The sequence below is a fragment of the Rhododendron vialii genome, chromosome 8a, assembly GCF_030253575.1.
Source record: "Rhododendron vialii isolate Sample 1 chromosome 8a, ASM3025357v1".
Taxonomy (NCBI): domain Eukaryota; kingdom Viridiplantae; phylum Streptophyta; class Magnoliopsida; order Ericales; family Ericaceae; genus Rhododendron; species Rhododendron vialii.
Genome location: NC_080564.1, coordinates 13,192,485 through 13,309,724, shown reverse-complemented (window position 1 = coordinate 13,309,724; position 117,240 = coordinate 13,192,485). Strand labels below are relative to the sequence as shown.

The 117,240-nt window shown below is 37.4% G+C and overlaps 7 protein-coding genes, 1 non-coding gene and 2 pseudogenes across 26 annotated transcripts; 6 read left to right on the top strand and 4 right to left on the bottom strand.

Annotated features, from left to right (window-relative positions):
• Positions 1-3,916: 3,916 nt before the first annotated feature.
• Positions 3,917-39,673, bottom strand: LOC131298576 (uncharacterized). The gene is made up of 8 exons (XM_058324058.1): positions 39,096-39,673; positions 38,935-39,050; positions 38,751-38,814; positions 38,512-38,609; positions 38,359-38,427; positions 38,178-38,244; positions 15,365-15,415; positions 3,917-4,488 (listed from the first exon to the last, which is right to left on the bottom strand). The coding sequence occupies exons 1-8, from the start codon at positions 39,150-39,152 to the stop codon at positions 4,465-4,467; spliced, it is 546 nt and encodes a 181-aa protein (XP_058180041.1). The 5' UTR covers positions 39,153-39,673; the 3' UTR covers positions 3,917-4,464.
• Positions 24,028-26,611, bottom strand: LOC131336718 (uncharacterized). Its single transcript, XM_058372656.1, has 3 exons — positions 25,314-26,611; positions 24,927-25,240; positions 24,028-24,844 (listed from the first exon to the last, which is right to left on the bottom strand). The coding sequence occupies exons 1-3, from the start codon at positions 25,415-25,417 to the stop codon at positions 24,837-24,839; spliced, it is 426 nt and encodes a 141-aa protein (XP_058228639.1). The 5' UTR covers positions 25,418-26,611; the 3' UTR covers positions 24,028-24,836.
• A 4,646-nt stretch (positions 39,674-44,319) lies between the features above and the next one.
• Positions 44,320-52,014, bottom strand: LOC131336715 (succinate dehydrogenase [ubiquinone] flavoprotein subunit, mitochondrial-like; annotated as a pseudogene).
• Positions 52,015-53,901: 1,887 nt separating this feature from the next.
• On the bottom strand, positions 53,902-62,756 carry LOC131336714 (succinate dehydrogenase [ubiquinone] flavoprotein subunit 1, mitochondrial). The gene is made up of 17 exons (XM_058372651.1): positions 62,726-62,756; positions 62,579-62,694; positions 60,678-60,845; positions 59,146-59,233; positions 58,818-58,964; positions 58,590-58,730; positions 58,136-58,221; positions 57,955-58,047; positions 57,795-57,858; positions 56,813-56,956; positions 56,230-56,417; positions 55,950-56,124; positions 55,687-55,857; positions 55,467-55,536; positions 55,258-55,378; positions 55,134-55,171; positions 53,902-54,291 (listed from the first exon to the last, which is right to left on the bottom strand). Exons 2-17 carry the CDS (start codon positions 62,681-62,683, stop codon positions 54,189-54,191), a joined length of 1,902 nt encoding a protein of 633 aa, XP_058228634.1. The 5' UTR covers positions 62,684-62,694; positions 62,726-62,756; the 3' UTR covers positions 53,902-54,188.
• An 8,577-nt stretch (positions 62,757-71,333) lies between these two features.
• On the top strand, positions 71,334-79,215 carry LOC131336717 (phospholipase SGR2-like). The gene is made up of 5 exons (XM_058372655.1): positions 71,334-72,144; positions 74,949-75,014; positions 75,112-76,070; positions 76,272-77,013; positions 79,121-79,215. The coding sequence occupies exons 1-3, from the start codon at positions 72,109-72,111 to the stop codon at positions 75,580-75,582; spliced, it is 573 nt and encodes a 190-aa protein (XP_058228638.1). The 5' UTR covers positions 71,334-72,108; the 3' UTR covers positions 75,583-76,070; positions 76,272-77,013; positions 79,121-79,215.
• Positions 77,137-77,242, top strand: LOC131299299 (small nucleolar RNA snoR100). Its single transcript, XR_009190684.1, has one exon. It is a non-coding gene; the product is annotated as a small nucleolar RNA snoR100 (small nucleolar RNA).
• Positions 78,978-86,131, top strand: LOC131298575 (uncharacterized; annotated as a pseudogene).
• Positions 86,132-87,939: 1,808 nt separating this feature from the next.
• Positions 87,940-88,461, top strand: LOC131298574 (uncharacterized). Its single transcript, XM_058324057.1, has 2 exons — positions 87,940-88,010; positions 88,113-88,461. The coding sequence occupies exons 1-2, from the start codon at positions 87,940-87,942 to the stop codon at positions 88,459-88,461; spliced, it is 420 nt and encodes a 139-aa protein (XP_058180040.1).
• A 15-nt stretch (positions 88,462-88,476) lies between these two features.
• Positions 88,477-88,875, top strand: LOC131298573 (uncharacterized). The gene has a single exon (XM_058324056.1). The coding sequence runs from the start codon at positions 88,477-88,479 to the stop codon at positions 88,873-88,875; it is 399 nt and encodes a 132-aa protein (XP_058180039.1).
• Positions 88,876-89,571: 696 nt separating this feature from the next.
• Positions 89,572-112,883, top strand: LOC131336716 (ATP-dependent DNA helicase DDM1-like). Of its 19 annotated transcripts, none has more exons than XR_009202930.1 (9): positions 89,578-92,913; positions 94,863-94,959; positions 95,052-95,942; positions 96,051-96,242; positions 101,442-101,543; positions 106,773-106,808; positions 106,922-107,023; positions 107,442-107,612; positions 111,477-111,675. XR_009202930.1 is itself a non-coding variant. In XM_058372652.1 (5 exons), the coding sequence occupies exons 1-4, from the start codon at positions 92,878-92,880 to the stop codon at positions 111,649-111,651; spliced, it is 639 nt and encodes a 212-aa protein (XP_058228635.1). In that variant the 5' UTR covers positions 89,578-92,877; the 3' UTR covers positions 111,652-111,676; positions 111,802-112,883. The 19 variants fall into 19 exon arrangements, 1 of the variants encoding a protein (XP_058228635.1); XR_009202926.1 differs by having other exon boundaries at positions 106,740-106,808; XR_009202929.1 differs by having other exon boundaries at positions 106,740-106,808; positions 106,899-107,023.
• The last annotated feature ends 4,357 nt before the right edge of the window (positions 112,884-117,240 follow it).

The window sequence follows — 117,240 nt, the reverse complement described above, 5'->3', positions numbered from 1 at the left end:
CAATTGCAACTTTGCGAAATTTAAGATGCATCAAATAGATGTGAAGACAGCTTTCCTAAATGGCGATTTAGATGAGGAAATCTACATGGAACAGCCCGAGGGTTTTTCTGTGCCAGGTCAAAAAGGGAAAGTCTTTAACTTGTTAGATCTTTGTATGGTCTAAAATAACCACTGAAACAATGGCATGAGAAATTTGACAATGCTATGATGTCAAGTGGTTTCACAATCAACGAGTGTGACAAATGTGTATATGTCAAAGACACAGACGAAGGGTACGTCATTTTGTGTCTCTACGTTGATGACATGATCATTGTTGGTAGTAACGATAAGATTATCAAATCTACCAAGAAGATGTTGAACTCGAAGTTTGACATGAAAGATATGGGTCTTGCAAATGTAATACTAGGTGCTAAAATTACTAGAACATCTGATGGACTTGCACTATCTCAGTCTCATTATGTCGATAAGATTCTTAAGAAGTTCAGCAAGTCTGATACGAGTATAGCAAGGACTCTTGTGGATGTGAATCTCCACTTATCCAAGAATGTGGGGGTAGGGGTATCCCAATTGGAGTATTCTGGGGATAATTGGGAGTCTGATGTACTTGATGAGCTGTACAAGGCCCGACATAGCCTATTTAGTTAGCAGACTGAGTAAATACACGAGTAATCCAGGGCATGACCACTGGAAGGCGATAGTGAGAGTACCACTCTATTTAAGGCATACTCGTGATTTGGGACTGCACTACACCAGATATCCAGCAGTACTAGAAGGGTACTATGATGCAAACTGGATATTAGATATGAAAGACTCGAAATCCACAAGTGGATATGTCTTTACATTTGATGGTGCAACTGTCTCTTGGAAATCTTCAAAACAGACGTGTATAGCACGTTCTACGATAGAATCTGAATTCATTGCTTTAGATAAAGCAACTGAAGAGGCGGAATGGCTACGCCATTTTCTAGAAGATATTCCAAGATGGTCAAAACCTGTGCCAGCAATTTGCATCCATTGCGATAGTCAATTAGCAATAGGAAGGGCACAAAGTAATATGTATAATGGTAAGTCTAGGCATATTCGTCGCAAACACAATAATATTAGACAATTACTCTCAACTATGTGAAGTCAAAGGACAACATTGCGGATCCGCTAACCAAAGAGTTAAACAAAAAGCTAGTTGAGAAAGCATTGAAAGGAATGGGGCTAAAGCCTACTACGCTTGTGTTACCGTGAAGGAAACCCAACCTAGCTGACTGGAGATCCCAAGATCTAGGTTCAATGGGACAACCTACTTGCGAGTAACGGAGAACGATCACTGTAGAGACATGCTCTCTTGCTCATTCCTATGGTGCGAAACAGTGATACCTGCAATGGAAACAGGTTAAGTGTTGGCTTTTAATGACTCTTATGCACTGGAATGCGAGGCAGGGTATAGCAGGATACCCTTTATAAGAAGGTCACCTATGTGAGTATGAAGTGGGCCCGCTTCTTTGAGAATTTAGGAAGGCGAAATTCTCGAGAAAATACTTGCAGAACCAGGAAGAGGTGTCATGGCCAAAACAAACCCAACAGTGAGAACTGAATTGTGTTGGGAGAAGTTCCGTGTGATGCCTGCTGTCTCAGTTTACACAAACGGCAGAACAGTTCAAAACAACACGTTCACTGGCCAGCCAGTAAATCCAATACGTATTCACAAAGGAAGGTTCAAGTCCAAAAGCTACCTATCCAATGTGGAATTTTTCCATTGTACTCTTTCGTGTCAGCTTTGTCTCCCAAGTTGGATTCAGCCAATTCATTCATGTGGGGGATTGTTGGAAAAATGAAATTTTAACCAAAGAGAATTTGGTGGGACCCACACCACGCGAGGCGGGTCCAAGTGGGTTTTAGATACTCCTTGCTAAGGAGTTTAAGCCTGTGAAAGAATGAACAAATTCCATTGAGAGATGAATGAGAAATTGTCTCTTAAAATGGGTTTCAGACCAACAACAGTGTACGTTTAGATGGTCAAAGCTGGGTTGATTACTCAGAGTTATTACCCATAATTGCATATTCAATTTCAGGAATAGAAACTGTATCAGTTTTATTTCAGAATTGAATTGCAGAATCAATTCCCCTATTGATTGAGAGGCTCCTCCATCATTGCAGCATTCATGGTAGAGGTTCCTCATTCAGCTATAAAAGGAGACCTCTTCCTTCGGTTTCAACACACCGAAACCACACCGAAAACAATCCAAAACATTCTTCTACAATACAATTGTTCTTTTCGAGAGAGAGAGAGAGAGAGAGAGAGAGAGAGAGAGAGAGAGAGTACAAACACAAGTTGGTTCGATGGGCAGTCTACAGCGGTGCTCCGGCGGCTGAGTGGTAACCGAGTCAACCCTGGGAGACGAACACCGACACAACCTCCAGCACCGGTGAGGCGGTGAATTTGTCTTAAGGGCACCGTTGTTCAAAACGAGTCTCGGTTTGGAATTGCTAATACTCTTTTACAGTTTATGTCTACATTTCATATTCTGTGATTTTGTAATTCATGTTCATGTTCAAGCTGTTTCATTGAAGAGAACATGCATCTTCACCTAGTCTTCAACGTCAGAATCATGTGTAACACCATCGCTTAGACATGTCACAAGCTACAAGAAAAAAAGAATCTCAACCAACTTTATGTTATCTAAGTCAAAGTTCAATATAATATGAAAATAATAGACAACAAACTGCACAATGCCATTAAGTGCAGTAGCTGGCTGAGGATCACTCATCAATCTATGCTTGCTTACATTTTTCAATTGACTAATTTCAGCGTACGAGCAAGTCACGTGCAAGGCCTGTGACTTAGTGGTTCTAAAATAAGTTTTATTCTGTCTAAGTATTGTGCTATAGTATAGGTGGTGAAGAGAAGATCCAGAGGTTAGTGTGGGAGGTAATAATGCTATAAAAGCAAAATAAGCAAGCATGCCATCACTCTTTGTTCCTATTAATCTTTGTAACATTTTCAGAGATTAATGAAATTTTAGAGTTGATTCATGATAATAGTTACCTTAAAAGAGGATTAGTGCGGGAGGTAATAATGCTGGAAAAGCAGAATAAACAAGCATGTGATGTTAATAGTTGATTCATGATAATAGCTACCTTAAAAGAGGAAGATAACTGTAGGTTTAAGGAGATTAGTTCGAGGAGCACGCAAGCTGGCCCTGGATACCTTGCATTACCAAAAAAAAACTATAGGTTTAATCAGACAACCCCAAAATAGTTGTACCCTAAAAGTAACAGCATCAAATGAAGTAAAAATGAGGATTTAACTAATCTTGCAAGAATATTCAATAGTATTAGAGAGAAGCATGGAAATTAACAGAACTAATGCAAGGATTGCAATAGACAGAACTAGAAGCTGGACTCGTAGATAAAAGGGAAATACCAAGGATGAGGAATTTGAATCCTACAGAGTTGCTATCAGAAATGAAATGTCGCAGCGCATCCCTATTTAACATAGATAAGTACCTCGGAATCTGAACTCATTTTGAATGCAATTCAAGGTATGGAAACATGAGATTGTGTCAAAACTTGGACAAATACTCTGGTTTGGCTGTGAGAGTAAGAGAATCTGACCATCTGTTCTTGTTCTTGTCTAAGTTGATGTTGCAAAGCTGGAAAGTGTTTTTCGCTTGATGCTCTCTGGAAGTAACTGTTCTTTCTAATTACTAATAAACTCTGCACAACACAACAATTTAGACCACGTGATCATCTATTTATCTTTTGAAACACTATCTTCATTGATTCAAACAAAAAATATACATTTTGTATGCATTTTAAAAATCATGACCGAATCGAAGCGATTCACGATTCGATTCGATTCACGATTCGCTACTAGGCCTTTTCGATTCTCGATTCGGTTCACGATTTGACAACTATGCTTGCCATTGTAATAAAGTTTATGTAGGTTAGACAAAGCAAAAGCATTTGGAAAGCAACTGAAGTGAAGCACACCAAGTGGAGCACTAACTGCAGAGAAAAGCAAAAGGGAAACACGATTCTAAGGCTCATTTCAACACCTATCTAGATGCTGGATAACAGAAGAAGTACTTCATAAAGAATACAATAAATTGTCCAAAACCGCCAATTTAAGGAAACTGCAACACCAAATTATAGTTCGGCATGGAAAACCTACTGTCAATAGTTTCAGTAATATTCCTTCCATCAACACTTTTCAGCCCACGTCGAATCCAAGTGATTTGTCCAGATGGGTCACTTATTTGTATCAAAATTATTCGGGCTAAAATTTGCCCTCAAAGTTGTTAAAGGAGGGCTTCAGATTCAAGATGAGAGCAAGTAGTAGACAAGTCAATGCAAAGGAAATTGAGTTGATTCTGAAGCCGATTACTTAAGCCAAAAAATAGTTCCATAGAAGCAAGGTATAATAGTACCTCCAATGATTCTCTATTTCTCGAAAATGGGTACAGAAGCTCCTCAAACGAATAATCTATTTTCAAACTATAAAATAAAGAATTAGGTTTTGATTAGCCTCCAAAACCACTTTTCCCAAAAAACATGTTAGTTTTGACATCCAAAATGAAGGATTTGGGTGCAGATGCTCAAAAAAAACTTAAATAGTCCTTTTGTATTCGTTCAATTCTGAAGCCATATTTAAACAGATATAGTACATCAAACTGAATATTTTTAGTTCACTGAGTCAACCTTACTTCACATTCACTGTCGTGTTGAATCCCATCTCCAATTATGTACTCAATTGAGAAATTTTAGAACTATCAAGCCAAAATATTGTTGCATACTCATACTAAATCAAACAATCACAATTATAAGATGGTTTTGGGATGTGTTGAAATCATACCTACGAGCCAGAAAAATAGCAAGTTACTTATAAAAAAGTAACCATAGAAATAAAACTCAAGAAACGTTAAAGGATATAGACTTACTCATCATTACACAACCACATAATGAATATGACCATGATGAACATGAGATCTTTTACTCTCTCCCTCGTGAGAGCTTTTCCTTGAAACCCTAGTTTCATTAGCCCTTTGCCCCTTCTTCTTCACCTCTAACTTATCACTTCTCTATCTATCTCTGTTTCCTCTAGGTTAGTCTATTGGCCTGGTTCTATTCTATTATCTTTTTACATCGGTATAGCCGATGAAATGGTGGAAATGATCGAAAATTTTCATCTGTCTGAGGAGGAGGAGGAGGTGATTCCGATCGATGATGAAATTTGCAAACAAGTCGTGGAGGCTTGTTCTTTCAGTCTGCTTGGGAAACTCCTCACTACAAAGAAGTTTAATGTGGCGGTGATGAAGGAGTCTCTCAGGCGAGCCTGGGGGTCGCCAGAGAATCTCACTATCGTGGAAGTTGGGGACCTATTCCATTTTCAGTTTGATAATGAGAATAGTCTTTGTAAGGTTCTTAATGGAGGTCCCTAGAATTTCAATAACCATTTACTGGCTCTTCAGGCGTGGGAACCAGGTATGAAGGTGGAACATGTTTCATTCAGTTCCATTTATTTTTGGATTCAACTTTGGGGGTTGCCCTTTGAGTTTGTGAACCCCAAGATTGGAGAGATTATTGGGAAAAAGATTGGTACTTTTTGTTCGGTAGATGAGCGAGCGGAAGTGGGTGATAAGGGGAGGTTCATCAGGGTTCGGGTGGGGATAGCAATGGACAAACCATTGAAATGTGGTGGCTTCATTGCTCTTGGCAATGGATCTAAGTTCTGGGTGGATTACAAGTTTGAGCGACTTAATAGTTTCTGCTTCTATTGTGGAAGTCTTCTCCATGATCAGTAAGAGTGTGGGGTGAAGATCTCTGATGTAGACAATGGGGTTGTGAAAGAAGGAAAATTTGGGCCTTGGATGAAGGCGAGAGGGGGTGGAACGGTTGGTGGGAGGTCGCAGTCATATTCAAGATGGATTGTTGATGGGAATGGTCTCGCCAGAGAATCTTTCCATAGTCCAAATTCTCATTCTGGTCTAGCAAAAGGGGGAAATTTCAGAATCTTAGGAGATAAGGAAGGTGCGCTAATCTCCAACTCTGGGAATAAATCGAGTTTGATTGAAATCAAGGATAGTGCTCGGATCACAATCAATGGAAAGGAGAGTAGATTGGGGGATTTAATTCCATTTCCGGATGAGTTCCCTAATAAAGCAAAGGATCTGGCTTATGTGCCTAATTTGGATGCTATGGAAATTGCTGCTAGTACTGGGCTTTGTAAAGGAGTTACTAGGCTAGGACCCGCTATTCAGCAGAGTTCGATTATTGAGAAGGAGCTACATCAACCAATTGAGGCCAACCTTGTGGGCCTTAATAATTCTTTTGCTGACGGGGATATGTCTTCTGTGGTTGGGCTTGATATTAATCTGAAGGAGGTGGACGTTTCTCAATCTTATGGGGAGGCAGACCTAGGACTTACTATCCCTTTCTCTTTTGGGGTAGACAACTCCAAAGTGCCGAGCTCATCTTCGGGTAGAACTACAAGGCGCAAGGAGGGAAAGAGGGTTCTGACACAGAATGGCTCTAAAATTAAGAAGGCGAGAAAAGAGAATAGTAGTGTTCTAGGCAAGAGAAGGGAGCAGTTTGGGATACAATCTGCAAAAGGAGCAGAGTCAGAGACTATGGAATCTCATGGCGGGGGAAAAAGGCTTGCGTTATGCGACATCAATTCATCGGTTGCTAGGGTGGGGGTGGCCAGCCTCAAATGGCCCCCTACCCCCCAATGAATGCACTATTTTGGAATTGTCAAGGAGTGGGGAACCCCTTGACAGTTCGACAGTTGAAGGAGGTCTGCAACTTCTATTCCCCGGATGTGGTTTTACTTGCAGAAACCAAGAATAAATGAGAAAAATTAGAAAAGTTAAAAAAAGTGGTGCGGATGGAGAAAATGGTTACTGTGGAGCCGGTGGGAATCTCGGGGAGGGGGGGCGGGGGGGGGGGGGGGGGGGGAGTGCTTGCTGGTGAAACCCGGTGTTAAAGTGGAGGTGCTGGAACTGCATAGGGGCATTATTGATGTTCGGGTGACTGATTTGAGAGGCCAGTGTAGCAAAGTGATAGGGGTTTATGCAAGTACAAAGCAATCGACGAAAAGAGATCTATGGAGGCACATTGCATCAAAACTTGAAAACAACCAAGAACCATGTGTGATTGCGGAGGACTTCAACGATATTCTGTTTAACGAGGAGAAATCAGGAGGGGGGATAAAGAGGGCTCGGAGATGCAAGATTTCAGGGATTTTATCGATGACAACGATCTAATCGATGTGGATTATGTGGGTTATCCGTTCACTTTGAACAACAAGAGGGGTGGGTGAGATAATATCCGTATGCGGCTGGACAAGGCAGTGGTAAATCCTCGTTGGCGGGTAGACTTTCCTAACGGGGCTCTTCTTCATCTCAAACCAGGAGGATCTGATCATTGCCCAATCCTTCTACGGTATGGGATGACTATCGAGAGGAAAATTCCTCGCTTTATCTTTGACTCGAGATGGTCAGATAAGGATGAGTGCAATTCTATTGTTAAAACTTGCTGGGAGGAGAGATTTGTTGGGTCAAGGTGGTTCCGTATCCAACAGAAAATCCGGCTTTATCATAAGAAATTGCGAAGATGGAGAGCTAGTAGGAATTTGAACTAAAAAGCTAAGATTAATGAGCTCCGAGATCGGTTGGAACAGGAGAATGAAAGGGCGGATTTCGACGTGGATGCGTACAAAAGGATTGAGGGGGGAATGAGGATGGCTAGCAGGGAGGAGGAGGAGTATTGGAGGGCCAAATCCAGAGTTTCCTGGCTGAAATTAGGCGATAAAAATTCAAGTTTTTTTTCTTGCCAAGACTGTCCAACGGAGAGCATTCATGGGTTGGAGGACAAAAATGGAATTCGGGGAGAGCAGGATTATGAGGTGGCGGAAATAGTAGCTGATTATTTTCAGAATATGTTTTCTTCTTCCAATCCTTCTCTAGTGGATGAGGTGATATTAGGGGTTCAAGAGAAGATTACAGATGATATGAACAAGCGACTCCTAAGGCCAGTGTCCATGACTGAGGTTCGTTCAGCTCTTTTCCAGATGGAGTCGGTGAAGTCACCTGGTCCAGATGGCATGAATGCAGGATTTTTTCAGAAGTATTGGGAGGTGGTGGGGAAGGATCTAACTGATGCTATCCGTAGCTTTATTTATTCAGGGAAACTCTTCAGAGGTATGAATCATACCCATGTTGTTTTAATTCCTAAGGTGCAATGCCCTGTCAATATGACCCAGCTTAGACCCATTAGTCTTTGTAATGTGGCGTACAAGATCTTAGCTAAGGTTCTTGCTAACCGCCTTTGTCGAGTGTTGCCTAATGTGGTCTCTCCTAATCAATCTGCTTTTGTGCCAGGGAGGGTTATTTCAGACAACATTCTAATCGGGCAAGAGTTAATCCATCATCTTAAAAATTGTAGACTTGGTAGAAAGCATAGTGTGGCTATCAATCATGTTAAAGATGGGTTTCCAACGTGGGTAGGGTGGATTATGGAGTGTTTGTCAACGGTTTCGTATTCGTTTTTGATAGATGGACAAATTTCTGGCTTTGTTCAACCTTCAAGGGGGTTGAGACAAAGGGATCCTTTATCTTCTTTCTTATTTTTGTTATGTGGAGAAGGGCTACTTGTCCTTTTGCAGCAAGGCAAAATTAGTCAAAGTATCAAAGGGGTTAGAATCTACAGAAATGGTCCGTCTGTCAGTCACTTGTTCTTCGCAGATGATACTCTTTTGTTCGGGGACGCTTCTACGCATGGGATTTATCACATTAAACAGATTCTAGAGATGTACGGGAAGGCATCAGCTTATAAATTACGGGAAATCTTGCTATTTTTTCAGCTCGAACACTTCTATCATAGCTCGAGACAGCTTAAGTCAATTGTTGGGAATTAGAAGAGATTCTAGCCTTGGGAATTATTTGGGTCTTCTAACGGATCTCAGTCAAACGAGGTACAAAGTCTTCTCTTATATGAAGGACGGGTTGCGAAGGAAGACGGAAGGTTGGAATGAGGTTTTCCTTAATCTAGCAGGCAAAGAAGAGATGCTTAAATCAGTTGCCTTGGCCCTTCCAAGCTATGCCATGTCTTGTGTGAAACTCCCAGCCAAGTTGTGCAACGAGTTGAATGCGATGATAGGCCAAGTTTTGGTGGGGTTTAAAGAGTCAATAGAAAAAGATCCATTGGTTGTCTTGGGACAAACTTTCAGATATGAAGCATGATGGAGGGATGGGGTTTAAAGATCTCAAATGTTACAATCTTGCGATGTTAGCAAAGCAGGGTTGGAGGTTGATGAATGGTGGGGATTCTTTGTTGCATAGAGTTCTAAAAGCCAAGTATTATCCAAGATGTCACTTCATGAAAGCATCAGTGAAGTCCAATGCTTCTTGGACCTGGAAGAGTTCTGGAAGGAAGAAAGGTATTGGAGGAGGGTGCTAGGTGGAGAGTAGGAAATGGTGAAAAAATTTCAGCAACAAACGATCCATGGATTCCCAGGGATGGGGGTCTTAAACCAGCGTGGATTGCTGATTTTGCTAAAGAGTTCAAGGTGGGTCAGTTTATTGAGGCCGGAAGGAACAAATGGAAGGAGGAAGTGGTACGATAGGCCTTCCATACCGATGATGCAGAAACGATTCTTGAGATCCCTTTACCAAGATTTGAGATTAATGATAAATTGATTTGGTATTATAGTGGGAACGGTTGTTACAATCTCAAGTCGGGCTATGAGGCTGCGTTGGCTATCTGGAAAAGGGGACAATTGGGTACAAGATTAGAAGGTGAAGGGAGCAATAGGGGACGACAAAAGGAAATCTGGAAAAGCATGTGGGCACTCCCATGCCAAGGGAAAGTGAAACAGTTTTTGTGGAAATGCCTTCACGATATTGTTCCAGTAAAAGACGTTCTTGCTCGAAGAAAGTTGGTCAATGATGTGTTGTGTCCAGTGTGCAAGGAAGATAGAGAATTTGTGTTGCATTTGATTGCTAGGTGCCCTTTTGCTCAAATTGTGTGGCGTATGTCCCCTTTGGGAGTGAACATGGAATCTGTTCTCGGGGATTCGATGATGGATTGGTGGGACAACCTCCTAGAAAGGTGGAAGGGGATGAGGGAACACAAGGGGGTTTTGCCTGCAGTGGGAGCTATAATCTGAAAGATGTGGAGGTGCAAGAATGATTGGTTTTAATGACAAAACTTGGAGGCCGGATTTGGCATGTAATGAGGCAATACGTGAGGCATCTGATTTTTTAGTAGCCAACGGGAGATTAGATGGAATCAGGAATGATCACATATCACAACCCCTAGGGAGCCAATTAACGTGGAAGCAACCTGAAAGTGGATGGAACAAGATCAACTTCAATGGGGGAGTGGACGTTTGCGGAAAAAAGAGTGGTCTGGGATTGGTTGTTCGAGATGAAAATGGAACATTTCGAGCGGCTCAAGCAGTTAACGACGGAAATTTGGTGCATCCTTTGGTGACAGAAGGTATTGCAGCGAGAGACGGTCTCCTTTTTGTGCAAGAGCTTGGGTTTACGCGAATTCAGTTGGAAGGTGACTCGCAACAAATTGTTAATTTGATCATAATTGTCAAATCGTGAACCGAATCGAGAATCGAAAAGGCCCAGTAGCAAATCGTGAACTGAATCGAATCGGATTCGGTCATGATTTTTAAAATGCATAAAAAATATATATTTCATGTTTGAATCAATAAAGATAGTGTTTCAAAAGATAAATAGATGATCACGTGGTCTAAATAGGCAAGACACTTGCTTTTATCGCAAGAGATATGGGTCTGAATCCCTCCGTGGTCTATATTTCTACATAAATGGCAATAAAAAGTTCAAAAACCAATATAGTTATGCCATACATGCAATTATAATCAACACAAGATCCACAAGTTTCAAGATTTCAAATACTTAATAGTGTAACGTAAGCCCTAGCAAATAACGATAGTACTTGCAACTTGCATCTTGCATCAAAAAAGAACATTCAAAGTTTCAAACACAATTAAACTAGTAAATAAGCTCCAAGATAGTTTTGATTGATCATTCCTCAATCATCTTCAAGGTCAAGTTCCTCCACATCATCATCATTATCCGCCATAGTCGCTTCATCAAACTCTTCCTCTTCCTCTCTCTCTCCCTCGAGTTCAATGACTTCATTGTCATCAAGCACTTCAATTTCATCTTCATCATCCAACTCACTTGCTTTCTTTTTTCCTTTTTTCGGCCATAAGCATTCAAGTTCCTCTGTCCTACATTCAAAGTAGTTCTTTAAGTAAAATTGTACTCATATAAACTAGAAGTTCATAATAATATAATAGAGATCTTAATTATACCTCTCTTTCTCTTTTTCCCAACCGTTCCATCATCTTTAAAGCACTCTTCAATGTCCGTCCATGAATGATCTACGGGTAGTACTGGACCTTCATTTTTAGTGATCCGTTCATCGTCGGACTCCATATCAGATAAACAAATTGGATCATATGTATCACCCCTCTCTTGCCTCTTCTCTTGCCTCAACTCAACTCAAGTTGGATGTTGTATTTTACAAACACCAATGCATTCATCCTTTGAGTTTCCAAACAGTTCCTCCTTTTTGAGTGTACAATATCAAATATGCTCCAATTTCTTTCGCATCCAGTTGCACTACAAGTGCCGCTTAGCATTCTTATTGCTAGCCTTTGGAGCTCCTTGCACTCTTCTCCAAAACTCTCCCACCATAATGCTATGATATATTTTCATTAAAAATAACTTATTAGAGTACAAGTCATAATCATTTGAAATGAAAATATAGATGTAACTTGTAAGAAAGTAACTCAATAAGTATTAAAACTTTAAAATTTACAGGGTTGCTTCTTATCTCTTGTCAACTTGGCCATGTCCATACCAAACATACCCTCGGCATTTTTGAACTTCTCTAGTTGCTCGTCAATGATAATCCTTGTGTCCATATCCGGGTACATCCTCTCAATGGTGGTGTATAAGCCCTTCTAACTTCTCTATCGGCTTTAAATGTTTCACTATATTGAAACCTACAATAACGACCAAACCAACAAGCGAGAACCCTTCAATAAAAAAGCAAAAACATACATGAAACAAAAGTAAAAATCAATAACTTACTTGGGATTAAGGTAGTAAGCCGCCGCATGAAGGGGTCTATGGAGTTGATAATCCCATCTCGTATCAATGACATTCCATATTTTCTCATACCTTCTCTTTTGTTCCCCCAAGTTTTTGGCGATTTGTTCTTTCGCCCTATCCATAGCCTCATAAATCTACCCATGGCCGGCTTGCAATCATCGTCCATAAGCCTCAATATTTTAACCAAAGGCAAAACACACTTCATGCAAAATTTGATTGCTTTCCAAAATCTATGATCATCTAAAATTATGCTTTCCACTTTTTTACCTGCCGCACTTTTACCATAAGAGCTTGTATCCCACTCCACCGATGCAAACATAGCTCTAATTTGAATATTTAAGTCATCAAATCTTTTTAAGGTGAGATAAGAGGTAGCAAATCTAGTAATTGCCAGTCGTGCCAATTCCTTCTTTTTTGTGTATTTTCTAAACATGTTAAGTACCCATTGATGCCTATAGATGAACACAATGACTTCCTTTGCTTTTGCTAAGGTATCCTTAAAGACTGTAAACTTGCCAATGTCACTAAGCATCAAATCAAGGCAATGAGCGGCACAAGGGTTCCAAAACAAATTAGGCCTTTTCTCCATTAGCAATTGCCCGACACATACATAAGCCGATGCACAATCGGTCACCACTTGGACTACATGCTCTTCCCCAATTTCTTTCACCAAGTCATCAAGCAAGTCACACAAATTATCCGAATTCTTGATAATGTCGGATGTGTCAATAGATTTGAGGAAAACGGTACCCTGTGGACTATTGACAGGAAAATTTGTAATGCTTCTATACTTACCATCGCTCCACGCATCGGACATTAGGGTACAACCCGTTTTCTTCCATTCTTTTTTATACACCTCTAATCCCTCTCTCACAAGATCCACCTCCTTTTTCAAGTATGACACCCTAGCCTCATGATAAGTAGGGGGTTTTAACCCTCTCCCATATTCACCAATTGAAAGCTATGGCAATCTTGTTGAAAAACCGACAAATATCTCTAATCACGGGTTCTCTCTTCTTTACCATTTCATTCAAAGTAAGTTGTTTCTCTTTATTCTTGCCTTTGGTAACATAAGCATCCATCGTCTCCTTACTTTTAGAATTAACTCCCATATCTTCCTCCTCATCAAAACATTCCAAATTCGCGGGTTTTTTTTCATTCTTCCTTTTTAGATACTCAAGGAAAAAATCTTTAACTTCCTTGGAAACTTGAGGACATACGCATGCCTCGTTGTGACTTCCCGCTAAGTGATTTTTCATGCGAATGACCCCACCCCAAAAAGTTTGACCACAATAATTCCACATTAAATGCATTCAATTGTCCCACTAACCCGAGTACAATGTTCCCATGTAGGTTCTCGAACATTGCGAGGTTTGCCCCTTTTCTTTTTCCCCATATTCCCTAAGTCACAAAGTAAAACTCAAATTTAATAATACCAAAACAATAAAATACTTTGTCAAAGCATTAATGGTAACTGGTTTACAAGTGGCATATCTTTATGAGTGTGTAAAATACTCTATAAAGTGTATAGTGGAATCAGTAACAAGAAAGTAAAAAAAACGTGTCTTGAAAGTGGATAGAAGGTATATTGAATTTGGTGGTCCAACTGGAGCACATATAATACTCTATATTCTATAAAGTGTACAAAATAGTCATTGTATTAGAGTGGAATTAGTCAAAAGAAAGTAAAAAACAAGTCTTGGAAGTGGACAAAACTCAAAAGGCATATTAAATTTGATGGTCCAAGTGGACTTGCTACTTCAACTACACAACCCACGCATATACTCCTCTTTTTACCCATAAAAAACAATACAGAGAGAGAGAGAACCTATTCAACTACATTGACCAGAAACCTATTCGTTCGAATCCAAATCTTTCAAGAACCGAAGCAAATAGCAGTTCAAGCAAGATCCACGGTGAAGATTGGAGAGCAACTTATGGTCGAATGAAGATTGGAGAGCAAATCAACAATGAAAGACGCAGGTTAGCATTTGTCAAAACCCTAGATGATGGAATGAGGTTGGACCCAGTTCGAAATAATTGTCGTCGAGTGTTTTTAAGTGGGTTTCGACCCACTTTGAGGGATGAAATCATGGAACCCCCGCCCCCAAATATATATATATATATATATATATATATATATATGTGTGTGTGTGTGTGTGTGTGTGTGTGTATTTTGCATTTTGGGTCCGACAGACCCAACCTGGATCCGTCGGTAACTGAACCGTACGTTACATACGATTCAGCTATTCCTGAATCGATTCGATCAATTCCGTTCACGATTCTACCCCATTTGCGATTCTTAGTATCGGTTCGAACCGATTTTACCCCGTATCGAACCGAATCGTACGATTCAAATCGCGAATCGTACGATATTGACAACTATGAATCTGATCCAGAAAAAGGAAGAGTCGAATTCGTCAGTTGGTGTGATTATTTTAGATGTGAATAGATTGAGGAGTGGTTTTGAAGAATTGAAGGTGAGTTTGTGAGGAGAGGTGGCAATTCTGTGGCGCACATTGTGGCCAAGAATGCAGTGAGAGGGAGTGAAATTCATACTTGGGAATTTTATCCCCCTCCTTGGCTTTTTGTTCCTCTTTATGAGGATGACGGCCTCCTTTGATGTATTGGTTACTTTTTCCTATCAATAATACTATACTAACCTTTGGGCCAAAAAAAAAAAGAGATCCACAAATTACACAATTTCTTCTACATTGACGTAAACTTCGTTGCCAATAGATAAAAGCATTGAATATTTAATGAGACAACATTCCCCTATATTCTAGGTTAACAGTCTTAAAAATAACACAAGGTACAAAATTATTGTAGTTTGTTCCTTCTTTCCATTCTAAATACACTGATTTCACACCTATTAGAATAAAATTGTTTCCTTCGATAGTCAATTCATCCAATGTGATCTTCTTTTGATATAAAATTAGGATATAGCTTATCAAGAGATCCTCATATAATTTCTCATCTATAAATAAAAAAGGGGAATGACATTGACCTTTTCCTTTTCTCTATTTTGATAAATATAAGAATAATGTAGATGGGCTCAGCAAAATGGTTCCACAAACCAGGCTTTCTATCATTTTCCAACTCTAATCCCACTTCGCTAAGCACAATTACTTTTGCAATATCACACAATACCAACAGACATAAAAATGTAGAAGCCAATATTATAAGGGAAAGATTTTCTAAATAACTTAAAATACCTTTGGAGGTTGCCTCGTTATGCATTGATGTTGATCCAAAGCATCACAGCACTACGACATGACATGAAAAGTTAGTGACCAGCGAAACATATTTTAGAAAGCACATTTCGAAATATAACAGACATTCGGAGGCATTCAATTTGTTAATCCTTAACTTTTACAGGAGAAAAAATAAGAATCCAGCCAACAAAAAAAATGTCAATCACCTAATTCAGCAACTTAGCTAGAATAACTCCATTAAGTAATAATCAAAATCAAGCTTGGAACAAAAAAAATCCACTGACCTTTTTATAGTAGATTCAAAAGAAGTCGGTTTGAACTCTAATTGTTCCATGAAATCCATCCCCTTATGGATTAAGCTAAATATTAGTACGGTTTTGATTGGTTTCTAATTCATGTCATCCACTATTTCAGAAGGAAATGAAACAGCAGATTGCATCTATGTGCTTCTGCAAAGGTGTACATATTCAAGAAACTTTATATAACCATCTCAAATTGCATATGTTGAGACAATAATCCCCAATTTTTTCACCATGTCTATTATCATGATTGCAATAGATTATAGAAAAATGACCATGAACAAATGATCTTTTGGAAAGGTCAGCTGTTGACACTTTCATTTCTATCACAGATAACTGCCCCAATGTTTGTCTTTTCCATCAGTTGCCCTTATAAGAGCGAATTTATAAGTTTAATTTATGTTCTTCGAAAGTGACCATAGGATTCAAAATGACACCTGCAGCTAAGCAATTCTTCGTTATGGATTCTTCTCTTGATCACATACAAACTACCGTCGTTAACCAATAAATTTGGTCAAGAAACCTCATAAATGGAGAGGTGACAGATAGGTATCAAATTTTATTGTAAGAACTTTTGTACTAAATTAAAAAAAAAGAAGACAAAGAAGGTAAAAGTTGGTAGGAATACCATAACTATTTCACCCAATTTTCAATTAGCTAAAATTTTATATACTCCAAACACAAACTTCCAAAAAGAGACATGAAGGAATCCTTAGCATAGGTGGCTTTTTCTTTTCCCTTATCCGTAGAGCCAGGGACGGACTCAAAGGGGGTCGCGCGGGGGCACGTGCCCCCACTCAAACGCGTATCCCCACTTGAAATTAATTTTTTTTTATAAATTAGCATAATTATAAAAATATGCTAATATATAAACACACACACACACACACACTTGTATATATCTCGAAAATACACATATAGAATTACTTTTATGCCTGGGTTTCATCATATGATACATTTATACTTGTTGCTTTACAAGCTGCTTGTCTATTTGGAACTATTCTTCCTTGATTCCTTTTATTTTTAACCGTCTGATAGAAATGTTTTAAAATAAAGTCATTAACAAAACTAGCTTGATCATTCTAAAACTTGTCGAGGTTCATTTAAAACATACTTTTAAAATTTTGTCTAAGATTTTGTGCTCATTTTTACCTAATTTAACTTAAAGTATACGTTATAAACTTTCGTAGTTAGTAATGTATGCCTTAATTTTGTATGATCTTACTGTAGTTTACTAAAAAAATGAATTTTCTCTATTATAATTAACAAGTGCCCCCACTAGACTATATTTCTGGATCCGTCCCTGCGTAGAGCTTGAGAGTTTCAAATACCACAAACAAAGAGGTGTATAATATCATCACTGCTAAACAATCGCATAAAGTTGTATCTATTTTTAACCAACAAAGACAACAGATCAAACTAGTCAATAAAATCAGCCATCCGAATTCTTTTACCTATTTGACCGCTTGAAAATTAGTCACAAATCCTTGTCAGTGTCTTCGCTGGAGATTTAGTGAACATTCTGCATTGGTTGTTTCCTGCATAGGTTTTGCACATGTCTGCCTTAAGTGTGACGTGGCACTTTTTGGATTCAGCTAACTTGTGGAGCAACGGGAGTGGAAGTTATCCCTGGCTTCTTGCATCAAGTAGATAGCAATTAGTTTTTGTTCTTTGTTTGTCTCATTACTTGAACATGTACAAAACCTAAACTTTTATAATAAAGCAAAATATTGAGATTTTAAAAAATGGAAGCAAAAGAAACCTTTGGCCTTTGGTACCAATTTCCTTACTCCTTTCATTCCTTATTTTCTTCTGTTGCCTACTAAACCCTTATTTTTAATTCTTAGTCCCTTAAATGACCAAACAGAAAGTTTTCTTAGAGAAGATAGTTAGTCCTTAGTTTTATACAAATACGTTATGGTATTTGCAGAGGTCCTATGGTAGTAGTTGACAGAAGCAGTTTATAACTTACTGCATGAGGGGAAAATTCAAGTTGATTAGTAAAATTGAAGACATGAGCTTTAGTTTTTTTGTCTTCCCCTTACAAAGGGAAGCAAATAGCTGATTGATGTAGGTGAATTTCATGACATCGAAATAAATCATGTTCTCTTTCTACAAACCACCATGCGAAAACTGAAAAGAACCAGTGCAATATGTATGTAAATGGATTGGTTTGGTATTAATGGCAAAAAATGTGCTTACACCAGCTGCATTTGGTGTTATTTGGGATGCTGTAATTGCATCGAATTATACTGCAACCTTAGGAAAAACTGTTCCATCAATCGATCCAGTTGGATCTGTGATTTGAACATTGAATTTGACCCTGCAACATGGTGAGGTTTGTTAAGCTATATATGATATATCATTTATGCGAGATGTTTAGATTAAAGCTAGGTTTTTTACCTGGCCAGTTGTAGTACTCTTGTGCATACAAACGCAGTAACACAGCCCCCTGTCAACAGAAATTGTATGTTTACACAAAAAGTTCAAAAGCAGTCCTAACCGTAAGCACAACCATAGAAATCAAAATATAAACAAACTATGTACAAGTCTTACGCTTTAAAAGGGTTTCCACAAAACACATCCAGCAACACACACAAAACACATCCAGTGACACATAGCATAGCAGGAGCAACAAAACCAAGCATAGATCGATAACAAGTTTTAAGGGAATACCAAAAGAATAGGACACCTCTTGACTAAAAGGAATCACACCATATAAACACGAGGATGTACTCCATTAAGTGTGATACCAGAGTTTGAGTCTAACTATTAAAACATGTCATAAGGATTCCAGAAAAGAGAACAAAAATAAACTGCCACAAACATTTATTCTTGGTCTTCCTTTGCTCCTTCCAGGGGACTCGGTAGCGGAGTGCTTGGATTCTTGGATACGTGTCGAACACTTGTTGACATTTGGCTCAAATAATTTGTAAGTTTATAGACCACTTTTTGAAGGAATAGTAGGCTATAACATTAGTTGCCAATTTGACCTTCTAATGTTGCCTTGCCTAAGTCCTCAACGCGCCTTGTAAAAATTTATCATCATAGCCAAATAAATGTGGAAAAGGGCCCGATTGGATGCTGCAACCACAAACACACCTGCTGGAACACACACACAAACACTTGCTGCAAACACCTCTTGGAACACATGCCCGCACCTGCTGGACATTGCACACAATTTGCTCAGAGTTTTCACAGCATTGACACAGTTTGAATAGAGCATAAACACAGTTTGAACACAACTTGGACACAGCGGAGGATGGGCAACTGTTGGACTCAATTTGGACACAAGTAAGACAAAGGTTTGGACACAGGTTGGACACCAACAGCAACAGGACATAGCACACAACTGAAAACAGAAAATCTACACATGCACAAGGCTGAAAAAGACAATCATGAGGACTTTATTCTGGACTCAGTTTGGACACCAGTAGCAGTACAGTAACACATACCACAAGGCAACAATAGCTCTGTCCAGCATATAGCACACATATAACCTCCCAAGTTCATTTTGTCAAGTGCCAAACTGTGTCCAACATTGCACACAGATGCCAAGCTCAACACACACAGAAATACTGCTGAAAACTGGAAGTAGCCCATTTGTGGGCTCAGACAATCATCATTGCCCTATCATGAATAATTATAGTCATTCATAACCTTCCAAAGTAATATTTATACAACTTCACAGTTGAAAACTGGAAGTAGCCCATTTGTGAGCTCAGACAATCATCATTGGCCATAAATTGCAGTAAAATTACACAAAAAACTGCACGCGCACACACACACACAAAAAAAAAACAGCCTCCAATCTCCACTAAAACTGCAGTTTGGACACACGCACACACACAGCAACAATTGCACTTCCATAGCAATGTGCACTAAAAACTGCATTCAAATTGCACTACAAACTGCACTATATGCCTTTTAGCTCAGATTTTTAAACATCATAGCCAACAATATATGAAATTGACATCATAGCCAACAATAGACAACAATTATGTCATCCAACTACTAATCCAGACCTGCATACGCATAAAAACAGTTGAAAACTGGAAGGAAACTCATAATTTCTTATTCTGGCTCATAACCAACAACATATACCACAATATGGAAATGCATCAAAGTACAAGGATACAAGGCTGATTCCTCAACCCACACACACCTTCCAAGGCACAACCTTCATTAACACCTGCATTTGACTCACAAACCTGCATTTCACTCACAAACATGCACAAGCAGGTCACACAAAAACCTGCACACAACTCACACACTTGCACCACACTAAAACTTGCATTTCAGCCAACCCACACTAACACCTACATTTCAATCACAAACCTGCACCAGCAAGTCACACACACACAAGCCCTTGCAACTGAAAACTGGAAATTGCAAGTGCATTGAACATAAACAAATTACTTTCCAAATCCATTAATAATAGATTTGGCAGGACACCATCACATATTTCAATAAGAAATAGATCATATCCACCAATATATGTCAAAGCAACCAGTCCTTAGAGCATCCACAATGTAATAATCAAAACTAAAAGCTTGCTAAAGTTAGCAATGTGTGCTCAAAAAAGTGCTCGCATTGTAATAACCAAACTTAGCAACTCATCAAATTTGGACAATTGGATAATCAAAACTAGCAAACTTTTGCCAATAACCAAATTTTATGGTCCCCACATTTTCTCAATGAAGTACAACCATCATGGGAAAGTGAAACTCACTTTCCATAAAGCAAATGCTTTATTGGTAGGTGAAACTCACTCTCCACTTTGGCAAGTGGTCGTGCATTTAACAATATTGATCACCTTATGAATTTTAACAAAGGCTCTCCACTTTCACTTATTTTACTATAATGTCATTCAATGTAGACCATTAGATTGAGAAGAAAAAAACTGACCGTTAGATTTAAATTTTGCCAACTCATTTTGATTACGGGCAAAAAATAAATGATGTAAAACTTGACATTGCTAACTTTAATAACTTCTAAATGGATAATCAAAATCTGATGTGGCAAGTTTTGATTATTCACTTTTGATTAATATCATCAACACCAGATAAAATATCATCACAGCCAAACCCCTAATTTTGCCAAATTTGGCTTAGCTTATAACGCATCATAGCCACCTGTTTGGTCCTTCATATGACCATCAAGTGGGCTCAGAAAAGTATTAGGAAAAGCATGAGGATACTCATGGCTGCAACAAAAGTTACCCCGCCAAGGCACTACCTTCATTAACATTGTAATTGTTTCACCATCGGCCTATTAGGGATACTGAATCACTCATAACCTGTCATTGAATAGAATTGCAGTTACTAACTATATTTGACATAAATTGGGTAAATACATTACTCAATTTTTGCAATTCTAACAACCTATCAAATTATTATTGTAATCAACCTTTTTTTCTATCACAAAGCATGCATTTGATAAAGAAAATATTCACAATCTAATAACCCTCAATTTTCTATCAATTTTTCAAATCAGCTCATGTCTCTCTCTAGCAACAAAATCGTAACCCAAAATTCGATTCACAAAGAGTTACTCCATATATACAATAATAATCCTAACCAAAAATTAAAACGCAAAACCAAAAATCAAAACCCTAACTAAAAATCAAAGTCTTTGATCAAACCCTTACCCAAAAATTCTGAATCCGGAAATCTAACTCTGTGAGCAATAAACCTAACCCAGAAATCAAAGTTTGAGAGCAAAAATCTGAATCCAGTCCAAAAATTCGAAATTACACCATATAAACAGTCAAAATGAAGTCCAAAAGAAGTTGTTAGAGGAAATTGAGAGCCTGCTTAGAGCTTTTCTATGGACAAGAGTTCAACTCAGGCAGGCTGGGGTGAAAATTAAATGAGAATGGGTGTGTACTCCAAAAGATGAAGGTTGTTTGGGGTTCAAACCTCTCAAAGTATGGAATAAAGCTACCATGACAAGAAACTTGTGGGCTGAGTAAAAAATCTGATTCTTTATGGGTTAAATGGGTGCATTCATACATTATAAAGAGGAAGTGTCTTTGGCAGATGAGTTTGCCTCAGGATTCTTCTTGGACTATCTGTAAGCGTTTTAATCTCAGAGAGGTAGTGCAGCCCCTAATGAAGTATGTGATTGGTAATGGGAATACTGCTTTTATTTGGCTGGATTATTGGCATGATGTAGGCCCTTTTTACAAACTGTATGGTGAAGACATAGTTAGCAATGTTGGAAGCTCCCTTCTAGCCAAAGTTTAGTCCATCATTCACAATGGGGGTTGGCACTGGCCCAGGCAGAGAAATAGGGCAATCATGCATATTATGAGGATCACACCTTCAACTCTTAGACCTAATCTAGCTGTGGAAGATTCTGTGAGATGGCTGCTTGCCCCCAGTGGTATCTTCTCAATTCAAACTGCTTGGGAAGCTCTCAGGAACCCTCTCCCTAAAGTTCCATGGGCTCATATTGTATGGCTTAAGCAAGGTATTCCTCGATGGGCTTTTATCATGTGGCTTGTTTGCTGGGGTAGGCTCCCTACCAAGGATAGACTCTTATCATGGGGGATATATGACCCTCAGTGTGTTTTTTGTCAGAATGTGAAGAAGTCCCACGAGCATCTCTTCTTTCATTGTTCTTTCTCAGCTTCTATCTGGGGCAGAATTCCCTTTTGTTTAGCATGTCTAGATGTCCAGGGGAGTGGGAGCATGAAATTAATTGGGCTGTTCAACACCTCAAGAAGAAAGGTTTCCCTTCTGCTCTCTATAAGCTAGCTATGGCTGGGACAGTGTATTACGTTTGGAAGGCTAGGAATGACTCAATCTTTTGCAACAAGCAATACATTCCGGACTCCATTTATTAGCAGATTGTTAAATACGTGCGGGATAGAGTGTTCTCTTGGAGAAACTGTGGCCGTAGCCCTATGGATAGAATCTTATGTAAAGCTTGGAACATCTCGGAGAAAGTTTTGTAGCTAGTAGTAGTTAGGCCAGTCCTTTGTATTTTGTTTACTGTGTTTTGGTGTCCAGTTTTTGCTAGCCAGTTTAGCTGGGGTATGCCCCATAGTTTCTTTTTATCTTGTTTCCTTTTGGTTAATAAAATCCTTCTTTAAAAAAAATACAGTCCATAAGCATAAAATCGAAACCCAAAAATCACAAATCGAAAATAAGGACTTACCAAATCCAGAAAATCACAAATCCAAAACTACAGTTTACCAGAAATTGTACCCGATGAAATCGATTCACACAACAGCCCCTTCGTTGTACAGCGAAGAGAATGAGACGAAGACGGGGGATGAGGGAGGGTAGAAACATCAAAAAAGCAGGTGTATTACCCCAGATGAGCTATTGCTAGCTCAAGAGGTAGCAATACTCTATGCGGCTTCGCCGGGATACTTCAACACGACAACCGAATCAGAGGACACAACATTCAAGGCGGAACATGTCAGGCCGCAAGGACAGTGCGAAGTGCAAACAAGAACGGTCGGAATAAGTTAAAATTATTTCTCAAAGCGAAGAGGAGGATAATGAAAAACGCATAAGCACAGAGCACAAGGAAAAAGTACAAAAAAGAAAAAGAAAAGAACAACAGTCGCAATGGTTACCTCTTGACAGCAAGCGGTAGCGTAGAGGAACAAAAGGAACCCCCAAAACTCCCCTCTCTCTCTCTCTCTCTCTTTCTGAACCAGACGAAGGAAAATAGAGAGGGAGACGTGGCTTCATGTTTTTTTTGGCTAGGCTGGAAAGATGAAATTACCCTCATCCTCAAAACCAGTGGCAGTTCAATTGAGGGGCAAATGTGTCCCAAATTGAAAATGACAAGCGAAAACTCATCCTTATTATGGGAAAATGACGGCCAAGGACGTGTTTTGATAATTAATACCCGCCAAGGACATTTTCAGCATTAACAAATATTCTCAGCATGTCCTTGGCGGGTATTAATTGTCAAAACACGTCCTAAACCGTAATTTTAGCTTTTATCATTCAGGGTAGGATATAATCTGGGTACAAGAAACTAAGCTTTTTTACCGCAAAAATCACTCCAATTACATAAATCCAGGATCTAATTTCAAAACATGCAACCTAAATGAAACAAACGAGAGAGCATCAACTTGACAACCATGTCTACATACCGATGGAAGACTGCAATGTCAGCCCTTAAAAGGGTTTCCATGGACTTCTAATGCTTTGATATGAAACACGGGAAGGCAGGAGGGATGCCACCATATGAACCCGAGAATGAGACTTTGAGTTGAATACCTTCGGGAAAATACTCGAAGTGACCAAGGACAAAGAGCATCTATTCAAAATCATCTGGCAATCAAAACAGCATTTATGCATGTGTATAATGTATATACACCATCACAAGATACAGAATATTTGCAAAAAAATAAATGACAGAAGTAATTCTAGCTCCCGATCAAATACCAGCAGAGCAGATATATGTATCCAAGACTTGTGAAACCCACAGCCTAAAAAAGTTTTTCTTGGAGAATAAATACCACCTTTTTGAAATCACTAATTACTCATCAGTATATGACCCCCATATGGAAATTGAGCTTTTACGATGTGTTTGGATCTTGAATTTTTCGTGGAATTGAATGTGAATACCAACTAAATGAGCCTTGCCTACAATATTTTTCTTCTCCAGTAATCAAGCAGAAAGTGGAGTTTTTTTTTACTAATAACTCTTTGTTCTCATGTCTCTCCAAACGCAACAAAAAAATATTAGCTTCTTTGAAATCATGTTATTCTCTTATCTCCTTAAAATCATCTCAGACATACCAAGCAATACAATTATTCACAGAAACAGACAAACACAATAGTTTTACGGCTTCGACACCAATTTTTAAAATCACTCATCAAGACAATGATGAAAGCAACATATTCCAAACCATTTTATACTAAGTTGTAGCCTTATACGTTCACAGTAGTTCAGTAATCATCGATTTTAAGCGAGTTCCTCCAATTGTACAATGCATGTAGTGGCTTTTATCAAAAAACAATCGAATGTAAATCATGTGAAGGAGAACATAGAGAAAATTAGATAGAGGATTCACCGATACTTATCTTGAGCATTGGAAAATCGAGTCTGTAAGGAGCATACTCATCATCCTTCAGTTGATTTTAACTATTAAACTTCAGTTGGTGGTCCTTGTGGTTGGTCTTTGGTCTTACCAGTGTTTGTCATGCACCTGTTACATATTTTGATTAGTATTAGTATTTGTAGAAATATGGTTACCTAAAATTACTTATGTGCAAGTATAGAGATATTACCATGTGCATAGCCCAACTGCTTCTGGAACGGGCGGATTAAAAATGAAAGCAGATGAACCACGCGTTGCAAGTGCAGGACCTGTGATGTTTTTATAGCTGTTATCGGAAGATTATAAGCAGGTATATATATAATATAAGTATAGTATAAGTAGGTATAAGTAATTATGGGAGTGGTAGAGTTAAAATTATCGTAGTTCAATGATAGCTTTAGCCGGAGACTAATTGCCACAGGAAAATTACTGAGCAATTTTGCCATTTCAGCAGCTTCAAATTCACTGAACTTATCCCATAAAGAGATTGTGGTTGGCACCATGCTGTTATTAAGAGCTGTAATTTTTAGTAAAGGGCTTTTGAGGCTAATCTATATAATTAGATATGTGTTCTTACCCTTGATCTATAATTTGCACAGCAGCTATATGACTCTTTTGGCTTTCTACGTGGCCCAACGTCGAGGATGGCAAATAGCACGTTTGTATAGAATTGTTATACATTATATCATTTGAGATATAAAAAGTAAAAACATATTGGTTTTGTATTATGATTGAATCTTTGGATTTGGTTGTTGGTTCCTTGGTGCTCTGCTTGGGCAGCAATCATCCTGTCACCTCTATCGATAATGACATAATAATCGCATTGATTACTATTTAGATAACTTGGACGGTCCTTATAGAACCAACGGATAAAGGGACCACAAACCACCATAATAATACTGCAACCCAACACCAAAAAAACACAAAGATAAAACACCAAACAAAAAAACTGTTTGGAGTTATTAGTCTGAATGTATTGACTATTAAATTTACAAATAATTCCAAGCAGAAATAGTAGATATTATTAGATATATGAATTCTATATGGGGAGAATGCTACATTCAAAGGGATAAAGTAATGAAAGCGAAGGTCTAATGCATAATTATTTTATTTCAGAAGTGCATACATAAATCCACTTCTACATTTCTCATTAGTAACAGATGTTGTCAATAAAAAAATCAACATACAAAGATAAGTACAACAATAGCAATTGTTGAGAGCTATATAACTGATCCAAATTTGAGGGGAGAAACCTCTACAAAATTCTTCAAAACAATTTTGAGTTATTAGTCTATATATATTGACAACTAAATTTACAAATAAACCTAAGCACAGATAATGAACATTATCAAATATATAAATTATGTACAGGGAGAATGCTACATTCACAAGGATAGAAACTAATGGAAGGGGTGATCTAATGCATAATTAATAAATTGTCACAGTGCATTCATAAATCCACTCCTACATTTCTCATTAGTAGCAAACATTGTCAACAAAACCATCAACACAAACATAAGAATGGTAGAAGCACTTGGCAGGAGCCATATATATTATAGATCCAAATTTTGGGGCGGGAGCATGTACAAATTTTTTTAGCAACAAAAAGCATACCTTAGCATATGTACGAGGAAGGATATATATGAGGGAACAGTGACGATCATGCACGGAGGAAACTCAGGAAAACCATAACTATATTACTGCGCCTAGAGTCACAACAACAATTTCCAAAATTTCACATTTCATAACTCTTGAACTCCACCACAACACATGCATCTAGGAAATCTGATTTGGTAAAGTTAGAAACTAAGTACGCACCACAAACAAAACAAATGAGAGAGCACAATAATAATAAATCCATGACACACACACACACACACACACACACTCTCTCTCTCTCTCTCTCTCTCTCTCTCTCTCTCTCTCTCTCTCTCTCTCCCTGTGTGCGCATTTGAATTTCCTTGTAAATATATATAAACCATAGCCACAGGAGAGATGCCTAAATATTTGTTGGACGAAGAACTGTAGCCTCTGTCACGGTCGAATATCAACGATCTACAGTGCACAATAGCGACAACCAACTGAAAAAATACCTAAATATATAAACTAATCATACAAGAGAACCGATTTCTCGGAGAAGTTTAGAGAGAAGAAGCAAGGAGAACCTGTCATAGCAAGAGCATAAACCCCTGAGATTCCAACCTGCAAAGGTCCCAATCGCCAAGGAAATCGGCAAATATCACTCACCAAACCGAGGATGAGGGCTCTAGAAACATCTGTTTTCCTCTTGGAAGTGTGTATAAGGAATAGCGGTGCACAACTTGCATGGGGAAGCATGCACAATGCAATAACGATGGCGACAGCATAGTGTTAGAGCTGGAAAGACGAAATTTACCCCTAGAGTTATAAGAGGAGGCCGGCCAATTGACAGGTTCAATTGGAAAATTCGGCCAAAAAGACTGGCAAGCCATTCAATTGGCCTCTAGGCTCTTTTACTTAACAGGATAGATTATGAAGAACAAGCACCAAGATCCAAATACAAGGAAAGGAAAATATTGGCACAACAATCATAAGAGCCATACCGCTGAGCCATGTAAATCAAGCTGCGCGTGAACATGTTTCAGATACCAGCAGTGAGGAACACCTAGAAGCAAAGAAGAAGCCAAGTCACAGAAGAATGAGTAAATGCCAACTTCTTCTTCTTTTTCCCTTTCTGATAACCAAGTAAATGCCAATTGGAATGATGTATATAAGCGTGAAACCAAATAGTAATGCATCACCTATATTGCTATAGCGCACAAAGGAGTTATGAACCAGAGCATCTAACCACTCTACCAGCTGACTTTCCAGATTCCAAGTCAGATTATTTGCAAGACCCAAGATGTTCGTATAGTCACGCTTGAAGTCATGATAGACTTGGTAAATTGCATGATCAGTTCCTTGGTGCTCTGCTTGGGCAACAATTGTCTCATCACCTCCATGAGTAATCACATAGTAATCACGTCGATTACTATTCAAACAACTTTGATGGTCTTTATAAAACTAACGGATGAACGGAGCATGGATCACCATAATAATACTGCAGCACCACAAGAATACATGCATAAAACACAAGATGATAAAACAAGCTAGAGTTATTAGGCTGAATATATTCATTATATTGAGTATTGAATTTACGAATAAACCTAAGCACAGATCATGGACATTATTAGGTATATAAATTATATACGAGGAGAATGATGCATTCAAATAGGGATATAAACTAATGAAAGAGGAGTTCTAATGCTTAATTATTTTATTTTCATAGTGCATTCATAAATCCACTTTTATGTTTCTCATTAGCAGCAGATATTGCCAACAAAAAAATCAATATACAAAGATAAGAACGACAGCAGCACTTTGTGGGAGCTATATGTATCACTGATCCAAATTTTGGTGGCCAAACATATACAGAATTTTTCAGCAACTAAAAGCATACCTTAGCATATATACAAGGGAGAAAGTACATAAAAGAATGGTCGATACCATGCGCCAAAGAAGCTAAAAAAAACCAGCGGAAAACTATTGAATACACCCTCAATATATCAAATATATGTTAGAAGTGAAAATACCACAAACTAGTTGATTGTGTGTTATTCTGTGAAGAATAACACAATCAATCAAGACTCTATTACTGAGCCTAATGTCTCAACAACTTCCAAAATTTCAGATTTCATATCATAACTTCTAAACTCCACCAAAACTCATGCATCACGGAAATAAGGTCTGATAAAACTTACAAACCAAGTACACGGCACAAACAAAACAAATCAGAAAGCAGAATAATAATAAATCTAGGAAACTCTTTCTGTGTGTGTGTGTTTAAGAATCACTACAAACAGGTCTATAATACACAATCAATCAAAACTATATCACTAGCCTACAGTCACAACAACTTCCATAATTTCACATCTCATAACTCTTAAGTTCCATCGCAACACATGCATCAGGGACATCTGGTATGGTAAATATACAAACTAAATACACATCACAAACAAAACAAATCAGAACGCACATTAAACCATGAACCCTATATCTGTGTGTGTGTGTGTGTATTGAAGAGAAAACCATAGCAACAGAAGTGATGCCTAAATATTTATCAAAGGGAGAACTATAACTCCATCAAGGTCGGATATCGACGATCTACAATGCACAATTGCGACAACCCACGGGAAAAATGCGTAAACCTAGAAGAACCGATTTCTCGGAGAAAAGAACCTGCCGAAGGAAGAGCAAAAACCCCTGAGATTTCAACCAGCATCGCCAAATATCGTTTACCAAACAACGGGTGAGGGCTCAAGAAAAATTTGTTTTCCTCTTTGAAGCGTGTATAGGAAATAGCGGTGCACTACCTGCATGGGGAATCGATGAACCCTGCACAATACAGTCACAATGATGTCAGCAGAGTGCTAGAGCTGAGAAGATAAAATTACCCTTAGATTTATAAAGGGAAGCCGGCCAATTGAGGGGCTCAATTGAAAAATTCGGCCAAAAAATGGGCAAGCCATTCAATTAGCTCTAAGCCTCTTTTACTTAATAGTTAAGAAATGACTAGTTTCCATACAACACACTATTGGAAGTGACTCGCTTTTCTAGATTCTAGTCAATGTCTTAGTGACCTGACAATTATCTATCATCAATTAATTTTCTTTCTTTTGGTCAAATCAACAAAATCCGACTAAAAAATGAGGAGGCGTGCCATGATCAAGCACATTCAAATGTAAGAACATGCAAATGTAAGAAGCAATTTTATGTAAAAGCTACATAAGAATATGATTATAACAAGGAACGAAACAACGAGACATTTATTACTCATGGATTGAAATCTTGTAAACATTTAGCATGGTAGAAGAGTTCCACATAAGCTCCGAAAAAAGTTTCAAAAAATTACCTACTCCACCCAACTACCTACTCCTAACAAGAAGTTAATTGCACAAACAAACATGGAACAAACTTATGCACATGGGAATGCAAAAACAACTTGAGAATTAAATATCCTATGTCCACTGAAGCAAACATATGCACAGGCAAAGATTAAAATCAGATTTAGATTTTCCCTCTTCTGAGATTAAGTAATCACACAGTTGCATAAAATGATTACTCCATATCAAAACCAAGAGACTAAACAATAGGCACTCACCTTCTACCAATTATGGCAAATGCAGCTATGACACTTGTCCAAGCATACCAACTTCAAACCGTAGCACAGATAATAATACAATCAAGAACTATAAATTTAAGAACGCTACAACTAAGAGAAATTTCTAGTTAACTAAGAACAATATCTAGTTATGGAGTGAGAAATAGTTTTAAGAACTATGAAATCTTACCTTAGTCAACATAACCACAATTTTTTATGAAGGCCTTTGGCCTTCCTATTTATAACTTGCAATCAGAAGTGGCAATATGTGGAAAAGTGCTGACAAGTTAGGTACTTAAATAGTCATTTGATAAAGTTACAACAATCCAAAAGACTTTCAGCGCAAGCAAGGTGTTTTATAACAAAAAATATATATATAGCTTAAAATGGATCAAGAGGAAACTCATTTGTTTCGGCCAAGAAAACACATTAAGAAGGAAACTTTTGTATATGAGGACCTCCACTCCGTATCAGCATAGCAAAAAGACTGGGAGAGGCGGGATATGTAATATAACCATTCAATCACAAAAACTAAAAACTGGGCTAAGGTATGAATTTGCAACATGAAGAGGTCTAGGAAATTTCCAAACCACCCAATTTCTCAAAAGTCAAGAATTTCAACTGAATGTGAGAAACTACATTTAGAGGAAAAAATGAAGAGGGAAAATCAGAAGTCGTTGCGTCAGCATAACAACTTTAGCCTCACACATCTAGATATGATTATTTGGATTAGTTGGTTCTTCTATCTAACAACTTAAACAACACCATTAAAAACTAGGACATTCAATACACTAATACAGATATGAACTACCAAAGGAATTCCATTTTGTAAGGAATTGTCTAGCTAAAGTGAACTTTTGAGGTAGGGTGGAAGCAATTGAGGAAAAAAGGGGGTTTGCTTGGGTCATTCCAGACTTGCAGTGCCTCCAAAACTACAAGTCCGCCATTCCTCTTGCTTGTGTAAATTCATAACTTTGTCCTCTTGATCTGAATTTTTCTAGTAGGCTTAGATATTAGGGCAAATTCATGAAACAAAAACCAATCACATAACAAAATAGAATACCGTGAAAGCATATGAGAGAGAGAGGGAAGAGAGGCTTGACTCAAATGCGTTCATTGTAACACAGGAAGTCCAAAGTCAAGTTGCATCAAGCAGAGACGGGCAGTGGGAGACGAATGCAGAAAACCCTAGCATCTTCGGATGGTAGAGTAGTAGGGTTTCGAGGAATCGAACACAAGGCTTGCAATACATATATTCTGTTGTTCACAGTCAAAATCAAGGAAACAAGCAGAAAATACGAATGCACACACATACAAGGACATGCAATCATTTGTCAATTCAATATGAAATTTTGGCCATTGAATGTGTAAAGAAACCGATAAAAAAAAAATTGGAAGAAAATAAATCTCAGCCCCAAATTGTGAGAAAGACATTTCAAGGCAGCACAAATCGAATTTACTTTGTATGGACCCCTACGGCCTCATGAAAGCCCTCTGTTTGGTCATATTAGGCATGGATATCCTACAATAAACAAAGAAAACAAAAGGAGGAGTAATTACCCAAAGACACTTCCAAAACACTTTGTGAAGTATCTTAAGATTCTAGTATGTACCCCAAGAGATTGACATCTATATAACAAACATCTTCACTCATGGGATCTCTTCGGAAGTATAGGCACTAAATTCCCTTTCCCAGGCAATCCAAGTATGCATTTCTTATATATTCCATAAGACTAGTAAAAATGCACTTGCAATGCACGCGGTTGTTTCTTATCACACTATCTTATACTGATATCTCCTAAATACAACTTTAAAGAGCAGGTGAATTCGACCCTCAACAACTCTACTTAGGCTTAGGTAATAAAATGTACATGATTTTTGCGTTAGAAGTTGAATTAGGCAATGGTCTCCCTCTAAAAAACGTGCACAAATAATTTGAAGAGGAAAAACTACAAAACCACTTGGAAACAAAATAGGCAGTGACGTTTAATTCCCTTATAACTTTCAAAGCATTACAACCAAATAATGAATTTTCACTAACCTTCGACAAAAATAATGAACTTCCATTATTGCTATACATAAAAAGTTATCATAGGAAGATTCAAACTTTGTCACCTACTTGGATCATGTATAATCATCGCCAATGTTTCTAATTATATCTACTTTTGTTAATCACCATACAGAATTGTTGCTTTAATCTGAATAGTTAGAAGTTGGAACTTCAACAGCATAATCTAAATATTTTCTTCAATGCAATTCATGACTACAAAAGAAATGCAGAACACCGAAACTCTATTGTATGCAATTAAAGGTTATATGATTGACGTTAAATGTCTATCGAGACGTCATGAGATACTTTACATAATTACTAGATCAAATGCTTCGTGCACAGCACAAATGTCATGCCCGTTGATTTGTGGTTAAAGAGAATAGGCTTTAATCTACTACAGAATAGTTTTGCCCGTAATGGTAAAGTTGGGAATGCAGGAAGCAAATTGAAATAGTTATAGAAGCATATTACATGCACTGGTTATAGTAGCAAAAGGGTCAGATGGTAGCAGATTACATATTTCATGTATGCCCGTTGGTTGGTAATCATAGAGAATAACTTTTGAAATGAGTCATATCATCGTTTGAGAGCTATAGAAAAATATCAACAGCTGGCCGAAATGTAAACCAATCATCAATTCATAAGCTAACGATTTACAATTATTCACAAAAATTGACTGAAGCCAACATTGTAAATGAATATTGCATGTCCAGGAAAACCACTCCCCATACATACATGGATAATAAACATTTAGTGGGCCATCAGTAAACATTCATTTGGGTTGCTGCCATTATAAACTCAATAAATGGTTCAATATCGTGAATGGGTGCAGCAGATTGTGCCCATGACTTTCAAGCCATCTCACAACATTGCCTCTTGTCATAGACTAAAAGGTTTAATGTTCGATCAAATAAAGTCTAAAAAGTGTTATGGGCTATAATTGCCCCACTCCTTACCACACAAAGTGTTCCTCATGCTAGTACTGAAGTCCCAAAGAGAAAGGTCTGGAAAAGGAATCCAAATAAGTTAGAAGAATCAAAAGAAAATGACTAAACTTTGATTTAAAATTAAATATGAGGATGTATAGCTCAGACATAAGGAAACGCTTCTAACGAAGGCATAACAAACTAAAGTACATAAACCAAAACAATTTGAAAAATGACAACTCTTGCCTAAATGTGGAAGGAAAGTAGTCTTAAGATCACACTGGCTACTTTTCATGAATATCCCAGAAATATGACATTTCATCGCCTCTTTGGTCAAATGAAATATCTATATGGAATTTGACAATGAAATTAGAATTCACCAAGAAACAATGACATTAGAGGAAAAAATGAAGGATAAGTAAGTTCACCAGTTCTAGGATATCAACAACTGAATTCTAACATACCATTAGAGAATGCATTGCTAAAATATTTTGATTGCTTCAACCAAACATAGAGATCTACCCATTATAAACAATATCAATACGACATATTGATTCCATAAAAACCCAATTCTAATTTTAGCCCTTAATCCTTTACTTTCTCATCAAATCCAACTATTTGAAATGAACAATTATAAGACGGTTTTGGGATGGGTTGAAATCATGTCTACGAGCCAGAAATATAGCTAGTTAGTTTAAAAAAGGCAAACATAAAAATAAAACTCAGGCACATAACGTCACAGAAATCTAGATAGTAGATTCAGAAGGGTAAGTATGTGTGATATGTGTTTGCTGTTAAAATATAGTATTAGTAGTAGTCCCACATTACTTAGTTTACTTATTTAATGTGAGTAGTCTATATAAATAAGTTTGTTATGTGTTAGGGTTATTACCCTACACACTTTTCCTTCCTAACAACATGGTATCAGAGCCCCACCTTAACCCTAATTCTAAACCACTACACTACCAACGTAGAAAACCTTAATTTCCTGCTACCTACCGAAACCCCAAATCACCACTACCCAGTTCACTGTATCCCTAAATCGACCTCGCTAGCCTTGCGAAACCCTAAATCGAAGCCCTAATCGCCTAAATCAGCCCTCAAACAGACTTTAAGACCCTAAATCGAAGCCATAATCGAAGTCCAGTCCCTCGAAAAACTCCTAATCAAAGCCTTTGATGTTCAAAATCCAAAATCAAAGCCCTAATCAACGTTTCTGACCTTCAAAACTCCAACTCAATACCTGAAACAGCCTTGTCAGTGATCGCCGACCATCGCTAGTCTCCGGCGACCCTCTTGGTTGCTAATTTATATGATTTTGAGACCCGGTTGTGGTTTCTAGTTTGCTAGCTCTCTGGATGGTCTACAGTGGTCTCTGCAATTAATCAGCAAGGTTTTGCATTTATTTCTAGATCTGATCTCGCTCCGGTAAATGTTTTCCATGAGTTTCTTGTTCTATTTCTTCGATCACATGTGTTTCTTGTGCTGTTGGGGTTTATTGTTAGTTGATGAGGTTTGGTGATTCGTTTCGTTGCTTATTTACTATTGGTTGTTGATTAATGGGCCACCAAGATTTGATCTGTTGGTTGTTTAGTCAATTGGTTAGTCGATTGAAGTTGTGTGGCCATTTATTCTTTGGTTACCTCTCCATTGTTCGGTAGAATGTCTGAGCAAAAGTCTGATTCTAGTTCCGGTTCTAGTTCCACTGTTACGAGTAGTTCGTCCAGTTCTTCACGATTTCGGGAGAAGCTTTCTATTACTCCATCCCATTGAATGGTAAAAATTATGCTGTTTGGGCTAAAGCAATTGAAATTTATTATTTGGGCCAGACACGGTATCATTATTTGATTGATGATCCCCCCACAAAGACGACCTCTACTTATTCGGCATGGGGATCTGAGGATATGCCCAGATTCAATCTGAGTTGTGGAATAGTATGGAAGAACATATTGCTAGCACGCTTGTTTTCTTAGATACTTCGAAAAAGGAATGGACACAGGTTCAAGAGATGTATTCTGATGTTAATAATCTCCGTCAGACGTATGATCTTCATCGGTCCTTTTCTATATCCTAGGGTGATTTATCTTTGGAGGCTTACTATGCCAAATTTTGCAATATTTGTGAAGAGCTCAATATTTGTGAGCCTATTTCATCTGACATTTAGGTTATGCGACGCCAGCGTGAGCGTATACATTTTGCTCGATTTATATTTGGTGCATCATCCACCTATGATCTTGTTAGTCCTCAGCTCTTGGGATCTCGAGATTTACCTTCTATAAGTGAGGTATTTAGTCACCTTCGTCAGTCTTCTGTATTTGTATCTGTGTCAACGTCTGTCCCCTTTCCTAATCGTTCAGCATTAGCTTCCGCTATTTCTGGTAGTTTTGGCTCTTCCTTCAGTCATGGTCATGGCTGTGATTCTGGGTTTAGTGGTCGTGGTCGTGATTCTGGAGTTAGTGGACGTGGCTTTGGCCATGGTGTTGATGGTTGTGATTCTGTTTTTGTACTGGCTGTCACTTGTCAGGGGGAGGTGGTCGTGGCCGTGATTCCAAGTTCTGTACTTATTGTTGAGGAACCAATCATACTGTGGAGTATTGTTATCTTCTTCACGGGTTTCCTTAGGCTCATCAGGTTGCTATTGCTCAGGATGTTGGACAGCTTACTCCATCTTCTGCCGACAATATGGTGACTATCTCTGTAGAGGAGTACCAGCACCTTTTGTCAACGTAGCCTCCATCTGTGGGTTCTTCCACCACTGCTATGCTTGCTCAGACAGGACCTCCAAAAGGGAAGGAAGATTGGTGGGGGCGCTGAACATGGTGATCTGTATTACTTCACCGAAGTTCGTTGGTCGTTGAAATTGTTCCATTGGTTGTTGTTGGTCATTATTTTTAGCAAGTTGGTTATTTTAGTGATTACTGTTAGTAGTTGAGGTAATTGTTTCGTTGGTTGCTGTGTAACAAGCTGGAGAGTCTCTAGCTTGCAGGCGAGTGTTAGAATATAGTAGTCTCCAGATTGCTATGTGTTAGGGTTATTAACACCCTACACACTTTTCCTTCCTACACAACATTCGCGTCCTAAAACAAATGTTGACGATTGGATCCTCTATTTTTCTTATGAAAGTTAAAAAAACTCATCAGTTAGAAAAGAAACATTTCTAGCTTTTCACGTGAACAAGAATACAACTATGTTTTGTGTTCGAACCTCGAACTTCTATGTTACTTTCCTATAATGATACGAAGATTCACCAGAACTAAACAAGATGGAAATAGTGCACGAGTTACAGAAGCTTCATACCATATCAGCTCAGAAATTACAAAATCTGAAAGATGGGAATTTAACCTCAAGCCCTTAGACACTCCACGCCTTGAGGACTTACCTGCAGCCAAAATTTTTTAAGGTTTCTAAGATTGAATTGGTGGAAATTCAACCAAGAGCGAAGGGCAATTAAATCGGGAAGAAAAAGAATGTGGAGTCCTCACCGCTAATATAGTTTTTGGTCGGATTGACAGCCATACAAGTCTTGCTAGAATATTGGTTGCTGCCAAACCAAGTGTCAATAGATATGCCCTAGACTGTGAACTGCTTGAAGAAAAATTTTCAAATAAGTATTGAAATTTCAACAGGAAAACAATTAGCATGATGGCAATGTAAACATACTTAGTAAAAGTAGGAAAGCAATTATGACAGCGGCTATTTAAACATGGTTGTGAAAAAAAGAAAGAAATAAAGTGGCGGCTACTTATTAAAACTAGTGTAATGCCCGTGCTCCGCACATTTTCGCGTGCTCATTGGATTCATTGGTAATCGTGTTTTTTTTTGTTTAGAAATTTCTGACTTGCATAAAAGACCCAAAAAGTTGGATATGCAACAATAAGGAGAATCAACCTTAGAACCGGAGAGATGAAAACATAAATAATAGTCGTAACCACTGACACCAATTAGATATTTTGAACTTCGTTCATAAAGTTTAAATTTCATTACTAAGTACTAACTGGAAAATGCCATTTGTAATAACCTCCCCAAGAAAGAAAACGCAAAGCCTGACCAGAAGAGCCCTATCCTTGTATCCTACATCTTTGAATTGATAAAAGCCGCCTCTCGCTCACTCCCAAAACTTTGTATCCTACATCTTTGAATGGATAAAAGCCGCCTCTCCCTCACTCCCGAAACTTCAACATACATCCCAAGTATCCCGGAACTTCAACATACATCCCAAGTATCCCGGAACTTCAACATACATCCTAAGTATGGAGGACCCATGCATACCAACACCATCAAGGTGTAGACAACTCCAAGACCAATCCAAACATGCCAATAACCTGTCCTACCCCCATAACATGCAAACGAAAGGAAACTCCTCGCCGTCTCTAAAATCTAAATGGTATTCTCCATGGTATTTGACCTCAAGAAGTGGGAAAGTTCCTTTCTCCTAACCACACCAAGATATGCCACGGTAAAATATACCATGACAAATCATCTTGCAATCTGTCAAAAGCCCGGCAAAATTCGGATGTCAAGAACTCAACCCGAGAATGGGTACAGACAATATGCTGCTTCCCAATACTTCCTTGTATCGTGGAAGGATATGATATATGGGAGACATGCTAGAGTTCTCCACCACCACTTTACCTTCTCGCCCTTTGAAGTAGGGTAACAAATACTCCGAGGCATCTCGATGAAAGATCTTGGAGGGGCCAGAAAAGGTCGTAGCTTCCGCCTACCAACTGTGGGTATCGTACTACATGAAAAGCTACAATCATTACCACTAAAGAGTGGTGGCAATGCAGCCGCAAGATGTTGGAGAGGAGTATTCCCTGCGATATGAATTGGAAATATTCCACATAAGCATTCCCAGGGGAAAAGATAATTGACTTTAGAAAAGAAGGGGAAAAAGCACACCCATATCCCTGTTTCCATATAATTTTTATAGTTCTATTATAAGCCTATAGTACTATTAAAAGATTATATGTATTTACGAGTAAAATGTAACCCTAGTTCTGAAATCTAGAAGTGTCTTGGGTTACATATTACACATATATTGAGGCTATCCAATACCCATTGGGCAGTGGTTACCATTTCCCTATTATAATTATAAGCTAGACAAGCATATGAATAGAGACAGCACAAGGTGATTACAGATGTCTATGCATTTTCAAAGAGCAAAATCAAGACCCCAGCCGTGAACCAAGTCATTATGCATTACAAGATAAGAATTTTAATACTTACCAAAGACAGCTTGAAGGGTGGGGAGAAATAGAAGAACATGAAGATAATGTTTTGTACCTGAATCATATGCCAAACACAGTGCCATGCACCTCTAGAAAACACAGGTGCCATGATTTCAACAAATCTGTGAATTTTCAACTAAAGATAATCAACAAAACAATTTACCCACATGAAAAAGCTATGTGTAAACCCAAAAACGAGTTTGGTTGGACATATAAAATAGATGTAAACTGAGTACATATGCTGCACATGGTGGCAAGTGTGGATCAGTGCACCATCTCTCTCTTCGGTTTTTCTGGAGGACAAACTTTTAAAAAAATATATCAAAAAGAGTATTTAGCAACAGTACAAGTTTATCTGACGAAGCAACAATAAATGAAGATCATCGCACTAGCGAACTTCACTGTCATCCCTCTTGTTGGTCATCTGCCATGTAAAACCACCATTTGGCTCCAAAAACCAAGATGAGAAATTTCCAATCCATGCTTCCTCACCAGTTTAATATATTTGCATTTAATTGATAACATTAATAAACCCGATCCATTTAAACAGCATCTTCATTCAAAAAGATAATGAAATTTTCACTCACTCCTCTGGATCAAAATGCTCGACCCCGAGGTCTTCACCCTAATAAAAACATAATCGTTCGTAGGTTGCCACGATCCTAGGATGCAGAAAACGTTTGGCATACCACCTTGCATAAATTTCAGCGAGTTTAGGTAAAATTTTGTTGAACAAATATGCTTCAATAAAAAGCAAATATAGCCTATCTAAAAACGTTGTTAGGAGTTAGCAGTAGGCATAACAAATTTACCATTTAGTTTGTTTCCGGACACTTATGTGGATAGCCCGCTTTAACCACTCAAATTCATCCCACTCACTTGTCTGACCATCATAATGGAACAACAAAATGGTGAAGTTCTGTGATAACTGTAAAACCATGGAATCACGATGAGAGAGAGAGATCAACCCAACCTTTTTGACTGCTGCATCAATATTCTTCTTTTGATCATAACCAAAAGTGAAGGCCATGAGATACTTTGGTTTGACAACTAAGTCCGACAATCATTACTAAACCACTCAGCTAACTTAATTAAAAATAACAAAATCATTCACTAACCATGAGAGAGAGTGCAGTCATCCGCAACATTTTGTGTTAAGAACTGGAAGTTTCTGGCAGCCATCCATGTTATGAAGACCCAATACAAGTTGAATGTTGGCATTTATTTCCACATCATTCCAATCCTAGAGCTCCTGTTTTATAAATAAATAAATAAAAACCTTTTTCCTGCCACTCTTGCTTCTATAACTCATTTTTCTTTGTATTCAGTGACCTACAAAACATTTTAGCATTCATGTATTTGCTACAATGACAGAACATAAGCTACAATTTTTAGCCATTTTAGGACGTTTTGTTTTGTATTTCTTCTTGTTTTCCATTTTTCTTTCCCCGATGGAGAGAGAGAAGATCGTCAAAGATTTTATCACCACCAAACCACCACCAAAAGGGAAAAATCAATAAGTCAAATTTATGGTATACCTCTTAGTTGGTTCTATGGTAGAAGGTACATACCTCATTTGGCAAACCCCACAAGCTGTGAAGATAGAAATCTGACTCAAATTCAATGATGCCTGGGGTAAGCCTCTCAGCCCCTCCAGGATTTGCGGGTACCCAAATCTGTGTATAATCACGAGATTGCAAGTTAATATGAAAACGGAAAATCAAGAACTTACATGAGTACACATGCCTACTTACAATCACTAAAAAATTTACAAAAACAGAAAACGTCACTGCTAACTATGATTAGATGACTTAATCAACCGCATAATAATTTAACATTGTAACCATGGCTAATAAATAGAAGGGAACAATAAATAAAAAGGAACAGGCTGGAAAGTATCATCTCATCTCAACTCAACAAAGCCTTCCCCTGTCTATTTAGGATAAGCTTCACAATCCTGTTTGGCATTTTGTTTGAACACAATTCCATAAATTCAATAGGTATGTCACACAGTCGAAGATTATGATAGATGTCTTAATGGTTATGTACTACGCATTATGGGACCCATCCCAATCTAGATATATAATCCTAGAGCAGCAATGTGAAGGCAATACTTCTGTTCCACAGCCTTAACACTCTCTGACGACTTCAATCTACCATAACATATGCCTCCTAGATATATGCTATGCAGTACTCCATTATTACATGCCTCCTATACACACGCATTGCTGGATAATGTAGGTAGAAAGAAGCTCGTGCCAAAATAATTCCAAGCCTTGATCGACTAAGATTTTGAAGAAAAATGACCACATTGAAAAAACACCACTTAGCGGGAACCAAAGCCATATATTCCTTCATCTAACATCATATAATCTGGGTATAAGAAACTAAGCTTTTTTACCGCAAAAATCACTCCAATTACATAAATCCAGGAACTAATTTCAAAACATGCAACCTAAATGAAACAAACGAGAAAGCATCAACTTGACAACCATGTCTACGTACCAATGGAGGACTGTAATGTCAGCCCTTGAAAGGGTTTCCATGAACTTCTAATGCTTTGATATGAAACACGGGATGGCAGAGGAGGGATGCCACCATATGAACCCGAGAAATGAGACTTTGAGTTGAATACCTTCGGAAAAATAATCGGAGTGACCAAGGACAAAGCACATCCATTCAAAATCATCTGGCAATCAAAACAGCATTTATGCATATATGTGTATAATGTATATACACCATCACAAGATACAGAATATTTGCCAACAAGAGTACGAAGAAAAATAAATGACAGAAGTAAATTTCTAGCTCCCGATCAAATACCAGTAGAGCAGATATATGTATCCAAGACTTGTGAGACCCACAGCCTATAAACATTTTTTTTGGAGAATAACTACCACCTTTTTGAAATCACTAATTACTCATCAGTATATGACCCCCATATGGAAATTGAGCTTTTACAATGTGTTTAGATCTTGAATTTTACGTGGAATTGAATGTGAATACCAACTAAATGAGCCTTGCCTACAATATTTTTCTTCCCCAGTAATCAAGCAAAAAATTGAGTTTTTTTTTACTACTAACTCTTTGCTCTCATCTCTCTCCAAACACAACAAAAAAATATTAGCTTCTTTGAAATCATGTTATTCTCTTATCTCCTTAAAATCATCTCAGACATACCAAGCAATACAATTATTCACAGAAACAGACAAACACAATAGTTTTACGGCTTCGACACCAATTTTTATAATCACTCACCAAGACAATGATGAAAGCAACATATTCCAAAACATTTTATACTAAGTCGTAGCCTTATACATTCACAGTAGTTCAATAATCATCGATTTTAAGCAAGTTCCTCCAATTGTACATTGCATGTAGTGGCTTTTATCAAAAAACAATCGAATGTAAACCATGTGAAGGAAAACATAGAGAAAATTAGATAGAGAATTCACTGATACTTATCTTAAGCATTGGAAATCCCTTGGGAATGGTCTTCACTCAAGAAAGTATTGGGTGGCGTGTTCCTTGTCTTTGAATCTTCAAATGGCGATTGGTCAAGGTACTTTTTGGGAGGATGTCTTAGAAAACACTTAGATGTAGCTTTGCCTTGTTCAAGACATGCCAAGTGGATTGCTTACTCACACAAGCATGATGCGGTGGACATGCACAAAAACAAGCTCATGTTTAAGATTGGATGTGCTATGAGGGTCGTGTTGGGTCGAAGCATTACAACCCCTGAAGGACAAGTTTCTTTTTAGTAGGAGAGTATGATGTAGTATGTAGTAAGGGTACCTATGAAATTTTGTGCTCTTAGTAGTAAGTACCTACTAACGGAGACCAATTGCTGTTAGCTAGAAGACTTGAACACAATAACTGTTTCCAAAGCAGAACTGTGTAGATGACTTATGCGTATTTCTCAATTGAACATCTTGCCAATGACATCTGAAATTTCAAAGAAAATACCACCTTAGTGCTGTAGTTTTGAGAAATGAATCAGCACTAGGCAAATGCAGCAGTGACTAAAAATAAAAGAGGAATAAAAAGCAGTTGAACATTTGAATATTTCGGCCAGAAATTCATCTCCTTGCCACAACAATAACCCTCAAGAAAGCGTACTTTTTCGATCTCACTACAATAAACCTCCAAGAAAGTGCTCAGCTCATTGTTCAAGTAACACTCACAGAGACAAGGAGTACACCCTATCTAGTCCACATTAATGGAGTCCACGTGGATAGATTTGGTACACACCTGACACCATTATATGCAGAAATTGGTTGCCCTAAAGTTCAAACCTGCAACCTCACGAGCTAAAATAATGCCATTTCACCGCACTAGTAATTTGAACACATCAACATATTCATAGATAAACACACAAGAAAGGGGGAAAAATGGTTTAGGCCATATCATACAGGATTATGTTTATTTCAATGCTCAAAAAACTTCCACCTTGCACTCTTCCAAATTAAATTACTGAAGAAGACCTTAGAACCCAAACCACGAAAGATGAGGTCAAATCAAAATTGTAAAATGTAATTTATCAAGATGGGTACGATAAGGTCACCAAGAGGGTTCATTTTCTATTCTTGCTCAAGATTGACACCACTACTTTGCTATATAAACTTAACTCAAACCACTTAAACAAAATAGTAGCACACGATTGTGCCAATTTAATTGAATGAAAGAAATTTGCACTTACATGTGCCGCTTTAATTCCCAACTCCTTTCAAAAGAGCCTCTTGTAGTGTTGCCCCTACAACCCCTTGACTCCTGCGGGCTACGTTCGAACTAAACAAGAGTAAGGCTTTCTGCTCGAGAAAGCAAACTGACTACTCGGAGGGGGAAGGACCCGCGCCTAGCAAACGGAGTTCACGAGGAACCGACTTCCGTTAGTAAAGCGAGGCCTCATACATCAAACCATATCTTACTGAATAATCTGACTGAGCCGAGTGAGGTATAGACAGGTTATATCACAGCTTGTGTTGTGGCGAGACGAAGGGATGGAAGGAGCTGGTTCTCAGAAGAACCATGCGGCCACTTCACTTCTTGCCGCTTTCTCCGTTCAAACCACTAGAGCGTGTGAAGGTTGGACACTCACTCACGACCGGATGGCCCTCTTGGCTTATTGGCTAAGCCGATTACTTGAATTCCCAACTCCTTTCCAGCGAGCCTCTTGTAGTGTTCCTACAACAATCTCTTCAAATCATAATCTCTGATCTTCTTCCTTGCCATTTAACTTCAACTTGTTCAACAAAAAAACCCACAAACACTAATACAGAGTTAAGGAAGAAATAACCCAAATGCACGACTCTAATAGGTAATTAAGAGAGAATGATTCAACATCAGCAACCCATATTCAAACATACTGCAAATCAAGCACACTGGAAAAGCTATATTGTGAGTATTTGACAAATATGAAAGCAAAAGAGATACCTGCCAAAGCAAGCTTCAACCCTGTCTGGCTGTCTCAATGTCTCGGCTACTTGGAACTAATACTCCCGGAGTGTCCAAAACATATATACTAGGCTTGTGAACTACAATAATTTTCCTCAAAACAAACAAAACCCAAATCATATCAGCAAACACAAAGCAAAATAAAACACAGTCAAACAAAAATATATATTTAGAGCAAAACAAAACGATTTAATGCACAGATTTTAACCAAAAAAGATTTGTACAGATTTATTTTTCGCAGTGTGGAAGTGGCATGAGAGATTTGGGCTTGGAATTTCAGAAAAAGGAAAAATTAAATAAATAAATTACGTTTGAAATAGAGTGGAAGGAGGCTTGGGCACTCGTGAGAGAGATACAACACAAACTGAAACCCCTACAGCTTTGATGGATCTATTTCTAATAGAGTATTTTGGGTTTCTTTCAAACCAGTAGAAAATAGCTACGGCACCTATTTCTAGGTAGATCATAGGGAGGACACGTAAAAACACGCAAGTACAAGGGCGGAAGAAACATTTGAGCAAAGTAGTCGCTGGCAAGGTAGGAGACGAGGAAGGAGTGAGAACCGAGCTTGAGTTTGGCACAGACTCCTGATCCGCCTTCCTCTTCAGATGCACAGAACAGGTCACCTCCTCAGGTCCGAAAGCGGCAGCGGTGGCCCTCTTTACTTCCATTAACAGCTGAGCTTCATGACGAAGAAAACCGATTCACCACGGGTTTCTTCTTGTCTGAGATGGATTTTCTAGAGAGAGAGAGAGAGGAAATGGCAGCATGTAGACATGATTAAAGTAAATCAAAAGTGCTAATTAGGATAGCTCATAGTAATGAGAGAACTGATTTCAAGAAGCGGAAACCAATTCATCAAAAATAGAGAAAAACTATTTAGCAAAGCTGACCCCAAAAACCATTTAGGAAAATAGAGAAACCAATGTGGTACTCCAATGTAATCCATATGGCACAAAGGATCTAATCATGCAAAGCTATAATGTAGATCATCAATATAGCAAAAGAAAAACCATTTAGCGAAATCTGACCCCAAAATGATAATAGATTACACTTGCTCACCTTTGAGAAGTTACTTGGCCTATCCCACTCAAAAGCAAAAATTGCAAACCACCGTTGTTCGCCCTTCCTCTAATTCTTCCATTCTATTTTACACAGAAAAATCATGCACAAACACAAAGGGAAAACCACTATTGCAGCATCTAAATATGATTAAAGCAAATCAAAAAGTGCTAATTAGGATAGCTCATAGTAATGCGAGAATTGATTTTAAGATCAGCTTTCAAAAGGGCATAGGCATTTCATTTGTTATAGCTTATAATTCCAGGCCTTGCAAATACGTGGACTCCAAGCTATGGAGAAAAATCAAGTCAAGTTGAATTCAAAAAAACGAAAAGAAAGAGAATAAACCTAATCACCTAAGCATGTTTTCTTTATTGATAAGTCAACTGCAACCCAAATTGTTGCACAAAGTACCACAAACTGATAAAGCTACTAAGAAGATAACTCTAACAAGGAATCGGGGCTCTCTTAGCTTATGTTGATGACAAAACTAAGCCAATATGCACCTTTACATCTAAAACAATACCAAAATAAAACTCATTCTGCTAATAGCCTAGTTAGTTCAAACCATGATTGAAGCATCAAATTTAAATGTTAGGCTTGATGCGTTAATGAAACTAATTACATCCATTGCATGACTAATGCATCAATTTAAATTTAAAACTGGATGTTTGCCAAACTCACTAAAAACACAAACCAGCATATGGATTATTGCTCAATGACGTATCATATTAGATTTTTTCTATAAAACTTTTACCACAGAAAGAAAAAGAAAGATAGAAGAGAGAGATATAGGGTTACATAGGACACTCGATTTCGATAGCAGAGTTCGATAAGTTGATTCAACTCTCAAATCAACACCCTTGAAAAACAAAGGAAAGGCAAAGGTTAAAAGGGAAATTAAATAATGCAAAAGTAGCAATCATATGGGACAAAGCACAATGTCTCTGTCGATTCTACTCACCAACACTGTTGTCTTAACTTTTGACTGTGAAATTGATGGCTCCTTAGATCTCGACCCCATAACAGCCCATCGCGATCTCCTAGGTACTTCTTCATGATCTCCTACGTCCTAGCCCCATCATGATCCAAAAAAGAGAAGAAGAAAAACAAAAAAACAGAAAATAATGAAAGGTACTTGTTCAAATAGAGGCATCCACTTGATGACTCCATGGCCCAACCTTGATTTACCAAATCATAGTTAAAAACCCCTTGGCGTATAACAATTACAGAATCAAAGCCAATGTGAGAACATCAAACCCAAAGAACCTTGTTGTCCTACCATTTAAGAGCCGTTTAAACAATAGGATGAATTGCCCATGCAGAAATCTAAGAAATTTGTCATGACTTGACAATGGAGGAGTAGAATTCACTAAGAGAACAAAGAGAAAAATAGTACACAGTGAAACAACTCACCAACATATATCCACTACATCATATACACAAAAGACTACAGCATTAGCTTGTTAGATTCTAATTCAAGAAAAACTTGATAGTAAAAAAAAAATACGTAAGTGAGGCAAGAACAGGGCTTCAACTGGCAAAGACATGGTATATTGGTATTAACTTGATTCCACCAACAATACTTTAACGAGTCACTAAAATAAAAACTATTTAGAGTACACAGTGATGTTCAATCATAAATGAAATGTTGCCGCATGTCTTGAGGAGTTCCAGATTCAACATAGAAAAAATTGTTTCCTTCCCCCAGTTTCTAACCCTAACATTATTTATTCACCTTTCAAGTATTTCCAACAGCCTAACAGAATAAAATATGTAGTTTGTAGAGAATATTTAGAAACAACAAAAATCAGAAAACCCATGAAGAAAAATCAAGAAATTTATAATTTTATCAATTTAGGGTTATGCCATTACCAAAGTCCTAGACAAAAATTGTTGGGGTAGGTGAAAGTAAAGATCTCTAATATGTTGCATACTTTTTATAGAGGAAGATACCAGTGAAACGAAAATAGTATCATCTTCTTGTTCGTTAGGTTTCTGAATTGACAATCCCTATGGAGTCATATGTGGTTTCCGTTAAAATAAGATTTCAACAATTAAACAAGTAAACTTGTATACAATATTCTTCCATGTAAGACTTAGAGCAAAGAGTAAATGACATGGGGAAAAGTCTCGAAACAAAATTACACTTGATAAAGAATCAACATATCCGTATGACCTCCTTAAAATTAGAAGTAAAGGTTCCCAACCTATTTCCCAACTATTGTTACATAATGTTTTCTTACCATTCTTATGATTCTGTGTAATACAATGCTACAAAATCCTAAATCTATTTTTTTATCTAACCATATGTGCTCCCTATTTTTGAAAAAATTCTTAGATTGCAGCTTCATAGTAGGTAGAGAGGTCCAACATTAAGCCAAAACCTAGTCCCATTCCACACCTTGTCTCCAGCATTAACTATAATTTACCAATGATATACTCCTCCGTTCCTAAAAGAGAGTCCCTCTTTGGAATTCCAACTTTTTTAGGGACATATAATCATTACACCTACTTTCCACGATTACCCCTATATTCTACCTATTTTGCACCATTTGTATTCAAATAAGAGGGACACTTTTGGAATTTTATCAAATTTCCACTTCTATTTTTGGAATGGGAATTGCATTTTGGAACATCCCAAAATGGAATAAGGGACTCTTATTTTGGAACGAAGGGAGTAACACCTTAAAAATAAATTGTGACGAAGATCAACGACCAGTACGATAAAATCAGTGGTCAACAAAGTTTTGTGATCAAAATGAACAAAGTTTTGAGGTCAACCATTATTTTTGTGTCCATTTGAATCAAAAAGACAAAAAGGTCCACCAAACCAACAAATCAGCGAATAATGTAAAAACACCTAACAACTGCCTAGACCCTAAACCTAGGCGTTGGGGTCCGCCTAGTGCCCAAGCGCTCCTAGGCCAAATATTTTAATACTTGGATCTTCAAGGCACCCAGGCAACCTTCTTTATAAAAGCAACCTCCCCAAAAAGTGATCAAAAGCAAGTCATCTCGAGTTTGCCACTAGTACGAAATTAACTTTGACATTGGTTCACAGATAGAAGCAGATGAAACATAAAAGAAGAATTGTTAAGCTAAAGCTACCCTAACTCGGTAATACACGACACGGGAAATTCCCTGTTTGTAGTAAATCCACAATGTATGAGGGGGCCTTAGAATTGGTCACCTGCATTCACTTAGGCATTTACCTACAACAATTCAACAGCCTTAAAACAAAAAATTATCTGTAGCAGCCTAAGAATCATTTCAATCGTTTTAGCCCAGAAACTAGACATTCAAGTATCATTATCAACCCTTTAGGGAGGACATCAAACCTCCACATATATAAGTAGCAATCAAAGTCACAGGGGGAGAAAGGACATACCACGATGAGTGTTTCATCCAATTCTCATCGTCTCTTTTCTACAAAATACAACATCTAACTCCATTACGGATAAACAAGGGAGACAGAAATATTAACAAAAAAGAATCCAAAATCTCAACTAACCGTAAAATCTTCGCGTGCATGTGCGCCCCTGCTTTCTTTCCTGGCTTCTGCAGAATGCATGGTAACACATGCGTTGATCAAGAGGTTTTCCAACTCTATCGTCTCTATGAGGTCTGAGTTCCTGGACAAATATGCATTTTAGAGGCCCATTAAGATGAAATAGACTTACGTACAACACAAATAGTTTGCTATGGTGCACACAAATTTACCATATCAAACTCTGATCTTGCAACTTAACATCATGAAAGCTTTCCCAAGCCTTGTCAATTAACTGACAACCTGAAAGAGCATGACACGGTCACAAATGGCAGTATCTCCTCCTCCTTCGTCGTCGTTCCGTAGAGACAAAGAGAAGGGGAAAAAAAGAGAAACATATCCTTTTGGATGTCTTTTTTTTCAATGTTTTTGGGGGATTGTTTCATGGCATACCTTCCTCCTGTGTTTCTTGTGTTCGAAACACAGCAACATTATTTTGCATAATTCGTTGCATATTCAACCGGATTTTTGAAGTTGGAATTGAACCATTGGCATTCCTTAGCTTGTCCAACCAAGCAATAGTCCTATCACCAGCATCCTTTTCCAAAGGTTTTGTTTCTCCCCTGCACAAAAAAAAGAAAGTGAAGTCATTTAGGTTGTGTTTGGTTGAGAGTTTAGTTTAGTTTAGTTTTGGTAGTGAGTGGAGAGAGAAATAGAGTAATGATTGAAGATAGAGGTAATGATTGGAGAGAGATAGAGAGAGATGGGAAAGTAATAATTGAAAAAATAGGGTAATGATTGGAGAAAGAAATAGAGTAATGATTGAAAACAAAACTAAAACTAAAACTAAACCACGAACCGAACAAAGCCTTAAAAGTTTTTAGCGCATAGTTCATCAGACATGTCATAGTAGAAACTTGACATAACAACTTGCAGGTCGAGAGATCTCTGTAACTCCATTCGCACAAGCTCGACCAAACACAACAATATCAAGAAGAGAATTAGTACCGAGCCTATTGGCACCATGAACTGATGCACAGGCAGCCTCCCTGACAGCCATTAGTTCAGGAACCACTGCATCTAGATCATCACCTTTAATGGCAACTACCTGGGGAAGAAATCACCTCATTAGTTGGAAACAGAATCTCATGACAAAAGCTTTTAACTACAAACAGCAGAATTCTATAGTACCAACAAAATGATAAATCTAGCCATTACCTCCCCATGGTAGTTGGTGGGAATCCCACCCATATTGTAATGAATAGGGGGTAAAACAGGGATTGGCTCCTTTGTAACATCGACACCAGCAAAGATGACAGCAGTTTCAGAGATGCCAGGAAGTCTCTCCTTGAGGACCTCCGGGGGCAAGTGATTTAAGTGGAGGTAAATGCGGTCCTTTTGGGGTCCTATGGAAAATCACACCTAATATTAGAGCATAAGAAAGATCAGTGGAAATAATAAGAAACAGATCAGTGGATAGCAAATCAGTCAAAGAGGTGTCAGCATAATTAAGCAAGTAATAGAAATATAGAATACAAATTCTGCAGAAAGAGAAATCTATAGTTAAGCACCAAAATGGAATAATTCTCCTAAATTTTAGGCAAAAAACTTCACCACTAAAGGCTATCAACTGAATCAGACCAGTAGGTCATGTTTACTTTAAGCCTATCACTGTAGTGTGTCAAATTTCCCAGATTCACCTACTACAGACAACCCTTCACCATATTTGTAATTCTACAACAGTTTGATAGTAGGGATAAGATCGTACCTACACCACGTCCTTCTCGGATTTCCATAGTCATAGATCTTGAAACAGCATCTCTTGAAGCAAGATGCTTGGCAGTAGGTGCATACTTTTCCATAAATTGCTCACCTTTCTTTTTTTTTTTATAGGTAATCGCTCACCTTCACTGTTCCTCAGAATACCACCTTCATCACGAGATCCTACAAGTAGCGGAAAGAAGATTAAAAATAAAGTATATATTTTAATTTCATCTGTACAAACATTACTTTCTTTTTTTCTTTTCACTTTTCTACAAGTAAGAGTTTGCAATTGAAAACACAAGGCAGAATGGGAGCCAACTATCTAACTTGGATAGCATTCCTTGAATGTTACATCACTCAAGGGTGTATGCACACACAAATACTTACCCAATTGGATACAAAGTTAATCAAAATCCAACAAAGAACATTATATCGAGATTCGAGATGCACCGCGAATTATCAGATTCATTATAGTAAAGCTTTCACAATTCACACCAAATTCAACATTCACTCATCACCAAAAAGGCACTGCCAACCAATAACTCAGCTTTAATACAAATACACCTGGTGCATTAGAGGTACATGGGCAAGTTTGTACATGGACTTTCCTTTTACTACCCATAAAAAGTACATGTATAAACTTGGTATGAACATTTGTCATTTGATGTAGCCTGAGTGAGACTGTTATGAGGCTTCAAGAAGGGAATGAAGAGTGAAGACGATGGATCTGAGGCATCTGAAGAAACAAGAGGTAACCAAAATGTAACTGTTGGAACCATGGGGCTTGTGGGTTGTTGCTATTGATCCCTATTTTCGTTGGTAGCCTTGTTAGTTTTAGATGCAATATAGTTCAACAGTTGTAGGTTGAGGACGACGATGGAAAAAGGTACAAGTGTGAGCTGGCTTCACAAAGGCGTTCGCACCAACCGGTGTGTCACTGTGTTGGCTTTTGAAAATAGTACTTTTGATAACAGTACGGATAAATACCCAGCATAATATAGAAACTAGAAAGAACGAACCTTCCGTCAAGGGGCATCCAGCCCCACATATGCCGGTTGGGTGGAACTGCACAAACTCAAGATCCTGCAAGAAGATAAATATAAGAAAATTTTGGATGCAAAGACGTAAACACTAGTCCCACAGGGAAAAACAATTAACTGAAAACCAATAAAACAGACCACTAGAGGAAGCCCAGCACATGCAACCATGGCATTGGCATCTCCAATGCACGTATGAGCTGAGGTTGCAGAGAAGTATGCCCTACCATAGCCCTGAGAGACACATACCAAAAATACATCCATAAATATAGATACATCGTACATTGAAGCCAATACAATTTAATAACAGCTAAATACCCGTGGCCAAAATTGCAGATGCTGCGCAAAACCGATGCAATGTCCCATCCTCCATATGAACATTTATCATCGTTTATAACATGTGTATGTGTGCGGAAACGAAGAAGTATTACTCAATATGGACAGAGAAGATAAACAAACCAAACCAACAAGTGCAGCCGCTTTCTGAAAAGGTGAGCAGTGTGAGATGGCGTCTGATTTTCGAAGGAAGTGCGCCGACTCTCCACCCGTTACTGCTTCTACAGCCGAGATGAACTCGTTGCGAGTATGGCAGGAAGATGAATCAATGGATCAGAACTACAGAGAGAGAGAGAGAGAGAGTAGAACAACTGTTGCGAGTTGAGATGTGAAATCGAGAGAGTTAGCGTTTGTCAGGAAAAAAAAACCCTAGTAGATAAACGTGAAGATTGTGGTGTGCGGTGGATGGAAGTTTGGAATGGTGGTCTTGAGTTTATGGTTTCCATGGGAGAGGGAGAGGGAGAGAGGATGGGTTTTCGTGTGCAGAGGCTTTCTGCCGTTGGGGGTTTGTGGGTGTTGCCGTTGCGGGTTTGGGTGTGGCCGTGTGTGTGTGTGTGTGTGTGTGTGTGTGAGAGAGAGACAGAGAGAGAGAGAGAGACAGAGAGAGAGAGAGAGGGAGCGTGTGGGTTGTTTTTGAGGATGGGGTTTCGTGTGCAGAGGGTTTCTGCCGTTGGGGGTTTGTGGGTGTTGCCGTTGGGGGGTTTGGGTGTGGCCGTGTGTATGTGTGTGAGAGAGAGAGAGAGAGCGAGCGCCGGGCGGGGGGAGGGGAGCGTGTGGGTTGTTTTTGTTCGACATCTTGTATTAATCTTAATTACTGTACTACTAAGTAACGATTTTTCAAAATTTTAATGCTCAGGGGTGTGGTTTTTGCAATGTGAGAACGGGGGTTTTCACACGCGAATCTAATTACTCCTAAAATGCATGGGGTTAAATGCGTTTATTTTGTTGATGGGTGAGAGCAAAGAAAGGGTTAAAATTTATAGGAGGCCAATTGGCCAATAAAGCATCCCTAAGTTTATGCACAACTCGACTAATTCTAAGGGTTTGATTCCACCGTTAATTGTGGAAAATCCGAATAAAGTCAAACCAAAATTTCGTACGGATTGATCGCAAAAGAGTTGGTACACTATTTCTTTTTTAGTTAAATGCCAATAACTATTTTTGTTTTTGTTCCCAACATCTCTCTTTTTCTATCGTGTTTCCAACAAGTCTACATTTGCCATTTGAATCAAAGACAACGTGTCACGCCATCGATTTTTAGCATGAATAAATATGTTTTCTACAATTGAAATATGACTAACCACCATATATAAGGAACTCAAAAGATTTCTCAAGTCAGCAAATGTGTTTGACCCCGAAAGACTCTAATCTCTCAATCCTAATTTTCTACAGTACAATTTTAAGTTTTTTAATGAAAATATTGAGAAAGGGAGAGAGAAACGTGGGGGGAGGGGGGAGAAACGGGAGTAGGAATTTTTCATTTGTGTTGTAACCCACCACTCCTTCCTATACTATAAGTGTTGTACCCATTCGATGCACAAGACAAACAACAAATTTTGCACAGGCTTGATATTTTGTAGTGCGAGTGATAAAAATTATGTCATGGAAAGATAAATTGAGCCGCCATGTGACAATGCCCATGAGACATTGAATAATATTGCCCCCATTCCCCCAAAATCTCTCTCCCCTTCTCTCACCAGTCACCCCGCTCCCCATGTTCTCTCTCACCCTCTTTTCTCTCTCCCAATTTTAAACTTAAAAGAAAATTAAAAATCTAAAAAATAAACGATTAAGAGTTGGAGGTTTATGAGACTTCAAACACATTTCTATGGTATATTGATTTAAATCTTACAAGAAAATTAAAAATTTAGAAAATAAACTATTAGGAGTTGGAGATTTATGAGACTTCAACACATTTCTATAATACATTGATAGATAGATAGATTTGCAAAATGACCAACAAAACTAATAAAGTTTTGTGGGTCCATGGAAATAAGGAGAAAAAGATACATAACCAGAAACTCTTCCCTTCCGAAGCCAAACATGCTCTTCACTGGAAAAATGTACAAAAGTAAAGCGTTTGGCTTCCTCTACTTCTTCCGATTATGGCGAAACAAATAAACATTACACTTTATAATTTTATTTTGTTTCCTTTGTTTACCTTATAATTTTCACGATTGTAAATTGATTTTATTTACACTTTAAATTTAATATTCATACATGTAGACATAAAACTTTCCGTGCATAGAATGCAAACAATATTAAATATTAAAAAAAAAATTCGAACTATATTTCTGACATTGATGATTCTTTTGGCCCCGGGCTTCGAACGGGCACAAAGACACCAATGGATTTTTTTCCTATCAACTAGTGGATTTTTTTCCTATCAACTAGTGTTGTGCCAGACCAATGTGATTATTTTTTTTCATGCATCGAACGGTCACAACGCTAGTATTTATATAAGTTTAGTGGTGGTTTCAACATACAACATTTTCATCTTGTTAAGGCTCATGAGCAAGCTCAAATTCGACTTAAGCCTAGGTCAACTCTGCTCAAGCTTGGCTCTTCAGATTTATTGAGCTCGAGTTCGTGAATACTTAACTTAAACATTTTAAAATTCGGCCCGGCTCTGTTCGTTTGCTCTCCTTAGTAGGAGGAAGGAATAATTCCCCAACGTCGTTACAAAAGCAAGCTAACAATTCCAGATTTTCCAAGTACGCTGACGAGTTCAACAACTATTCCCAAAAGGATGATGCTCCAGGAAGGCATTATTCACTTGCCATGATTCCAGATTTTTGTTAATACACTGGTAATTATTCAAAAATACTTGCGCTTCAAACAATTCATCACAATCTCAGGTTTGAATAAATCAGCTGGCACTTCATCACCACCAACCCATTCATCACAGGCAGCAGATATATTATCAATACACACGAGCTTTCGGTGGGAATGACTCAATCTCATCGTCTAGGGTATTCATGTGGACTGGCCTGTAGTCTAGCCGAACCTTCTCATTCTCCCAAAATCTGCACATCATAGTGAAAACAAGCGTTTACAGGTGAAAGAAACAATGAGACCAAAAATTTACCATCGTCAAGGTGTAATACATGGATTCGAACTCAACGAGGAATCTTATCCAAATCACTCTAAACCCTAAAATCAAGATCCCTTATTTATACCAACAAACACAGTCTGCACCCTAAATTAGAGAAGGTGTTCCCAACCCATAAAGGTCCAAAAAAGGCCACTCTGTATGAAGATAAGAAAGGCAGACCAATTTTCTATCTTTTCTCCAAATACTGCGACTCTTATTGAAATATCTGCACCCCGTATTGGCTGGGTCCGTTGGACAAATTCATGCTGTGGAGTTCCAGACCCATGGACTGACTGCTGCTAAAGTACATCAAGGGACTTAGAAATTTCAAACTCAGTTCAACTCAGAAATTTCGAGAAGCGATGGTATTTTACCTTGGCAGGTTCCCTCAATGCTAAGGTATGTTCTATAATTGACCATGTAAGGTGCAAGTGGCCTAGATGTTTGTTAGGACAATAGGCCATGGTCTCCCTGTGTTTGCAAATCTCATGACAAGACACACATTTAATAGTATCCCCGTTTATCGGTAATCCATGGCACGGGAAATTCCCTGTTTGTAGTAAATCCATAATGTATGAGGGGGCCTTAGGATTGGTCACCTGAATTCACTTAGGCATTAAAACAAAAAATTATCGGTAGCAGCCTTAGAATCAATTCACTTGTTTTAGCCCAGAAACTAAACATTGAAGTATCATTACCAGCTCTTTAGGAAGGATAGCAAACCTCCAGACATTAGAAGTAGCAATCAAAGTCATAGGGGGAGAAAGGACATACCCACACGTGTGTTTCATCCAATTCTCATCATCTCTTTTCTGCAAAATACAACATTTAATTCCATCACGGATCAACCAAGGAGACAGAAAATGTTAAGGAAAAAGAATCTAAAATCTAAACTAACCGTAAAATCTTCGCGTGCATGTGCGCCCCTGCTCTCTTTCCTGGCTTCTGCAGAATGCATGGTAACACATGCGTTGATCAAGAGGTTTTCCAACTCTATCGTCTCTATGAGGTCTGAGTTCCTGGACAAATATGCATTTTAGAGGCCCATTAAGATGAAATAGACTTACCTACAACACAAATAGTTTGCCATGGTGCACACAAATTTACCATATCAAACTCCGATCCTGCAACTTAACATCATGAAAGCTTTCCCAAGCCTTGTCAATTAACTGACAACCTGAAAGAGCATGACACGGTCACAAATGGCAGTATCTCCTCCTCCTTCGTCATTGTTCCGTAGAGACAAAGAGAAGGGGAAAAAAAGAGAAACATATCCTTTTGGATGTTTTTTTCTTCAATATTTTTGGGGGATTGTTTCATGGCATACCTTCCTCCAGTGTTTCTTGTGTTCGAAACACAGCAGCATTATTTTGCATAATTCGTTGCATATTCAACCGGATTTTTGAAGTCGGAATTGAACCATTGGCATTCCTTAGCTTGTCCAACCATGCAATAGTCTGCTCACCTGCATCCTTTTCCAAAGGTTTTTGTTTCTCCCCTGCACAAAAAAAGCAAGTGAAGTCATTTAAAAGTTTTTAGCACATAGTTCGTCAGACGTCATAGTAGTAGAAACTTGACACAACAACTTGCCAGGTCGAGAGATCTCTGCAACTCTATTCGCACAAGCTCGACCGAACACAACAATATCAAGAAGAGAATTAGCACCGAGCCTATTGGCACCATGAACTGATGCACAGGCAGCCTCCCCGGCAGCCATTAGTCCAGGAACCACTGCATCTGGATCATCACCTTTAATGGTAACTACCTGGGGAAGAAATCATCTCATTAGTTGGAAAGAGAATCTCGTGACAAAAACTACAAACAGCAGAATTCCATAGTAGCAAAAAAAAATGTTAAATCTAGCTGTTACCTCCCCATGGTAGTTAGTGGGAATCCCACCCATATTGTAATGAACAGTGGGTAAAACAGGGATTGGCTCCTTTGTAACATCAACACCAGCAAAGATGGCAGCAGTTTCAGAGATGCCAGGAAGTCTCTCCTTGAGGACCTCCGGGGGCAAGTGATTTAAGTGGAGGTAAATGTGGTCCTTATGCGGTCCTGTGGAAAATCACACAATATTAGAGCAAAAGAAAGATCATTGGAAATAACAAGAAACAGATCAGTGGTCAAAGAGGTGTCAGCATAATTAAGCAAGTAATAGAATACAAATTCTGCAGAAAGAAATATATAGTTAAGCACCAAAATGGAATAATTCTCCTAGATTTGCCGTTCATAAAAAATAAAATAAAAAACCGTTCAAAAATAATAATTCTCCTAAATTTTAGCCAAAAAACTTCACCACTAAAGGCTATCAACTAAATCAGACCAGTAGGTCATGTTTACTATAAGCATACCACTGTAGTGTGGCAAATTTCCCAGATTCACCTATTTCGAACAACACTTCACCATATTTGTCATTCTACGACAGCCTGATTGTAGGGATAAGATCGTACCTACACCACGTCCTTCTCGGATTTCCATAGTCATAGATCTTGAAACAACATCTCTTGAAGCAAGATCCTTGGCAGTAGGTGCATACCTTTCCATAAATCGCTCACCTTCACTGTTCCTCAGAATACCACCTTCACCACGAGATCCTACAAGTGGCGGAAAGAAGATTAAAAAAAAAACATATATTTTAATTTCAACTGTACAAACATTACTTTCTTTTCTCTTTTCTACAAGAGTTTGCAATTGAAAACAGATATATCAAAGAATATCAACACAAGGCAGAATGGGAGCCAACTATCTAACTTGGATAGCGTTCCTTGAATGTTACATCACTCAAGGGTGTGTGCACACACAAAATACTTACCCAATTGGATACAAAGTTACTCAAAATCCAACAAAGAACATTATGTCGGGATGCACCACGAATTATCAGATACATATCCAGACTCCAGCATTCACATCAAATTCAGCATTCGCTCATCAGCAAAAAGGCACTACCAACCAATAATTCAGGTTTAATACAAATACACCTGGTGCATTAGAGGTACATGGGCAAGTTTGTACATGGACTTTCCTTTTACTACCCATAAAAATACATGTATAAACTTGGTATGCACATTTGTCATCTGATGAAGCCTGAGAGAGACTGTTATGAGGCTTCAAGAAGGGAATGGAGAGTGAAGACGATGGATCTAGGCATCCGAAGAAACAAGAGGGAGACAAAAGGTAACTGTTGGGACCATGGGGCTTGTGGGTTGTTGCTATTTACCTCAATTTTCGGTGTTAGCCTCATTAGTTTTAGATGCAATTTATGTTCAACAGTTGTAGGTTGTGGACAACTACGGGAAAAGGTACAAGAGTGAGCGGGCTTCACAAAGGCGTTCACACCAACAGGTGTGTCACTGTGTTGGCTTATGATAATAGTACTTTCGATAACAGTATGGATAAGTACCCAGCATAATATAGAAACTAGAAAGAATGAACCTTCCGTGATGAGGCAACCAGCCCCATATATGCCGGTTGGGTGAAACTGCACAAACTCAAGATCCTGCAAGAAGAAAAATATAAGAAAATTTTGGATGCAAAGAAGAAAACACTAGTCCAACAGGGAAAAAACAATTAACTGAAAACCAAGAAAACAAACCTCTAGAGGAAGCCCAGCACGTGCAACCATGGCATTGCCATCTCCAGTGCACGTATGAGCTGAGGTTGCAGAGAAGTATGCCCTACCATAGCCCTGAGAGACACATAAAAAAATACGTCCATAAATATAGATACATGCATCACTAAATTGACACCAATACAATTTAATAACAGCTGAATACCCCTGTGGCCAAAATTGTAGATGCTGCGCGAAACCGATGCAATGTCCCATCCTCCATATTTAGCGCAATTACTCCTTGACAGCTACCTATTGTGAAAACCAATAATTCAAATTTACTGCAAGATGTAAGACTTACAATTGTTATAAGAGTACGGTACTACCCAGACAAGTAACTGGACAATGTAAGACATTCAGAATTGCGATTATTACAAATACTAAGTTTAATCACACATATGTTCGTCTGTACAATATGTTTGTCTGTTATTCTGCATATGCATGCCAAATGTATTCCAAACAGAGTATGGCTCTAAAACAATCATGAAACGAACTACACCAGGATATGAACCCTAGTTGTTTACGAGGAGGATATTCTTCCCATTACCAAAAAAACCCCTCTAACATGAACAAAATCAACGTTTAGTGCAGATCAGGATAGTGCTTACACATCAACTTACCATCACTACCCATCAAGAGATCTAGAGCAAAATATTCAACGAAAAATTGTGTATTGTGTTTCATAGCTTGGCCATAGAGAGTATGCAAGAGAGCATGCCCGGTACGATCAGCAGCACAGGCGCAGCGATATGCTTGTCCACCTATAGAAATTAGCAAGGAAGCAAGGTCAGATAGCTCTTTAAGGAATTCATGCAATAAGAGTGGAAACAGAAATCACATCTTCCCACCTTTGCCGAAGTTCAAACTTTGACCACCAAATGCCCTCTGATATATTTTACCCTCTTCAGTTCGGGAAAATGGTAACCCATAGTTCTCAAGCTCTATGACTGCTTTAGGTGCCTCTCTGCACATGTATTGAATAGCGTCCTGGTCACCTGTAGAATAACTAGTGTGTAAAAGACACAAGAAGATGAAGTAGAAAAAACCTCACATTACCCAAAAATTTGGAAGTCATACACAAATAAGTTGGTATACATGATTCTGACAAGGATTAACACGTATGAAACACTGTCACTACAGACACAATAAAGAATCAACTCTGGCGAGCATTTTTACCTAGCCAATCACTGCCCTTTACTGTATCATACATGTGCCACCTCCAGTCATCTTCCGTCATATTCCCCAGTGCAGCATTTATACCACCCTGTAAGATTAGTCATATATCCATCTCATCAATCAAAACAAAATGAAACCACATGGTGACAAGATAAAGTATGATTGATCAAAAGCCAGCCAGAACAATTCGGTAAACTTAATTTTGTAAGTGCCCAATGAGGTCGATGCAAGCCATTGTTCTGAAGGCGGAAACTAAGTATTTCTAGCAGAAAATGTCACAAACAAAAATCAAGACAAGTTTTAAGAAAAGCCTTTATTTATACCAAGGATAACACCACATTCTATAACTTATCAACCACAATAACAGTTCCCATCGATGGGTGAGGACTGAAGACATACCTAACCTTTGGTAATATATGCACAAAGTAGCTGCTCTCATAAGTTTTATCACTGAAATAGCAGCCCCCCTATACCTCAAAAACATGAGGAACTCAAGGAACATTATCCCGCAAACCATGCCCTCAAAACAAGGCTAGAAGGCATCAGAGAGGGCTGGCCTAAAAATCCAATTTAATTAATGTGCTTGTTACCTTGCTTTCTTCATTCAAAAGAGATCCCTTCTAGTTTGTTGGTTGATTCCATTGTTACCACAAAATATTTGACAAGAAGTCCAATACACGTGGACTGTCTGTTGACCCACTCATGAAAGTTGAGCAAACTATCTGCTAAAGCCTACACTGTAATAACCTCACCCCCAAAATTATGTGCATAGATTTCATAGGAAGCAGCAAACTAATATGTGCTCTCTTTTTTCTTTAGTAGACTTTTTCTTCAATTACATCCAATTTTTCTATCTCAATTTAAAAGCCCAATTTTAAAACCAAAAGTTGTAAACTTACAGCGACATGAGAAAATGTGCACTGAAAAATAAAACTAATTGCTCCAACTTAAAAAAAGCTTTGTAACCAGCCAGCTTTCTTTCTTTTCCCAAGTCTTTAGTGACCTCTTTTTTGTAATGTCATTCCATATTTTAAAGTTACTGGCTCTAAGATTACGATTTCTAGAAACTACTGTAATAATCAATTAAAAAGTTAAAGTCCAAACAATATCCAAAAAAGAAAAAAGAAAATAAAGCAATTAAAAAAGCACAAAACCTTTGCATGTCCATGTGCGGAAAAAGCATAGTTTATCAACAAGAAAACAAATGAATTATTCCAAATTAAAAGTCTTCCTCCACTTTCTATACCAGGGCTTCAATGAGGCTGCTCAAAAACGCAAATGTAGTTGGTGATTGACATGTTGTCATGTCCCTAAACAAGCATCAAACTGGACATTTTTTTATCCATCACATGTTGGATACTAGGTTAAATATACAGAGTTCTTTTCTTTTTCCTTCGTTTTTCTAGTCGGGTCTCTACATTGCAATTGGATATCTTTCAGACCCAAGTTCCAACTTCCATGTGTAAACAAATACATAAATAGCTTGAAAAGCTGCCAAAAAATACCTACGCTAAGCAAATATACCACCATACCTGTGCTGCAACAGTATGTGAGCGAGTAGGGAATAGCTTGGTAATGCAAGCGGTATTGAATCCATGCTCAGAAAGCCCTATGGCTGCTCTGAGCCCCGCACCTCCCGCGCCTACGACAACCGCATCATACGTATGATCAACCACAGTATATGAGGATCTTCCCCCAATCTGCTTCAAATGAATAACACAATGAGATTAACCACAATTAAGAGCAAATATAATGAAACAGACATTGTATCTAGAAACCAACATGTATCTACTAATTACAGTTAATTAAAACATTGCTATGCAAATAATGAACAGATAAACAAAACCAAGTCTTACACAATGAACAGATCAAGTAGGTTTGGCTACATGAATCCTTAGTTGCCATTTAGCCTGGTCAAGAGTTACACAATGAATTAAGCATTAACAAACTCATATCTTTCTTTTACAACAACATCACGTGTCAATTCAAGTCTAACCCTCGACGTAGCATTCTCGTTAACAGCTACACAATTGCTTTTCTTCAAGTTGCAAACATTGTTCTCTACGAAAACCGAACCATCTTAGCCAATTTTTTCTCAACCTTCCTTTCAATTGACGCCACTAACCCACAAACCTCTTCATTTAAAACTGTATCCCTTTTAATCTCACAGCAAATCTACCTCGACATGGTCATTTTAGCTACACTAATACATGTGTTGTCTCAAAGCGGCCCATCATTACATCCCATATAACAACACTTGGCACTGCAATCCTATTTCACTTGTTTCTCCTGCAAGTGAAGTAATTTTAGTTGCAAATACTTTATAGTTCATACATGTCCTTTATCATATCAATTTGCCCCTTTGTTGCTCCTTTTCTCTTTAACACCCACGGTCACCATATTATTTGTTTGAGCACCCTATCCTAAGACTTTTCTAGATCTGTAAAAATCAAATGGAGGTCTCCTTTGTTCTATCTGTTCCATTTTAGTCTCCTCAATAAGTGACTTAGTAAGTTAGTACCATAGTTAATCTACCCAGCATAAACCAAACTGATCCTTTGAAATTGTTTTTCATCCTTAAACACTGCTCAATAATTCTCTCTTAACTTCGTTGTATGACTCAAAAACATAATATACTCTGCAGTTGATGCAGCTTAAGATGTCTCTTTTGTTGATACAAAAAGTTACTAAAATACTCATTCTTCAGATTTCAACCATTCTCCTAACCATTGTAAAATTGTTGAACAACCATATTACCCAGGACATACTCACCTCAACTCAGCATTTCCGCACCTTAATTGGGAATCCTATCCGGTCCTAGTGCCTCAACTGATTCCTCTTCAGCTCACTTCCTACATCAAACTTTATGTTTATTTTACAATTGAAACACTAATTCATCAAAATTTTAATGTTCCACTCCGCCAAACCTTTCCATATGTCTTCAATATCACAATTTCTCATTATTATCCATCATATGATTCATATCCAAATGCCTCACCAACAGAATTTATAATATACGTGTTAAGATTCTTCGGAATAATTAACAATAGAAGAGCACTGATATTTTAACGGCAAGGGATACCAGAAGAACAGCATGACCCTCCCAATGTAACCGCCCTCCAGTCTCTAAAAATCAATTTCTCAAGAAAATAAACCACAATTAATTTTTGAGAAAGTAAACCACAAGGTCCACAATTAATAACAAACAGGACCAGCGCATTATATCGGGAATTCAATATAGTTCCACTTATTAAACTGAGGTACGACGTTGAAATCATTTACAATCTACGAGAATACAAGTAATGACATATAGAGAGTGATTAGCGAATAGCAATCATAACAACATGAGAATGCAAGAAAAAAACCCTACGATTAGGAGGATAACAAAGATCCAAAGCTAGGTGGAAACTTTGAGAAGGAGAGAAAATCTTACTGATTCGGTGGAGAAGGATCTTTGAATGCCGTTGGGTTTGACGGATTCGCCGGATATCAATCTCTTCGATGGAACTCGAAGGCCTCGAGCAACGTACCGCCACATCTCGCTCTCCCCCCTCCCTCTCTCTCTCTCTCTCTCTCTCTCTCTCTCTCTCGCGGTTACTGTACCTGTATTATTCTGTATATCGATCTGTATCTAATTTGGGAGTATTTATGGGTTAACGGGGCGGCCAGTTTTGTCGGAGAGAGAGAGAGAGAGAGAGAGAGAGAGAGAAGGGGCAAATGGGACACTGACGGCTAATGGGAAAATGCTGATGACATGTGATTCGGGCGAAGCTTTTGTTAACGAGAGGTGCTAGGGACACATCAGGTGTGTGGCATTGAAGTAGTAATTAAGAAAGTTAAATAAAGTTCAATTTGGTTAGTAACTTTAGCGTCCACTTTGTTCAATGCTTCTCACCACCGATGACTCAAGAATTTTTCTACAGTTGAATCTCGATCATTTATCTCGATAATTGATAGTTCAACTTTATTAAACGATCTTACCAAATAAGATATTAGTGACAAATCGAAACCAGTTGCACTTGCACTCATTTGAACCACGCTACTACGAAATATGCTTAATATCTATGCTTTCTATTTTTTTGATTTCCTTAAAACAAAGAAGATATAAATACATTTATTTGTCTTTTCAGTTCATTCTTTCTATTGTTCTTCTTTGTTTGAGTATATATAAGATCTAAATAAATACAAAAAAGAAAAAGAAAAAAGAAGTTGTCCATAGACATGAAAATGGAGAATTTAGTAAGGATCGAGCTAGGCATATGACAGCCACTGTCAAATGGTATCTTATTCCAGGGGCTGGGAGTAAATCTCCAATATCTCAGCCAAGTTCTGTTTATAATGTCTAAAAATGTTTTAGTTTTCTTATAGATCATTTTGTCTCCTCTAAAGGTTTTTTTTTTTTAATAATTTTATCAACATCTTTCATTTTTCGAAGATGAATCAAAACAGTAAACACACAAATTGAACCAAATTTAAGAAATTCAATTTTATTTAGAAAGACAGTAAAATGAGAAATTTATTCATGAATTCATACATGTATATAAATAAATAAATAAATTACTAGTATTAATTTTTAAAACTTAGTGGATAAATTGAGCCCCATAATCTATCACCTGTTGTCACCATTACTTCTCATAGACTTGGATAAATTAAGGAAGTGAAGAGAGTGAAAATGGATTTAAATAAGCTCATTACAACAAATTTCGTTAGTTCAACCAATTTTGGAAATAGGTTTGTTCTGTAGAATATATGCATTATCAGGTTAATTGTCTTTTATTTATCAGAAAAAGAAGTTCTAGCCATCATACTACTGTTATGCCAATTTGTAGTTAATTTAAGAACACGGTTCTTTTGGTGCTATCTTTTGTTTGTATTTTTCTTTTTGCTCGGCTTTTTCGGTTGTGTTTCGTTTGTGTTAAACCTATTTTTAATATATTTGGGTTACGAGAAAAATTATGTTGCCTTTTATGATAATCTTCGTAAAAACAATCAAACTTTGGAACTCTTGCCAATATTATTGCCCAATTTATACCATACGAAAACACCCAACGTTTGCACTTGTAATTTATGAATAAACTATAATGGTTAGCCATTCATTAGAGTTTTATTATACAAGAATTTATATTCTAAATATAATTAATTTTCAAAAAATATGGCTTAAGACTATTTTAAACGGCACTAATCAGTGATCGAAATAGCAATGCGAAAAAAAATAAATGATAATAACATGGAGTGAGAGGAAAATGAACAATTTTGTATATGGAAAGTATAATCAGAATCCAAAAAACTCCTTTTGAGATGAATTTTTGAATCCTCTGTTCTTGATTTACATTTTTCAAAATGCATTTCTGTAAACTTGATTTTGAAATGAGCGACAAAATACCAATAATAATCAGAAAAAAAAACCATCTAGAATGGTATTTTAATCATGGCCGGCCAAACAACTCTGGGTTGTTCAGCTAAATAATTCACTTTGGATTATTTTTTGTCCTTATTCAAAAAATATCACATTTGTTAGTTTTTCGTTAATTTTTTGAGAATTATTGTTTCGTCGTAACAAAAGGAATCTAAAAAGTAAAAAATTATGATCAAAATTCAAATTTTTTTGAATAAAGACGAAAAAATTAGCTTATTGGTTTATTTTTGTCTTTATTCAAATAAATTGAGTTTCGGTTATACTCCCTCCGTCCCAAATTTTTGTCCGATACGCAAAACGAAGTGTTAAAAATAATACAATTTTTTCAAGAAAAAATTCAAAACTTTTTTTCGCAAATAATTTTTATTGCAAAAATTGTATTATTTTAAACACTCCGTTTTGCAAACCAGACAAAGAATTTGGGACGGATGGAGTAATTTTTTACTTTTTAGATTTCTTTTATCATAATGAATCAATAATCCTCAAAAAAATTAATGAAAAACTAACACATGCGATTTTTTTTGAATAAGAACAAAAAATAATTCAGGGTGAATTATTTAGCCGAACAACCAGTTGAGAAAAATTAATTAGGTCAATGCATAATAGGATCTGGCAGGCACACTAGTAATCCTTGGTAAGAAAGGGGGACGCGATTCATCAGTTCTAGCCAAGACGACGGGTCCGGTCGCACGCCAAGGCCACGTCTCCAGCGGTACCACCACCGCTGCTTTACGGGGAAAAGAAGAGTCCCACACGGACACACGGATGGAGTACTGCTATGAGTACTGATCGGCAAGAAGGGAAATTATACCGACCGGCCACGCCGGGCCGTCTTCGTCCACCGGATGGCCGATCCGAGTCGTCCAAAAATTTTAAAATAAAAAAACCAAGGGGCCCTATGCGGGAATTAATGACATCCGAAGTGTGTAGGGTGCTTGATCCGAGCACCTTTTTTGTGTATAAAAACGTATATAAATATATACACGAAAAAATGGTGTTCGGATCAAGTACCCTACACATCTTGGATGCCGTTTATTCCCACGTTGGGCCCCTCGGTTTTTTATTTTAAAATTTTTGGACTGCTCGGATTGGCCATCCAGTGGCTAGAGACGGCCCGGCACGGCCGGTCGATACGATTTCCCTCCCCGTCCGTCGGTACCTATATCATTAGCGATTGAATTTGATGTTATAGTCGGCCTACCGAACTTGCAAAAGCAAATCAGATCTATGTTGTTCTTTGAAGAAAATTTTGTACTACCTTTCTTTCGCTAATGGGAGATTACATTGATTAGGAGTTGAATTCTCTTGGGTCCTTTGCAAGAATTGGATGGTCTAGAATGTTTAATTCATATGATCAAAAAAAAAAAAGAATGTTTAATTCATGGACTGAATTGTTCAGTTTGCTTGTTTGTGGGTCCTTTCGGGCTTACTTTGATGCACAAAGCCGTATCTATTTTAGAGATCGTTGAAAACATTTTCATACCAAAATAAGGTTGATTAAATACCTTAATTTTATTTCAGAATCCATTTGTCTTTAGATAAATGGGTTAATGTGTTCCGGAACGCAAAATAAGTACTTATTTTTTAAGAAAACAATTTTAAGCTAAAAAATAATGGGCTTACTGAAATATAAAAATATGCAACATGGATCTTTTTTGAAAGATCTCAATGAGATCTTTTGAACGATGCAAAAACAAAACTGAAATTTTTTTTTCATTTACATTATTTTTGAGTTTGAAAATATGAAATAAGTACTTATTTTTTAAAAATGTATTTTGGAAATGAGTTTCCATGTTGAAATCTTCTTATGTTCTACTACAAATATCCTCTTAAATAAAATCAAATGATATCCGATTAACCAATTTTTTTTAAGTAATTGATGTTCTCAACAAGCTCTAAAATATTAATAATTTGAATCATCAAAGTGAGTCCCAAAAGGACACAAAAACAGGCAAATTGGAGTAGTCTATTTTCATGGACAGCAAAGGAGCTCATCCCTTATTTGTGGATCTTTCTCATAATCATTTTATTAGTCAAAACCAAGGCGGGCGGATCTAGCACTCATTCTTTAGATTTGCATTACTAACCTTACATATATCAAAATTATGATAGTGTTCCCATAAAATTACTTTAACTTTCTTTATGTGGATATTTGTAAGACTATTTTTTAGAGTGCTAAACTTTCATACTTTATTTTTGTGTTGACACATGCTTTTCTGTTAATTATAAGTTGAAGTCACATCTACAGTTACCGATATGCATTATTTTTGTTTTACGGGAAATAAACGTGTTTTACTTTAAAAAAATAATGAAAATATGGGTCAAATTTACTCTCAACCGTAAAATGGTGTGTGAAATTCACTAGTACTATTCTTCTTACGGAAAAAGATTTATTAGATGTAAATAATATGTGACCCCACTAATGCAAATTTATGGTTCGCCAATGGTCAAAACAATTCACTTTCTCTCTACCTCATCAAGAACATTAGCAAAGCTAAGAATCGTATTTATCAAATACCGTTTGATATGTTTTCGTAACACACTTCTTTAAAAAAATTGAATATCATTTTGAATTTTTTTTTCATTTTACACTTATCTTGAAAAAATGAATTCCTCTTCATGGTGGTAACATCAACCAATCAAAATAACTCAAGTCAAAACATTACCATCCTCTTTGATGATCTGTGTGCGCTCTATAGAATGCCTTGCAAGGCCTTGTACAATAGGATTTTCCAATCCGTAGAATAGTTTTTTTTTTTCCTTTTCATCGCCAAAACATTCCCATCCCAACCGGGCAATTTCTTCTTTGCCCGAAAAATCTTATTTTTCCGATGTCCGATACCCCGTTTCACAACACCTTTTTAAAAAATAAATACTTATTTTACATTTTCAAACTCAAAATTAATATAAATGATAATTTTTTTTTTATTTTTTTTGCACCTTTCAAAAAATCTCGATGAGATCTATAAAACAAGATTCATATTGCTAGAAAAATTATTTGCGTAAACACATTATTTTTAAATTTGAAATTACCTACTTAAAAAATTGGTTCTAGAACACACTTTCAGATACCAAATTAGGTGTCTCTAGGCCTTCCAACCCTTTCTTTCTCAGGATCTTTAAACTCAAATAAAACAAGATTTGCGTGTCATATATCATTAATACTCATGCTAAAGGACGATAAATACTAGACACCCAAACAATAGACAGCAATGATGATCTAATCAGAACATAGACTTCTAAGGTTGTGTGACATGCATACTCCATAAAGTAAACAACTATCGGGAACTTCGTCATCCTATTGATCGCTCAGACTTTTTTCGCACATATTAATTTTAAAGAATGTTACATATAAGTTCTCTTAAAGTTAACTTAAATTTGAAATTTGTCTTTATTTGAATTTTTTTTCGCATTTGTTAGTTTAGCGTCAAAACTTTTGTGAGTTATTGATTCGTTTAGATGAGAGGAATCGGAAAAGTAACTTTTTTTTACTTTTATCCAAATATTTTGAGAAATTACCACTTTTTAGTGAAAAAAGTCATTTCGAAGCTAAAAAAGTGCTTAGTTATCAAAATATTTGTGTAAAAGTAAAAAAAAAAAATTTACTTTTCCGATTCCTTTCATCAAGACGAATCAATAATCCACAAAAATTTGGTGCAAAACTAACAAATGCAAAAAAAATTTAAATAAAGACAAAATTCTCAGATTTAAGTTAAGTTTATAAGAATTTATGATGTGGGTAATTAATGATTCTTTCTAAACAAAATGACTATGTTCTCTTAAGAAATTATGTTTGAAAAAATGAATAGACAAATTGGGACAAATATTGAAGTATATTGTAATAACGTTGCAACAATTTTGTGGGAGGGATTTATGAAACCATGCTATTTTTGTGTCAAATGAATACTTCACTAAAACTAGTGTCACTTGCGATGTGTCAGCCACATCAAACGTGATGGCTTTCCAATAAATCATCGAGTTTTCACGCAATTTTTGAATTCTTTGCAGTCCGGTTACGTGGATGGGAATGTACGATTTGAGATAATGAGTTAAACGAAATTATTACTATGCACACATAATCATATTCACACATATTTATACACGTTCTCACATACGCGCATGTGTGAGTTTGACATACGCTGCATCACCGGTGTACGTGGGTTAATTACCATAGGTACATGGATGAATGGGGACTGTATGATTTGTGCTCAGTGGTGCTCAGGGCTGGTTCTGGGCCAACGGCCCAGAGGTTTTTACCTTATACCACCAAACAATCTCAAAAACCTAATGATGCCGTAATTATTTTAGTACCCAAGATATAAGTCCAACGTTTTTTTTGGGCATAACAACATTAATGGGCCCAAATTTAAACCCAAATAATCCATTTTAAGGGTCACATGCCGCACTTCTTCCCAAATGAGAGGGGGAAAAAAGTAAATTGGTCTGAACACTCTACCGAGGGCCTGTGATGATGTGGTGGGCGCATCAGTGAGTTTGGTGCATCATTTTTCATTCCTTGTAAATTCGTGCTTTGCAAATCTCCCTCTCCTTTTTGTTTTAGACGATCAGGAAAGAGAGGGGAAGAACACGAGAAAAAGAAAAAAAAACAAAGATGAATTAGAGATGAAGGGAGGGAAAAAAAAATAGAGATTACGAGAGACAAGGAATAATTCATGCTTTTTCTTGTGTTTTTGCGGTTGTCAAAGGTTTTCATTATCTGTCCAGCCCTTTCAGCATAATTTACTTTGTTTGTAGAGTATGATCTTGTTCTTATCCATGTTACTGTATTAGTTTTTGTGTTGAACGATTTTAAATTGCAAAAGCCCGATGTTGGTTCATTCATATTCAATAGTTACGCATGCTCTAATTTAACGAAGTGAAGCATGGCCTAAAAATTTAACGATTATGCAAAATCTTGTGTGTTTGTATCAGTATACTGATGAAAGTTATTTGAAAATTTTCTAATCGATTGTATCTTATACTTTTCCTTTTCCTTTTTGTCTGATGGGCCATATTCTGTCAACAATGGAAGTGAAAGATCTGCACACTCCACCCTTAGATTGCAAACGTTTAACACTAGATACTTGTACTAGGAAATCAGTCCTTCCCGGGATAGCAAATCTGTTCGAAAGTTCGCCTCACCTGGAGCAAATAATTTTCAATATAGGTATCGGAATGAGTTTAATTTTTCGTGAAAATTATTGTACAGGTTTAAAACCTGTGAAAATTATTGAGCTGATTTCTCACAAATATTTTTTTTCCTAAATAATTGCCATGCCAAGTTTAAGACCTGTGAAAATTATTTGTTCTAATCATCTAGCTGAACAAAAAAGTGAATGCCATCTAGGTTTGTTTGTTTGGAAGTAAAAAATATATATTTTATGTAAAATTTTTATTTTTGTAAAATGATTTTTGGAACAAATTATTTTTGTGTAAAGTATTTTCCAGTGTTGGTTGATAAATAAATTTACTATAACAAAATACAAACAGGAGAAATATGATAAGAAAGGATATGGGAAGAAGGGGAGGATTGCCACCTCTAGCAACAATCATTCTACAATCACAAACACTTACACAAATATTTATACATATTAACTTATATTTACATTGGGGTCTACACACACTACACTTTTAATGTATGTGGGATCTACCAAAAAATGTGAGTATGTGTGTAAAGTGTTTGTATGAGTTTGTGTGGTGGTGGTGGTTCTGTTTAAAAAAAAGAAGTATGCGTGGTTATATAATCAATTACTCCATATATTATAGAAATGTGTCTGAGTCCACAAGCCTCCAAACCTTCCTTCCTAATTTCCTGGATTTTTCACTTTTTTTTTTAATATAAAAAGAGAGAGATGTGGGGGAGTTGGAGAGAGAGAGAGGAGGGAAACGTGGGAGAGGAGGGGGGAAACGTGGGAGAGGGAGGGAGAGATCACATATCTTTCGGCGTATAAAATGAGACTAATGGTAATGTGCATCGAATACAAGAACGGATAAAAAATCAAACTACTATTTTTTTTATGAACTAGCGTTTTTGCCCGTTCGATTCCCATGGCTAAAAATAAATCAATGAAATTTTTGTTAGCCTGTGCATTGAACGGGTAAAAACGCTAATTGTTGTTAAAGCAAAGGGCCCTAACCCCAAGACCCAAACTAAGGTCCCCTTTCTCTCTCCTGCAAATTTGTTCAACGGTTCCCCCTCTCTCTCTACGATTTGAATTGCAATGTAAAAACAGTTCTCTCGCAACTCGCCTCTCCTCTCCTCTCCTCTCCACAGCTTTGGACTATCCATTGATATACGACCTTTATAACCCTAAATTTATACTCTGTCTCTCTTTGAGTCATCAGTCTTCATAACTCCCAAATTTTAACGAAACGAACATTGCACTTACGGCTTACCCCAGCAACGAGGTTCACGACACACCCTCTCCATCTGAGGACCTCTGTCTCTGGTGATGGCCCATCGCCGAACCCTTCTTCGACAAGCAACTCAGTACTCTCTCTCTCTCTACACCCACCCACCAATGTCACCCTTTGTTTCTCCTATCTAACCCATCGAAGTTGGACACCACAACTGACCTCGGCAGGTAATCGGATTCTTGATTTCCAACCTATCTAATCTTTGATTTTCTTGCCCTTTGTATGATTTCGAACCCATCTAATTTGTGTATGATTGTATTTTATATGCTCTTCAGGTGTATTTTGCGTATCATAATAGAAGACTAGAAGGTATTTTATTTCCTCTGGTATTTTGCGCAGTCGGTTTTAGTTCTACGGAAATTTTTCTTGAGTAAATAATTTTGTTCATTGTTTGGCAACCCTTAACAGTACAACAAAAGGCCATGAATGGCCAAACAACCACTACAGCTTACAAAAAGGCAACAAAACAACAAAAGAAAAGGGCAGAAACGTATTATCCTAGCTAAGAATAATCGAGTCCCATTGCCATACAGCAAGTTTGGTTCTCAGTAGGCAAAGGCATATTCCTCCAAGAACCTCACATAGCTACCCATAAGATGAAGGACCCCAATCTATTTTTCGTTTGTTCATTATTGGGCAAACCATGTAGATTGCTTGATCGGTGTGAGAGAAAATCGTCGGCGCAAGCCACCAATTGCAACAAACACCTCTCTTTCAGTTGTATTCTTCCCCCAAAACCTCAATTATTCTTGGTTTGGGCTTATTGGTATTTTTACTTCTTTATGTGGACGGGCAACTTGAATTGTGATTTAATCCAAAGGTCAGATTGGGTCCCGTTCGATCAAAGAATTTTAGTGAATCTCATCAGACTCATTGATATGAGAGTTACCCAATCTGAAGTGTCTTATTCAATTGATTCGAGTTCGTATCCTTTTGACCTGACTTATTGTGACCAATAGCTTCATAGTTTTCTTTTTCTTTTTCTCGGAGTAATAAGTTTTCCAATTTTGTAATTTACGGTTAGATTTACCTATCTAAGCACAGCCAAATCTATGTAGTCCCCTATGGCAATGGATTACACATCTAATATTTATGTGCTTTGACAGGTCAACAATGCAAATACCAGCTATATGGACTTGCAGTATGACTGCATATTTAATGCTAAGGTCAATTCAATTATGAGCATTGTTTGAGCAAATTTGCAATATTTGAATGTTAGTCACTCTTCAAGTGGTGTTTTTTTTTCCATTGTTTGTTTTTCAAATGAAAGTTACTGTTCATGGGGATGCTGAATTTAGCTTTTGTTAAGAATATATGCATAATTGCTTGCTCCTTGGTAGTCTTATGTTGTGCTGAAACTTCATTGGTCATAGATGATTTTCCTCAAATTCTCCAAACAAATGGTTTATGAGACTGGCCCTAATGCTATTTTTATTAGAAACTGGGGCTATTAAGGTAGTTTGTGTTATGTGGAAAAGGGTGTTTGTGGCTAAGCGGTATAGCGGGTTCAATCGCCTAAAATTGGTCTCAACCCGCCATGAAAACTAGCATCAAATGCATCCATGCTAGGTATCTTTTTTGTTAGTTGTACAAAATGATGGGTTTTGCATATAATTCCTTTTGGTATTCAATTAGTGTTGTTTCATTGATGTTTTGGTGTCAATTTTCAGTTTTTATTTTTGACTGAATTGGGTAAACTACCTGTTCTCTCTCTCTCTCTCTCTCTCTCTCCTGATGTTTTTTTCAAAGCATTCCAAGCATTTGATTAAATTTATGTACCAATTCGTAGCCAATTTCTGAACCCGTTTTCACCATCACTAATTTGGAAGAGTCCGTTTTTCGGGAAAAAATGTCATTCAAAGGCTTTCAATTGAGAGTTTGAGAAGCCTAATTTTACACTAAAGCCTTCACCAAATTATGAGTCCCCTGCCGAATCTTTACTAATTAGGCTTCATTCAATGATAAAAGTGTTTCCTTTTAACGGCTTAGATTTGCAGTTTAGGTTTAGGGTTTCACAGGATAGGCTTAGCCCACAATCATTGTGGGATTGTGGGCTAGGTTTCCTTTTTGTGCTTAATTGTAAAATCTGAGCTTTTTTAGGCCATCAGGTATTTTGGTTTTAATTGTAAGATCTGGGCATATAGGCCCACAGGTGTAATGGGCTTTGTCCTAATAGGTGTGATTGGGCTTTGTCCCATCTGGATGTACTTTCCAACCTTGGTTGGAATTCCCCTTCCCCTTAATAAAATGTTACTTTAGCCAATTAAAAAAAATGATAAAAGGGTTTCTAAATGGTCTAATGGCATATGGGTTTGTAGAGACAAATTCAACAAACTGACTGAAAAATGGGTACTCTCCTCACTTCAATTTAAGCCTTCTCATGTTCAACGGGTAAAAATGGGCGATTGTCCTTACGGTAATTTCTTTTATATGTAGAAGTGTCAACATATGCGTTCATCAATTGTTTTACAGTCATCAATTTGGATCCACTACGCTGCTCAAAGATGTTCATTTAGGAGAGCCGTGAATTTTGATGAACTCAAGTTCTTACTCATTTTTTGGGGAGTTAATGAGGCATTGTGTCTTTCCTTTAGTTCCTCATTGCCGGTGGATATCATCTGCTGTAACGGCCCCAGCATGTTTATTGCATTCAGCTCATTTATGAGTCTTCTAAGCGTCTGAATTCATTTTGCAGCTGTAAGATTTTGGAAATTGCAAGAGAGTCGGATCTCAAATCTCTCTCCTGGCCCCATAATGTTATGTGAGACTCTTTGTTCCACAACCAATAGGTATGCTTTTTACTCTTGCACTGAAAAAAAAACTGAATGACTGATTATGTATTTTTAGAGAGTATCTGGATGTGGAATTATCTGTAAGAGGATTGTGATATAGCTTTCCATTTGCTCAATCTGAATTGATTTTTTTTTTATTTAAACCAAAAGGATTATGAATTAGTTGCATATGTGGTTCAACATATGGGTTTACTGAAATCTCCATACTAAGGAAGCTCGAATCAGAGATATTGTTATAACATCAACAATGTGTTTTTTGTCGTTAGACAAACATGTTAATGTGGTTTTATGAGAAGTACTTATATATTGATTTTCAACTCTTACTACAAGTCAATCATTAGCTTTTCTCGAAAGTGTATTCATTCTTGCTATTCTAGGGTTTTATGCTATCCTATTACCTTTAGACAAAGATTCGTGACAAGTTTTTAAGTATGAGTTTTTTCTGTGATTGTTTTATTTGCTTCGGCATGCATGGTCATGAGGCAATAGTTGTAGCAACTAATTACACTGTAAACGATCCATCTTAACTTGAGCATGTGCATTGTAGGGCTATAGTCATGATATGCCAAAACCCCTTGCACATAGTTTTTTCAGTTTAGCTTGGCACCTGTTTTTTGGCTTCCCTTTAGCATTGCCAAGTTTTTTTTTTTTGACATGCTTTTTATCACAAATGAAGCATATAGGGAGTTAGTTTATTCTTGTGCTTAGGCTTCTTCTCTAATTTTCATTTGTTCTTGATACAATGACTAAGAGGGAGCCACAAGAAGGATAATTGAAATACTCCAAATCTTTGACTTTACTACCTATACCGGTGGATCATTTATATAGGTGTAGGATCAAATGCAACCACCTTCTATGCCTCTCTCTGCTTCTTCGTCTCGGAAGCTGGTTCAGTTTCCTTTTTTGTTTTGCTTCTTCCATAGAATTGGCTTCAGCTTCATCATTTGTTATGCTTAAGACATGTTCCTTAGAAGGAAAAAGGATACTACCTTTCTTACTTTGCTTCATAAAACTGGATGACCCCTTTGTGTTTGTACATGGTTTTTTTGTTAGAAATAAAGTAAAAGGATTGAGGAGGAAAATAGCGTGTTACTTGATATATAACTATATTTAATTGAAGATGTCAAAGATTAGCTTTAGCAATATATGTAGACTCATAGTAGATTATTCATCTCCAGGTCTCTGACCAACTAAATCGACTATATTTGAAGTTCGTGAAGAGGGATCCTGGTTATGATGGAAAGGTACTATGTGGTTGTTTTGAACATTCACTAGATAAGCTTTAAAGTTTTTCCCAATTATGATTCATGCTGAAGATTCCTTCTCTTGTCACTTTTGTAGGTTTCCTTGTACGGTCACTCTTTGGGAAGTGTTCTCTCATATGATATTATTTGCCATCAAGAGAATTTATCCTCCCCCTTTCCAATGGAGTGGATGTATAAAGAACAACACCTTGCAAATGAAGAATCTTCTTCCCCTACTCTTAACAACCAATCTGCAGACTGCAATTTTAAATCCAGTCATAACAAGAACGTTGGTTCATTGAACAATCAAACTAAGGGAATGGTAGGTCCCTCAGAAGAAGACAATCCGGCCGAAAAACCAACTTTTCCAGTGCCGGAGATGGAAGATTCTTCTTTTCCCACTGGGTTTTCTGTCCCATTAGACTTGGACGAACCTTCTGCAATGGAGGTGGAGTCTAAACAATCTGATGCTATTGATCAATGGGGAAAGATGACGACGGGCAGGTTTTTGATTCTAGAGATATGCTTTCTTGCAAAAGGGAATATTTTAATGACGCCTCTGACCTGAATTATCAAGTGCTACTGGGCGATGTAGGAAAGCTATCCTGCAGTGGGTCTGAGAGTGATAAGGACTAAGCAATCAAACCGCTAAGAGGGAGGTGGTATTTAGCAACTTAGGTGCCTTAGTTTCCAGATATTTGTTTATCCTACTGAATAAATTTGCTAATATCACAGATTGATTGCCTAAAAACAAGGATCACCGAATTATAAACTGTGCGTTGTGGTGAAGGTACATGTAGGGGATGTAATATTATTTTTATTGTTACACTCCCCCATTCTTGTGCTTCGGCCCTTTATTGTTTTTTTTATCAATGTGGCTAATATGTATTTTGTATATTGAGAGGGTATATGGGATTTGATGAGCTACCTCAACAGGAAATGAGACAGTATCGGCGACTACTGCAAATCAACCTTTCTGGAAATCTTCTATGTGGACAAAATGATACGCTGAACTATTACACTCCTTATATCAAATATAAGAAGTTGGAATTCGAGGTAACACTTTCCTATTTTGTCGTCTAAGCTTTTGGACTTCGTTCTTCTTCTTGTTTTCTCTCTCTCTCTCTCTCTCTCTCTCACACACACACACACACACACACACACAGAAAATGTCAAGGCAGTTATCTGTATGCAAGTTTAAGTTTTCCAGTCTATTATTGGATAACGCTCTTGGTTTTACCTCAATTTATATGCCAGGTGGACACCTTCTTTGCAGTCGGGTTTCCACTCGGTGTATTTCTTGCCCTCCGCAATACTTGTATAGGGATCGGTAATAAATTTGTTATTGCATGCTTAGTTTCTGTAAATTTGATATTTTGTCTTACTGTCTCCGTTTTTACTTGGGAGAAATCGGTTAATTTAGTTGGTAGAAGTATTTTGACTTCATTGTGTTCTTTTTTGAAATTCATTGTACGAGTTTCTTACTCAATCAGAGTAGCATAAATCTCTACGCCAATGTGATACAAAATGTGATTAATATACACATGGAGTTTAATTTTCTCAAAGGTTTCCAGTTCCAAGGTGATCAATGAGACTATAATCTTAGTTCCAATAACTCGAGATTTTTAGTGATTGCGGACTTGGCATTTTGTGCCTTACTTTCTTAGATTCTTCATAGGTTTTGGAGGCATAGATAGTGTGCGGCACAGACATTTCTATAGAGTAGCGGTGTCCCTATCAGAGCACGTGCGGACACTAGCACTTCTTTGTATTCCCAAACTAGCTTCGTCTCCTTGCAAAAGCACCTGTTGGACATTAACGCTTCTCGACACTCCTGACATGCTGATTGCTTCTCGGATATGTCCATATGGTTTGAAATAAACATACTAATGTATCACACTTGGTTGACGCTTTCTCTTAATAAGAGCATTCCTTGGCACTCTTGATTTTAGATAAAGAAAAATCTGTAAGTTGCCAACTTTCTTCAAGAGCATATAATGTAAGTTTGCATGAATGTATAGTAGTATAAACCATAATTATTATAATGATTGCTAAGATACCATTATAAGAAAATTAATTAATACTTGTTAGGACTACGGCCTCAACCAATGCTCTGGACTATGAATGAAGGAAGCATGGTAGTGTGCATTGAAATTGATTTGGGCCTCTAAGCGCCCTCGCTGATACCTTTCGGCTTTGATTTGGGGGCATGGTTCCGTAGCAAAACTTTCCTTTAGCTCCTTGGTTCTTGGAGGTATTGGGGAACCCCTGTTTTAGTGGTATTCTAAGAGCAGCCACTTTGTGCATATATTACCAAAGGTTAGGTCTGTCTATAATCCTACCCCACCCATACCCCCACTGATTGGAGACTAGATGGGTTCTGTTATTGTTTGTGTTTAACTAATACTTGCAAGGAGTTATATAGTCATGTGTTAGTGAATGCAGATAACTTAGTAATTGTGTATCTTGTACTCACATGCTATATATATACTCCAATATCTCAAATACTATTTCTGATGGGTTAGTTAGCGCCCTAATCACTCTTTCTATCCTCTCAAAAATCATGATATTACAGCCATGGAACCCTAACAGACTCCATGGCACATACCGCCATAGCCACCATTGTCTGCTGCTGTTCGTCATCATCCCATTTTCGCCGATAACCGTAAACCCCTGAACATACCCATCATCTCCGAGAACCATTGAAAACCTTAAAAAGAAAAAGACAAAATCTACGGCTTCTTCTGTGATCTCGACCTCGATCTAAGCACAAGATTGAATCCCACTTGATTTCGAAACCTACACCAGGCTCGATCTATCTCGATCTACACCATATTTCGATCACAAATTGAAACCTAAAGCCTCTGCCGATCTCAATCTGTCGATTTCTATACAGATCGACTCTGTTATTCGATTTCTCCATCAATCTATGTTCTTCGCCGCTGATTTGTGACTTAATCTAAAACCCTCGTCGAGTTCTTGACTTCGTGAAAAAATGTCTTTAATGCCCTTGTCTTCCTTCTTGCTATGATGAAATAATCTCACATCTATACACAAGTAATGCACATGTGTGTACAAATGTCACATTAAGTGTAACAATATCTTGAATTAAGTAGCAGCATCTTACGGGTTACATGTGATTGCGTGTATACTTCATTTTATGACATATGTAAGCAATCAACTGATCACATAATCTTGAATTGAAATACAGGGAAAACTTACGAATATACCATACCCGACATATTCTTAAATGCCACTATGTGAATTCACTAGAAGCCCATGCATACCAAGCTGAGGTGTTTTTCCGCTATTCTATTGGTCTTGCTTCTTTCGTGCTTGAGTGATTTGGATTCATATATGCTTGAAAGTTGATTGAAGGGAAAGAATCATAAGAATGTGAAGTTTGAATAAGGTTTTCATTGTTGGGGCACCTAATTCAAAATTTTTTGTGCAATTTTAGTTTGTTGTGTGAATTATTGATTGCCTTGGTATTTGCCTTTAATTTTTTTTAGAATGACCTAAGTGTACTCTTGTCTTTCGAATTTTGTTTCTCTTGCTATTTTATTTAGATCATCAGAACCTGCATTTAAACTATGTTTTCATTTAACCATGAAAGTGTTCATCTTTTCTTCAACCTCATAGAAGATTATGGCCTGAATTGGCATGCAAGTACTAAAAATCTTTGGCATTTCTGGATGTGGATTTTGATTTCTTTGGCCCAAGTGGTGATTGTTTATCTTGGAAAATAGTGGTCATCTATCCCTTTTCTCTTCCTTTTTTATTATTGCATCTTTTGAGTAACTTGTTTTACTTTTTTCCATAATGTCATGTCAAGTATAGTATTAAGAACTGAAAGCCTTGTGTGTAGAGTGCCAGTTTGCGGATATTGCAGCTATTAATTTAGATAGGTTATGGCAGCACTGATAATTGTAAGCATCCAGTTGAGTTTGGTTCTTATTAGAGATGAAAGTTAAGAAATTGAGCTGTACCTTAAGGTTGTCAACAACAATATATTAGTGATATGGATATATAGCCAAAGATGCAGTTGCAAGCTTTAAATGCTTCTTCCATCTGTTTTGACATTCAATTTTGTTTTTCAATGGCAGCTTCCCTGATAAGAGAGGACTTGAAGTTGATGGCTTGGATCATTTCCAAGAAGTTTCTCACCGGCTAAAGTTGGCAAGGGTCTCTCTCTTCTGCCCTTTTTCGCCTTACTAGTTCGAGCTTTGAAGTACTGTTAGGGGCCGTTTGTTTGACAGGATATGAGCATCGCATTGGACTACTTATCCAAGGGAACTGCATGTCTGGTGTTAGATAAAATTTGGATTGAATATGCATCGGTTATATAATTCCACAAAGTATTGTATATCACTATTGATTCAATGGGACAACATATCCGATTTATCCCAAGTATGGAGGTTACAACTTTATTTGTGACTTGATTATGTTATCTGGCTACCTGCCTTCGTATAACTTTTCATCAAATGCTTGGGCATGGTGCCGGTCGGATCATTGCTTTGAGCCGGTGATGATAAATTATTTTTCTCTACTGTCCCCAATTATCCAATGCATTTTCTAGCAGAATAATGGCTTGATGTGGTCTTCAACCTGAATCAATCACACTTTTGTAGAGGACCATCCAACAAGAAAATTCCATGGACATTTTTATTTATTTATGTAGGAGTTTCATTTGTGAACAGGATATGAGGCATTTGAAGGACTATGTCAAGACCAAGAAGAAACAATTGCCTAGCTCCGAAGTTCAAAATTCGTTGCGGCAAGAGGTATAAAGCTCTTATGTCAATCCATGGTTTATATGTTTCGTTAGTTGTTACACTCAAATCCAAAAAATTTAGATTCAGTGTGTGGTACGAATGTGGATGCCTCGCCGAAGGGGCATCACCACATTGTGATCATTGCCACATGTTTTATTATTTGTAAACCGAAAATCGTGGATATTCCCATGGCTAGGAATATCACTACATGGCAACGGTTACATTTGATAGAGTCGCCACTTAGTTTTAAGAAAACTAAGAAAACAGGTAGAGATTCTGGAATAGGAAGCCAAAAGTACGGTGAGGGGAAGGTGTTAAGCACCCCTCTCCGCCCAGCCACAAGGCTGGTCCATAATCGTTTAACATAAACTTAATTATTATTTTATTTGATTCCACACATAAAACTTGTTTTTAGCCATTAAACATTTAAAAAGTGATTCAGGATAGAAAATAAATCACACAGGATAGGGGAAGGGACACCATGTAGAATAAGACAGAAAACAATAGAAAAATAAACTGTCCCAGCAAATTGATCTGTCGGCCAGAGAATAGATTTGTCGGCCGGAGATCATGCTGGTTTAATGTACCAGCCGAATAATCAGAGTCTCGATCAGTGTTCTTCCTCACGCCAAAACAAAAAAAAATTAATTAGGCAAAAATAAGGATTTAAACAATGAAATAAAAATTAAAGAATACCAAAGGCCTTGTGGCCTTACCACCTTGATCCCTCATAGATTGGATTGCTCGGATTGAAGTTGATTGTAGTGATTGACTTCACACAAACCCTAGAACTAAGTGAAGTGGGTTCTTTGGGGATTTAATCTCTCGAATGCGGCCGCTCACGGGAAGTTAGGGGTTTAGTAGAGGATGTATGAGAGGTGGGTTTGGCAGAGTATGGAGGTAAGACAGACTATGCTTAGAGAATTTGGGAACGAAAGTTGTATGTAATGTATGAAACCCTAAGGTTAAACCCCTTTATATAGGGCACGAGAATCAATGTAGACCGTAGGATTTAGTTGTTTGGATATGGAAAACTAGGTCACCGAGGTTAATTTTGTGCTTACGAAGTAGATTCATTCGGTTTAGGGATTTTCGCGAGTTGCTGCAGAAGGTTCCAGATTTCTAGTGAAATCGATCGGTCGGCCTGCAGATCGATCTGTCGACCTCCAAATCGATTTGTCGGCCTCCAAATCGATTTGTCTTTAAGAGTTTTTCAGAACCTCAGACAAATCGATCTATTGGCCTTCAGATCAATCTGTCGACCTTCAAATCGATCTGTCGGCCTCCAAATTGATTTTCCTTAAAAGCTGGATTTTAGGCTATTTGGGCTTTTTAGCTCTAGATTGGGCTTTCTAAGGGGCTACAAAGGCCCACAAAGCTCGTTGGGCTTAAGTGAAGTCAACCACAACAATTAGAAACATGTTCATCATCGGGATCGTCCCCTAAGGTGGGACCCAAAATACTTGTTAAGCCAAAGTGGGCTGTCTACAACGAGAACATGTCAATATCAAAGGACAATGTTTCAAAAGATGCATAATTGGTTCGTGTTCTTGTCCTGTCTTGCGATAGGCATTGAATCTCAGGTAATGCTGTTGTAATTTTGATCACCATTCTGTGCAGATTCTACAGCTTGAAAAGGGATTGCAAGATCAAGTTGTCGTTCACTGTGCCTAAGAAAAAGGACTAGGGTATCAGTTCCTCTCATGATGTCACAAATGAAACCTCAATTCCTAAGGTAGCTGCTTCTTTTCTTAATCTAACTAAAGTGTCCATTTTGCCCCCTCCAACCCCCTCCCCTACATATTTAGACTATCTTTTGCCTTTATTTCTTATGGAAACTATAAAGTACATAGCTTAAATCTATCTTTAACTCATTTGTATCAATTTTAGGCTGTTATATCTTCCCTATCAATTATTTTCCACATACTAAGACATAGTACCAACTTTTTTACATTTCAAACGGTTTTTAAAAATTCTCTTAATTGTGTCTCTTCTATCTTTGCGAGATTTCTATTTAGCGTTCGAGACTTATGTTCACTTGTTTTGCTTTCCACCAGTACTTCTTTCTGGTTGAATTGAAAGAGTTGTTTTATTTGACTCCAGCCAGCGACAGAACTGATTAAAGAAATTGCCATATTGGAGCTTGAAGTTGGGCATTTGGAGCAGTATCTTTTCTCATTGTACCGGTAAGCATTTGATCAACAAACTCCCCCATCTCTGTCAATGAAAGATGAAAGACTGAAGTCCCTATTGAATGACCACCCCGAGGGGAAAACATCTACTCATTTCAAGATCTAGCATCACAACAAAGAGGGAAATTGCAACTTTTCAAGCTACATTTCAATCGCTTGCCAACCCATGGAATGAATTCATTGATATAGGTGAAGAGAAGGTAGTAGAAATGGCTGATCACCGCTCCCAATCTTCACTATCTAACCGTTCAGTTCTCCCCACTAGAACTTCTCCTCCAGCTGAGTCTCTGGGTAAAACTGTCTGTGCCTGTCATTCTCCACCTTTGTCTATGATGAAGGTAACCTAAGCTTAATCATCTAAAATTGCAAATTTCAATCTATGAGTTTGTTTCTTTCATTATCACAGCAAGGGGAGTATTACCTTGATTGATGAAATAAACCGCACGCTGTAGCGTGGAGCTTTCTTATGGTCTTTCCCTTTTTTTCGCTAAGGATCCAAATAATTTAAGAAGCATGGACTCCAAAACACTAGACACAGTAATGCTGTAGAATACAGACAAAAACAGTTCTTTTAATCAAGCTGGGGAACGAAATAAATGATAGTAACTGTATGAGGAGATGAAAACAACAAAGCCACTCAGATAAGCATCTATGAACCAAGCATCCAAGGACATTTTCAAGCTCCATCTTATGCAAATTGTATTCTGACCTCCCAAAGTGTCCCAGATATCCATCTTGAAAATGTGGTGAAACAATTATTTGAGCGTGTCCAACATGTATCAAGGAAGATGCCCAAATGTGTCCAAGTCCCTAACGTCTCGGACACAGATGTGTGAAACCGATAATAGAATTGATTGAAAATGAGACTAATCCCTGTCAATGATGTATATCAAATTTATGGATTATGACTTTTGTTATGCTCAGAATGAATCGTCAAATGTGCAGAGCATCTTGGCACACGTATTTCAGACCACATTCCAGAGACAGCTAACAGGATTTCTGAAGATATGATCAAAATGGATTATGACTTTTGTTATGCTCAGAATGCATCGTCAAATGTGCAGAGCATCTTGGCACACGTATTTCAAACCACATTCCAGAGACAGCTGACAGGATTTCTGAAGATATGATCAAACGCATGGCTGCCGTATACTGCAAACTCGCAGACCCACCTTTGACGAGTCATGGTCTCTCATCTCCCAGTTCATCATTGTCATCAATGAGCGCATTCTCTCCAAAAGAACAATGTGATAGTTGGAGTCCAGGGTTCAGAAAAGATTCTTCTTTTGATGTATGATTAGATAATCCTTTCCATGTGGAAGGACAAAAGGAGTTCAGTGGGCCATAAAGCATAATGGTTGAAGTGGCATCTATATGTAGAGATGATCAAAAACGGGTGAAGTTGAGTACATGTTACAGGATTATAGGTGAGCCTTACGACATGTTTGGCAAAAAAATCATCAGTGGGGTATCTTTGAATTAAGCCAACATAATTCTGAATCCCCTGTTTATATCAGTTTCATGTTAGCTAATTGAGTTGTTTTGTGATAGGTCACTTATTTGTCAGTTAGAGGACGTAGATCCCAGGAAGATGAAACACGAGGAGAAGCTAGCATTCTGGATCAACATACACAACATGTTGGTGATGCATGTATTGATGAATCTTATTAACGTAAACTTTGTACGTTAGTCCGCTTTGTGGACTTCCATCTCTGCTTTGACCACAGTACAATGTACTTTTCCTCTTTTATCTGAATAGGCATTTCTGGCTTATGGGACTCCACAAAACAATGTGAGAGTCTTTCTACTCATGAAAGTAAGTAGTACCTCAATGGTTTCGACAAAGGAATATTAAGTCCATATTTTAGTTTTCTTACACTTACATAACTTAGTTTAATTCAGGTTGCCTACAAAATTGGTGGTCACATAGTAAGTGCTGGTACAATCCAAAATTCCATCTTCGGATGCCACATATCTCGTTGTGGACAGGTAGACACCTTGAGATGCATGCAATAGATTTATTTTGTTCTCTAGAGTTTTTATATTTGTTGACGTCCCTCAGAGTCATCTGTTATAGTCCTTGGAGCTTAGCTTTCAGTTTTCATATCTTTCATATGGCCATTGAAAGTTGGGGACAATTGCATACCTATTGGCTCTCAGATATTATTTTAACGCATTTTTCAATTATTTATTTTCATTTACACACGTGTATTCTTTGGTTACATGGTTTTCGGTGCATCTTAAAGATTTCTTCGATGTATATCATGAGGACAAAAAGCGATTTTTTTTTTCATGGGTTCGAACTCACATTTTTCCCTTCTATATTTTGTTGTTCTTACTTATTTTAAAGACATCATTTCAAGATAAATCATCCTGTCAACCATTTAAACAACATAGAAGAAAAGAATCTTCCTTGTTTAGAGAGTTATTTTTCAACTTATTTGTTCCTTTAGTGGCTTCACTTGTTACTTTCTTCAAGAACGAAGTTCAAGACTGGAGATGAGCATAAAGTGTTTGGCATTGACCATCCTGAACCCCTTTTATACTTTGCGCTATCTTCAGGAAGCCATTCTGATCCTGCGGTAATTCATTTTCTATGATCTCCTAGCAGCGTTTCTTCTGCATGTGATGCAAATAGGTTGGATTGTTATTTTCATGTCAATGTTGAGCATGCTTTTCAATCTGCCAAATTAAGAAGCACTGGCCTTAATAGAAGGCATTTTCAGTACTGGAAACTAGTAAGGTTTATATTCACATTCATCAGCATCTGCTGCACTCTCCATTTGGTTCCAGCATAATAATTTCTCTTGGCCACTTTTCAAACATATGTATTGATTGATGAATTCAATTTAAAAAGATAGACACATATCTCCTTTATATTTTCGGTGAATAGTTAACCCTGTAGTGTGGAGATGTCCTTGTTGTTGTCAAAGGAACAAAGAAATGGACGAATATGACTATACAAGCCGCAACATAGGTAGTACAGACTTCCTTTCTGCCATTGTGTGGTATTGGACTATGGTAAATTTATGACCACAGTTTTAAAGAAATCAAAAGTTCTGAGTTTTTAAGTTGGTCACATCTTTCTTTCTTAGAAACTAGAAATTTGATTGGTCATTTTTTGGAATATCGTTTGTTAATACAACCTTGCCACCATATACGGCTGAGGAAATTTCCTCTAACCTGAGATGCGAACAATAGATTTATGTTTTTATTATTACTACCACTGCTGTTTTTTCGGCTTCAATATGAGACCATTGTGCAAATCTTGGAATGCCTGTTGACAGAATGTTTTGGGAGGGGAAGAACAGGCACTACCATTTACATGGTTATGTTGTTCTTGCAGTAGGTCTGATGAAGTTCATTGCTTTAGTATGGCCTAAATGTTTGGTCTAATGGAGATGTTATATTTCATGTGTTGACATCCAATTTTCATTTGCATTGGGTTTATTGTGTGTATGGAGCTGTCTTATTTCATGTGCCTGTCCTTGCGGCCCATATACGTGAATAGTGAATTTGATGCATGATGGGGATAAACATTGTCTTCAATGATAATAACTAAAGGGTGATCTTTGGTTACTTTTAGGTTCATCTTTACACACCCAAGGGAGTATTTCAAGAGCTGTAAGTGGCGAAAGAAGAGTACATTCGGGTTACCTTTGGCGTAAGAAAGGACCATAAAATTATTTTACCGAAGATTGTGGAGTCATTTGCAAACGATTCAGGGTTGTGTCAAGCGGGTGTCATAGAGATGATCCAAAAGTGCTTGCCTGAATCCGTAAGAAAAAGTATTAAGAAGTGTTAGTCTGGGAAGTCCCGTAGGAGCATCAAATGGGCTACCTGTTGCTTTGCTTTCCTGTATCTAATACCAAAAGAGCTGGTCAAGTGATTTGTCGCAGAGACAGGAGAGCTCCCATTGCATTGCTATTTTCCTTGGGTATAAAAGATCTAGATTACGGAGCCTGTAATGAGTCAGGAGAACAGAGGGCTTGGCCAATCCCTCTGTATTTTGTGTTTGTCTGATCTTTCCTTTTGCTCCATCTTGAAATGGGAGGCATGTTATGTTACGATACGACTAATTGTAGTGCACTTGAATTTTGTATGTAAATGGTGCTCATATTCATCTATTGATCTAGCTGTTCCTGGTAAACTCTTTCGTATTGGATATGGACAGTACAAGAAGAAATGGTTGAATCATTTGATCTCAATGCATACAGATCCATCACATTCTACTTTTTATAATTGGTCATTCCTCTCCTTGGGAGGAATTTAAAATTTAAAAAATGCGACCTAAAGAAAAAAAAAAAAGGTTTTACTAAAGACAAAAAAAAATACCAACACAAATGTCTTTTTTTAGTGTCATCCGATATGATTTTTTTCAATTCCGGTCTACGTTTTTTTTCTTGTTTGATTCCTCTTAAGAAGCATGATTAATTCCAAAAATTACAATAATAAATTAAATACAAAATTATTAAAATTAAAGAATACCCAAAAAATACTAGAGCGAAAGATTAGGAAGAAATGCGTTTTTGTAGTGGTTTAGCAATGAGCTTGAACTTGAATTATGCGAACCAATTGTAAGTTGTGTAGATACTCCACATATCTGAGCCTGTTTAATGGGATAAACGGCTCTTATATATAAGCCGTCGGATCAACGGAGGGTCAAGCAGCTTAGACTTAAGAGCGGGATAAATGTAGCTTGTCACCGAAGGAAACGTAGGAGTAAACTACTAATCGCCCCCGCCCCCACCCCCCGACACGGCCACGGCCCTCCTTCCCCCTTTTACCCTCTCCCTCCTTCCCTCCCTCCCTCCGTCCCAACACTCTCTTATATTTAATTTTTTTGTTATAAAATTTTAAATACTAAGAATTTGTTTTTCACGTATTTTTTTAATAAATTTATATTTTTGAAATCTACTCAACGAAATATATCAAACAAGCCTAATATTAATGGTAAAATAATATAAAACGGAAAAATTATATTTTTTACGTAGTCTAAACTATCTAAAGAGGTTGAAAAATATGTTCCAAATTTCAATCCGTTTTTACGTAGTTTAATTATGACCATTTAGGATAAAATGAGCAGAAAACTGAAATCTTTCCACCGGTTTAAACAGATTGAAATTTGGAACACTTAATTTTTTTAACATTTTTAGACAGTTTATATATTAAAAAATATAGTTAAAAAATTAAGTGTTTCAAATTTAAATCCGCTTGAACCGGTGGAAAGATTTTAGTTTCATGATCATTTTATCCTAAATGGTCATAATTAAATTTTGACTCTAGGACTCTCGTTGATAAGCCCTAAGAGATATTTGACTCTAAAAAGCCAAAAATTCATTATGACCATTTAAGATAAAATGAAAAAAAAACAAGATCTTTCCACCGATTGAACCGGATTTAAAAATCGGAACACTAAAATAATTTTAAATAAATAAAAAAGAAAAAAGATACAGAGTATAAATATTATTAATTAAATAAAAAAATAACAAAAAATAGGTTCTCGGTATTTTTGGAATTAAAAGGTTACAAAATTAAGGTTGGAAGGTGGAAGTTGCAACAGTTGAAAGTTAATCGCACCATTGGTTGAAAGTTGCAACAGTTGGCCAGTTTGAAGTTGGAAAAAAATTAATTGCACCATTGGTTGAAAAGTCCTTCTGAACTCATATCATCTTTTTCAGATCAACAGGACCCTGTATTGATAGCGTTGGTTGAAAGTTGGACCTGCAACATTTTTCAATGTTATCCGTTGCAAATTCGACAGTAGCGCCTATATATTCAGTTGCTTGTATATTTATTTGTGTATGTCTTGACCTATATATTCACACTTACTCTCATTCACCACATCCTTAAAATTTTCTCAACTTTCATTTCATTTTCATAATTCATAGAAGAACATTATGGATCAGTGCAATTTTTTATTTTCGGATAGTTGGTCAGTTGGAAACAATGTTATGAATGATGTTTCGTGTGGGGAGAGCAGCTCCTACGTTGGGCGAGATTACACAGCCGAATTTACGACTGACCAGGTTAGTTAGTACGTATTTGTTGTTATTATACATATTTATTACTTATTTTGAAAGTAGGTTGCATAATGTTTTGTTTATACATATTCATTTTTTTTGTTATAGATATTTTGAAACTAGAGCTGTCATGGTAGATTGGGTGCGAAGAGTTGGTAAGGAAAATGGTTTTGTGATTGTTATAAGTAAATCTGCTAGTATAAAGGGCAACAAGATGCCGAAATGCATTTTTATTTGTGAAAGGGGAGGATTGTACAGACCGCCACCGGAAGGGCATTCAATGCAAAGGATTACTGGAACTAAAAAATGTGATTGCCCGTTTAAGCTGCGAGGTGTACCACAACCTCCAGACGGTGTCATGTGGAGTTTGAAGGTTGTTAAAGGTTTTCATAACCATGAACCAGCTGAAAGTTTTGAGGGACATGAGTACCCGTCAAGGTTAACCCCAATCCAGTAACAATTAGTTCGTGACATGTCTAGCAGTACCGCGCCTCGAGAAATTCTTAATTTCCTGAGACAACAAGACTCGTCAATTAGTACAGGAATCAGGAGTATTTACAATGTGAAGGCACAGTATAAGAAAGAGCAACTGGGGGGTCTATCTCCTATTGGGTACGTCTTGAATGAATTAAAGGAGAAAAATTACATTTACGACTATCATACAAATGAACACACCAACGAAATCACAGATATTCTTTGGGTTCATCCTAGAAGCCTAGAGCTATCTGTCAATTTTCTGTTCGTGTTGATTATTGATGCGACATACAAGAGTAATGAATATCGGATTCCACTCTTGGAAGTTGTGGGTATCACATCCACAATGAAAACTTACTCTCTTATGAAACTTACTCTTTTATGTTTGCATATTTGAATAATGAGACAAAAGAACGACTGATACGAGCATTGGATACTTTAAAGAGATAGATGGTTGGAATATATAAAATTCGTTGAGTAGATTTCAAATATATAAAATTTATTTAAAAAAATACGTGATTTCAACATTTTCAGATAGTTTATATATTAAAAAATATGATTAAAAAATTAAGTGTTCCAAATTTCAATCTGTTTGAATAGGTGAAAATATTTTATTATTCTGATCATTTTATCTTATATGGTCATAATTAAATTTTGACTCTAGGGCTCTCGTTTTTTAACCCTAAGAGATATTTGATTCTACGACTTTCTTAGGGTTAATCAACGAGAGCGTCATATTCAAAATTTAATTATGACAATTTAGGATAAAATAATCAGAAAACTAAAATTTTTCCACTGGTTCAAATGGATTGAAATTTGGAACACTTAATTTTTCAAACTCTTTATACATTTTAAACTACCACAAAAATATAGTTTTTCTGTTTTACATTATTTCACCTTCGATATTAGGCTCGTTTGATAGATTTCGTTGAGTAGATTTCAAAATTATATAATTTATTTTAAAAAAACAGGTGAAAAAAATTTATTAGCATTTATAATTTTATAAAAAAATAAAATAAGAGTGAGAGAATGCGGGAAGAGAAAAAGAGAGAGAAAGCATGGGTAAAACGGAAAAATCGGCTGGACCGATGTCAGACCCCCTGACGCGGGAGCAATTAACAGCTCTCTAAAATAAAAACAGAGAGAGAGAGAGGGGAGGCAGACGCTCCTACGTGTCTTCTCTCTGTTTTTTTTTTTTTATCGTCTTCTCTCTCTCTCCACTCTCTCTCTCTAGAGGATAGGTAGTTTTCGGTTCAGATTTGGGAATGGTTTCGGTTCAGTTGATGAAATTAGGGTTTTGATGGTTGGTTTCTGTTGCTGATTAGATGACTTATACTTGGAGGACGAAATTCAGAATGCCGAACCTTGAGCGGCGCAACAAGGCGGTGGGGAAGGGTATTGATTACTCAGCAGAAGAGAAAGAGGGGGTTTCGGGCAACAGGTCGGCATTTGCAACTGGATAAATATAGTATGTACAAAGTGGCAATTTATTCTGTTGTTTCATGGAGTATGATGTATATTGTGACTCTCTTACTCTTGTCTTTTTTTTACAAGTAAATAATTGTATTAGAAAATACTCTCTTACTCTCGTCGAGGTATCAAAAATCACTGTTTTTAAGTAGAACATGTAGCTTGTTAAGATGTGAAGCTGATTGTGTGTTTTGCAGAGTATTGCAGAGTAACATATTATTTCATATTTCATGTTTCACATATCTTTTGAACCAAGCGTGTATAGTAGATGATTCAAGTACCTCCAGATAATCTCGTCTGACCCTCCCACGTCCCAACACCCCTACCTTAGGCTGTATTTGAAATTTTGAATCAAGGATTTCTGTAAAGACTTAGGATTCCTTGGTTTCCACTTTCCCTATTATTTCTGTTTGTATCATAAATTTCTCCACAAATCCATGATTTATAGTAGGCGTTCACAGCCTTAGTGTTAGGGCTGCTGTATTTGTTTATTGTGAAACTAACTGCAGTAATTCTTATAAGTCCCCTGCAACTTCAAAATTGCAGAAAATAAACAGTGCGTCTGTACCTTATTCGAATGTTTTATTTCTGCCTGCTAGAACTGACACATAGTACAGATGTGTTGCTGGAGAAAGTAAATAAAATCTATTCCTGTGATTTTGCAGCATTCTGTTATAATGCAGCATTTCATTTGTTATATTGCTTTCTGTTTTGGTGGATCAGTTTTGGCATTTTTCTTCAATGCCGCCTCATCCGAACTTTTTCGAACTAAGCTATTTGAGTGCTGGTGTTCATAATGGAGGATGTGCACTAATCTCATTTGAATTACTTTGTTGGTCTATTGACTCTATTGCCATGCTTGTTGGTCCATTGACTCTATTGCCATGCTTTACATGTGTAGCTCAGGGTCGAAGAAATCCCATTTATGACCTCATGAACGGGTAGGAGTATAGAATGGGTAAAAAAAAAAAATTCAACTGAAAACCGTCATTTGATCATTGTTTCTTTATTGAATATATCTTAGTTACACGAAGCGAGAGCGACAGTGGGAGTGAGAGAGGAATAGAAGATTCAAAGATTAGGAGTTCGTGTCTAAGTGTGTGTTAATTCTAGAGTCTAGACTTCTAGCATATATGGCAAAACATGAGTATGTTACAGTGATCTGTCAGCCGCAAATGCTTTGGTAATATAGGTAAATGTTATGTACGAACTACTAGAGTAAACTCAAGGTAATTTGTTTTGTAGTATGTTATCGTTGTGCTGCTGATGTTCTCTGCCTTGGTGGCTCTCTTTTTTTCCTTTTTAGTTTCGTTTGGAATTTTTATGCTTGATAGTCAGATCAAGATAAATGAAAGGGATGTCCTCTTTCGAGTGTGTAGCTGGTACGAGCCCCCTTCCCACATGTATGCGGTCCCACTATGGAAAGATGAAATAAGATTTTCTTGTCTTTATTCGAGCGGATTGGTGAGGAAAGCAACTAGGTGTCCTTGTTGGAAACCGATTCTTTCTCAATGGGAATGAGATTCTCGGGCGATCCTTACTTGGGAGTGTGGGAAACAGATTCTAGAGGGGATTCGTCACGCATAGTCGAAGGATTTTGCAACCATGGAATTGATTATCATATTATCGAGCTATTCTGGAAAGTAGAGGCTGTAGTTTGCGGTTTATGTTGGCACTCCAGACAAGATAGAATATGTGTCTAAGTTATTCCTGACAAATCTATAAGGAAGACGAGGATTAAGCTAGTTTGACGAGATGTACGCCTGACTCCTAAAGGTTTGTGTCATGTTTCTGTGTTAAAGATGCTTATGAATATTTAAATTTTTTGGTGCCATCAGGATTTTCTCATCAAGTATTATCAAGAATCAAGATTCCCCTATTTGGATTGTATATGCATGTAGACAGCAGAAACTGGTTTAAGAGGATGGGACATACATAATGGTCTACGGAATTATCTTGTGGTTACTTGTTGGTTCTTATCTTCTACTTTTTACTTGGTCCACTTCTGAGGGTGTTTAGGACTGTTTGATGGAAGCCATCCACAGATAATACATGCAAGTTTGGGACCAGTGTTTGTTGTTTCTGGCTGTTATGCTGCATTCGTATCTTTTCCGTTTTGGTTGATTTCTTAGGAAAACTAGAAGAATATTAATTAGCAATTGTGAATCAAGAAGCCCATTTTTATTTGTTATGTTAACCACAAAATTTGTTTTTTTTACCCAATGTTAACATTGCCATTACATCTTGTTTTGCCTTTAAATTCAGGATCTATATATAGCGTTTAGGTTTAGGTGTTTGTAGCTCACAAATGTAAGATGCTCATATATTTTCACAGCACGTAAGGTATCTCTTTAATTTATCTATTAGTACGTTATAATTAGTATGAACCGGTCCAACCGGATATTGTAAACAGGTTATATGTATGACCCAAACAGAACAGCTGGGAATTTGGAGCCAGACAAAGCCCCATTTGCAATTTTCGTAGTAATATTTCCCGGAAAATAGTTTCTGCATTTTTGCAATGTTCGGTGTAGTCATAAAACCTTCATTAATGGTAGATCCAAAAGTATGGTAGAAGTATTTTGTTTGACGTAGATGAAACTCAAAATACTGGTGTACCATGAAAAGAACTTCTTCATCAAGACACTAAAGGGCATCTAACAGGTAATGCTCTACTTGGTTAAAACTCAAGCGCAAGTTGTTATGGGAGTCTTATACACTTATATATGCATCTGTCTTTTCTTACAGCATTGCGATGCAGTAAGAAGAGGGTTAGAGCTGTGATTCATACAGAATTGCCTTTGCTAATGTCTAGGGAAATCTCATCTAACCAAGAAAATAATCCGTTACGAAAGCTTCTGCTGCTGGATGCTCTGACAATGCAAATGCTGATGCGCATCAAGCTAGGTGGAGTGATCTGTTTGATCAGATGGAAAAATCCCTTTCTGACGAAGAGAAGCGATTGGTGAGTCTTCCGAACAATGGTCTCTTTTATCTTGTGGCTCCATTCTTGTAAGCCAGATGCATACGTATAGTCAGAACACTTTGAAATGTGGATTCTCCAAATGAGGTACTTATAGGTTACATAACATGAAGTCCAATCAGATAAGTATCGACCTCCTTCAGTTGTTGCTACCTTTTTTTCATTCTATTTCAGAACTTATGATGTATGGAACACAGTTGTTTTGCTTACTTCTAAATTCTAAATCTTTACCGGGACTTCTTCCGAATTGTTGTCACATTAAATGAGGAAAATCTTCCTGTCATATTAATTTTCAATCCCACATAAGGCCCTTTACCTTTTGGAAAGGAAAAGCTCTTACGACTGATTATCTGGAGTACTTACTATAAATCTACCAAAACACATTTTTTTCTTCTCGGCGATTTATTTACTTTCTGTCTTTTTTGTTTTTTGTGCTGTGGGGAAGAGTATCTGAACATTTTTCTATTTGACGATTTTACTTTCAAGAGATTTGGTTGAACCAAGTAAAAGATATGCAGCTCCATTGTGAAGGGGGCCTAAAAAATTTCCACCACAGTACATTACATATTGTTATCATATCATTGGACAACATGTAGTATCATTATCGCACGGTGTCATTTACGTTTTATTAATGGTTGAATAATTTTTTTGTAAACATCTATCAAAATTATGCAAACTAAACTCTAAAAAAGAAATTGGGTGTGACTGGGGGCATCCGGCTTCACAATAGCTCTGCGGACCAACATTTGTTGATTCTTATAGCCACCATATTACTAAGAAAGAATTAAGTTTAAACTGTAGACATAATTTATACGCAAAAGTTGGTATTCCAAACTTTAAGCACTCGACCAATAAAATGTTGGTGTTCAAAGCTGATTCAATAATTAATTGATATACAGGAAATATAAAACCTTTATGAACAAGAGATATTAGTCTATAACTACAAGAAGGTAGATATGAATTTGTATTCTATAAACCATAGCAAAATTGAAAATATGTACATATAAAAAAGGTGGGGTTGGTGGGGACAGGCCCCACTCTGCCCCTCGATAGTTCCGTCATCGGATATAGCAGTCTTCAAAATCTGACTAAGAAAGGGTAGGAGCGCTCAGTTATTCTCTCTCTCTCTCTCACTATTTAGAGAGGATAGATAGTTTTCAGTTCAAATTTTGGGAACGTTTATGTGGTATCGATAGGTTTGGTGGAGTCTTTGTTTGAATCAAAATTTGAGGGTGAAATTAGGGTTTTATGCGTTTGGGTTATTAGGGTTTTGATGGTTGGTTTCGGTTGCTGATTATATGACTTATGGTCTGACACAATATATATACATCTGTTTCTATCGTACTTTCACAGAATTTTTTTTACGTAATCTATTCTCAAATTGAGTCAAATGTAGTTGTGGTTTATGCGACTTTGATCAACGATTTGATCCTTGTGCGCTAGAAGTCAGCTTGAATCCAAGAAGAATGCCATGTCTATACAAGTATTTTGTTTTCTACTTTTACCGTCTAACATGTACTTGAACTTTTATCTGGCTATTCTCTGTTACTTTGAGCACTAAATACTTGTACACATTCAACTACTCTGGTGCGTTTAATATGGTGTGTCTTGCTTACATGAATTGTTCTTTGGTTAGTAGTAGTGGATTAGAAGATGCTCCATAGATTTTGGTTTGTTTCTTACATGTTGATTGATTTGTGAATTTGATGTTAAATTTCATTGAATCTAATTTGACTAGGCTCTGTTTGCAATAGACATGGATTTTTGGATGAAGAATGTCATGTTCAAACTTAACTGGAGTATTAGTTGTTTAGTAAATAGCCTATTTGTACAGTTTTTAAAATAATAACCTATACGTGGCTCTGATATTTGCTCTAGCAAGAATTTTCTTCTCTTTCTTCACCCCCTCTAACAATTTTTCCCTTAGACAGAATTGGAAGATTAAAACAAAATTCGCAGCAATTCTTTTTGATTGTGCATTGGCAGCAAGTGGAATCAATGAATGAAGTATTCAACGAAACAAAGAAGGTATACTTCAACTTATGACTTCTCCTTCGTCGTTGCTCTTGGTTGAAACTAGATCACAAATGGCTTATTCATTTTGGTGATATTTTCTGTAGTAGAACGAGGAAATTAAGGGAGTGATAGCATAAAAGAATTCGAAAGAATATCACCCCAATATAAGAGAATCCAATGCAGGAGGTATTCGCCTATTTTTCAAGCTTTATCTTTGTTTTTTCCTCTTTTCATCACTAAGGTATAAGTACTCTTGAATATGCTGGCTCATTGTCTTTTCATCACTATGTATATGTTCATATAGCACCGTTATGTATGTATATATGGTGTTACTTGGCTCCTTTTAAGTAGGGGAATGGCAAAAAAAAAAAAAGCAAAGGGGAAAAATATCTTTTCAATTGAAGAATTTTATAGAAACATGAGAGTTCTTGCTTTTGAGTCATTGCTAAGTCGAGCCTTTGATGTGGAGGCTTCTAATGCTCAAAATGGTCGGCCGGCCTTGGCTTAGCAAAGCAGGCCATAACCCAACTCTTGGGAGTAGGCTAGATTGATACTGGGCGCTTGGCGGTAAAAAAAGAGAGTAAAAAGTTCAAGAATTGATGTCAGAATTTTTCATTCGTAAGATGTCATTATGAGTTTCATCCATGAAGAAATAGGAATTCCTACCCATTCTCAACTTTAAGTTTCTTGCAAAAACAAAAGAAAATTGGGAGAAAAAGTACAATTTATATTTCAAATTCATCCATTTTCCCCGCAAATCTACTTGGATCGACTGTTGAAACTTTACAAAATCATTTCATGATCAATATGATGTTTGTGAGCATTTGAGGATTCGATGAGAAAAAGGATGGAGCAGGATAGGAGAGGAAGCCATGCATCATTTGAAAGGCACAATGGTGAGACGAAAGCTGAAGGGGTAATTCAACAAAAAGAAGAAGTCTAGAAGCCAAGGCAAATACATGGGAGAAATCAGCCATGGCTAAGCTCGTAAAATGGTACAAATTCATTGATATTTGGAATCCAAATTCTTTTTAGAATCCAGCGTACAAGCAGCTCAATTTTTCACTAATACTTGGAGATAACTTTAGTGAACTTATATCTAGAATTTGAAGAAGGAGAGGCCTCAATTTGGAATGGGAGTTAGAGGCAGACATGCTCGTAGCATTCAGTGAGGATCTTCAACTATGCATGAAGGCTGTATGGGCTCTTTATCGGAATCAGATTGCTGATGAAAAGATTGGCAAGTTCGCGTAGATCTCCAATCAGCAAGTGTTTAGCCAATGTGATGCCCTCAGGTATGTAATATGTATCATGTAGGCTCAATAAATTTAAACATATTTATGTGTCTTTGTGTTATATGTTGATGATATGAAGTGTTGGGCCATAGAGTTTGGCATCAATTGGTGAGAAATCTTCTAATATTCCCTTGAGATATACATGTATGTGAAATTGGTTTCTCCCACCATTGAAAGAAACAGAAATCATAGAGAAAAATGGTTGCTGATTCTATTCACTGTTAGGTCAGTGATGTCATCTATAAATGATGCTTGGGTTAGCAAAGTCCTTTGGCATAAAGGTTTGAAAAGAGGCTCTTATGTTCATTTTGACTGCATAGATGTGGACATATGAAGTGCAATTCTCTTTTCCTTTCTTAACTGGAGATATTCTTTTGCCTGATTCATTGAAAGATGTTTTGAATGGAGTGACGTTTGTGGTATAAATTTTTTTAATCAATATTTTCTGTAGCCTCCAAAATAGAGTTTACTGCAATAGATATTTAGGGGAGTGGATAACGATTCCGATATTCTATGCTTGTTCATAATTGAACTTCTGATGAGTAAATTGTTTCCAGCAAATGCATCAATGGAGTGATCAACATGTTATTTTAACTTAGAGAACTTCTTTGTTTAATGGTGTAGATGCTCTAATTTTCCGAAGCACCAAAAAGAAAATGATGTAGATGCTTTATTAGATCTCTTAGACTACAGAGAGGGGGATTTAGGGGAAATTATAGTAACCCCCTTTAACTACCATCCGGCCACACATTGCCCCCTTCAACTATAAAATCCAACACTTAATCCCCTTTAACTACCATTTCGCTGAAATCGTGAAGATGCCGTTAACAGAAGTGTTGGATTTACCTTATTACCCATTTTCTTTTGGGTTACATGTACCTACTCTGCATTGTACAAACCGGAGAACGCGCAGGGGTTCAACCTCACCACTCTCCGAGAACTCTCAAATGTCAAAAGCACAAGTAAACACGGATTTCACAAACGTGAAGAAATCAGCTGTGATAGACTACGATGGTTTCATCGTGTGTTCTAATTTGACTGCTAGGGTTTGTGAAATTAGGGTTTACTAAGCGGGGGGTGAGAAGGAGGGGAGAATTTGCTACAATTGTTTGGTATTGTGGAGACCAAAACACGAGTTGACTCAGTCAAGTGACTCGGATGGAGCACGAAATCAAAATCAAGATGAGACACAGATTTCAATGAGATTCTAAGCAAATTGGCAAGAAAAAGTGCAAATTTTTCCTTTGTCTAGACACCAAATAAGTTCACCACCCAATCGCCTAACCAAATGGCTATTCAAATCACAAAATTCTTTTGATAAAAAAAAAAAAAACCATCCCTGAAACCAGCCCCATCGGAAACCCAATCGGAAACACTACAACAAAACCCAATCGAAAACCACCCCAATCGAAAACCCAATCAGAAATTGAAGCACAAACCCATAAACGCTGATGACGTTGACAACGGCGATGATGATGACGTCAACGAGGTAGAACTGTGACGATGTATAACCGTTCGAATTAGCCTCCGTATCGATGAGAGAGAGATGGTCTAGTGATGCTCAAAAACCTCGCCACACCCAGCGAGGTTTGTACGAGCTTCTCGCTTTCGATTCAACTCCCAAAATGCTAGACCGGTGCTTAGGCTCATGCAAGCTGTGGAAGATCAAGCGGGTCCTTCGGAGAGAGAGAGAGAGAGAGAGAGAGAGAGAGAGAGAGATATGAGTCGTTGGTCCGATGGAAGATTGAAACGGACGATTAGCTGCGTTGTCGTTTTGGTGACGTCGGAAGGGAGTTCGAGGAGAGGATGAGGGGGGAAGGGAGTAGCAGCAAGGGCCAGTCAAACAGGTGGGTTTTCTCGATGGTGCCACCACTTTTATCGAGGGCGTGTTTTGTTGCGTCGCCTAAGGTGGGGTTTGAAGGGGGTGTTGGTGAGTTGATGAGAGAGGGAGAGAGAACTGCAGTTGTAATTTAGAGAGAGATGGGTTTTTAATATGAAAGGGGAAATGAGGGCAAAGTAGTCCACTATTTGAGTTCCTTCCAAATAATTAACAGACTGCAAACGGCATTCTCACGATTTCAGCGAAATGGTAGTTGAAGGGGTTTAAGTGTTGGATTTTATAGGTGACGGTGGGAATGTGTGGCTGGGTGGTAGTTAAAGGGGGTTATTGTAATTTTCCCTTTATTTCTACTAATTTTGTTTGTCTAGTTACTATTTATTGAGTATTCTTTTCAGATAGAATCCATTCTTATGCCGTTTTCATTATTTACGGGAAAATGCTGCCAAATGCACCTGTCCAAAGCGGGCTTGAAAGTTGATACTTATTTTTTCCTTTCTTTCCCCCTATTTTCTAATTGCACAAGTTAGTGTCCCTTTATGGTGTTCCAGTAACAAACCAAAGAAGAAAAACTATTTGTGTAAGCGGAGATATTTCTTGTGCAAAAGTAAATGCAAGCCACGAGCCTTTAGGAACTTAAATGTCTCTACTTGCATAGTTTTTATATATGGTACTTATTTTAACTAGGACTAAAAAATGTGCCATTAGATATGCAATTTGATTTGGTTGTTTGCAATTGGGGGCTTTGGTGCAAGGCAAGAAAAATATGTTGGAGGGTTGAGTGAGTCAATCCTAAATTAGCTTACTGAAAACGTATGTGATGAAATATGCTTATTTAGAAAGTGCAAAGGATTAATTCCATGATTTCTCTGTTAAATTAGACTTTTGCTTGCAAGGACTCTCTCTTTCTCTTGGCAGCATTAGAAATACAAAGGTCCATTAAATGTGTCATCTATCTCTTAATTTCATGAGAATTCTTGTCTAAGCTTGAATTTTATTTAAACTAAGCCCGAGATGAAGAGGAATGATGGGTATTATAACGTACCTATAAGGAGCTTTGATTAGATACATGGCGGCGTAGGCAACTGTGGCCTCGCGGGTTATTGTCATGACGGAGTGTTCTATTTTGATGTTGAAGAAAGCCCAGGAAAGTCTTGTTGACAAACCCATCTTTCTCTATCTTGGTTGAGTTAGTGGATCTGATTTTTAGGACTTCTTAGATTTGATTTATGCATTATTTTTTATGTGTAGTGTTCTTTGTACAATTTTGAAGACTGTGGGTGTCACAATGCTTGCTGCACCGCATGTTTAACAAGGCCTCGGCGTTCGCAGCGTAGAGTTCTTGGGGAGTTTGACTGTTGTGTTGGTGGTTCCTTCCGCCCCAACGCTAATCTGGAATGAACTGATGGAATTTTCCGAATCTTGCGTCCACGCGCTAATTACACCTCCCTTGCAGCAGTTGACCACCTATGCGTTATAGGGGGTTCCAGGCAACAGGTCGATGATTGTTGGACTCTTCATTTAGGAGTGGGGAATATTCTCTTTGTATTTGGAGCAGTCACCCTGCTGTGTGGCCTGGCCTTGTACCATGCTTCTTATCCAGTGAAGTTATTTCTCTCAATTCAAAGCCCCTTACAAATAAAGTAAAACGCCCCTTGCAAATAAAGTTTTCATGCTGCATCCTCCAGTCCATTCCTTGGATAGGTTGTTGGAGGAGTGCAGTTCCCAAACCAAGGAAAGGCTTCCATGCGGTTAACATTAATCAACTAAGAAGCCCTTATTGTACCTGATGTTGGTTTTTTCTCCTCCTGACATGATAAATAAAGAGAGATACACATACAACAAAATAAGATATAATATGGGTATAGGGATGAAATCTGAGGTTTATTGCTAGTATTAGCTGAGGCATAGATAACTTGTAGATGTTTGCAAAAGGCTAGTGCTGATGGAAGCCAAACAAAGATGCTTTTCCTTTGCTTAAAAAAAGTGTTTCTTAATCAACCACCATAGCCATTCGTAATCAACTGCTTAAAAAAAGGTGTTGGTGAACTGCTCAAATTTTGCAGTAAAGCTTAACCAATTGGAATGTTCTATAACTCGCTAGGTGGTACTTGGGTGGAAGAGGCACCTAAGGCCGACTAGTCGGTGCTTGGAGATTAGATGGTTTTTCTATATTTTGTTATGTGTCATTTATATATTTTGTTAGCAAAATTAGGGCTACGACATGTGTGATGTATATATATTTTGTTTGAAGAACACGTAATACTGTTACACATATTACCACAAAATTCTTTTAGGAAATCGCTGCCTACCCGATTAATTGGTGATGTGGACTAATGTAAGAATACCTAATTACCTCTAGACCCTAAAATCTTGGCATTGGGGGTCCCCCTAAAATCTAGGCGTTGGGTGTCCTCTTTGGTCAACTTGTAGAACACTGACCTTGAGTGAGTTTAGGTGGATTTAAATGGGTAAGATAGTCTTCGTAACGATTCTCTACGTACCTGACTTTTTCTAGCAGCTTTTTTGTCTATGAATTTAGGGTAATGGTGTCATTTTGTTATCTACCTTTTAATGAAGACGAGATGCAATAGAATATCAGAGTAGGGATTATTCACCTACTTAAAGCAAAAGATAGTGGTAGTGTTTGGTTGCCATTTTATTTTTAGTTTTAGTTTAGATTTTAATCATTACCCTATTTTTTTCTCCAATCATTACCCTATTTCTCCAATTATTACTTTCTCATCTCTCTCTATCTCTCTCCAATCATTACCCCTCTCTTCAATCATTACCCTATTTTTCTCTCCATCCACTACCAAAATTAAACTAAACTAAACTCTCAACCAAATAAAGCCAGTCATGTTTCATGCATAGTTAGCTGCAGTTCACCTATATGCAATTATTTATGCTGAGGAATTGATTAATTATGTCTAGCATGGTGGTGGATGAGGGGGAGGTTAAGGGTTGGAGGGGATGGTGGTTGTTGCCCGTGGATGATAAGGGTATGTTCAGAGTTCAGACTATTATTCGGTATAGAGAACAAACAAATAAATAAATTGAGAAGTTAAAGTAGGTGTAGCAGAAACGCAAGACTTGAAAGGATTTGTTTGGGTTCAAGTAGTTCTGAGGAGGTAATGTAAACAAATTTGGTAGTACAAAAGATGGAGTGAAATACTATGGAAACCATTATTGAGGTGGTACGCTGGCATTCTTGTGAAATCAAGTTTTGGGTCTTCATTGTAATAACAATTTTCAGATTTTCCTACCAGTATCAAGTTGTCAACCAATCTGTGTTACCTGCTTTGTCATTATGCATCCATTATGCGATTAACTTCGGTTTTTGCTATTTTATGACATTGCAGGACCAAAACCTTGCGAGTTATATGGGAAGTATACACAGAAGATAGACAGATAAACAAGAGAGAACTTCGCAGTAATGCATTTGAGGTTGGTAGCTACAAATGGTATGTAGAACCTGCATTTGATTTTTGTTGATAGCAACATTTTTAGTCTAATTGTTTAGTTCACTTTTGTTGTTATGGTGGTTCCTCATTATTTGGGACCGATTCTTAAAATGCAGTGTTATATACTTTGGTTGCACCATTCATTTTCCTTCTTGTGGATTCATGTTAATACACACTTGACATGAGCATGTATGAGCCTCTTGGCTTGGCTTGAACTTGCTATGGTTTGAAGTTCTTGACCTATGGATTGGTCTAATTTATAATTGACATGATTATATGATTTCCTTATTGTACTGGTTGAGAAAGGGATATTTTCTGGATTTTGATCCAAGCCTTAGATTTTGCATATGGATATAATTTAGCAAATGGTTCCGTATAACTCGTACCAGTTTAGCCTCATGTGTTGTGAGTCTGTGATAACTGCCTTACATTTGGGATATCTGATTAGTCTGTTAGTACCGTTTTGTCTTTTAGTTGCTTTGATGAAATGATTGGTTGAAATCAAACTTTGTCATACTGGTTTGTGCATGCTTCATCCCTGACATTTAGCATCTCAATTAAGCAGTTATCTATGACTGTCAGTTGGGTAGCTAGGGGTATTTTTAAAAGGTCTAGGGTGGAGGCAGAGGGGCCATATTTCTTGTTAACCATTTATAATTACAGTTGTGGGGTTCTCCTTGTGATCCCAGAGGGTTGTAGTTGATGGTGATTGATTGACTTTGATGTGGGGTGTGGAATGGTTTAGTGGCTCCCATTTTGATTTGTTGAGAGGGTTGAGAGTACGTTGATTTGTGTTGATGTGGTGCTTGGTCTTAAGATCAATTTGACAAGGTTTTTGCTTAACACTGCCACATATAATGCCAAACAAGTTAGATTATAAATACACATCTCATGGATACTGATAAAATTTTCACTGATAACGCTACAGTTTTTACACATCATCCACTGCCCTTAGGGCGGTGCTTAGCATTTTTCATTTAACAAATAGTGAAACTACTGTAGATGGGGTGGTAAATGTGGAGATCTTGGTAGCAAACACAGGTGTAGGTTAGGGCTCTTTTGTTGGACATTTATGGAGCTTCCGTTTGGATATCTATTAAATACAAGGTAGTTTGTGATGTGGTGGTAATGGGAGAGTAATTTTTTTTTTTGAAATGAAATTCGAGAGCAAGTTTACTTCTTGGAAGAGGCATTAATTGTACAAGTGGGTAGAGTTATTCTTATTTAGAGCACTCTATCTAGTTCCCTATAGTTACGTAGTTGTGGTTTGAGGGGCTGAAGCATCCTATTCGTAGATGCTCAACATGTTATTTTAAGAAAGAACTTCTTAAAATAATGGAGTGATCGACATGTTATTTTAACTTACAGAACTTCTTTATTTAATGGCGTAGATGCTCTAATTTTCCGAAGCAAAATGATTTAGATGCTCTCTCTCATCATTAGATCTCTTAGACTACGGGGAGGGGGATTTATTTCCACTAATTTTGTTTGTATAGTTACTATTTGTTGAGTATTCTTTTTAGATAGAATTAGAATAGGAAATCCATTCTTGTACGCCGTTTTCATTATTTACGGGATGATTTATTGGAAAATGCTACTAAATGCACCTGTCCAATGGCTTGAAAGTTGATACTTATTTTTTCCTTTCTTTCCCCCTATTTTCTAATTGCACAAGTTAGTGTCCCTTTATGCTGTGCCAATAACACTCCAAAGAAGAAAAACTATTTGTGTAAGCGGAGATATTTCTTGTGCAAAAGTAAATGCAAGCCACGAGCCTTTAGGAACTTCAATGTGTCTACTTGCACAATTTTTATATATGGTACTTATTTGGAGCTTCCGTTTGGATATTCTGTTAAATACAATGCAGTTTGCGATTTGGTGGTAATGGGAGAGTAAGTTTTTTTTTTTGAAAAGAAATTGGAGAGTAAGTTTACTACTTGGAAAATGCATGAATTGTACAAGTGGGTAGAGTTATTCTTATTTAGAGCACTCTATCTAGTTCCCTATAGTTCCGTTATTTTCTTCTCCATCTGTGGTGAGAGAGCTGATTCAAGAATGGTTTGGGGCTACAATGGGCAGACTAAGACGGTAGCGCTAGATTTTGTCCTGCTTTGCTTGATGTGGCTAATTCAAAGAGAGTGGAATAGTAGATATTTAGATGGGGTGGAGAGGACTATGTTTAGCCTCAGGAGTCTTTTTCTTAGTTTGCATAGTTGGGAGTTAAGGGTGTGGAATCACCTATTGACGCAGCGGAATTCACGAGAGACTAGTTAGCGTACTAGTCCAAACGAGATAAACAACTCGTCGCAACGAGCAAATCTTGCGCACAAGAAAAAGAGAGAGAATCTCTGTAATATTATTGATAAAAGTTTAAAAGTCTAATAATTGAATATGTTACAGCCCTTTTTATAAGACCCTAACCCTAGAAATCCTACTGTAAAAGAAATAATAAATCATGCCAAAACAAGCGGCATTAAATAAAACATATTTCCTAATTAATTAAAATAAAATCTTAATTCTTGTAGACCAAGAATTCTAATAAAGGCAAAAATCAAAATTAAACCGAATACGGAAAGTTAATAATTCTAACCTAAACGAAAATATTCCTAACCAAAATCTTATTCTAAAACAAAGAAAATAAAATACAAAAACTCTCCATTTTTGTCCTACATCAGTCTCCTTTTCTTCAAAAGAACTCGACCTCGAGTTCTCGTTAGGAATCTGCCATCTTCCATGCCAAAGAAACAGATACTTAGAATACTTCAACTCCTTCCTTAACTTGAAATAAAACTTCAAGAAAAAGTGTATTTGCAAAGATTGTTTCTCAGCGTGCTTTAACTTGTTGACAAAATTCACTAGATGAATGTTGAGAACCCAATCAAATTGCTGCACTCCAAGAAAATCAACTAGAACCTTATGCTGAAGTTGCTGATTCTCTAGACTTTGATTTATTATAGAATTGGTTGGCACTCCTTTGTTAGAAAATCGGATTTCACCAACAGCCATATTTTCTTGTAGTGTTGTAGTCAACTCTATTGCGGGTGATTCATCAAGCCCAAACGCACAAGCCTCCAATGCAATATTATTTTGGTCCTCCGCAGTCTCATCTGAAATAATTTCAATATTCTCTTGCACACAAGTATTGATGCCAATTTCATCTTGATCATGAACTTCAATCTTGCATTCCTCTTTTTTGCTAATATAAAGGTCAACTTTCTCTTTATCATCAGTTTTATTGTACCCATAATGATTGCATTCAACATCGACCTCCACTGTTTCTTCGATGTTGGGCTCAACAAATATCACCTCCTCTAGTTCAACTCGATCTCCTTCCTCTTCTGCGATTTCACATCCATCATAATAGCTGGAACGCGAGGAATCTGAGATTGAAAGATTTTTATCGGTTTGTTGACGCTTTGAGTGACCCGAACCCAACAGTCTCAGTGATGTGTCCCTCAAGTTTTCAGTAGCCGCAACGGTATAATTTTTATTACTTGAAAAAGAATAAGACAACCCAAGATTATCTCGGGACAATCGCTTGGACTCAAGATTTCTTCGATACTCTTCATATAACATCTGACCATGATGCGATTGAAGAAATCTATCACTCATCAATCGTCTCATCCTGAGCCATGTCTTGATTGGTTGTTTATACTGGCGCTCCCGATTATATTGCAATTGCTTCCACCATCTAGAAGCATAGCCTTGTAATTTACAAGTCACGTATCTAACTTCATTTTCTTCCGGAATTTCCATATACTCAAGAAACTTATCAACTTTACGAAACCAATAAATTAAATTCTCAGGATGGCAATACCCATTAAAACTAGGAATTATTGGTTGTACCTGAAAAGTTGAAAAGTCGTCATCTGTGCGGTAAAACCCTTCAAACCTTGAATGTCGCTTATTCGACTGATATCCATAATAATCCTCAAATAACTCGTCTTCAGATTCATCCTCACTATCAAGTTGATAATAAGAATATCTTCCGGAGACATTTTGATTAATAGGTTGGTTGCGGGCAAATCCCTCAACGCGGTTCCTATCAACTTTGTGTTTAACAGATTGACCATGGGCAAATCCCTTGGTGCGAGTCTTGTTAAATACTTCACCACGACGAACGTCAATGGGTGTGTCTTCAACTTTGTTTGGTGCCATCGAACCAGGTAAAGCCTTGCTCTGATACCACTTGACGCAGCGGAATTCACGAGAGACTAGTTAGCGTACTAGTCCAAACGAGATAAACAACTCGTCGCAACGAGCAAATCTTGCGCACAAGAAAAAGAGAGAGAATCTCTGTAATATTATTGATAAAAGTTTAAAAGTCTAATAATTGAATATGTTACAGCCCTTTTTATAAGACCCTAACCCTAGAAATCCTACTGTAAAAGAAATAATAAATCATGCCAAAACAAGCGGCATTAAATAAAACATATTTCCTAATTAATTAAAATAAAATCTTAATTCTTGTAGACCAAGAATTCTAATAAAGGCAAAAATCAAAATTAAACCGAATACGGAAAGTTAATAATTCTAACCTAAACGAAAATATTCCTAACCAAAATCTTATTCTAAAACAAAGAAAATAAAATACAAAAACTCTCCATTTTTGTCCTACATCACCTATTCCTTGATATGATCAGATTTTTTTTTGGCTTTTGGAGAGTACATAATACATGGATTTTTTTCCTTTTGATTGGTTTTTGGGCGATTGATGTAGGGGGCCTTTTTATCCTTGGCCTTCTTTTGTAAATGGCGGTCATCCCCTTGAGGCATTTTCTATATATCTATAGGATATCAAAAAGCAAAAAATCTCTATAGTTAGAGGTTGGAAAAATTTACTAGTGTTTTTCTTCGGGAGGCATAGGAGAGGTGTTAGCTGACCCCAATTTGATTGGGACTTACGGCTCGGTTTGGTTAGGCATAGGAGAGGTGCCGGTGAATTGTGATCATGTGCAAATTGTTGCACTTTGTCTGTTCTAGTGTAAGCTTCTTATTGCGGTAGGTATATTCTCATTTATCCTCAAGGATGTGATGTCTGCAATTATCTCTCTTTATTTCTTTGTGTGGTTTATCACGACAAACTTCTTCCAGGTATGCTTGTAAGTTGTAATTATTGAACTACAAATGGTCATTGATAATCTATTTTCTTGCTTTCTAGCTGATCTCTTTTTCTTTTCTCTTGGGTTAAAATAGGATGGAGTCATTTTGCACTGTTCACTATTGCAGTGGTGAATAAAGATCCGAAGAAATTCAAATATTCTGGTTGGTTGGCTACATGTTGGGAGTTCTGTTGTAATGGAGTTTCTGGTTCTACTTAGTTTAGTATTAAAGCATTATAAGTGAATTCTATAGATACATTGCATCAATTCTTGCAGAAAGAGCGTGATTGGGGTTGGAAAAGGTTTATGGAGCTATCTAAAGTGTTGGATGGGTTTATTGATGCTGATACTTTCATTAGCTCAAGTCCAAGTTATCAGGTTTATAATGAGTCTTATCTTTCCATGTTTCTTTGTAGATTAATCAATGATGAAGAGCTAAGATTCATTTTAGTTTGAAGGTCCTTGTATATATGGTCATATTCATTATTCATGTGTGTACCTATAGTTTTTTGTTTCCCTAGTCTTTTATCTTTCCTTGTTTATATAAATCACTGTTATATTTCAGTTAGCGAGAAGCAAATAAAAAGAGAATATTGTATTGTGTGATGATTTTACCTTTAAAACGATGATTTACTACCTCCTTCGCCCCTTTTCTTTAATACTTGTCAACTAATGATAGTCCCCCTCCTATGGGTTCCATTCTTGCGAGAGTGATTTAGCAATTCTGTTGTTTTACTAATTTTAATGGGGTCGATCATTGTGATCACAGATTTCAAATTGAGTTTGTGGTTTGTAGGGAGAGAGCTTGTTAACCTATACTGACAATCAAGGCAATGGAAGAATGGAACCTGTAGGAGAGAACTTGTTCCAGATATTTGACAAATGTAGAGATGCTTTGTCGCTGTTTTGTGGAAGATGGAAGAAGCAAGCTCGGGAACTTGATTGAAGATAAAGCTAGATGGTCAAGGTAGAGGTTGTCCCTTTTCAATAAGTAGTAATTAGTAAAATCTAATTGCTAATTGGAGAATATAATATTCTTTCATTGCCTCAAATCAGCAGCATGCAGTCTGAACTGTGTCTGTAAACGTTCCCTCTACTATTCTTGTGGTGTAGATTATAGTGTCCAATATGTGGTCATGAGTAGTATCATAATATCCCATGTAGGCCTTCAAATTTTGTTGTCTTTGAGCTGCAGCTTTTTGGAGGCAACTATGTGGTCATGAGTAGTATCATAATATCCCATGTAGGCCTTCAAAATTGTTGTCTTTGAGCTGCAGCTTTTTGGAGGCAACAGAACACAGAAAGGCAGAAGATTCATGGATCACTTTTTGTGGGAATTCAGTGTATTTTGTATGAATTTGTGAACAACCTACAAATCTGGACTTTCACCCATCATGAATATAATTATGTACCATACTCTATTGTCATGATGTTTTTTTTCTATTTATCATAATTACAAATACAAACAACATACGTATATTAGCTTCCCAAATATCAATTACACCAATGAGCAGTGAGCGCGTAATGTACAAAGCACGGGGCATTACACTAGTATATATACATATAAAGCTCGTGTATATATATAAATATATTTTATGAATGCTTTAACTTTACTTCAACTGCAACCTCATATGGCTGTCATGAATGCTGCCTTTGAGGGTACGCGCGTGTGGTCATAGGAGTAGTCCACCAGGAAGCTTTGAAGGGAAAGGATTGCTCTTAAGCCTTCTACTTCTTCCGATGTGTGACAAGTTCATGCTCAAATAAACTCCCTTTGTTCTTCTTTTTAGTACCACATCGGTCCTTTACAAAACTAAGCAAAGCAGGATACCTGTAAGATGAGGCAATGTTCTAAATGCGGCCGCCTAGGCGCTTGGAGGTGCCCGACCGCCACTCCAATACCCCTTGGCGTTTGATTTGGCGCCCAGGGAGGTTTGGCGGCCGCCTAGGCGCTTGGAGGTGCCCGACCGCCACTCCAATACCCCTTGGCGTTTGATTTGGCGCCCAGGGAGGTTTGGCGGCCGCCTAGGTGATCTTGGCGGAATGGCGGGTCTTGGCGGCGTCGTTGGCGTCTTTGGATGCCTAAAATGTATAGTATTAAATCCGAGTCGCTCAATGTGTTCAGAACGTGATTTTAAGGGTACACGCGAGGAATCAACAAAAAAAAAAGACCGGGAAGGGCTTCATTCGATCAGTTTTTGTTTGTTTTTTATTGAACGGTTCAAATAAAAACTGCTCAAATCAAGCCTTTCCCGGTCATTTTTTTCGCTAATTTCTCGCGAGCACCCTGAAAATCACATTCTGCGCACATTGAACAGTTCAGATCATAAAAATTTGATCGGGAACTATGAGATTGAGATTTGAGGTGTTTTTTTAGGTGTTTTTTTGGTGTTCCTTGAACCGTCCCGTATATTATATGTATACTACAATTACATTTACATCCCACACCCATTCTCACTCAAGAACGAGCCCGAGCCCAGCAATGAATGAGGCGTCGAGGTCCCATCGTCGTCGATCGGCGGTCCCACCAGTATGTCTCTCTCTCGGTTCTCTCTTCAGTCTCTCTCTCTCTCTCCCTCCCTCTCTCTCTCTCTCTCTCTCTCTCTCTCTCTCTCTCTCTCTCTCGTGACCTCATCTGAGTTGTTTCTCTCTCTCTCTTTTAAGTTCTGTCTCGTCTCTCTCTCTCTCGATCAGGGCTTTGCATGTTTAATCCTTCTAGAGTTTTTTGTTTTGGTCAAATTAGTAGAGCTTGATTAGTCTCTTGTGGGGTTCTTAGAGGATCATCAAGAGGGTAGAAGTTTGAACTTGCATTATGGATACATGGAATATAGTTTGATTGGATAATGGTTTGTTAAAAAAAAAAAAAAAATTCTGCTGAATTGCTTGGCGCTTGGAGGTGGGTCTCCGCCCTACTACCGCCAAGCGCCATTTACAACATTGAGATGAGGGCTCCACCACATCTGTCCTCTACTTCTTCCGATTTGGGACAAGTTCATGCTAGAGAAAATGGATGACATTACAGTTGTATCCACTCATGCCCTTTCTAGATGAAACTTTTACGTTGTCATAGTTTTTTCTTTTAACTGATAAATTCTCATTAATGATATTCTTAGAATGGTGTGGAGGAAGATGATGACACTGTTAAAGGAAAAAATTGAGGTCGTGGTTCGAAAAGAAAAGTGGCAACAAACTACAACAATGTATGCCTTTCTTTCTGTTGTCTAATTTCATCTGATTTTGATATGGGAGTTTTTCAGTCTACATTACCTGTACCCTTCCATGCCATCATGCTCCATCTTTGAGCTTCATGTTTTTCCTAGTTTCTACACATAAATACTTTGTGGGAATTTGTACATGCACCAGAGCCGTGGCCCATGCACTCTTCCTCTACCATGTATATATAATATAGGTTTTTGTGTGGAACGTAATTCATGCTGCTATGTGTCAGTATTGTTAATTAAGAACAAGGAAGCTGAAAGCTTCTGAGTTTAATTGATGGAGAATAACATTCCATTGATGCAAATTTTGTGATCCCTATCAAGAAAATTGAGTTGATTTTAAATCTTTAAAGCTGTACTGAAGCTACATCTTGCTATATGAGTGGAATAGTTTTGATTAGTACTTGGATCATTTTCATAAAATGCAAAAACTATGATCTATGGATTGTCTGAGTAAAACAGTTACGGTACTGCTAAGATTTTTACATTCAGCTGGAAGTAATGCTTGATGCTTCTGATATAAGATATTCAGATGTCAAGGTTAATTTGTTCTTATTTTTCTCAATTGCATTTGTGCTTGCCAATTTGTATTTGCTGCCTTGCTGGAGCCTGGTAACTTTGACATCTTGGGTTCACCAAATTACCGTCTCCGCGTCTCGTGATGATGATCCCCATATACTTCCATTTGGTGAGCTAGTTGGGACACTGGATTTTCTTGCTTGAATGAAACCTTTGTTCAAGTGTCACTTGATAACATGCCTATCTAAGTTAATTCATGTACAGAGTTTGTGCTATACTTTTTTTGCTTAATTTTGTGGTCTGGCATCTTGCACAATACTTCTGTCGTACTTTATTAGATAGCGTTATGTTTTTAGTGATGAATCCTCCGGACGAATACCCATTTATCCGCAGCATGTTATCTAATAATAGTATGATCGTTTGGTTTGTTCTGGGTCCTGTTTGAGTTTTACGTTTGGTATCATAACTTTTTTAGTCTCTTAGGTGTAATTGTTCCTTGTCAATTTATTTCCTGGCCTACAAACTACATGAAACATGGGAACTTTTTATCCATCTCAGAGAAAGGCCAAGAGAGCTGTTGCGGCCATGCTTACAAGATCTAAAGAAGGCACTGATCCTGAAGATATTAATCTTACTGAGGAGGAGAAAACTGAGAAGGAGCAAGCCGAACTGGTACCCTTATTTACAGGTGGTGACTGGTGGTAAGTTAAAGTCCTATCAGCTTAAAGGTGTGAAGTGGCTGATCTCCCTTTGCCAAAATGGACCTAATGGCATCCTTGCTGATCAAATGGGGCTTGGGAAAACAATTCAAACTATTGGCTTCCTTGCACACTTGAAAGGGAAGGGAATGGACGGGCCGTATCTGGTCATTGCTCCACTATCTACGCTCTCAAATTGGGTTAATGAGATATCAAGGTAACTTTCCATGGGAATCCTTATCGTAGTAGTGGGGGGCCCTAGCGATTGGACATTTGGTTTACCTTTCGGAATCTTTTTCTTTGGTGAATTATCTTAAATCATGGATTTATTTTGTTCTTGTGGTTTATGAAATACTGAAACTCTGTTGGACTTCTCTTTTTTCTTTTTGTTGAAAGGTTTACGCCGTCAGTGAATTCAATTATCTACCATGGCAGTAAGAAAGGAAGGGATGAGATAAGGAGGAAGGTCATGCCGAGAACAACTCCCAAATTCCGCATCGTAGGTACTTCATATGAGTTTGCATTCTCTGATGCCCGGAACAACAACTCCCAAACACTTGAGGCACTATAACTGGAAATATATTGTGGTAGATGAGAAAACCAGTGAAAGACTCTCTCTCTCTCTCTCTCTGTTGTAAGCATATGCTCTGGCTTGCATTTTTTTAATAGACACTTCTGCTATAATAGCTGAAGTCTGAATCATCTATCTTTCATCCTGAAGGGGCACAGGCTGAAAAACTCAAAATGCAAATTATTCTAAGAGTTGAAGCTTTTACCCATGGAAAATAAGCTTCTATTGACTGGAATACTCTGCATAACAATTTGGCAGAACTTTGGTCATTGTTGAACTTCATTTTGCCCGATATATTCTCATCCCTTGAAGAATTTGAATCATGGTTCGTATGGTATTGGCTATTTTTGCTTTCCTCGTTCTTCGTAGTTGAAGTATGTGAATTATTATACTCTTTGAGCTCTCTCAGTTAATTAATTGAATTTGTATGTTTCTTCAAAGAAAATGCTCTGACCAATACTTATAGCCTCCTCACTCTGCAGAGATTGCTACATGTTTTTATGCACTAATAAGCATTTAAATCTTGAAGGAATGGTTATTCATGTTATTTCAGAACAGGTCATCTGAGGCAGTCTTCTTATACAGGAGTCAAGTTCTGCAACTAATTGCAGATAACCAAGACTGCCAATTAAAGGAATAGCTATTGTCTGCATATTGTAAACCATAGAGGACTTGTCAAAATAGTTGGTTACCTCACTTCTGTAGGTCCTCTGCTCTAGTTAGTTATCCATATTGGCTTAGCTGGACTCTTATGTTATCAGGATTGAGAGCTGTGTTTGTGATGTACTAGAAGCTTTCATTAAGCACTTATTGGGAACTTTTATATCCTCTTACTTGGAAGAAATGGTAGAACGAACAACTTTGTTATGGAAACTAAAATAGTACAAATAGACATTGTATATTCTGAGTATGTTGTGTGCGAGGCAGCCAAGGCTGATCCATTCCTGAATGATTTAACCTATGGTGCAGCAATGTTTTCCAACATGGAATATAGTTGAAGTTGGTTCATTTATAATAGATTGATTTGTATATTTGTTATGGGAAATACTTATTTGCACTGATGTCAGTCTTCTTTTGCTTTTCCCATGCAAATCATGTTTTTGCACCACAGTTGGCCTTGTTTAGGAGTTTTTATCCATATGAATTTTTATGGAGTTATGTATGATGAAAACTAAGGTCTAGTGACCATTTGGTTTACTTCCCTTGCCCTTGCTACACATTAACATTTCGGTTATATATTTAGGTTTGAGCTTTGAGGAAGTGCAGCAGTGAAGCCACGAAGGAGGAGATTGAAGAGAACAGAAAGGCTCAAGTTTGTACTCATTTCTGGTTTTGGATGTTTTACCTTGCTTCCGATATTTTAAGGGTTCCGTGGATATTCTTGATGTTTTTTATACTGGCAAGTACTAGCAAAACTCCATTCGATCTTGCGTCCCTTTCTCCTTCGAAGAATGAAATCAGATGTTGAGCAGACGCTTCCTCGAAAAAAAGAGATTATCTTATATGCTACCATGACTGAGCATCAAAAGTACTTCAAGGACCATCCAATAAATAAGACACTTGAAAGTTATTTTCGGGAGGGTGGATACTGGTAAGAGATTTGCTTCGCGTAAGGGTTGCTTTGGGTAAAATACTAAGGAGGGTTTGTCTGAGATTATATCAAATTTAGTCTGGAGGAAATAGTGGCTGTCAATTTGGTAGTTCTATGATTCTTTTTTAACCCAGAGTTATGTGATTTTGTGATTGTTCATCCTTAACTAAGAAGCACGTGTTCGGGTACAGTAGAACAACAGAACACTTAACAAAATGTGGGGTATGGGTACGGCTATAACAAATGCACATTTATAATATTACACTTCAAATAAATGAAATGGATAAAAGACTTTGGCGATTAAGAATCCAACAACAAATAACTGTTTAACGCCAACCTTAAGGTGCAAATCAAAATTTGATGCCATTGTACTAGAAACCTATCCTATGGACATAAATCTTTATTCTACAATAATTGCAAGAATAGAAACATTAAGTCTTATAAACTTAGCTCCATTTCGGTATTGGGTACTGTTTGATATATATTGGGGTACTTCTGAGGTATGGCAAAAATCATTGGAAAAAATATCGGTATGTGTTTTTTGTACCTGGGATGTAATTAAATGTACCAGGCCACAGTACCTGGTACCGGTACGTAACAGGTACGAGTACGGCAGGGTTTTAGAAGTACCCGTGCTTCACAGCTTCACAGATCCTAGTATAATACCACATGTTGTAAATCTAGCAAGCTTTGTCCATCATATGCATGGCGTATGATTTGCTTCAGATTTCACTTTGAATGCTTCTCGTGCTGGAGCGAAATTCGTGTTTTTAAGTTTGTGACCAGATTTAGCTGAGAGAAGTTTAACTCGGTGACTTAGTTTGAGATGGTATCACGTTGCCATCAATTCAAATTTCACAGTTCACACCATAAATAATCTTTGTGGTTCCAGCCTTGATTTGGTATTCCGTGACCACTCGTCGTATACATAGGTTATAGATTTGGTTCAAATACTCATTCATTCAGGATATTTTCCTCATTGGTAACTAGATGGTTCTATCTAATCATTGTCTTATGACTCTGATCTCATTCCTGAAGTATGTCTTACAAATTCTTGTGCTAAGTTTGAGTTTCAAATGGCAGAACGTGGTATGAAAGGGAAGCTTACCAATGTGATGCTTCAGCTTAGGAAGAACTGCTACCACCCTGATCTTTTGGAGTCAGCATTTGATGGCTTGTGTATGTCTCTTGTAACTTCTTTTACATCTTAAGCAAGCTGGAGTTCCACAATTTTGAGAAATTTTTGTGCGTGGCTTTCATGAACGACTTCTATCCACCTGTGGAGCAGATAGGTAATCAGTGTGGAAAATTTCAGTTGCTGGACAGATTACTAGCAAAGCAATTAGCTCACAAGCACGAAGTATGTTGTCAAGTAAAGTAGTCCGTCCTTTTCTCACAGGTTGGATGTTTCTCATATGTTTGTTTGGCAAACAGGTGCTGATCTTCTCTCAGTGGACCAAGATTTTAGATATAATGGACTACTATTTTAGCGAAAAGCGATTTGAAGTTTTAGGATTGATGGCAGTGTGAAACAGGATGAAAGGAGAAGGCAGGTAAGTGCTTCACTGTAAAGTTGAATGACTTCTCATAGTGAGCTTTGTGCAGTTGCTGATATGGTAAAATTGTGGCTCTTTCAAGATAGTTATATGTTTTTGACTGGCATGTGTAGACTGGTCTATACACTTGAGGTTGATTGTACCACTAAGCTAATCGTGTGGGGAAGCTGCGAACTATCTGTGACTTCTAATGACATCTGTTCTCTAGACTTGGAATCATGACATATTAGCCAATTTTAAGTGTGTATTTATCTTTAACTTACATTGTTCTTGGTTTTGCATGATGTAAATTCATGTCATTTTTTACATTACCCTTTCAAGTTGATGGGCTTGGACCTGGTAATAATTTCTTCTGATTTCCCCCCATCTTTTGTACTTTATCTAAGCAGAAGTCTTGTTTTTTTCTTTCCCAACTTGTCCCTGAATTTTATCTCCCGCAAATGTCCTCTTTTTTATATCCTCTTATTTGTTCAGAGTTCAGACTTAGATCCCTTCATCTCCAGTTTTCCTATTATCTGGAAAGAGAAGATGTTCTTGCTCATGAGTTTAGATGGTGCCTGGCTAAATCAAATTGGTGTTGCTCTATACCAATGTTACATTGTAGGTATTAAGTGGTTCTACAACGCACCTAGCTTGGTGCAATTTTAGTTTTGGATATTGAAGCTAAAGGTACTTTAAAAAATGTACCGTGTGAACATTTGAAATACCTGACACATGAATGATAGTAGTATGCTCAGTGCTAGACTCATCCAGAGAAAAATTATTGCACTTTTGCTGTCCATATTTTGATGGAGGATAGCTTGTCGTCTTTCTATCTGATTTGGTGTCCATTATTTGTTCTTAGATGGTATGCCCAGTTATAGTTAACCATACAATCTAAGATGCATGAATAGTAGGTGTGACACAGCACAACAGGGATTCGTTGGGGATATATTGAAGGAGATAAAATCTTAATATGTATAAGTATAAAGTAGTTACTTGGCATATTTAAAGTAGATAAATCTTAGACTCGTAGTATGTGTTTTGAGCATTTCAAGGGTGTTTAAGCTTATTTGTTGAGAAAAAAATACGGATGACTTGAATTATTTTTTTCTTTTAATGATTTCAGGTTATGCTTGACATTATATATATTCACAGTTTTTAGCAACTTGTGTTTGGAATCGGAATGTTTATGCATATGTATATCAGCTTTGAATTGATTTTAAGTTGCGACTAATGCAAAACTATATTGGTAGGAAAGGGAGAGCACGAGTTGGTGTTTGCCTCTTTTCGAAGCCATGCCAGGTTTTTTGTATCATTATTTCCTTTTTGTGTTTTTTTGAACTGCTTCAATGGTTTCCTCTAAATATCCATTATCTGCGATCATTGCATGGGTTAAACTGGGATAACTAACTCTTTATCTTGTAAAAAAAATTGAAAAAAATGCCATTCTCGCAATTTCTTCGTCCCCTCCCTCTTTCCCACTTTGAGGTCTCCTTCTCTCCTCTTTGGATTTCATCAGAATTTCTTCTATTGGCACCCAAATTGGCAGCAAGATATATAGTTTTGGCTCACTTCCTTGTATATAAAACATGAAGATGCATAGAACGGTAACTTTTCGTCCCTTGTGAGTGTTTTGACCTTCTCCATCGTTTTTTTTTTTTGGGTTGTTTGAGGGTATTTTTGAGATTGTTCTCTTTGTTTGACTACTAAACCGGACTTTTGTATTTTGTTGCGTGGTACACGCTCTCTGTACCATGTGTTTATGTTTCCCCTTCTGACCAAAATAACCTTCAATAGTTCAATTCAAGACATGAATAAGCCAGTTTTAGGTTGGATTTTTGTGGAATAGTTTAAATATGCATGGTTTTATTTGGAACGGAAAATCATATCAGTCCTTCGGCTTCTCCATCATCAATGTTCTTGGGTTTTTTTTTTTACAGTAAATGTGTAACAACTCTCTTCTGCGGTAGATAGACCCAATGCTCTCTCACCAATAAAAAATTTAGCAACAGAAGCCACTGCCTGTGTTGTGGACCTTTACTAAAAAGTAAGGCATTTTTGCAGTGTTTCAATACACCATTAAAAGACGTCTTTCCTCTAGTGGAATGAAATGAAATTGTGTGATGAGATGGCACATGGGTCACTTTAAGCTACAGAGCTTAATTAAAGAAACTTGTCATGACGGTTTAGTAAACTGTTACATTGTGCAATAACATTTTCGGTCACGACAGTTTTTTAATTGCAGCAAAGATGGAAATTCTTTGTACTTTGGTTAACAGAAAAGATTGAAACGAATGAGCACAGGAGGGTGGTAATAAGTTTACGGCATCAAATTTGTGAGCAAGTTCTTCGAAAGAAGTCTAGTTACTCCTGTGGTCTTGGGATGGGGCAAAACAAAGTATGTCCACTTCATCATGGAGGCCTGTCCATTTCTTGACAAAAAGGTAGAGGAGGGTGAGA

What these genes read in the sequence shown, in the direction of transcription:
- LOC131336718 (XM_058372656.1), bottom strand. Translation starts at nt 25,417, where the DNA reads ATGTATAACAATTCTATACAAACGTGCTATTTGCCATCCTCGACGTTG. An exon ending in GTGCAAATTATAGATCAAGG is followed by an intron (nt 25,241 to 25,313) that starts GTAAGAACACAT and finishes TCTTAATAACAG; the next exon opens with CATGGTGCCAACCACAATCT.
- LOC131298576 (XM_058324058.1), bottom strand. Translation starts at nt 39,152, where the DNA reads ATGGCCTTCACTTTTGGTTATGATCAAAAGAAGAATATTGATGCAGCA. An exon ending in GTCCGGAAACAAACTAAATG is followed by an intron (nt 38,815 to 38,934) that starts GTAAATTTGTTA and finishes AATTTATGCAAG; the next exon opens with GTGGTATGCCAAACGTTTTC. An exon ending in GTGTTTGGCATATGATTCAG is followed by an intron (nt 15,416 to 38,177) that starts GTACAAAACATT and finishes GTCATGTCGTAG; the next exon opens with TGCTGTGATGCTTTGGATCA.
- LOC131336714 (XM_058372651.1), bottom strand. Translation starts at nt 62,683, where the DNA reads ATGTGGCGGTACGTTGCTCGAGGCCTTCGAGTTCCATCGAAGAGATTG. An exon ending in TGGTTGCCTCATCACGGAAG is followed by an intron (nt 56,957 to 57,794) that starts GTTCATTCTTTC and finishes CGCCACTTGTAG; the next exon opens with GATCTCGTGGTGAAGGTGGT. An exon ending in CCACTAACTACCATGGGGAG is followed by an intron (nt 56,125 to 56,229) that starts GTAACAGCTAGA and finishes TTTCTTCCCCAG; the next exon opens with GTAGTTACCATTAAAGGTGA.
- LOC131336717 (XM_058372655.1), top strand. Translation starts at nt 72,109, where the DNA reads ATGGACTTGCAGTATGACTGCATATTTAATGCTAAG. An exon ending in ACTGCATATTTAATGCTAAG is followed by an intron (nt 72,145 to 74,948) that starts GTCAATTCAATT and finishes ATTCATCTCCAG; the next exon opens with GTCTCTGACCAACTAAATCG. An exon ending in ATCCTGGTTATGATGGAAAG is followed by an intron (nt 75,015 to 75,111) that starts GTACTATGTGGT and finishes TCACTTTTGTAG; the next exon opens with GTTTCCTTGTACGGTCACTC.
- LOC131298574 (XM_058324057.1), top strand. Translation starts at nt 87,940, where the DNA reads ATGATGTTTCGTGTGGGGAGAGCAGCTCCTACGTTGGGCGAGATTACA. An exon ending in CCGAATTTACGACTGACCAG is followed by an intron (nt 88,011 to 88,112) that starts GTTAGTTAGTAC and finishes TTTTTGTTATAG; the next exon opens with ATATTTTGAAACTAGAGCTG.
- LOC131298573 (XM_058324056.1), top strand. Translation starts at nt 88,477, where the DNA reads ATGTCTAGCAGTACCGCGCCTCGAGAAATTCTTAATTTCCTGAGACAA.
- LOC131336716 (XM_058372652.1), top strand. Translation starts at nt 92,878, where the DNA reads ATGGAAAAATCCCTTTCTGACGAAGAGAAGCGATTG. An exon ending in CTGACGAAGAGAAGCGATTG is followed by an intron (nt 92,914 to 109,774) that starts GTGAGTCTTCCG and finishes GTGTGGAGGAAG; the next exon opens with ATGATGACACTGTTAAAGGA. An exon ending in TGGCAACAAACTACAACAAT is followed by an intron (nt 109,846 to 110,940) that starts GTATGCCTTTCT and finishes TATCCATCTCAG; the next exon opens with AGAAAGGCCAAGAGAGCTGT.